At 43.4% G+C, this 122358-nt stretch overlaps 5 protein-coding genes, 1 long non-coding RNA gene and 2 pseudogenes across 10 annotated transcripts; 5 read left to right on the top strand and 3 right to left on the bottom strand.

The window, feature by feature from the left end:
* Nucleotides 1-2048: 2048 nt before the first annotated feature.
* LOC113174558 (rho guanine nucleotide exchange factor 40-like) lies at nt 2049-22800 on the top strand. The gene is made up of 24 exons (XM_026378623.1): nt 2049-2111; nt 2721-2801; nt 3355-3552; nt 4708-6724; nt 7724-7924; nt 8205-8328; nt 8414-8507; nt 8881-8961; nt 9102-9218; nt 9494-9592; nt 10076-10363; nt 11624-11746; nt 11830-12021; nt 17767-18662; nt 19163-19412; nt 19538-19627; nt 19766-19990; nt 20266-20436; nt 20511-20691; nt 20782-20898; nt 21076-21217; nt 21311-21411; nt 22015-22285; nt 22559-22800. Exons 1-24 carry the CDS (start codon nt 2049-2051, stop codon nt 22605-22607), a joined length of 6171 nt encoding a protein of 2056 aa, XP_026234408.1. The 3' UTR covers nt 22608-22800.
* Nucleotides 22801-27399: 4599 nt separating this feature from the next.
* Nucleotides 27400-32927, bottom strand: LOC113174477 (ras-related protein Rab-8B). The gene is made up of 8 exons (XM_026378523.1): nt 32623-32927; nt 30758-30818; nt 30499-30559; nt 30166-30243; nt 29580-29669; nt 28762-28827; nt 28587-28637; nt 27400-28108 (listed from the first exon to the last, which is right to left on the bottom strand). The coding sequence occupies exons 1-8, from the start codon at nt 32744-32746 to the stop codon at nt 28019-28021; spliced, it is 621 nt and encodes a 206-aa protein (XP_026234308.1). The 5' UTR covers nt 32747-32927; the 3' UTR covers nt 27400-28018.
* A 791-nt stretch (nt 32928-33718) lies between these two features.
* On the top strand, nt 33719-35534 carry LOC113174538 (annotated as a pseudogene).
* A 2709-nt stretch (nt 35535-38243) lies between these two features.
* Nucleotides 38244-46274, bottom strand: LOC113174112 (isocitrate dehydrogenase [NAD] subunit alpha, mitochondrial-like). The gene is made up of 11 exons (XM_026377823.1): nt 46162-46274; nt 45136-45195; nt 44632-44715; nt 44434-44548; nt 44170-44357; nt 41475-41608; nt 41032-41134; nt 39616-39680; nt 39450-39534; nt 39039-39191; nt 38244-38922 (listed from the first exon to the last, which is right to left on the bottom strand). Exons 1-11 carry the CDS (start codon nt 46186-46188, stop codon nt 38839-38841), a joined length of 1098 nt encoding a protein of 365 aa, XP_026233608.1. The 5' UTR covers nt 46189-46274; the 3' UTR covers nt 38244-38838.
* Nucleotides 46275-47893: 1619 nt separating this feature from the next.
* On the top strand, nt 47894-59248 carry LOC113174113 (calcium and integrin-binding family member 2-like). 3 transcript variants are annotated; one of them, XM_026377826.1, is made up of 6 exons: nt 47894-48396; nt 52645-52679; nt 54558-54669; nt 54784-54931; nt 55011-55206; nt 57241-59248. In XM_026377826.1, exons 1-6 carry the CDS (start codon nt 48346-48348, stop codon nt 57260-57262), a joined length of 564 nt encoding a protein of 187 aa, XP_026233611.1. In that variant the 5' UTR covers nt 47894-48345; the 3' UTR covers nt 57263-59248. The 3 variants fall into 3 exon arrangements, with proteins under 3 accessions (XP_026233611.1, XP_026233609.1, XP_026233612.1); XM_026377824.1 differs by lacking the exon at nt 57241-59248 and having other exon boundaries at nt 55011-55546; XM_026377827.1 differs by lacking the exons at nt 47894-48396; nt 57241-59248 and having other exon boundaries at nt 52487-54356; nt 55011-55546.
* Nucleotides 59249-60190: 942 nt separating this feature from the next.
* On the bottom strand, nt 60191-63843 carry LOC113174114. 3 transcript variants are annotated; one of them, XR_003299880.1, is made up of 4 exons: nt 63621-63843; nt 62970-63515; nt 62468-62729; nt 60191-60882 (listed from the first exon to the last, which is right to left on the bottom strand). It is a non-coding gene; the product is annotated as an uncharacterized LOC113174114 (long non-coding RNA). The 3 variants fall into 3 exon arrangements; XR_003299879.1 differs by having other exon boundaries at nt 60191-62729; nt 62970-63254; nt 63363-63515; XR_003299878.1 differs by having other exon boundaries at nt 60191-62729.
* A 32089-nt stretch (nt 63844-95932) lies between these two features.
* Nucleotides 95933-97940, top strand: LOC117152842 (the record flags this gene model as incomplete). The annotated part of the gene is made up of 2 exons (XM_033325931.1): nt 95933-95953; nt 96630-97940. Coding segments are annotated over exons 1-2 (1332 nt in total), but the record flags the coding sequence as incomplete, so codon positions are not given.
* Nucleotides 97941-100568: 2628 nt separating this feature from the next.
* Nucleotides 100569-104244, top strand: LOC117152841 (annotated as a pseudogene).
* Nucleotides 104245-122358: the final 18114 nt, after the last annotated feature.

The raw sequence follows: 122358 nt of genomic DNA, 5'->3' as shown, positions 1-122358 counted from the left end.
TCCACTTGAGGGAGGATCTCCCCCCCAACCTGGAGGGTGCAAGCCACCTTTTTCCGGTTGAGAACCATGGCCTCGCACTTGGAGGTGCTGATTCTCATCCCAGCCCCTTCACACTCGGCTGCAAACCGCCCCAGTGCCTGCTGGAGGTCCCAGTCAGATGAGGCCAACAGGACAACATCATCTGCAAAAAGCAGAGATGAAATCCTGTGATCCCCAAACCGGATTCCCTCCGAACCCTGGCTGCGCCTAGAAATCCTGTCCATAAAAATAATGAACAGGATCGGTGTTTTGTGGACTTGGAGAAGGCGTTTGACCGTGTCCCTCGTGGCATCCTGTGGGGGGTACTTCGGGAATACGGGATTCGGGACCCTTTGTTAAGGGCCATTCGGTCCTTGTATGACCGGAGTAGGAGCTTGGTTCGCATTGCCGGTAGTAAGTCAGACTTGTTCCCGGTGCATGTTGGACTCCGACAGGGCTGCCCTTTGTCACCTGTAGACTGGATGGGCGAACTCCCATGAACCCTCGAGCACCCTAGCAACAGTATGGAGCTGGTCCAGTGTTCCACGGCCAGGACGAAAACCGCATTGTTCCTCCTGGATCCGAGGTTCGACCAGCGGCCTAACTCTCCTCTCCTGCACTCTGGAATAGACTTTCCCAGGGAGGCTGAGGAGTGTGATCCCCCTATAGTTGGAACACACCCTCCGGTCCCCCTTTTTAAAAAGAGGAACCACCACCCCGGTCTGCCAGTCCAGAGGTACTGTCCCTGATCTCCACGCGATGCTGCAAAGGCGTGTCAACCAAGACAGCCCTACAACATCCAGAGACTTAAGGTACTCAGGGCGAATTTCATCCACCCCTGGTGCCTTGCCACCGAGGAGCTTACTGACTACCTCGGTGACTTCGACCAGGGAAATGGACGAGTCAACCTCTGAGTCCCCAGCCTCTGCTTCCTCAACAGAAGGCGTGTCGACGGGGTTGAGGAGATCCTCAAAGTATTCCTTCCACCGTCCTACAACGTCCCCAGTCGAAGTCAGCAGCTCCCCATCTCCACTGTAAACAGTGTTGGCAGGAAACTGCTTTCCCCTTCTGAGGCGCCGGACGGTTTGCCGATAGTCCTCCTCCATGGCCTCGCCGAACTTTTCCCAGGTGCGAGTTTTCGCCTCTGCGACCGCGCGGGCTGTGGCACGTTTGGCCTGCCGATACCCATCAGCTGCATCAGGAGTCCCACAGGCCAACGAGGCCTGATAAGACTCCTTCTTCAGCTTGACGGCTTCCCTTACTTCCGGTGTCCACCACAGGGTTCGGGGGTTGATGCCGCGACAGGCACCAGAGACCCTACAGCCACAGCTCCGAACAGCTGCATTGACAATGGAGGTGGAAAACATGGGCCACTCGGACTCAATGTCTCCAGGCTCCCTCGGGACCTGATTGTAGCTCTCCCGGAGGTGGGAGTTGAAGACCTCTCTGACAGAGGGTTCCACCAGACGTTCCCAACAGACCCTCACAATACGTTTGGGTCTGCCAGGTCTATCCAGCTCGCTCCTCTGCCATCGGATCCAACTCACCACCAGGTGGTGATCAGTTGACAGCTCAGCCCCTCTCTTCACCCGAGTGTCCAAGACATATGGTCGGAGATCAGATGACACAACCACAAAGTCGATCATAGACCTCCGACCTAGGGTGTCCTGGTGCCACGTGCACTGATGGACACCCTTATGCTTGAACATGGTGTTCGTTATGGACAAGCTATGACTAGCACCGAAGTCCAATAACAAAACACCACTCGGGTTCAGATCAGGGAGGCCGTTCCTCCCAATCACGCCCCTCCAGGTATCACTGTCATTGCCCACGTGGGCGTTGAAATCCCCCAGTAGGACGACAGAGTCCCCAGTCAGAGCACCTTCCAGTACCCCTTCCAGAGACCCTATGAAAGCTGGGTACTCTACACTGCTATTTGGCCCGTAGGCACAAACAACGGTGAGAGACCTATCCCCTACCCGAAGGTGCAGGGAAACAACTCTCTCGTTCACCGGGGAAAATTCCAACACATGGCCGCTGAGCTGGGGGGCTATAAGCAAGCCCACACCTGCCCGCCTGCCCGCAACTCCAGAGTAGAAGAGAGTCCAACCTCTCTCAAGGAGTTGTGTTCCAGAGCCCAGACTATCTCTAGCCGGTACCAGCTCAACCTGCAACACAAGTTCAGGCTCCTTTCCACCAGTGAGGTGACATTCCATGTCCCAATCGCCAGGTTCCTTGTCCAGGGATTGGGTCGTCGAGGGCACCTCCCCACGGCTGCCACCCAATCCACACTGCATCGGCCCCCTTATGCTCCTTCCTGCGGGTGGTGGGCCTACAGGAACTCGGGTCGCTCCCACGTCGCTCCTTCGGGCTGAGCCCGGCCGGGTCCCGTGGGAGAGATCCCGCCACCAAGCGCTGCGCCTACTCGCCTAGGACCTGTTTGCCTTGGGAGACCCTACCAGGGGCTTAAGCCCCCGGCAACATAGCTCCTAGGGTCATTCGGACACGCAAACCCCTCCACCACAGTAAGTTCGAGGACTCTAGCAACTTATATTCTCGAGAGAGAGAGGGAGGATAAAACAGAAACACACCCCTATCGGTATTTAAATGTATGTCATCAGACGTTTGAAACTGAACTCGGTCTGGAGTCGAGGGTCATGTGCAGGCTGATATTTTACCTGACTAGTCTCTGCTGTCTCCAGCCTAGTGCGTCCAGTTACAGCCCTGCAGCAGACGGGGCCTCCCAGCCATTCCTCCAGGGCCTACAGGGTGCTCCCTCTGCGGTTAGCCTAAAATGTTTTTAACCGTGTGCTCAGAACGAACACATGCTAGGGAGAGACGTGAATGTGGATGCTAACATACACTACATGAATGTAACTGTGGAGACTGTGCTCACTCATACTGGAAACACAGAGCCTATGGATCGAATCTGTCATTTTTGAGCGCTAATTGACTGCTGAGATTTGACCTTTTTCAGAAGAGGTGGTTTGAGATGTGGTGTGACTCAGTGACTGTTCTTTGTGTGGGAGGAATGTGATGCAGAGTTGTGGTGTTCTAACAAGAGCAGCTAGATGTCCTGTAAACACACACATGCTCTCTGTTGTAACCTGTGTTTGTTCGGTCTTGGCTTCGTCACACTTTGTCACATACTCTGAGCTAGTTTAACCTCATTTTCCACACGTGCACTTGGGTAGCTCGGGGTTAGCAGTTTTATGTGTTAGATGGTAAAACCCAGGATTAAGAAAACTTGAAATCCAGCATTAATGAAGAGTTAATTTCAAATGATCTTAAATGATCTTATGGATCACTTTTTCTTTCTTTGTCTTTGCCTCTTAGGACTCTGAATCCTTGGACCGGTGCATCCAGACCACTCTGTCAGCCCTCTACCCTCCCTTCCAGGCCACATCCCCAACTATCCTCTGCCAGGTCCTCAACGTGGTAGAGAGCCTCTACAGAGGAGACGGCCTTCGCTACCTGCTCCACTTCCTGCTGCCTGCAAAGCAGTTCTTACAGAACCTCCAGCAAGACGCTTGCGTGAGTATCCTGTTCTGTTCTGTCGATCTTCCTCTCTGCAGAGATCCAGAATGATGACGCATTTGGTTCGGGGTACATATGTATAGTTCAATTGACATAAGTCAACATACAGATTTAGTGTTCTGTATTTTGTTTGGGTCAGAAATAATGGTGTAAGATGGTGGTGGACACAAGAACAAACATGGTTCAGGAGATTATCCCTGTCTCTGAGTGTCTCTGTGAGTCAGGACTCTCACTAATTAGTCAAACAAACCACCTTCTCTCTGCTCATGTCTGTTCTTGCCCGAACATGACATGAACATGACAGACTGATGTGTCATGTTTGGTTAAGGTGACTCTGTGGGATCGTCAGTCACCAGGCTGCTGCTGGGCGTCGCCCTCGCCCACATATATCAGTCAGTGTCCAGTTTTCAAACTAACTGAGCTTGATCAATAGCTAAACTGGATACAGCTGTGACCACAGTGAGAGTTTACTGTCATATGATATTTCTTAAACTACAGGTTTTCACTTTCTCATTTCATTAACAGGTTCCCAGAAAAAAAAACTGCTATAATAAAAGACACAATTTACCTAATGTGAACCTATTTTAGGATAATTCGTGGAATAAAGAAACCAGTAGTGGTTTTGCTAGTCAGCCCCAAAAGAGCTTTGGTGGAACGATGGTGTTCTGTGGATCCAGAAAGCAGTGGAGAGATGTAATCATGCATTGTGATTTCCTCTTTTACTTTATTAGTGATGTTTTGGACCTGCTGAGGTGGAAACCGTTCAGCATTTTAACTTATTCAAGATTTAAAAAAAAACTAAAGACGTTATTATTCCCAGAGGGAAATTGTTTTGCCTTGTTACAGCTGTTCTCAACACAGACAGAAAGAAAAGGAACCACAACCAGGAAAGATCCACACCAACATAAATACACAATAACATCAATACAGAGAACTCAACATATATACAGAATATGAGAGAGGAATGGAAATGGGTCAATAATTATAGTCCAGCATGGAATTACAGCAATTATATACCTGGTATGTCTAACTAAATCCTTCCTTCCTAAATCCTTACACAGTTAAGTTTGCATGGAAATTTCTTAATTAACAAGTAATTTCTCTCCTCTCCCGTCCTCTCCTGGCTGTCCTCACCTGTCCTCTTCTCCTCAGTTACCGTACTGTGGCTTGCTGTTCCGTCATGAAGGCTGGCCTCTGTGTCTCCATGAGAAGGTAGTTATTCAGCTCTGTCCTCTAGACCAGCACCTCCTCCGTCCAGAAGACTTCTACCTGCTGGTTTCTCCTGCTGCTCTTCCTTCTCCAACACACAGGGCCTCCAGCAGGCCCAGCTTCACCTCTTCTCCACGACTGCTTCTGTGCAGCGTGTCAGCCGGCAGTCATCATGTGGAGCAGCAGGAGGTGTCAGAAATAGCCCTGCGGTCCCTCTTCAGCATGGACTGGCTGGACTCTGTCAACAGAGAGAGGGAGCAGCGCGGAGCTTCCAGGCTGGAGCGCTGCCTCCTTTCATCAAATGGAGATCTCTTCAGGGTCCCCTGGGAGGATGTAGTCTACCCACAGTTCATCAGCCGACCACGGGCCTCCCTGAAGAAGGAGATAGAGCTTTCTGTTAGAGACAGAGATATGTTGATTAACCCATCACATCAGCTGTGCAGCAACACTGACTCTTCAGAACAGGACACAAAGCTCCTTACTTCCTCTTCAAAAACTGACCAATCACCAGCAAGCAGCGAGGGCGAGGACTCGGAGGGGGAGTATGTGGAGCTGACGGAGCTCCCGCTGCCTCGCTTCTCTCCACAGAAAGGCTCCTTAACGCAGTCCATCAGCCTGCAGCATCGCGCCAGGACTAGCACCGCCAACACACACCCTGCCGCTGCAGACACACCTCCACACACCAACACACACCCTGCCGCTGCAGACACACCTCCACACACCAACACACACCCTGCCGCTGCCCACACACCTCCACACACCAACACACACTCTCCTGTAGCTACACACACTCCTAAAACCCCTAATACACACTCCTCTGAACCTTGTGTGGAGGTCAGTTACAATACCAGCCTTTGCTCCAAGCTCATTAAGGAAATCCTCAACCAGGACTCCTTCGGACTCGTCCTCACCCCCACCTCCTCCTTGGCTTACCCCGAAGCTGTGGGAACCTCCAGCAGTTGGTTGGAGCAGATGTCACAAGAGCAAACAGAAGGTACTGATTCATCCAAGAGTCTGAGGCTAAACATTGAACCTAAAAACTGCACAGAACTGACAGGGGGGGAAGTGGTGAAACAGGGGGAGAGGGAGGAAGAACAAACAGGGGGACATATAGAGAAGTATGCCACAGTTGGTGAGGGTGTAGAGAAGGCAAAACTGGAAGAGGAGGTGGAACAGTTGGAGGACACAGAGTGTAGGAGGGATGGGGGTTTACTACAGCACAAAAACACAGGTGAGGAGGATGAAAGTGAAGAGGAAGAAGGGGAAGAGTTGGATGAGGACAGAGAGGATTTAGAAGAGGATGGAGCGGTGGAGGTGGAGGTAGAAGAGGAGGTTCAGGTTATGATAATGCAGCAGAGTCTAGAAAGAAGGGAGGAGGTGAAGGTGATAAAAGAAGAAAAGGGGAAAGATGGACAAGAAGAAGCAGAGAAAGAGAGAAGAGGTGAGGAAATGTATGTAGGTGAAGACACTGACTCACATTTGCAGGACTCTTATTCTGAAAACAACACACTACAAACACAATCTGAGGAGGTTTATTCTGAAAGAAATGTGCTAGAATCACTCTCTGTAGGCTCTTATTCTGAAGACACTGGGCGACAACCAGAGTCTGGAGAGTCCAAGAGCCTAAACGCACAATCTGTGGGCTCTTATTCTGGCAACAACACACAAAACAAACATTGTCAGGACTCTTCTGAAAATGACACATCACAAACACACTCTGGGGACTCTTATCTTGAAAATGGTAACCTACAAACTCATCCTGAGGAGTCTGAAGAGTCCAGCTCACCAACTTTGCCCACACCAGCGATGAATCCAGACTCACTTTGGGCTGAATCAGATGAGTCAGAAAATGGACAGAACAAGCAGGATGAGAGGAAGAAGGAGGATGATGAGGGGGAGGAAGAGGAGTGCAGCTGTAAGGAGGTTGGTGCAGGACAAACTGCAGAGCTTCACACTGAAGGTACAGAAACCAGTTTCTCCTCCTCAGTCCTTTTTCCCTTCTGCCTTTCATCCCACAAACCATTCAACTCTGTCTGTGCTCATGTTTCACCTCCTCCTTCTGTTCCTCCTTATTCACCTCCCTCCTCCTCCTCAGCTACCACCTTTTACTTCAGTAAAACCACTGACGCGGCACCTGGTCTAACACTTTCCTCTTTAAATGCAGATGATCTTGAGCGACCATGCTGAGAGCACCTGTGGTAGTTGACAGAGTAGTTAGTGGACTGGTTTACCTGCACTGACATTACCTGAGCCTCAGAGAAGGTTCTAGTTTCATCGTTTGTCTGTTTCATGTCTTTGTTGTTCTTGACATTACCATCTAGAGCAGCTAAAGGTGATCCCTGATATGTTGTTGTCTTTGCTGTATTGAGACACATCTGTTTGACCAATCTCTCCCTCTCCTGGGAGTTCCTGAAATTGGATTTAGTCCCCATCCTGAGGGACTGGGGTTAAGGGTCCAACATGGTTTCTGTGGAGGGCCATGTTGTGTGACAATAGAGTTTCCGAACTTGAGAAGCACACACAAGGTCTGCGTGGACCTGCATACTGGATGCTGTGATGTATTGTCTCACAGGCTTTTGCTTCACCTTCGGCAGTGAGCCTTAAAAATGTAGATTCAGGAACAGGTGGAGGCCGGTGTAAAGAGCAAGGACCTGGGACAACAGTTACAGTTGTTCCCATAGTGGTAATGTGTGTGGACTGTGAAACCAGGCAATGATCCGGCATAATACCATGAAGTTGACCCTTCATTATGAAGCTTTGCTTATTTAAACTCAACTCTAACAGAGCAGCAGAACATTGCTTCAGGTGGAAGTGGTGTGATGGTGTACAGATGGCTTTCAGCCAACAGAAAATAATTGAGAAGCACTGCCTTAAATATACCTAACATTTCAATACAAGGCACATACAAAACAGGTGTCCCAATCACACAGGCCTGTCTTTGTGTGGTTTCCATCCACAGGCCTCCGCACTGACCCACCTCCTGCCCAGTCAGAGCTCAGTCTGTCTACTGGTCCCACTCATCACGAACCACAAGTACCTTCTCCACAGCTGGACCAGTCCACTGGTCCCACAGTCCCAGTACAGCTTTCCCAGTCTGACCAGTTGTCTGAGTCCAGCTTCTACAGTGTGCTCCTGAGGTCTGGAGCCGTCTGCCTGCCTGGTGAGAAACACACAAACCTCATGATTCAGACTGAGCTGAACAACTGTGGAAGAAGAGTTAGAGAGCAATCGTTCACTTCCTGCACACAGCCAGACAGGTGCCTGGTTATACTGAAGTATTAGTTTGATCCATTAACTCTGCCCACAGTGATGTTATCAGACACATCAGCAGAAGACGGAAGTTGTGAATGTGAATAACACTTCTCCCAGCTCAGCACTGTGATTTCCTGAGTTTGTGGTGACACTAAAAGCAGCAGTGGATGTACCTGTGTCTACTTCAGGAACCAGAGATAGAAGTGGACGAGCTCTGCTGACTATCTGCTCCACCAGCTCTGTGTGGTCTAACCGCGACTGTGACAGTGCTGTGCTGCTCCGCCTCCTGCTCTACTACATCTCCACCCTCAGGTACACACATCCATCTGCTCCACAGCTCTGTGTCAGGTAATTGTACAGGTATTCTCTCTCTGACAACATTTCCTGTGTGTGCCAGAGAGGAAGCGCGAGCAGTCGGGCTGACGGTCCTGGTTGACGCCCGAATGGCTGCTCCTGCTGCCGCCCTATTCTCTGCCCTCAGGTCTCTGCAGGTGAGTTTCAATGCTTCTGCAAAGTCTGAATTTGTGTTGTTGATACGTGTAGAAGGACGAGTGTTTGTCCTCAGTTACCACTGTGCCGAGCAACAAGTGATTCACCTCTAGGTAACGTTCAGAGCAGCAACACCACTGAGTGCTAAAGTAGAAAGAAGATTTTCCCAGAATGAAGGTCACGTTAATGAGGAAACGTGTTGTGACGTCCCACAACCCTTCAGCTTAGCACAGAGTTCATTGTTTAGTTTGATGGTTTATTACTGGAGTTTCTGTTAATGAATGAGTTTATCTGTTGATTCGTCCAAAGAACTTTAAACGTGTGTGTGGGTGTGGGTGTGGGTGTGTGTGTGTGTGTGTGTGTGGGTGTGTATAGGAGAATACGCCAGGCTCCATCCACACTGTGTTACTACAGGTCAACAAGGACTCATCTCTGCGTATGGACAAACCTGCACAGGTAACAGCGGATCGTTGTACCAACATAGTTAGTCTAAATGACCGTGAAGGTTCACAGTCATTCAGATGTGTGATTCAGTGTGTGTGTGTGTGTGTGTGTGTGTGTGTGTGTGTGTGTGTGTGTGTGTGTGTGTGTTTCAGGTGGAGGTGCTGAGTTCTCTGAAGTCTGTGCAGAAACACGTGGAGCTCTGTCAACTTCCTGAAGAGTTCGGAGGATCCTTCAGCTTCAGTCAGAGCCGCTGGCTCAGCTTTAGATCGGTCAGTGCACAGTTACACACTCAGGTAGCTTCACCTGTCATATGTCATTTTACACCTCAGACTGACTACTTTAAGGTGCCTTAATAATAATTTAAAAAGTTCAATTGTTTATGATCAACACAACTAACACAGCTTCTGCCAAGTAAACTGTCAAAATCTGTTAATACAGATTTAATGGAAATGAAAGTGATTGTAGCTGTTTCCTCCAGTGCTACAAGTGAGGTTGGGCTTCACAGGACTGCTCAGGAGTTAACTTTGTGTCTTATATCCATTAGAGAATAGAGCAGCTGACCAGTCGGTGTGAAGACGTCATCAACCTGCTGCAGAAAACCATCAACATCTTGCAGAGCACACCTCTACCTGCTGCTGCTGAGGTAACTGACAAATAAATTCACACAAATGGGGATGTTTTCCCTTTATTCTTTTTTAAAACATTTTCATAATCAGGTCAGATTTTAAATTCACTTCAAATTTAAAATTTGGATGGAATACTGAGGTACGGTTGAAGAGGCACGGGGTGTGTTTAATAATGAAGTGTGTGAGTTGTTCTGTTACATTTTTATTGTAGCTTTTTTTTTTTTATTGTTCACTACCTTTTATAGACTATACATTTTTAAAGAAACTTGAGTGGTAGTATACATTTAGAGTATCTTCACATCTAAATATATAAAAGAAAAAAAATGACAATAATGTCACACACCTCATGTCTCTCTTCCCATTGGCTCACACACCTGAGATTCTCCAGATGTCATGATATCTTTTATTTTTACCATCACCACCAGTATCCAGAACAACTTTCCCATCATGTCTGCTGCTCTGTTTTTACTCAAAAAAACAACCCTCTCTCTGTGTCCCAGGACGCTGAGCAGTTGTTGTCCATGTACAAGGCGGTGATGTGTAGCATCCTCGAGGATAGTCGATTGGTCCAGCTGCAGCAGGAGGGCGGGGCTTCCCTATCACGGCTCCGCAGGGAGGAAAGCTGCATCAGCATGATGGAGGAGTACCAGGCAGAGGTGGAGGCTGTGTCACATCTGTACGATCAGGTGGACGAGCTGCTTCACCGCCTGGTGACTCTGTCCAACTCCAGGACTCAGGAGTTGAACTTCATCCAGGACTTCAGGAGCCTGGAGGACGGCTTCTCTGAGGTCAGTCTGAGCGAGCTCAGTAAACACACGCACCTGTAACCTGAACAGATCTCAACAGATGTTTTCATACCCACAAAAATGTTAGTCTGTTGGCAGCTTCACCGTCCTGCTCCTTAATAGCAAAGATTGTCTATTGTTCAGACCCTGTTTTCACTTCACTGTTTTATCATTTACACAGCTGTAAATTATAGTCCTTTTTCTTAAGTGACATGTAAATGGAAAACCTGGTTACTGTAATCGGCGTAGGGCAATGTGTAGATTATGATGCTGCAAGTTTTTGCGAAGCTAAGCTAGCTCTCAGGATGCCAAGTAATGTTGAACCATATCGGCACAACGGTGTTCACAAATACGCACTTTGCTGATAAACTGAGTTCTCACGGAGCTTTGGTGACTTTGACGAACAAGAAAAGAATTTTACCGTCGATGTGTAAACTGCACCTCTACATATTCAGATGGAGCTGATTGAGCTGCAGTGTAATGACTGAAGGTAAAGTAGGACACTGCAGGACCCGCACAGTTTATTCACTCCATTCCCGCAGAAATGTCTCAGCTCCGTCCACATGAGGCTCGAACCTTGTTTATGTTTGGTAGCACAACTCTTAGTGAGAAGCTGTTCTCAGTGATGAAGACTAACAAAACAGCACACAGGAGTCGTCTCACTGGTGAGAACCTACAGTCCATCCTGAGAATCTCCACAACACAGAACCTCACAACAAATATAAATGAACCTGTTGACAAAAAAAGATGCAGCTCTGATAAAATAACATAAGAGCAAAGACAACTGAATTATTTGATTTGTTATTGCTGAAAAACACAAATTTTATTTATATTTCCAGGTTTTGTGATGCAGCATGTTCATATTTTGAATTTGTATAATTTTGACAGGATATATTTTTATGTAGAGCAAAATCTTTTGGGATATTTAAATTTAAGTTTATTTTTTATATAAAATGACAGAAGATTAAAGACATTTGAATGTTTGTTCTTTTAATGTTTACTTTATTTCTAACTTAATGTATAATATATAATTTAGAGAGGATATATTTCTGTAGAGAGCAAAATATTATAAGTTATTTAAGGTTTATGTTAAAAAAAAGTTCACTGTCTTTGAACTGTCAGTCCAAAGCCTGAGACACTAAGCTGAAACCTTTATATTCCCTCTTCACTGCTGTGTGTGTGTGTGTGTGTGTGTGTGTGTGTGTGTGTGTGTGTGTGTGTGTGTGTGTGTGTGTGGGTGTGGTGTGGTGTGTGTGAGATCAGGTAAGGTCCTGGCTGGACGACGTCGGTGAGATCCGTCTGAAGATTCTGGATGAACCAGCCGATTCCCTGGAGCTTCTCCACAGGAAGCAGCGGGACTTCAGGGAGTTCTTCACAGCAGCATACGTACGACGCTCAGTCACGCAGCAGCTCTGCCTGTCGGGACATGAGCCACCGCACACTGACCCAGCTCATCTGTCTGTCTGCAGGACCAGTGTAAACGAGGCCAGGAACTACTGGGGCGTCTGGAGCGGTGGGACGACGTTTCATCAGCTGACCTCCAAGTCTATGAGGTCAAAGTTCACTCGTTCTGGGCTCGACTTCAGGATTTCTCCCAGCGGGTCAAAACCACTGGGAAGAACATTGAGCGTGCCGTTCAACTGTACCGCTTCTTGGATCAGGTACTTGTTCTTAGACTTTTCCCTCATTAATAAACTTTAGGAATCGGATCAGAACCGATCTGACGTTTGCTGTTTGAGTCACAGTTACTTGTCATTTGTCAGTCTTGATCTCCAGCTCTTAGAAATTTGAGTTGTAAAGTTTGTGTTTGGATTTTTCTACTTCACTTTGTGAATTAAAATTTATCTTCTGATGAAACCTGACACAAAAAAAAAACTGATTGAAAACGTGTAAATCTTCGATTTCTCTGTGAAACACAGTCACAATGAAAATATCCTGAGCTCAAACACTTTATTTATATGTTTGTGTAGATGTGACCCCCCACCCCAAAAAAAAAACAAACAAAAAAATACCATCCTCCTGCAGTGAAGCTGACAATTTCTATTAAGGCCAGGAGGGGGGAGAGCGTGTCAATACTGTTTTGTATACTGAACTCTGACTGTTGTGGGAGGGTGAGGTGGGGGTCTTTGTCCACATTACCGTGCACTGGCGGGCGGGGGGAGATAACGTCATTGATTCAGTCCTCCTTTACAGAACCTGTCATCTTGATTTTGCTATTGTTGTGAGGTCACAGTGTTTCAGAAGAAACTGTTTGATCATCAACAGAAAGACTGAGCAGACCGACTGAAGGACACGTACTGTCTCTCCATTATTTATTTCTGAGGGCGGTGTTTCATGCAGTGAGTACTAGCATATATCAAATGACATATTGCTTGATTTGGTTTGGACGACCGGGTCAGCAGATAAAATCCTCAACAGCACAATCTCATCGGTTCGTGATTTCCTCCAGGCAGAACCGACGGTGGCTACTGTGCAAACATGAAACATACGTGTGAAACGGTCACACATGACAGAGCGTTAACAGAGTGTGTGTGTGTGTTTGGTTCAGGTATCACTGCAGTGCCAAGTTTTCCCTCCTTCTTCCTTTCACTCCTTCTCAAAGTCTTTGTTGCCGTGATGACTCCCCTTCCCTCCTCCTGGGAACGCCCATCTGCCATTCAGCCTGTGAATGAGGTGCAGGGTGGGGGTGGGGGGTCTGTGTGTGTGGTCGGATGCCGCTCTCTGCTCAGTTCAGTCAGGCTGCAGCTCTACAACAGGACACAGTGAGGTACAGTAACTTTTATTCCGCACACGGTGTGTGTGTGTGTGTGTGTGTGTCTTACTCTGACTGGAACTCTATGATCTCTGTTTGTCCTCTTGACGATGTTTTCCAGTGTTAGATGTGGGGAGGGAGGAAAACTTTAAAAACTTTGCTTTGACCTAGTTTATTGATTCTTAGTCGGGTTCAGCTTCAGTTCCATGCAGTGATTTCAATTGTTTTTGGCTTGTTACCCTCTAAAAGTCGGTGTGAACCCATTTTTTGGATTAGATTAGACTTTCCTGTCGCTGTGCACAGAACCTGGGCAGATCCAGTGAAGTGCAGTTTGTGTATCATGTAACCAGGAGCACAAAGAAAGTAAAACCTACAGCAGTGAGTAGGAAGTAATAACATTGTAGACCCACAGTAGGTTATACACAGTGTAGTGGTATAAGGACGATATGTGTGATACAAGATACTGCATGTACAGTATAATAGTGGTGATCTGAACAGTGGGTCAGTCTGTGCAGCTTCGTGGTGATTACAGTGACACACAGGAGGGGAGTGTTATCATTTTGGTGCATCATTAGAGCTACAGAGATCAACGAGCCAGACGACCTCTAACCTACCTGACCAGAAACAGATTAGTGATCATGAGCTGGAGCTTTGTGAAAGACCATATGTATGTGTATGATGACACCTGCAAACCACTGAGTTTATTTTATTTCATTTGAATGGTTATTCCTCGAGAACAAGGCTGGTTGGAATCACTGGGAGTCTACATGTTTAAATCAACTGAAGAGAAAAACCTTCCCATCAGCCTCAGGAGTAATAGTATGTCTGACCTTTGTAGACATGTCCACAAACTGTCTGCAGGTCCTACATCGTTTCCGGTTACAGATACATAAACTTCAGTAATTTCAGCTCGTGAAAAAACTGGCACTTTATTTTGGTTGGTTTGTAGCTTAAATGGCTAATGAACCACTTAAAATGTTCTGTACTTCCCATCAGAGGAAGTCACAAATACAGCTGTCTGTCTGACTTTGAGTTTATGGCATCAGTTATAAACTTTGGATCTCAGATGTTCTGATGAGTGTACATTTCAGTACTCGGTGTCACACTCTACACACTGCTAACTGCTCTCCCTGAGACAGTCAAAAACAGTATAAACAGAACTGATGCTGATGTACCTTCACGTATCTGCACACTGAGATCTCTGCCCTGTTCTTCTGCTTCACATCAGGCTCTGTAGCTGTGTAACATCACATGGTATGTTCGAAGTTAGGTTTGTGCCGAGAACAGTCACATAGAGCCTGTGTGTTTTCTGATAGTCGAGAACAGTTTGTGTTCGATCCTGGTTCCTGTGGTCTGACTCAGCTTCCTGTGTGACAGCGCAGCCTGGACTTCACCACACATTACACTGTTTAGCTAATGTCCTAATCAGCGGGAGCTCTGGTCACATGACAATATTTGGTGGTGGACACAATTGGACAACAGTCGAACGTCAGGACAGGACGCAGTGCAGCGTTGTTTTCTCCACATGGTTCTTGTAGACTTTTAGTAAGAGGAAGCTCTTCTTTATCCCCATCTTTTAGATCTAATCCACCCTGATCCACCAGGTTTAGTCATGACTACTGATGAGAACAAGTTGGGCCGGGTCTCTTCTGTTTCGTGGCTTGTTCTCAGAGATTTATTAAGCGTTTGAAATTTAGGACTGAGACCTTCAGTAACTAGCCTGTAAATACACTACCTGAAGGCAGTTTCTGTAGATTTGCAGCCTGTGTTGTCTAGCCTGATCCTGCAAATTAAACTCCTGTTTGTACTGCGTGTGTCATAGTCTGTTTGTGTGTGTGTGTGTGTGTGTGTGTGTGTGTGTGTGTGTGTGTGTGTGTGTGTGTCATAGTCTGTTGTGTTTGTGTGTTTGTTTGTGTGTTTGTGTGTGTGTGTGTGTGTGTGTGTGTGTGTGTGGTTTCTCAGCTTCTTCTCACATTGCTTATTATATTTATTTTCTGTTATTTACTGTGTTAATTCTAGTGTTGAAACTGCATTTTATTTATCTTTTATGATATTTGTGACTGATGAACCCTGATGTTGGTTCTCTCTGTAGCTCCACGGTCCGTCCAAGATCTTACCAAGCTTCTGTCCTGTCACGTCTCTGCACAGACACAGTCCAATCTGGTCGTCGTCCATGTTGGTTTTGGTATTAGAACATGTGACCATCGGCGATCTCTGTGGATTAGTGTTGTAGTTCTTCACAGAACTTGTCTTGAGATCCGGTCTGTGGACCGTTGTAATCACATTACTCAAAGTGGAATGTGAACAGAACTCGCTGAAGGATGAACATGCACACAGTGTAGGTAAAACGAGAAAGAGCTGAATGTGATTCAACCAGGAGCAGTGGAAACATTCAAGGCTCCTGTGGTGATTGTGATGATCATCCTGGTTTCTACGTCAGTCTGTTTCTGTTCTGAACTGAAGAAGAAAAAACTTTTCTCTGACAACGTCCCAGTAAATATGTCGGCGTGTTTGAAGTAGGACCCCTCCTCCTCCTCTCAGCCCTGCCCTCTCCTTTCATCTGGTTTTCCAGGGTTGCGGCCTCCTCCTTCTTCTCCCCCTCCCCCTCTCCTCCCCTTTCTATCCTTCCCCACTCCTGCCTCCTCTTTGGTTGACTGGCTCCAGACCAGGAGTCCTACAGGGCCACTGCCCCCAGATCCTGTCTCCTTCTGTCCTGGTGAGGGAGGGACCAGGGGATTCAGCTGAGCTTAACTTTCGAAGCCAAACTGACAACAACTAATAAATTTGGTCAAAAGCATCTTGAAGGGATTTTAGCTTATTCCTCCTAGAGAACAACTACAACTCAGTTTCCTGCGCGATGTGTCTACGGGTCCCTCCACAGAGTGCCCGTAGGATTAAGGTCTGAACTTGGAAAATTCAATTCTATTCAATTCAGTTTTATTTATATTTTGCCAAATCACAACAGAAAAACAGATTACAGAGTTAAAGGTTTAAGATCTTACATCTTACATATAACTGTATACAGAATTATATAGAAAACCCAACAACCCCACTGAGCAGCACCATGAGACAGTGGAGAGGAAAAACTCCCTTTAGAGGAAGAAACCTCCAGCAGAACCAGGCTCAGGGTGGGCAGCCATCTGCCTCGACTAGTTGGGGTGACTGGTTGAAAACATTAAATTTCTTCTGCTTTAGCTGGTCTTTGATAGAACCACTTGTGTGTTTAGGTTTGTTGTCTTGCAAATGCAACAACATGCAGAAAACATTGTCTGAATCGGGTGCTACCCACCAATCTAGTCAGTTAGAACACAACAGACACACACAGAATCAGTACAGCAGGAAATAAAGTGGGGGGGCTCTGTGTGCGTGTCTGTCGGCTGAGTGGTCTTCAAACTGATTAGCTTGCTGATGTGTCGTGATTGCTGCAGCCGCTCAGTTCCCACAGCTGACCCAGTGGCCTACTGTAGGACTGAGTGAGTGTGATGGTCCATATGGTTCCATTGTCCGACTGCTGAACACAATACTTGCCAATATAATAATAAGAACAGGACAACACAAACCGAACTTACAAAAGCTTTCTCACTTTCTCCTTAGAGACCTATGATTCCTTGGTTGGAGGTTCAGTGTGTACAGCTGATCGACCTGTAGACCAACCTGCAGCCAGGTTACAGGTGATTCTGTCACATGAACATCCTAATATTTAAAAAATGTCGGCTCCGATTCCTGCTTTAGCAGAGTTTCATTGATGGGTGAGATGTGTTTTTTCTGTTCTGTCTTAAACGAGCTCAGGTCCAGAGATTGTGGCTGCATCTCTGTATCTGTTTATGTCTGCTTGTTACTTGTGGTTTGGAAGCTCACTGACGGTGGTTTTCAGAGCTGTTCCTGAGCCCGTGCAGTGATTTCTACCACAGAATCATGTTTGCAGTAATGCAGTGGCCCCTGAAGGCTCAGAGATCACGACCATTCCCCCATCCAGCCTTCAACAAAAGAATCTGGGCTTCTTTGTGGCGCAGACTCTCTCACACTTCAAAGCTTTTCCTCCACCCTCCATTCTGGGTGATGTCATGTACTGCCCCCTCCTCCACTGTCTCCGGTCTAGTTCCTAAAGGTTTAGTTTTTACTGGCTCCTCTTCATTTCTGGATTTGTTGGTTTTTGTGTCCTGCCTAGTAAAAGGAATCTGTTCCAGATCAGTAAGACCCAAACAGACCTGTTAAAATAAGTAAATCCCTTTTAAGTCTGTATCTATGTGTGTGTGTCTGCTGAAATGTAAAAAACGGGTCTGATGTCAGCTGACGTTGTCTCCTGAACCTGTAGAGACCAGAGACCAGACTCACCTGATAGACCTGGTCTGGAGATACCAAGGCTAACAAACCCAACAGCTGGTCCAGTTTTTAACCACACTCACCTGTGAACCGTTTGTTGATGCAGTCCTAAAACTTTATTACATTATTTTACTAGAAAATAAATGATGATGTAACAACAGCATCTTTCTGTCCATAAGTCACAAAAAGAATGCATCTTCGACACATAACGAAATAATAAACTACCTACAAAAGTAGAATCTGTGACATGGCGGTCACTGTTTCTACTGTGGTACAGTGTTGTGTGTCTGTGCTGACATGTTTTATCTGAGTCCTCCTCCTCTTTCCTTAGGCCTATGGCTGGGCGTTGGAGGGTATGCGTCACCTAGCAGGCATCAGTATGGAGGACTGCACGCTCCCAGACAAATGCCAAACTGTGATTGGCTGCCTGGAAGAATACCAGCGGCAGCACCCACCAATCCCAGATGCCCACTTCCAGGAGATGAAGGCAGAGGCGGGGGAGCTGCGGGGGGAGCGCGGCCTCCGTCAGTGGAGCTTTGCCTGGTCCAAGTGTCAGGAGACCAAGAAGATGTTTGACAGGAAGATGGAGGCAGCGCTCAAAACACGGGACTCCGCCCACAGACACCATTCTGACTCTGCCCTCAGCAGAAGCTCCGCCTCCTCCAGGAGGTCCCTGTTGGGACTTTGGGGGCTCCACGAGACCCCCTCATTGTCCTCATGCCCTCCTCAGGAGGACACTAACACCTCCTCACCTTCTCATAATAACTTCTTACCCATTACCTCCACCCCTGCAGCCTCCTCCTCTTCACCTCTCATCCCCCAGCACACGCCCATACTCCACCGTCTGTTCCACAGCTTCTCCTCAGATGAAACCTCAGACCAGGTGGATATCAACTCCCCCAGTCCAAGCCTACGCCGCCTGGACTCGTCTGCCTGCTCCACCTCCAGCAGGCGACAGCAGCTCCGGAAAACACAAAGCTTTGAATGTCCCCCCACCCCTGAGGTGTTACGGTACGGCCCGTGTCCTCGTGCCCTCAGCGAGCCGGCGCGCAGAGGAAACACCGGCGTGTTCATCCGCGGCCTGGAGGTCAGCAGCACTGAGGCGGCTGACCACACGCTCTGCCCCAGAACAAGTGCGCAGGGATGGGCAGGACACAGGCCACGCAGCCCCGGGACACCTGGCAACTCCAGGACCAGCTCTGCAGCAGACACCAGACCAAGGGGAAGGTGGGTAATCAGAGAGTAGAGACAAGGGAGGACAGGTGTCCTGTAGGGTTACAGCACGGCTGTGCGGTAATAACGGCCTGGGTTTGAACTCTGAATGTCAGCCAGATGTCGTTCAGTGCGTTCTCATGTTCTCTCCAGGTACTCCAGCTTCCCACAGTCCAAACACCTGCAGTTAGGGTTCATTGGTGAATCTTGGTGTGAATATTTCTGAATATGTGAATATGTCTCTGTAATGTGCGTAATGAACTGTGGGACAGACATGAGTGATGACCTAGTTACTGGTTAACACCTTACAGTTGGATACCGAGCCGTGGGCTGAGACACGAGATGCTTGTGAAATATAATCTGATGTTGGTGAAATTCAGCCCAACTCTAAAATTTATCTGGATGTTTCAGTGTTTATATCGGCCTAAATCTGTCCAGGGAAGCAGATTTCAGCCTTCTCTTTAGTGGTCGCTTAGCACAGAGCTGATGACCTGTTAAAAAATGTCTGTGTGCAGTAAGCTGCGTCACATCGTGGAGGAGATGGTGACCACGGAGAGGGAGTACGTTCGCTCTCTACGTTACATCATCCACCACTACTTCCCTGAGATGGACCGAGTCGACGTTCCTCAAGAGCTGAGGGGCAAACGCTCTGTCGTCTTCGGGAACCTGGAGAAACTTCTGGACTTTCACTGTCAGTTCTTCCTGAGAGAGCTGGAGGCCTGCTGGAAACACCCGCTCCGAGTGCCGCACTGCTTTCTCAGACACGTAGGTTTCACAGTGCGAAGAGGTCCAGGCTGGTCGGATTCTGGTTCTGATCAATCTCATATCAACGTGACTTTGTTCTGGGTGAATGTAAAATGTGTTGAGGTCGATGTTTCTGTCTCTAACAGCAGGAGCAGTTCAGCCTCTACGCTCTGTACAGCAAGAACAAACCAAAGTCTGACGCTCTGCTGGCGAACCACGGGAACGCATTCTTCAGGGTGAGAACTCAAACCATGACCTTTGACCTCTGCTGACTCCTTGTGACCTTTGAACCTTGAGTGGGAGCCCTACATTCCACATATTTTACGGAGAATGAAACTTCCTGACACTGACCCGCTCTCCCCTTCCTCCTGTAGAGGAAGCAGGTGGAGCTGGGGGATAAGATGGACCTGTCGTCCTACCTCTTGAAGCCCGTGCAGAGGATGAGTAAATATGCTCTGCTCCTCATGGACCTGATGAAGGAGGTGAGTGAGGCTCAGGAGGCCGAGCTCGCCGCGCTGCAGGCCGCCACCAACATGGTCAAGTTTCAGCTTCGCCACGGTAACGATCTTCTGGCAATGGACGCCATCCAGGACTGTGATGTAAGTTTATCAGAACCAACCAGTGGATCACCTCATTACATTACTGCATCTTCTTCTCTGAGTCAGTGTAATATTAATAAAAAAAAACACTTCACCATGATCATCCACTCAGATCAGACTACAAAAGAGGCTGCAGAATTTCATTCAGAATCTTCTTGTTTTAAGGGTTTCCTCAGATTCACAGTGAAACTGTGACCGTTGTCTGAACATCTGTGGCTTCGCCGCAGACAGGAGCTGACCACTGAGAATTCAGCTGCTTTTAATTCTGTGTCCAGGTGAACCTCAAGGAGCAGGGTCAGCTGATCCGTCAGGACGAGTTCACTGTTTTGACTGGGCGGAGGAAATGCCAGCGTCACATCTTCCTGTTTGAGGAGCTGATTCTCTTCAGTAAACCTAGGAAGATGGAAGGAGGGCTGGACTTCTTCATCTACAAACACTCCTTCAAGGTAAAAACACCATCATCAGCAGTTAGCAGGCACACTCTGAGGTGAACGTCCCATTCTGAAAGTTTGTCTTTCAGACAGCAGACGTGGGACTGACAGAGTCCACAGGAGACAACGGACTGAGGTTTGAGATCTGGTTCAGGAGGAGGACGTCCAAGAACCAGACCTTCATCCTTCAGGCCGCCACAGAAGACGTGAAAAACGCCTGGACCAGCGACATCGCCCGAATCCTGTGGACCCAGGCCACCAGGAACAAAGGTACGGAGAGAAGAGGCTCCGCTTCTGAGATGTAAAGAGCTGTGACTGAGTCACGGAGGCTACCTGTGTCTGTCCTGTGCGTGTCTGCAGAGATGCGTCTGAAGGAGATGGTGTCGATGGGAGTGGGCAACAAACCGTTTCTGGACATCCAGCCGAGCGAAGCAGCGATCAGCGACCGAGCGGTTCACTACATCATGAAGAGCAGAGGTAACGCAGATTACAGCTGGATCCAACCTGTAACAAAGACCATCAACTGAATCAAATATAAAACACACTATTTGTATTTGTTAGTACTCTATTGTACTTGTACTTGGTGTGAGGAGGGAAAAGCAGTATTTCTCTATAAAAACTAGTCAAACTAATACAATGCTGACGTGTGTCCAGGAGCCAGAACGAGAGCGTCCATCGCCGTCTCAGCCTTCGATCACTCGAATCCTTTTAAACGAGGAGCGGTGACCTCTGACCCTGCAGCACTAGGACCGTCCTCATCCAGTGTGCTCGGCCCCCTTAACCTGCATATGTACAGGTAAAGCACTCACTTGTCACCCGTACTGTAATTTTCTTTTTTTTTCTTTTTTTTTTTTTAAAGTTTACAGTACATCGTGTTTGCCCCCCCCAGTCAAACCCTGCACTCCCCTCCTGCTGCTGAAAACTCCTTCATCACCTCCTGTATCGAGGAAGACGAGCAGGAACATGAGACCAGCAGCCAGCCCTCCATGAGTACGTACACACAGTGCAATACATTACTACGTACAGTACTCTACCACGGAGCCTAAGTACTTACTTCAGGTACTTAGGAGTAGTAGAAGTAGTATTAGTATTAGTAGTAAGGTAGTATTTTTCCATTTTCTGCAACTTCAGATAGCACAGCAGCAGAAAATCCTTCACCTGCAGCAGTGTTTCAGTTCAAATCGAGCTGGATCAGTTTGTACATACAGGCAAACTGATTACAACTTACTTTTTATTTTACTTTACCTTTATTCACTTTATTTTTACATCACATTTTTCAGAACGATTTGCATTTTGTGAGAAATGTATTTTTCAATAGATGTTAAACCAGAGTTAGAAAAAAAATCCCACATTGTTACTGAACATTTGAATGCATCATCGTTAATAACTGAAGTCTTAAAAAAAGTGGTACATCGTGTAGTGGTACTGCAGTATTTACCTATGGAAAAGACCTGAATACTACTTTTCTCTCTTTCGCACACAAACACACGTTGAATTAAGCAGATAAAAACACATCATGGGATGCTGCTGGTTCTGTTCACACATTCAGACCCTTTGTGAGTCTCAGACCCGTTTTTGTCTTCTGTCTCTTAGCCACAGAGAGTTCTGGGTCGTCGTCCCGTTGTTTCTCCGGCTCCACTGGTTCCGACAGTGGCTGCGTCTCCTCCCACCTACAGGAGGCGCTGCCCGAGGAGCCGGGCCCCCCCGGCCAGTCCTCCCCTTCCAGCCAGTACATTTCAGCTGTGAGTACAGAGATACGCGTGAAGTGTGAGCAGGGAACAGACGGTAACTCTGTGTTTCTGTCCCCAGAAATCAGCTCCGGTCGTCGGCCCCTCCACCATCGTCTGACCCGATGGACTCCACGGTAAGTCGGGAACCGTGGCTCCAGGTTAACACGGTCTATAGCTGCGCAGTTTTAATCGTGGACGACCTGTCGAGTTCACTCACTGCAGGTTTCACGTCACACACACAAACAATGAGATTTTACATCTTTATCTACAGAAGTTAAAGAAGTTTAAATGTCTCAGCTGGATTTGATCAACCTGCAGTTCCAGTCTCCAGCTCCAGCTGGTTTTAGACCCTGCCGAGTATCTTCCCATGTACATTTTCACATGTTTGTGTCTCTGTGTGTCTGCAGGTTTGTGTCCTTCCTGCTGCAGTTCGAGGTTTGGGACAGTCGGAGTTAAACAGCACTGTTCAACTGACACCACTTAGCTTATTTATGTGCAGCTACAATAGTTTGTTCTGTAAATAGATGTAAGAGAGGTCCGTGTGTGTTCTGGGCTCAGCTGGACTCTGTACATGTGTGTAAATAAACCACAGCTGAGCGTTTGCTGTTACTTTTCGTACTGACAAATAAACATGAATTGGTTTCAAACAGACTTTGTTGTGTGTGTGTGTGTGTGTGTGTGTGTGTGTGTGTGTGTGTGTGTGTGTGTGTGTGTGTGTGTGTACGGCTCTCCACTGGCCGCCGTCAAATCAGTCTGATGTCATCATACTACCAAACTTCAGAGTGTGCGAGCATTGTGCCGTCGGCTGATCAGGTCCTAGTTTTCCAATGTCGACACCCGTCACCTCTTCAGCTTCTCCTGAAACACCCAGAGTCAGATCACCTCAGGTGTTCACTTGCTCTAACATCTGTAAACATCAGTTCTTCTGTCAGCAGCTGAAGTAAAAACTGAACCGACCAGGTCCGACTTGCGTCTCCTCTGTCAGGACTTTTGTTAGAAACTCTGAGTTATCGCACGTCTCAGTTTCATAAGTTACCGTTAATGGACCTGTTCTGATCAGGATCAAAGAACCTTCAGGCTCCTGTTGCATCCTGGGTAAAGCTGGGGTCACACTGAGGATGATGATGGATCTTACTTCTCATAATCAATAGTCCCTCCAAAGTCTTGGATCAACTCAAAACCTTAAATTAAGTTGAATCACAAATTCAGAACATCACTGACGTCTGTTCTTCTGTGTGGAACGTGGGTCGGGTCAGTCAGCAGCAAAGCTAAAGTTCTGACAGAACCTCCACATGGACCATACATATGAAGTTCCGAGACAAACCACATTTGTACAGAACCTCCTCAGCTGCTGCTGCTCCCTATCTTTCTTTTATCGTCTTTGTTCTGTCGGTTCCTCGCTGTCTCTGAGAGAATGGGTGCTGGAGTTCTCTCCAGAAACAGAACCGGTTTCCTGCTGTGTGATGTTTGTCTGGACCCGGCACCGCCTCCACCTGGTGCAGCCTCCAGCAGCTCAGACTGAAGGTCGTAGACTCCACCTGCAGCGGTTTTCAGTTCAGAACAGAAACGGATCCAGAAAAGTCAGAAACTGAAAAAAACTAAAACAACATCATCGTGGAAAAGGCACGAAGAAGAAGGAAACCTGAAAGACTTGGTTTCGGACTAAACACCTGAAACCGTTTACTGTGTTTTACACATTTCGGTTGTTTCATATTTAATATGTCTCGGTACTGAACCTGTTTCAGTGTGAAACCAGATTCACACGTTTACATAGACACATTTAAATCACTTTCATTTTTAGCCCTTTGTGACCAGGGTGAGGCGTTTTGGACGGCAGGGTGTGGTGGTTTTGATGGACAGCTGACCCTGTTTTTTCATTTAACCTTTTATTTCACCTGTAAAAATAAATAAATATTTGATATTTCACCCAGTGAGACTTTGGATTTCACAGTTTATGAACTAATCAGCACAATCAGCTTCTGTTGCTGAAAACACTGATTCACTAATGTTTAAAAACTATTTTTCAGATTTGAACAAACAGCTGCAAAGCTTCTCACTGACCTGCAGGGCCCTGGACCAAGTCTCAGACCAGGTCCCAGACAGGGTGTTCCTGTCCGTCCCTGAGCAGGCTGACAGCAGGAACTTCCTGTGAGAGCTGAGTGACGTCCTCAACAATGCTTCCACCTGCTGGAGAAGGGGAGGAGGTGGAAAGGAGGATTTAGTGGCCCGCAGACAGGAGCGAGGGGGCGGAGCGACGGGGACACCTGTCTGCAGGTGAGTTTGCCAGTACAGATAGGAGGAGAGGAAGGAGGGAGTTGTATTTGTCGTAAGGTGTCGAGCTCCTACCTGTAGACAGTTTATAAAAGGTTTAATTTTGAACTTGTTAATTAAAACTTTAGCAAAACTTTGGTTTGAACATTATTCAAACTTTTTTTACCGTTGTACTTATAAGTGTAATTTTAAAGTATTTCTACTTAGTATTTGCACTCAAGTGATGAGAGAATTGTTGGTACCCCTCTGTTAAATAAAATAAAAAACAATAAAGGTCACTGAAATAACTTGAAACTGACAAAAGTAATACTAAACTCATATAAATCAGACATAGCTTTTAAGTTGTGGTTCAACAAAAGTTTTTTTAAAAACAAACTACTGAAACTGGCCTGAATAAAAATGATGGTTCCCTAGAAAAGATGTTAATAAATAATAATTTGACCTTTGTCCTGTAATTAGCTTCACAGGTCACTTGTAATTAGTCAGTCTGTTTATTTAAAGGGTGAAAAGTGATCAATGTGCTGTTTGGTATCATGGTGTGTACGACACTGAACATGGACCACAGAAAGATGAGAGAGTTGTATCAGGAGGTTAGAAATAAAAAGATAGACAAATATGTTAAAGGTAAAGACCATCTCCAAGCAGCTGGATGTTCCTGTGACTACAGCTGCACATATTACTCAGAAGTTGAAGGTCCACAGGACTGAAACCAACCTCCCTGGACGTGGACACAAGAGGAAAATTGAAGAGACAGAAAATATGAACTAAAGAACCCAGAATAACTTCATCATTAATCATAGAAGGTAAATCCAAGTCACATCAGCTCTGTGTTCACAGGTGCAAAAATGAAACATAAGTCTTAAATCTGTGCAGGGTGCAATGAAATCTCAAAATTTTTAAGGCATTCTGGAGCAAAACGTGCTGCCCAGTGACAGAAAGCTTGGTCTCTGTCACAGGTCATAATCTAACAGGATAATGACCCAAAACACAGCTAAAACGCTCAAGAATGGCTACGAACAAATCATTGGACTGTTCTGAAGTGGCCTACGAGTCCAGATCTTAATCACATTGAACATCTGTGGAAGGTACTGGAAGTCTGGAGAAGGCAGCCTTCAAACCTGAGACAGCTGGAGCAGTTTGCTCACGAGGAGTGGAACAAAATTCCTGTCGACAGGTGCAGAAGTCTCACTGACAGTTACAGTCTCAGAGGGTTGTGCAATAAAATATTAAGTTAAGCCTTAACTTAATATTCTATTGCACAACCTGATTTAACGTGTGGAACAGTTAACCATCATTTTAGTCCAGGCTACGCCTATACTCATAGAAGCTGGGGTTACAATACGTAACCAACGTTTTCATGGGTGTTTTTCTTTTTTTTTTTATTCCATTGAGCCACACCTGAAAAGCTATGTCTGATTTTCACGAGTTACATTTTTGTTTATTACATTCAAGTTATTTCAGTGAACTTAAACGCTGTTGTTATTGATAAATGATCAAAAAATTTTCTTTTACTGCAGCCCAAAGATTGAGGGAAACGAAAATATAAAACTGAAATGTTTGGTAGAAAAAGTATTTTATTATATTTTATTGTACAATCAGTTGACACCCTGAGGTCAAAGGTCAATGCGCCACAGGAATCAGTCTGTCACTTCACATTCAGAACTTCACTTATTTTTCTTCGTGATCAACAACGTGTAAAAAAAATCTTTTGACACCAAGAAAAACTCAATTTTATTTAGTCCCAACAATCGAGTTCATCAGAGCTTCAGTCGGTTGAACAAAGTTTACTGAAATCCACCAGACTTGGTGTGAAAAGGCCTCGACTCTGACGTTAATGGAAAAGAGAAATCACCGCTCTGAACTTCTCTGTCATGGTGATAATAAAAATAATCCTAGTTTTGCATAGCGTCATTTGAGCAAAGTTACAAAGTGCTGCAAAGTCAAAACAACATTTAGAAGAGTTACAAACCAGACTTCAGTCAAAAACAACACGTTTTTACAACAAACGCTGATCAGAGGTCAGTGATTATCAGATTATTCAGAATATATTAACTCCTAAAATCTCTTAAAGTGTTAAATTTTTTACATCACTGTCTCCGTTCTGATTTAAACAAAGACAAACTGATGCTTCAGAGGCACCTTCATGTTCCTGCCAACACAAATCAACAGTTGATTGATCGGTCACAAGGTTGAACTCTAAATGAAATGAAATTATTGCTGAATGATAACAAAGACACTGATTAATTACTGAGGAGTCTCAAACGATAAAAACTGTATTTTTGTTAAAGTAATTAAGAAAACTGCTGTAAACAAAACATCATCAGGTAAATTCATCTGCAGCTGTTTTGACCAAAGGCTGAAAGACTCTGTTTGTTACAATTACTGCGACAGAAATTTTTAAAAAGCAGAAATCTATATAATAACAGACAAAAACTTTTGTCTAAAATAAAAGCTGCAGCTCCAGTGAGTCTGTTGGTCGAATAATTCGTTTTTAACACTGTTATTAATGAGTTGTTGCAGAAGGACGACGCTACGCATGTGTAAACGTCACCGTTAGTTCAAATGGCTGCAAATTAATTTAACCCTTTAAGACATGAAATCCTTCAAACTGATACAAAAATAAAGCAACACGTTAATAAAGTGGCTTTTTAAGATAAAATAGAAAAATAGAAAAGTTCAGTTTGCATCAAAGCACAAAAACTCTGTTATTTACAAAGTGACAACGAAAAAAGAATCAGCAACAGAACGTCTGAAACGTTTCCTTCATCTCGTTAACGACTCGTTTTCTGTGACTTCATTAAAACGTTTAAACGTCTGAAACATTTTAATACTGACTAACAACCTATCGCTGCAATTCTGCTCGTTCCACGTGGAAATAAGGATTTGAAGGAGTGTCAAATAAAACTTCATTATCAAAAGTAACTTATCAAACATTTTAGAGAAATCAGTAAATTCCAATTTACAGGGATTTTTGCTCTTTAATGGTTGAAATGTCAATTCACCTTTTTTTTTTTTTTTTCTTGCAGTCTAATTTTCTTTTTCTTGAAGTCTTTCAAAGTTTAAATTTGCTGCTTTCACAAAGGGAAAAAACTGGAGACCACATTTCAAGAGAAGAAGAAATATTCAGACACTCTGAATCAGTAAAGGTACTTCTACTGTACTATAATAATGTACTAATAGTAAAAGTATCGCAGCAGTGACTGTTTCAGTGTATCACACACGAATCTACTCGTCTTTACTCTGTAACGTAACTAAAGCTTTAAGTAATGGAGTAAACACCATACCTGCTCTGTTGTGATGAAGTACAAAAGAAGATAAATACTCTGGAGTATAAAGTACAAGTACCTGAAGTTTGTACTTTCTGTGGACTTCTAACAGTTGAATGTAGCCGATAATAAATCCGGTTATTTATCAGTGGAACCGACGTATTTAACCCTTTACAGGCAGAAACTAACTTCAGTGCTGCGACAAAAGTAAAACAGTCCTCTGCTCTTCATCATCTTCGTCGTCTCCACTTACGTTTCAGTCTCCTCCCCCTCCCAACCTGACGTCACATGAGAAGGCGGCGAGCAGAGGACAGCAGGTGGGGGCTCCGCCTACAGCAGTGCACACCTCAAGAAGCTCTTTTTAGAGCGAGACTCCGTGATTTTAACAGGACCTCCTGCACCTGGGGGGGCGCTGTCGTTCTGCACGGAACAGGAAGAAGACGACGAGGAGTCAGACACAGGTAGAAACATTACAGTGGACAATTAACACACCTGAACAGTTCCTCACAATACGACGGCAGCTCTGCCGTGAATTCTGCCGGTACAAGGTTCGATTTCTCCGTTCTTGATGTAACTGTGAGAAAGGTGAGCGAGGTCACCGGGGGGGGGGGCATTAGAAACATTTTCGGGGTGGGGGGTCCCTGTGTAGAGCGCTCAGGAGGAACCATGTGATACAAAAAGTGACGATTAGAAACAGAAAGCTGGTTTTTAACCTCTGAACAGGAAACAGGAACACCCCGGACCAGTACCTGCTGTGTTCACACCTGAGCTCGCAGGATAAAGTCCGAGCTGAATAACTCTCACATGCAGATCAGCTGAGAAATCAGGTTTACAGTCGAATTCTGACAGTTTGAACTTAAAAGCGGAGAAAGTGGAACCTCGGGTTCTGTTTTCTCACCATCTTCCTGTTGAGTCTCGTCATGACGTCTCGGGCCAGAGTGAAAAAGGCCTGAGGAGGAAAACACATCACTGATCATCACGGGGGAACCACAGCTTGTTCAAACTAATCTACTGTGTCTCAACCGCAGGTTTTTACGTTATGACAAGAACCTGGATGTTGAACCTGGACCCACCTCCTCCACGTTGATGCTGGACTTCGCGCTGGTTTCCAGAAACTTGATCCCGTAGTCGATGGCGAGCTGAACGAGAAGAGACGAGTTCATCACATGAAACAGTTCAGTTCAGTTCCAATCAGTTCTTGACATTTACTGTCGCAAATAAAGAACCTGTTCTGTAAAGTTCTACGTGGCAGCGGCCACGTTCTACCTGTGGTAATGTTACAAGATGCAATTAATTACTGTTAACTCGATCCAGGACCCGTGTGAAGACCAGGAACAGTTCCAGCAGTAAAACCCGGACCCGTTAGTGACGTCAGACGTAAATTAAACTGTTAAAATCACACGTTAAATGAGTTTAGACTCGTTACTTTAATCTGGTTTGAAGCAGCGAGTAGAACTAGTTTCTAATGTCTGAGGTTAAATCTCTGTGTCTCTAAAACACCTGATGACAGATTAAACTGTTGTTCTGGATCCTTCTCAGCAGCTTTTCCTGGAAAAGCATTCAGTGGATTTGGAAATGAAATAATTTCTATTATTACTAAATTATAATAAAAAGATATTTTAAACCATCAAAGTACAGATGAGTTTTTAACCCTTTACCCTTAGTAGTAGAAGTAAAGTTAAATCACGCAGCATCTTTAGGGTTAAACAGGTGAAGTGATGAAAGAGTCAACAGAGGATGACGAGTTACGTCAGCCTGTGAAGTTCCACCTTCACCGGTTATTATGAAACCCAATAAAATCCACAACTTCCGGGGTCACTGATCATTTTACTGAGTCACAGACTCAGCGTGGTCCTCACAACACAACATAACACGTGTATCAGGAACCGACCTTCTCTCCTCGCTCCTTGGACACTTGTCTCTTGTCGTTCATGTCGCATTTGTTCCCCAGAACCATCCTCTCCACATCCGAGGACGCGTGCTGCAGACACACAAACACACATGCAGCATGTTACAGCAGGTTTTATCACAACAAACAACACGTGCTGCTGCAGTTCACACTAAAACCTCCAACCTGCTCCGTTCTGGTCTCACAAGTCTACTGGGACCTGGATTCTCAGCCTCAGTGAATTTTCTATTTCTCTCTAATTAAAAATAAAGCAGCTAATTCAGTTCAGGCATTTCCTGTCAAACAGGAAGTCGACGTGTTTGTTAGTCCCCAGTTTGACCAGCAGATGGCAGCACACTGTACTGGTTACTGGGCCCAGGTCATGTCTCACTGGTACAGGAAACCAGCACCAGAGGTTTAGAACACGTTAGAACGATAAACTATGAGGATTAATGAATAAATAATCAACAGTAAAAGATGAAAAAATGTTTCTGCTTTTCTCTTCTGGTTCGTTTCATTAAAATGTCCAGAAGCTGCACAAACATCTGTTTAGATCTGTGATGTCATGTGATGATGTCAGAGGGCGAACCTCCTCGATGTTCCGGATCCAGTTCCTGATATTATCGAAGGATTTCTCATTGGTGATGTCGTAGACCAGCATGATGCCCTGAAACACAGGAGACAGGAAGTGATGTAACCTGTGACCTATGGACAGAAACAAGACTTTTCTGTTTGTGCTACTCAAAATGTTTTTTTTATTCTGCTTCCAGTTTTACTTTAGTTGAGATGCTGAGTTTCATACGACTAAAATATTTACATGAAATGTGTTAAAATTATAATGAAGCGCAGTCACCGTGTCATGATGAAACTGTAAAAGTAAAACAATAATCAGTCAACAGCAAAGGGGGTGGGGGTGTCGTACCATGGCTCCTCTGTAATAGGCTGTGGTGATGGTCCTGAACCTCTCCTGACCCGCCGTGTCCCTGCAGAAACGGGAAGCACCAGAACGCAGTTTAAGTTGAGGAAGTAAGGAGCAGAGTGGAGCTCTCACCAAACAAACCAGCTGTGTCAGAGCTACTGAACGTTAACTGTGGCTGGTGTAAAGATCAGATCAGACCCGGTATCTGGTCTGAGGACTGAACCGCGGTCTGACTGCAGCGTCACAGAATCAGTGAACTCACCAGATCTGCAGTTTGATTTTCTTTCCGTCCAGCTCGATGGTTCGGATCTTAAAGTCGATTCCTGAAACAGACACAAACTAACATCAGCTGATCCAGGTCTGGGGTTTCATCCTGGACAGTGTCTCATCTCCCACTGATAAACATCCAGATGTTTAACTCCACCCTGCAGGCTGTGTGACGTGTTGAAAACAAGCGCTGCTACAATGTGAGCTGACGCCATGGTGTTCAACAGGAAGTCAGATATTTTTAACCAGAAGAAGAAGCTGACAGCTCAGTTTCCTGAGTTAGATCCTGCTGTTCTGGTATTTGAAACTAAACAACAGCTGATAAAGCAACGTGAGCAGAGCTGGAAAGTAACTAAGTACATTAAGTACTCAACTACTGTACTAAAGTACAGTTTTGAAGTATTTCCATTTTCTGCCTACTCCACAGTACTACAGTACTACAGAGGGATATATTGTACTTTTACTCTAGCAGTAGTTACTAGTTAGGCTGATGACGGACTAATAGTCATACGCAACAGAACTGGTCCAGGTCTGGTCTGGTCTGGCTCCTGGATACAGAACAAAACTTAATGTTGTCGTTCTCTGTCCCAGATCCACATCCTGTCTCTGCTGAAATCCAAAATGTAGTTTCAACTTCCAGCTGAACAACAAATCAGTTTTCTGAAGTCAGTGTTTGATTTTCTATTAAAACACAAACGCTGGTCTGAAAAGTGCAGAGATGCTCAGAACCTGATCCAGTCTCTGTGTCAGGGTCGTTATGAGTAACTAGTCAGTGATCTAATCAGTTTCCTAATGAGTTAAAAAAACGTTCTGACGATTATTACTCAGATTTTACTGATGTGACGGACTCAGAACGTTAAACCTGAATCCAGACCGTGGTTCTGCACCTCTGAGGACCTTGATGACGGTAAGACGGAGCAGACAGACACTTTCCACTTCCTGTTTCCTGCAGCTCCACCACAGGGCGACTCGCTCTGACGCGCCAGAAACAGACAGACACATCAGAGTCTGGGCTGAGCCCCCAAAGTGAGGACCTCGAAGGTCCTGGTTCAGGTCTGTGCCTGAAACAGGACCGTCTGTGCTGGACTCAAAACTGTGATGGTCTGTCATGGTTCCTCCAGCAGGGAGACCCACTGCATCAAACCAAGTGCTCCCTTTTCCTCCCCCAGCAGCAAATGACAGGACTGAGTTAGACCATGTGACAAAGTGGACACAGGAAGACCCCCTCCGGGCAGAAATCCTCAGACTGCTACGAGAACATGGGTCAGGGAGCCGGGATCCGAGCAGCTGGAACAGGAACAGAGAGTACCCACTGTCTGTGGACCCAGAACCCGAACAAGGACCCTGACACACGGGTTTGGCCTCAGGGACCGAACACAAACCGGTCCAACCTAGAACCCCCACCCCCCCACCGAGTCTTTGATTAATGAGTACTAGTACTTCGTACTCACAGTACAGTACAGTACTAATACTTTGTACTCACAGTACAGTACTAATACTTTGTACTCACAGTACAGTACTAATACTTTGTACTCACAGTACAGTACTAGTAATTCGTACTCACAGTACAGTACAGTACTAATACTTTGTACTCACAGTACACACAGTACTAGTACTTCGTACTTACAGTACTAGTACTTCGTACTCACAGTACAGTACAGTACAGTACTAGTACTTCATCGTTGAAGTATGACAGCAGACGGTACCGTCCCGTCCCCCCGCCCCCGTCCCCCCGAACGGTTTCACTTTCCGTTAGATCCGCCGTTAACCTCTCCCGGCCCCGTCCTCGGCCCCGGTCCCGGCCCCGTCCTCGGCCCCGGTCCCGGCCCCGGTCCCGGCCGCTCCCCGGTGCGGACTCACCGATGGTGGAGATGAAGGTGGTGTTGAACGCGTCCTCGCTGAACCGGAACAGGAGGCAGGTCTTCCCGACGCCGCTGTCTCCGATCAGCAGCAGCTTGAACAGGTAGTCGTACGTCTTCGCCATCTTCCCGCCGCGTGTCCCGCTGCTGTCACGGAACCTCCGGTTCGGAACTGGCTTCACTGGGAGCTCCGGTTCGGAACTGGCTTCACTCTTCCGGACTGGTTTCTCCCGGACGGGACCGAGAGGAGGCAGGAAACAGCCCCGCTTCAAGAAACCCGCAAAACACACACGCACACGAACACAATTCACATCCGGGCACGGCATTTTCCCAATAAAATGCTTTTCGGAGAACTTTTATTTCTTACATTTGAGTCTGTTCATTAATTAAAATTGTTTATTTTAATTACCTTTGATTGCATTAAGGTTTTAAAGATTTGACACAGTGAAATACAAAACCCAAATTCTGCATCAGTGCAGGTTTAGGTCCACCACAACTGAAGATTAATATAAACATAATAACAATATTATAACTCCAGTGGTGTAATACAAGACGTTATCAGCTACAGAATACTTTTACTTTTATATGATACATCTTCTTGATCATCTTTGGTAGGATTTTAAATGGGGGTACTTTCAAGTGTTCTTTTTATTGGAACAACTGCTGTAACTGACTGTAACTGTAATCTTTAATCTTTGAAATTATTAGTTCCTATATTTTTCCCAACATAAATTATTAAATAATTATTATTACATAAACACATTAGATGCTGGAAACGACAAACACACACACAACGAGCTTTTACGTTGAAGGTTAAAACACTGTTTCCGGCCTCTCTCAAGCGGCTTGACGCATTCGGCAGGGAGAGGGCGCGGTTTTGTGACGTCATTGTCGCGAGGGAGGTTTTTTTCATGGGGACTTTTAAAAAGATGAAAATCTGAATTATTATTATTATTATTATTATTATTAAATGGAAGAACAAATTAAACATGTTTAATCTTAATTTACTATATATTTCTCTGTAAAATTAAATCTTAAAACATAAAATAAAGTATTCACTGGTCAACAGCTGCAACTATATTTTAATTTAATCCCCAAAACAGGTTCCTGTTGTGAATTTCATTACAGCAACTGAAACCGCCATCCGAAACAACAACCTACCACTGGCAGAAGCAGAAGAACTTCGACTCAAAGTCTCTGCAGCTCTCTCCAGTGCACAACCACCAGATTCCAACCTCACCAAGGATGAGAGAATTGCGCTGACATCACTCAGCAGGGATGAGACTATTACCATCCTTCCTGCGGACAAAGGAAGATGCACTGTCATTCTGAATACTGCAGACTATCATGCCAAGGTGATTTCGCTTCTGGAGGATAAGCGCACATACGAAAAACTGAAAAGGGACCCCACCAGCAATTACAAGAAAAAGGTAATAGACTGCCTGAAACATCTGGAACTGGAAAATGCCATTGATAGGGGAACCTATTACAGGTTGTATACTGGGGAAGCCACTCCTTGCCTCTATGGCCTTCCCAAGATACACAAGGAAGGAGCCCCCCCTCAGACCTATAGTCAGCAGTATTAACTCGGTAACATACAACATTGCCAAATTCCTGGCCACAGTATTAGCCCCATTAGTTGGACACACGGACCACCACATCCACAACTCAGAGGACTTTATGGCAAAGGTCAGGGACCTGGAACTGGATACAGATGAAACCATGGTATCCTTTGCCGTTACGTCCCTCTTCACCAGCATCCCCACTGCGGATGCATTAATATCTGTGAAGAGAAGACTGGAAGAAGACAGCTCCCTCAGCACCAGAACCAACCTCGGCCCCGACCAGATCTGTTTGCTCCTGGACCTGTGTCTCAACACCACGTACTTCACATACAGAGGGGACTTCTACGAACAGAGACACAGCTGTGCCATGGGTTCCCCAGTGTCACCCATTGTAGCAAACCTATACATGGAAGAGGTGGAGAAGAAAGCTCTCAACTCCTTCCCAGGGACGACACCGACCCACTGGTTCAGATATGTGGATGACAACTGAGTGAAGATCAAGACCCAGGAGTTACAGTCTTTCACAGACCACATAAACTCAGTGGACACCAACATCAGTTTCACTAGAGAGGACACCAAAGATAACCGTTTGGCCTTCCTGGACATCATTGGGGCAGGCAGAAGACTGGAAATAGAGGTTTACAGAAAACCCACCCACACGGACCAGTACCTGTTGTTCAACTCACATCATCCATTACAACACAAAATAGGAGTCATCAGGACTTTGAACCACAGAGCTCAAAACATCCCCACCTCCATAGAAGCCCAAAAGAAAGAAGACAGTCATCTGAAGACAGCGCTCAGGACTTGTGGATATCCCAAGTGGGCCTTTAACAAGGCAGCAACCTGTTCCAGGAAAAGAACAAGGGAACAGTCGGAGTCCCAGGTCCTACGCAAAAACCTGGTCATACCTTACATGGCTGGGGTTTCAGAGAAGCTGAAGAGGATTTTCAGAAAACACAACATACCTCTCTACTTCAAACCCAACAACACACTTAGACAGAAACTTGTACATCCCAAAGACCGGACTCCAAAACACAAGATGAGCAATATAGTGTATGCGGTCCAATGCAGTGAGGAATGCCCTGAACTGTACATTGGAGAAACCAAACAGCCGCTACACAGGAGGATGGCACAGAACAGGAGGAGTAACACCTCAGGTCCCGAATCAGCTGTGTACCTTCATCTTAAGGATAAAGGACACTCATTTGAGGACTGTGACGTTAAAATATTGGACAAAGAGGACAAGTGGTTTGAGAGAGGGGTGAGGGAAGCCTTGCATGTGCAAATCAACAATCCCTCTCTCAACAGAGGTGGAGGACTTAGACACAACCTGTCGTCCATTTATCATGCTGCCCTTTCATCTATCCCCAAAAAGGCCAGAACCAGTTCACACCTGCACCAGGTTGGACACACTTAACGACCCATTTAGGTGTTAAGAGGGGTTGGGCTGAGGTGTGATCATTACATCCTTCACATCCTCCCCATCCTTTGTTTCACCTAACGAGCCTATTCAGGGCAAGGGGTGGAGTGAAACCAGCCTTGGAGCATAAATTTGCGGCCTCTAACCAACTATCTTCAGACTGAAGGAGCTACTTGGCGAAACGTTTCAACTAACTAAAGGAAGTCCAGTTGCCATGACTCAACTTCCAGATAACTTCACCTGGACGACTGAGAATCTTCACCGACATATATTTTAAACTAAAGTTTCATAATTTCAGGTGCTAAATGGATCAAAAGTGAATAAAACGTTTTTGTACTGATGCACAGAATATTTTACTGGACAAACAGATTTGTATTAAATTTAGAGAATTGAATATAAATTTAATGTACAGGACACATTAGATTTATCTTCAAGACCACGCTCGTACTTAGACTGCTTCCTCCCCGTAGATCATTCTGAATTAATTTCAGTAATTAATTCCTCTAAACCATCAACATGTCTCTTAGATCCCATCCCGACTAGACTCCTCAAGGATGTCTTACCTTTGATCAGCACGTCCATATTAGATCAGATCAATCTGTCTTTACAAATAGGCTACGTACCACAGGCTTTTAAGGTTGCTGTAGTCAAGCCCCTACTCAAAAAGCCTACTCTGGACTCAGGGGTCTTAGCGAATTATAGACCAATATCCAATCTGCCCTTTATCTCTAAAATCCTTGAAAAGATAGTTTCTAAAATTGTACGACCACCTGCGTAGGAATAACTTGTATGAAGATTTCCAGTCAGGATTTAGAGTACATCATAGTACAGACACAGCACTGGTAAAGGTCACTAATGATCTTCTATTAGCATCAGACAATGGTCTACTCTCTATACTCATCTTGTTAGATCTTAGTGCTGCATTCGACACTATAGATCACAACATTTTATTACACAGACTGGAACATGTCTTTGGAATCAAAGGAACAGCACTAGAGTGGTTTAAATCGTATCTATCGGATAGATTTCAGTTTGTACACGTTAATGATGAGTCTTCCATGCACAGCAAAGTCAGCTATGGAGTTCCACAGGGATCTGTGCTTGGACCGATTCTTTTCACTTTATATATGTCCCCTTTAGGCAATATTATTAGGAAACACTCTATAAATGTCCATTGTTATGCAGATGATACCCAGCTATACTGATCTATGAAACCAGGAGAAACTAATCAATTAGTCAAACTTCAAGCTGCTTAAAAGACATAAAGACCTGGATGACCTCCAATTTCCTTCTCCTAAATCCAGACAAGACAGAGGTTATACTGTTTGGGCCTAAAAATCTCAGAGACACTATGTCTAATCACATTCTAACCATTGATGACTTAGTTCTGGCCTCAAGTAATACTGTAAGAAACCTCGGAGTTATCTTTGATCAGGATATCTCCTTCACTTCATACATCAAAGAAATCTCTAGAACTGCCTTTTTTCACCTAAGAAACATTGCTAAAATTAGGAGCATCCTGTCCCAAAGTGATGCTGAAAAACTAGTCCATGCATTTGTTACTTCCAGACTGGACTATTGTAATTCATTATTAATAGGATGTTTCAATAACTCATTAAAGAGCCTCCAGTTAATCCAAAATGCTGCAGCCAGAGTTCTGACTGGAATTAGTAAGAGAGATCATATTTCTCCAACGTTAGCTTCTCTCCATTGGCTCCCTGTTAAATCCAGAATTGAATTTAAAATTCTTCTCCTCACTTATAAATCCCTTAATAATCAGGCTCCATCTTATCTTAAAGACCTCATAGTTCCATATCTTCCAAGCAGAACTCTCCGTTCTCAGACTGCAGGTTTACTTGTGGTTCCTAGAGTTTCCAAATGTAGAATGGGAGGCAGAGCCTTTAGCTACCAAGCCCCTCTCCTGTGGAACCAGCTCCCAGTTCAGGTTCTGGAGGCAGACACCCTCTCTACATTTAAGACTAGACTTAAAACTTTCCTTTTTTATAAAGCTTATAGTTAGAGATGGATCAGGTGACTCTGAACCATCTCTTAGTTATGCTGATATAGCTTAATCTGCTGGGGGACCTCTACTGACACACTGAGCTCCTCTCCTCTCTCCTATATCCATTCAAATTCTACCATTGCATGTCATTAACTTTGTGTCTTCTCTCTCCTGTAGTTGTGTTTCCTCCTCTCTGTCTCCCTCTCTCTGTACTTTTCTGCAGGTATCCTCGGCCTGGAGCTGTACATCTCCAGAATCCAGTTCATCTGCCCAATGTTCTTGATGCTTGTTGTTGTCTTTATTGCCTGCTGTTCTTTTCTCTCTTCTCTTTCCACTCACCCCAACTGGTCGAGGCAGATGGCCGCCCACTATGAGCCTGGTTCTGCTGGAGGTTTCTTCCTCTAAAGGGAGTTTTTCCTCTCCACTGTTGCCTAAAGCTTGCTCAAATGGGATTGTTGGGTTTTCTATATAATTTTTTTGTATAAATATTTTCTGTAATTTCCTAAACGTTGAACACTGTAAAGTGCCTTGAGATAACTTCTGTTGTGAATTGGTGCTATACAAATAAAATTGAATTGAATTGAATTATGAATTTATTTCACATTCTGCTGACAAAGTATCTCAAACCCATGTGAAATCTTTTGAAAAAGCCCTTTTTAATGGAGATTGGACATTTTAAAGCACAGAGAAGCAGCATGTTTGTGTAGAAATCACAGACTGTATGTAAAGCAGTTTCATCTTTATCTACAGTCTGTGATATGAACATATTAAACACAAATTCTACTGTCACCGATTCGTTTGTTTGTTTTTTTTACTGAAGGCAGCAGCAGTAGGAACAATAAATAAGGACATTTCAGACACGGTTCCACTAGATCACTGTTGAAAAAATAGAAAACATCCAAAACTGTTCAGACGATAAAGCAGATTAATATTATTGATATAATGATGATATATTAAACACAGGTTTCCATCCAAACTTGGTCATGTGAGCGTTGTTCGTATGTTTGCTGTGAATGTTAGACCATGTGAGCTGCAGAAGCCTCCGCACAGTGCCCCCTCCACCCCAACAGGTGACCACAGGTAAATACAGGTGGGACAAACCAGAAGCTCAGCAGTCTCCCAGCAGACTGTCCGCTTGCAGCTCCAGCCAGCAGGAGGGGGCACTGGGGGAGGCAGGAGAATTGCAGATTGCATGGAGGCTCCCACAGCGACACTGTCACTGCCGCTTCAGTCCAGGTCCTGGACGCGACGGCAGATCTCAGATGTGAACTCTGAACACTTGGAGTTTCCTCCCAGGTCCTTCGTCAGCACCTGACACACAGAGATGACATCATCGTTGTTCAGTCCGATTAGATTCACCCAGTAACGAGATGTCAGTCAGTGTCTCAGAGCAAACCTGTCCTAACATTTTCGACCATGAGTCTCACCTTCTTTTCTCTGATGGTGTCAAAACAGGCTGTCTGGATCCTGTTGGCGTGCTCGTGGAGGCCCATGTGACGGAGCATCATGACGGCGCTAAGCAGCAGGGCAGTGGGGTTGGCCAGGTCCATGCCAGCGATGTCGGGGGCGGTGCCGTGCACCTGCAGGACAAACGCACACAAACACACTCTGGTTGGTTCTGGAAATACAGTACATGTAACGTGCTGTAAGGAAGTAATTATTCTGTAGGAGACCTGGGGTTGTGTTGTGTTGTTATTGAACATGGCCATTGCCAATAAAGTAGATTTGAGTAGTTATAAAAAGTGTCTTTTCTAAAGTAACAAACGTGTCCCGAACCCACCACCAATGTCTCCACATCAAGCTTGTTTGTTTCTAACAGTAACAAGAGAAAAACAAACCGATTCAAATATGGCGACTCCGTTTGCTCCGATGTTCCCGCTGGGAGTGACTCCGAGTCCTCCTATCAGACCGGCACACAGGTCACTGAAACACAGCAGGTTCAGCATTTTACTACATCTGCTGAAAACACTGACGAGATTTTACATAGACGGAAACAAAACTCACCTGAGAATGTCTCCGTACAAGTTGGGCATGACCAGTACGTCGAACTGGGTCGGATCCTGAACCATCTGAAAGAGCAGAACATCAGGAGGTAAAACTTCAGTGTTCAGAGGACAAAGGTCAGATGTCTGTAAACCACGATGTTGGTCTTAGTTCAACAAACACAACACGGATCCTCAGACCAGTTTCTGCAGTCCACTTCCAAAAGGGTCTAGTTGTTGTGGTTCTGGTTTTCAAGTTCTTGTTTTGCTGAATGATTCAGACAAGTGGAGTGTACTGCTGTGCTGCAGTATACCGTAGTGTACTGTAGTGTGCTGCAGTATACCGTAGTGTACTGTAGTGTGCTGCAGTATACCGTAGTGTACTGCTGTGCTGCAGTATACCGTAGTGTACTGTAGTATACCGTAGTGTACTGCACTGTGCTGCAGTATACCGTAGTGTACTGGAGTATACCGTAGTGTACTGCACTGTGCTGCAGTATGCCGTAGTGTACTGCACTGTGCTGTAGTGTACTGTAGTATACCGTAGTGTACTGCACTGCGCTGTAGTGTACTGTAGTATACCGTAGTGTACTGCACTGTGCTGTAGTGTACTGTAGTATACCGTAGTGTACTGCACTGTGCTGCAGTATACCGTAGTGTACTGCACTGTGCTGCAGTATGCCGTAGTGTACTGCACTGTGCTGTAGTGTGCTGCAGTATACCGTAGTGTACTGTAGTGTGCCGTAGTGTAATGTAGTAAACCGTAGTGTACTGCACTGCGCTGTAGTGTACTGTAGTATACCGTAGTGTACTGCACTGTGCTGCAGTATGCCGTAGTGTACTACACTGTGCTGTAGTGTGCTGCAGTATACCGTAGTGTACTACACTGTGCTGTAGTGTGCTGCAGTATACCGTAGTGTACTGCACTGTGCTGCAGTATGCCATAGTGTACTACACTGTGCTGTAGTGTGCTGCAGTATACCGTAGTGTACTGTAGTGTGCTGTAGTGTGCTGTCGTATACCGTAGTGTACTGTCGTATACCGTAGTGTACTGTAGTGTGCCGTAGTGTACTATCGTATACCGTAGTGTAGTGTACTGTAGTGTGCTGTAGTGTACTGCTCTGTACTGTAGTATACCATAGTGTACTGCACTGTGCCGTTGTGTGCCGTAGTGTACTGTAGTATTCCGTAGCGTACTGCTCTGTACTGTAGTGTGCCGTAGTGTACTGCTCTGTACTGTAGTATACCATAGTGTACTGCACTGTGCTGTTGTGTGCCGTAGTGTACTGTAGTATACTGTAGTGTACTGTAGTATTCCGTAGCGTACTGCTCTGTACTGTCGTGTGCCGTAGTGTACTGCACTGTACTGTCGTGTGCCGTAGTGTACTGCACTGTACTGTAGTATACCTTAGTGTACTGCAGTGTTTCATGAACTCACATTGAGGCAAACAGTGTCGAGGTACATCTCAGTGAACTTGACGTCTTTGTAGTTTTCAGCCACTTCCCGACATTTTCTCAGGAACAACCCATCTGACATTCTCCTGCACACAATGACATAGCAGCAACAAACGTATTTTTATTTCTGTGTGAAACTGAACGTCAGTTCATAATATCAATAAAAAAAATAAACAAGCAAAAATGACAGAACTGAGTCTTTGAGAGCAACACACACTCCTGCTGTCTAAAATACGTCCTGCATGTTTCTAACAGCTGAGACAACTTAAATGCTGAATTTCTAAAACATGCTCTGGTGAAATTAACCCTAAACTATTACTATTACTGTTCATTTGCGCTCCATCACACAGATGTGTCATCAGTTTATACAAAAACACCGTTGATATGTTCCAGAAAACCCAGAATCCTTTGCGCTGAGCGACTCACATGATGTTGGCTTTGTGGACGGCTGTCACACTGCTTCTTTGGTTGTTCCTGGCATATTCAAAGGCGTACTCCGCGATGCGTCTGCTGGCGTTCTCTGTGATCAGTTTGATGCTCTGGACAACGCCGTCCACAATCTGCAACAGGAAAAAGACCACTCAAACCACACGTGCCTGCTTTAAAACTAGCTTGTCTCACAGACAGTGTGGACATGTCCTTGGAGACAGAACGGTCTCTCTGCTCCAGCAGTTTTTAATTCCCATACTCTGCTGTTCACCACAGGCTGATCGCATCACAACAGCTTTAAACATTTACTGACTGATGAACATTACTGTTAAATCTGACCTCAGCCCTCTGGATCTTCTACCCAGCTCTTCGTGCAGACACTCGTCTCTCAACCTGACCACTGCAGAGTTCTACTGATCGGACGACCAGCTGCACAATCAGAACCCCACGTGATCCAAACTGCAGCAATACGTCTCATGTTTGATCAGGACACAAATCACCACAGTTCACGTCTCTGCTCCGACTTCCTGTAGCTGCTGCCTCAGGTTCAAGTCTCGGACTCTCACCTACAGAGTGGTCACCTCACAGCACCTTCCTACCTAAACTTCCTGATCCAGGTCAGACCCTCTCTCATGCTGAACCACCAGTGAACAGTCTGGTCACTGGAGCACACAAAGAAAAGTGGTCCCACAATGGTGGAACAAGCTCCTGACTCTGCAGCTTCACTACCAACATTCAAAACACTGATGAAGTCAAAACTCGACAGCAGCTTCCTGTGCATGACTCTTAAATGGGATTGTTGGGTTTTCTATCTAATTCTACCTTTCTACTAAAGGTCTTAAACCTTAAACACTGTAAGGTGCCTTGAGATGACTTCTGCTGTTATTTGGTGCTATACAAAGAAAACTAAATTTAATTGAAATTGAATTAGGAAACAAACATTTCTTCTCGTGTGACTCTGCTTCTAATGTCTCTAAGTTAAATCACTGTGGAAAAAAATGGATGCAAACATGATCTCTGTGATGATGCAGATGTAAATATGTCCACATTTACGACATGATGCAAGCAGCTAATTAATGATTATGGTCACTGATTCAGATTTGTGTGATCAGAAATAATAATGACATGTCATGATGAAGACACTGCTCCCCTTCAGCGTCAGACATGGAGCTGTTATATAGCTGAAAACTAATCACCAGATTTCTACTGTTGAGCTCAAGATCGTGGCGTCAGATGGGACAGTTGCAGCAGTTCAGAACAAGCAGAGCTGTTAAACTGAGCTAACACATAGATAGATAGCTGAGATACAGCTCAGAACCGTCCAGTGTGTTCTACATACCCATATGCGTATGTGTTTGTACTGTATGCAGAACACACTCCTGACTGTTACATATACAAACAGTGAATCAGTGTTAATGTCCTCCTGTGATCAGGTGGTTGATGATGGGGGACACCTGGGCTCCTGGCTCCTCCTGCCCCGACAGGCTCTATTCATGTCAGAGACACGCTGCCGGGCCAGAACAGATATAGAATCTAGAATAGCATGTTCTGGACCAGGTGGACATGTCCAGAGGAGGATCTTAAGAAAAGGCCCAAACCTCTTACAGGGAAGGGGAAGGGGAATGTACACCTGACATTACCCTCTGAAAGGCCTGGATCCAAGAACACAGGGACAAGGAGAGAGGTGACAGGAGACAGAGAAGGATGGAGGGTAAGATGCAAACCACAGGAAGTTCATCATGGATCCATGGAACAGGACTGTTTACAGTGGGAATGTGCAGGAAGAGAAACACAGTGGAGTGTCAACTGGCAGGTCATTATTTAGCCCATTTAAGAAACATGAAAGTAATAATTAATTAGACTGCTTCCACAGAGTGAGGCTACCCGTTACACCCGCTACCCGTTACACTTCCTTTATTTGTGCTAAGCTAGGCTAAACTAGTTCTGGATCTAAACTAGTGTCTGTATTCAGATCAAGACTAGACTGATCCTGATCTGAAACATTAGCCTCTGAAGATAAACCCAGAGTCGGTTTTATACAAGATCTGATCTGAGCTGACAGTGTGGACTTGGGAACACAGTCTGATCCACATCATGACTGTGCACGGTTCAGGGTGAACAGGTGAGGTTAAGAACTGTTTCCTCCTTCTTACCCTGTAGATGAACAGGTGCAGTGTCCTGCAGCAGCTACCTGACCTACAGGAACAAAAGCTGCGATGTAAGATGTCATTAATGACGTTTTGTAACAATCAGACAGAAGAGAAGGAAAGTGAACCTTGCCGTTACCTGTACTGAATAGGTCTCGGCAGAATTGAACCCAGACGTTGTCGAGGAAGAATGTTACACAACCAGCACACCTCTATTTTAATCCATCTAGTCGTCTACACTGTGTCACATGCACAACACACGTGTAAACAGGCTGTGACTGGACTCACGTTAGCTAAAACACACAGGTGACTCATGGGATGCGTCTTTTCTAAACCAGTTTCTAAACTGTCCTACACTCTAGGTCAGGAAACTGTCCTACAGTGTGATCTACCGTTTGAAACTGAGAGTTGAGACGCACTTTGGATTTTCTCTCATCTTTCAAATGTTCCTTCGAGGTTAAACAGTTTTAGTACAGAGCGCTGAATTTCACTTATCACTAACTGACCACTGTTAATTAACGTCGCCTGTAGGCGGGGCCACTCACCACATGTTCGATGCCGCTATACTCGCCCTCCGTGTTCTCTCGGATGGTGACCAGGTCCACGTCGGCGTACGGGGTCTTGTAGCCCTCTATGGAGATGCAGGGTCGCACGTTGGCGTAGAGATCAAAGGTCTTCCTGAGCAGCAGGTTCATGGAGGGGTGGCCTGCAGCGATGGGTGTCTTCAGGGGTCCTGCAGGACAGAACTGGTGAGTTGGGACAGACTTGGAGACAAACACCTGACGGCTGAAGACTCAGCACCAACAGACCTTTCAGGCCGATCTTGCTCTTGTCCATCGACTCTTTAGCATCCGGAGGGATCATCCAGCGGCCCCCAGGTCCTCTTATGGCTGTGACGTTCCTCTCCTCCCATCTGATCGGAGCCTGTGGGGACAAGCAGCTGAATCACCTGCTGGTTTTTAAAGGACAACATTGTCCTACAGTCTGTGGACAGTGACCACACTCACGTTTGCCGCCTCAAAGATCTTCATGACAGCGGTGGAGATCTCTGGTCCGATCCCATCGCCAGGAATCAGTGTGACTGTCTGAATCTGTGGACAGACAGAGGCTTTACTACAGATCACACTGAGGGACCACCCACCTTTAAAATGTGTGACTCGCACATGCAGGTGTAAAGCCAGCAGGACTGATCTCACTCTGTATTTATATCTTTTAACTTCCTGGAAGTAGAGATGTGTTGCGTTGTGCAGACTCACTGCTGCTTCTAAGAACAGGGATTCACTGATGCTAGCTCTGATACTGCTCTCGTGTACTTGTACTCGTACTCATAAAGTAATCTGATAAAAACACACTGACACCACTCTAGACGAACATCCCTCGTCAGGTTTAGCAGTAGAAGAAAGTTCAGCATGTCTGAGATTTAGTTTAGTGTCAGAGGCGCAGTTCATCGAACAGTTGGTAAACAAACACAAACTCAACATGACAGAGTGTGGGGGGTGTCTGATACTCACCCCTCTGGAAAACGTAGACAGAGCAGGTTTCTTCACTGCTCCTCCCACCACCTGTGACAGCTGAGGAAAACACACACACAGTCTCAGCAACTGTTCACTACATACCTGATCGTTCACTGATCAATAAAACACATTACTCAGTCAGAGACATGCGTTTCACACAAACAGTAAACTGTTGTTTAACTTATTGTCTCATTTATCTGCACATGATTTTCAGATAATGATTTTTGGAATTACTCTAACCAGGGTCAGAAGGTCAACGAAGCTCAGTAAACTAACATTTTGAAAATAAGTTTTGTTTAATGACCATACCTGAATGTATTGAGTATGTACTGATTTTTAGAAGTACTGTTAGTTGAAATGTGTTCTCTGGTCTATCTGAATAAGTGTTTTCGTTTTTACAGATTTTCTTTGCAATTGTATTAGTGTGATAAAAGCATTTACCACAGAATCTACTCAGTTTTACCCTATTCACAAACTTGTATGGGGCATTTAATTTATACCGAATTTACCAGAGGCCACTCTGCTTCTTTTTAAACATTTCACTGCTTTTATGTCAGATACTAATTTGGTCCAAAATGTAAGATAACCTTAAATGGGTAGATTTTCAAGTTTGGTTTGGCTCACTATATCTGAGGATCGAGCGGGTCTTAATCTCTCTACCAGAGCTGAGATGCTCCTCCAGGTTGAACTGATCGAACAGTGTAGAAACCTGATTATTGTGGTGGCAAATTGTTTAGCCAAAGTAGAAACGAGTATAAATTCATGTTAATCCTGTTGAAAACGGAGGAAACTCCCCGTTAGCCTTGTTAGCCCTGTTAGCTCCAGTCCCAGTGTTCACGCTGAAGGACACACTAGCAGCTAACAGGCTAACCTGCTAAATAAGCAGTAAAAACACACATTCAGGGGACACTACACATTAAAAAAAGCGACATAAACTCTTCAGCTCACACACGAAACCCAGTCTAACATTGTTCAACACACTGTTCGTGGTTTTAACCCGGTAATAAACCACTTTTTACTCACTATTGACCTCCACACGCTGCCTGCCATCCTGGTTCACTCTGGACGAAGATCCTCTATAACACGGAAGTCTCACTCTGACGCCATAGAAACCCTGATTTACAAGATAATATCGCTCAGCGAGCTTTTTGGCACCTGTCGGGCTCCGTCCGTACTTCTTACTTATGAAGGAGAGCGTTAAACTCGGAGTGCTCAGTGTTTGCTAATTTAAAGCCCTATTTGTATTCTATGCACAGACACTTCACTATTTCTAAACCTATTTTACATGTTTATAGAGTCAAGAAATCCCGCCTGCTGGCACATCCACAGAGAATAGACGATCTTTGACACAGCATTGAAACGACAGGAAATGGTGACGTCAGTGCAGCGTCGGCAGCCAGGGTTGCCAGGTTTGGAGATTTGAAGCAAATCTGTGTTTTATGATCTGTTATGATCTGAATAAAGAATTTTCTCTACACGGTCAGTCTGCTCGTTCCTAGTTGTTCCTTATCTGTGAAATGTTCAATAACAGAATCAGAAACAGGTTTGTTGTAGGTTTCCACAGAAGAGAAACTTGTATTGGTGAGTTGGTGCATACAGAACATAAGACAATGACGTACAGAAAGTCGTATACAGATATTTCCAAAAGCCACAAACAGCTACACTGTTTTTACAGAGTTGAGCTCCACGACAGGTGCATCACATGCTCTGTTCCCCACTCACAGCTGCAAGTGAACATGTGCAGTTTCCTGGTTTTCTTTATCAATTAGTCCTGAAATATGATGTGATCATCACCAAAGTCAAACACAATATTTCTAAGTGTATTTGTGAAAAAGGAAGAGTGGTTCCTCTCGTGCCTAGTTCCTCTGAACAAACTGGACTGGACTAAGAACTCAGCAGCACTGTACAAAATAGCTCAGAGTCGGATGAACTTTCTGTGGAGACTCAGGTCTGAGTCTGTGGTTCCAGTGTCATCTTCTATATTCTACATATACTTAGTGATATCAGAGCCTTTATAAATTCACCAGTCTACAGTTCAACAATCTACAAATGGAGACACTTTGGGACTGTGGGTACTCTACCAAGAAGTGGGGGGCCAGTCAAAATGACCCCGTGTTATTATTTTAGGCACATTATATTTGTTAATACTCTTGAGTTAGATGAAGATCAGATCATATTTTATGACAAATGAAATTCCAAAAGGTTCACATACTTTTCTTGCCACTAAGCTCCTAGTAAAGGTTCCAGGTGAGTTGTTCATGTCTGTTTGCTCTCAGGAGGTAAAAACAAGAAGCTGCAGACGGGCAAACAGATCTGATTAAACAGTGTGTGAGTGTTTCTGTAGTTAGGAAATGTGGAAACTGCTCATCTACAGCTCCTGCTCTGCAGGGTGAGATGAAATGAGTAAAAGTTTCCAGATTTATGAATGAAACAGGACTGAACAAGTGAGTTAATGTGACGAGCGAGGCTGGTGTCTAAGAGGTCCCAGAGATGGTGGTGAGGTGGGAAAAGAACCAGGTTTCTCTGTGATTTCAGGACAAACGTAAAGAATTTCAGTTCTCTGAGTTTCATTGTAAAACAACAGTTTTATCGTCAGCTTAACATTAACATGTATCTAAATGAATATTACCATGAATATTCATATTATGTCTGTTTCTGTTCAGTTTGTGTGATGCTGCTGATGTCAACTCCACATTAACTTAAAGACATTAACTATTATAATAATACTAATCACCCATATGAGGATGGGTTCCCTGTTGAGTCTGGTTCCCCTCAAGGTTTTTTTTTTTTTTTTTGCTGTTGTCTTCTTAGGGAGTTTTTTCTTGCTCATCGGGGACAATCTGATTCATAGACATTCACTGTTCATATAAACTTCGATAATTGTTTTGGTTGTGTAAAGCTGAAATTAAATAAAATTGGAATTGAACTGTGCTTCTTTATTCCATCTCCAGCTGGAGACGCGTGAATGCAACGTCCCTTTTTAGAAGCGTGTTTCACGAGCAGGCCCTGAACGCAGCAGGCGCCTCCTCGACGCTCAAGCGTCAAAATCACGTTTTTCTCCGCATCTCGACCTGGAGCAGAGGAACCAAAGCGGGCGTGGAGCCGCTGTTGGACCGAACCGGACCGGAACACGTCGTCCCGACCGGATTTTAGACGGATGTGAATCAGCGGAGAGCTGCAGTGTGATGGGAGCATCATCCGAGCAGGATGGGCAACAAGCAGACAACCTTCACCGAGGAGCAGCTGGAGGCGTATCAGGTGACGCTGGACATCCCGCAAACAGACTGTTAGGGTGCTGGGCTGAAGGTGGTGTGTTCGGAATAGAAGAGGAGAGAATAGGATAGAAGAGGAAAGAAGAAGAGGAAAGAAGGGAAGAGAATAGGATAGAAGAGGAAAGAAGAAGAGGAAAGAAGGGAAGATAGAGAGCAGAGGAGTAGAGAGGAGAGAAGAAGAGGAGAGAAGAGGAAAGAGGGAAAGAGGATAGAAGAGGAGAGAATAGGATAGAAGAGGAGAGAAGAAAAGGATAGAGAGGAATAGAAGGGAAGGGAAGAGGATAGAAGAGGAGAGAATAGGATAGAAGAGGAGAGAAGAAGAGGATAGAAGAGGAAAGAAGGGAAGAGGATAGAAGAGGAGAGAATAGGATAGAAGAGGAGAGAAGAAGAGGTAGAGCGGAAAGAAGGGAAGAGGATAGAAGAGGAGAGAATAGGATAGAAGAGGAAAGAAAGAGGATAGAAGAGGAAAGAAGGGAGAGGATAGAAGAGGAGAGAATAGGATAGAAGAGGAGAGAAGAAGAGGATAGAAGAGGAAAGAAGGGGAGGGGATAGAAGAGGAGAGAATAGGATAGAAGAGGAGAGAAGAGGAGGAATAGGATAGAAGAGGAGAGAAGAGGATAGAAGAGGAAAGAAGGGAAGAGGATAGAAGGGAAGAGGATAGAAGAAGAGAGAAAAGAAGAGGAAAGAAGGGAAGAGGATAGAAGAGGAGAGAATAGGATAGAAGAGGAGAGAAGAAAAGGATAGAAGAGGATAGAAGAGGAAAGAAGGGAAGAGGAGAGAGCAGAATAGGATAGAAGAGGAGAGAAGAAGAGGAAAGAAGAGGAAAGAAGGGAAGAGGATAGAAGAGGAGAGAATAGGATAGAAGAGGAAGAGCAGAGGAAAGAAGGGAAGAGGATAGAAGAGGAGAGAATAGGATAGAAGAGGAGAGAAGAAAAGGATAGAAGAGGATAGAAGAGGAAAGAAGGGAAGAGGATAGAAGAGGAGAGAATAGGATAGAAGAGGAGAGAAGAAGAGGATAGAAGAGGAAAGAAGGGAAGAGGATAGAAGAGGAGAGGAATAGGATAGAAGAGGAGAGAAGAAGAGGATAGAAGAGGAAAGAAGGGAAGAGGATAGAAGAGGAGAGAATAGGATAGAAGAGGAGAGAAGAGGAGAGAATAGGATAGAAGAGGAGAGAAGAGGATAGAAGAGGAAAGAAGGGAAGAGGATAGAAGAGGAGAGAATAGGATAGAAGAGGAGAGAAGAAGAGAGAAAAGAAGAGGAAAGAAGAGGAAAGAAGAGGAGAGAAGGGAAGAGGATAGAAGAGGAGAGAATAGGATAGAAGAGGAGAGAAGAAGAGAGAAAAGAAGAGGAAAGAAGAGGAAAGAAGAGGAGAGAATAGGATAGAAGAGGAGAGAAGAAGAGGATAGAAGAGGAAAGAAGGGAAGAGGATAGAAGAGGAGAGGATAGAAGAGGAGAGAAGAAGAGGATAGAAGAGGAAAGAAGGGAAGAGGATAGAAGAGGAGAGAATAGGATAGAAGAGGAGAGAAGAAGAGGATAGAAGAGGAAAGAAGGGAAGAGGATAGAAGAGGAGAGAATAGGATAGAAGAGGAGAGAAGAAAGAGGATAGAGGGGAAAGAAGGGAAGAGGATAGAAGAGGAGAGAATAGGATAGAAGAGGAGAGCAGAGGAAAGAAGGGAAGAGGATAGAAGGGAAGAGGATAGAAGAAGAGAGAGAAGAAGAGGATAGAAGAGGAAAGAAGGGAAGAGGATAGAAGAGGAGAGAATAGGATAGAAAGAGGAGAGAAGAAGAGGATAGAAGAGGAAAGAAGGGAAGAGGATAGAAGAGGAGAGAATAGGATAGAAGAGGAGAGCAGAGGAAAGAAGGGAAGAGGATAGAAGGGAAGAGGATAGAAGAAGAGAGAAAAGAAGAGGAAAGAAGAGGAAAGAAGGGAAAGAGGATAGAAGAGGAGAGAAGAAGAGGATAGAAGAGGAAAGAAGGGAAGAGGATAGAAGAGGAGAGAAGAAGAGGAAAGAAGAGGAAAGAAGAGGAAAGAAGAGGAAAGAAGAGGAAAGAAGGGAAGAGGATAGAAGAAGAGGAAAGAAGGGAAGAGGATAGAAGGGAAGAGGATAGAAGAGGAAAGAAGGGAAGAGGATAGAAGGGAAGAGGATAGAAGAGGAGAGAATAGGATAGAAGAGGAGAGAAGGGAAGAGGAGAGAAGAAGAGGAAAGAAGGGAAGAGGATAGAAGGGAAGAGGATAGAAGAGGAGAGAAGAGGATAGAAGAGGAGAGAAGAAAAGGATAGAAGAGGATAGAAGAGGAGAGAAGGGAAGAGGATAGAAGGGAAGAGGATAGAAGAGGAGAGAAGAAGAGGAAAGAAGAGGAGAGAAGGGAAGAGGATAGAAGAGGAGAGAATAGGATAGAAGAGGAGAGAAGAGGAAAGAAGGGAAGAGGATAGAAGAGGAGAGAAGGGAAGAGGATAGAAGAGGAGAGAAGAAGAGGAAAGAAGAGGAAAGAAGGGAAGAGGATAGAAGAGGAGAGAATAGGATAGAAGAGGAGAGAAGAAGAGGAAAGAAGAGGAAAGAAAGGAAGAGGATAGAAGGGAAGAGGAAAGAAGAGGAGAGAGAAGAGGAAAGAAGAGGAGAAGAAGAGAAGAGGATAGAAGAGGAAAGAAAGGAAGAGGATAGAAGGGAAGAGGAAAGAAGAGGAAAGAAGAGGAAAGAAGAGGAAAGAAGAGGAAAGAAGGGAAGAGGAGAGAAGAAGAGGAAAGAAGAGGAAAGAAGGGAAGAGGAGAGAAGAGAAGAGAAGAGGAGGAGAAGAGAAGAGAAGAGGAAAGAAGAGGAGAGAAGAGGAGAGAAGAGGAAAGAAGGGAAGAGGAGAGAAGAGGAGAGAAGAAGAGGAGAGAATAGGAAAGAAGAGGAGAGAATAGGAAGAGGAAAGAAGAGGAAAAGAAAAGAAGGGAAGAGGAGAGAAGAGGAGAGAATAGGAAAGAAAGGAAGAGGATAGAAGAAGAGGAAAGAAGAGGATAGAAGAAGAGGAAAGAAGAGGAAAGAAGAGGAAGAAGGGAAGTAGAAGGGAAGAGGATAGAGAGAGAGGAGAGAAGAGGAAAGAAGAGGAAAGAAGGGAAGAGGAGAGAAGAGAAGAGAAGAGGAGAGAAGAGGAAAGAAGAGGAGAGAAGAAAAGGATAGAAGAGGATAGAAGAGGAAAGAAGGGAAGAGGATAGAAGGGAAGAGGATAGAAGAGGAGAGAAGAAGAGGATAGAAGAGGAGAGAATAGGATAGAAGAGGAGAGAAGGGAAGAGGATAGAAGAAGAGGAAAGAAGGGAAGAGGATAGAAGAGGAAAGAAGGGAAGAGGATAGAAGGGAAGAGGATAGAAGAGGAGAGAATAGGATAGAAGAGGAGAGAAGAAGAGGATAGAAGAGGATAGAAGAGGAAAGAAGAGAAGAGGATAGAAGAGGAAAGAAGGGAAGAGGATAGAAGAGGAGAGAATAGGATAGAAGAGGAGAGAAGAAAAGGATAGAAGAGGATAGAAGAGGAGGAAAGAAGAGGAAAGAAGGGAAGAGGATAGAAGGGAAGAGGATAGAAGAGGAGAGAAGAAGAGGAAAGAAGAGGAAAGAAGGGAAGAGGAAAGAAGGGAAGAGGAAAGAAGGGAAGAGGATAGAAGAAGAGAAAAGAAGAGGAAAGAAGAGGAAAGAAGAGGAAAGAAGGGAAGAGGATAGAAGAGGAGAGAATAGGATAGAAGAGGAGAGAAGAGGAGAGAAGAAGAGGAAAGAAGAGGAAAGAAGAGGATAGAAGAGGAAAGAAGGGAAGAGGATAGAAGAGGAGAGAAGAAGAGGAAAGAAGAGGAAAGAAGGGAAGAGGATAGAAGAGGAGAGAAGAGGAGAGAAGAGGAGAGAAGAGGAAAGAAGGGAAGAGGATAGAAGAGGAGAGAAGAAGAGGATAGAAGAGGAGAGAAGAGGATAGAAGAGGAGAGAAGAAGAGGAAAGAAGGGAAGAGGATAGAAGAGGAGAGAATAGGATAGAAGAGGAGAGAAGAAGAGGATAGAAGAGGAAAGAAGGGAAGAGGATAGAAGAGGAGAGAATAGGATAGAAGAGGAGAGAAGGGAAGAGGATAGAAGAGGAGAGAAGAGAAGAAGAGAGGATAGAAGAGACTCGAGCGGGGCTTCTCTCCTGTTGCTGATTGGCTGATCTCCAGACTCTCTGCATCCTGTCGGACTCTCAGATCCTGCTCTGACTCCTTCTGTCTGTGTGTGTTTACAGGACTGCACCTTCTTCACCCGGAAGGAGATCCTGCGGTGAGTCCAGCAGAGTCCAGCAGAGTCCAGCAGAGTCCAGCAGAGTCCAGCAGAGTCCAGCAGAGTCCAGCAGAGTCCAGCAGAGTCCATAGACCCTCCCTTTTCTATTGCTGCTATATTACTTCAGTTTTAAAGGAAGTAAATCCACAAACACTGTGTCTGTTCAACAGGGGAAGTAACGCAGAGGTAGATGAAGTGTTTCTGTGTGTTTGTAGTAGTAGTACTGCATACGTGTGTGGTACTGTGAGTATCAGACTACACAGTGATTTGTGTGTGCACGTATAGAGAAGTGATGTGGGTCAGCTGTGGGCTGGATGTCAGGCTCTCTGGACACTAACTTTCACTCCTCCCTCTTTGGTACCAGATATGCTGATTCTGATTTTCAGTAGCTCCAACGCAGACCTCCAGTCTGGTCCCAGGGACCGGACTCCAGGTTCTTAGACTTTAAGAACCAGAATTGAGTGTTTGAGTGACACGTGAGAACCAAACCTCTACCTCAGTCGAATGTGAGTGGTGATGCATTCACTAAATTCAGGAAAGGGAACTGCGTGATTTCTGATCACCGTCAGTCCATCCTGTTGGTGTCTTCCAGGTTCTGTCTCCTGGTTTTGGTCCAGGCCCGCTGGGTCCCTCGGCTTTGTTTGCTTTCTCCTTTCTCAATTCTGTGTGGCTGCAGGTTGTCTGTTGGTGGAGCGAACACTGGCTCAGGGTTACGTCTGCTGCTCTGCTGTGACCAGATTTATAGCAGCTATTAACGCTCATGGTTTTATGATGAATGCCCGCTGAGTGTGAGAGCTGCTGCTTCAGGTGATTCTCGCTTCATTTATCAAAACAGTGTTTCAGCAGTTACTGGCGAGTTGATTAGAAAATGAGATCGAAGCTCAGTGTCTGTTTAAATGGACACATCATCCTCAGTGAACAGACAGTAAAGCTCACTTCAGACAGGACGGACCTCACAGAGGGTTAGAGGAAGAGGACCCTGGTGAAGCTACAGGATCTGCTCAGTGACAGACTGAAGGGAGCAGCAGAGGTACTGAGTGAGACGTGAAGAGTGTGAAAACAGCTTTAGTGTGACTTCATCATCATCTCTGATGTCCCTACATAATAAACCTCTAGAAATCCACTAGACATCAGAGAACAGAGAGGCTGCAGAGCCTCATTCTGGATCTTCATGTTTTTAAGTTTCCTACAGAACAGAAGGAACAGAGACTGACGTCTGAATGTCTGCGATCCACAGCAGACGGGAGCTGATCTGTAAGAATTCAGCTGCTTCATTGAGCAATTTTATAAATGAAAATGCAGCCGTTAAGCAGCATCAGCTGATCCTTCCTGTAAACAGCAGCAGATCAGACTGAAAGGAACGTTAACGTTTCTTCTGTTCAACCATCTTTTCACAAACGTCTTTGTGCTGCTGCAACTTCAGCTGTGTTCGTGTTTTCTTGTCTCATTTTCTGTGACGTGTAGATGGATTCAGTTCAGAAACGCCTTTCTTCCATGAGGTTTTAACGTCAGATGACAGAGGCCGAATGTTTCTGAATGTCGGACACTTCTTATTAACAGTTGAGCTGAATAATCGACCAGAATGAACCAGGGATGTTTTGGGTGGTGGAGGAAACTGGTTCTCTGATCAGCTTCAGTTTGTGATTCCACAGGTCGATGAATCAAACTTTGCTTTGTGTACGTTAGTCATCGTTTCATTATTCACATTGTGCGAATATGTTAAATGTTAGTTTCACTGAGCAAATTAAAACTGGTTCAACTTATTAAGAGGAAATGTCAGAGGTATCCCTGGATTTATCCTCTGGGAACCATGAATATTTGTTGAGATATTTGTATCTTGTAGTCTCTGCTGGCTTCACGTCCTCTGCTGTGTTGCAGGTTACACACTCGATACCGTGAGCTGGCTCCACATTTAGTGCCACTGGACTACACCAACAACCCCGACATCAGAGTCCCGCTGACGCTTATCGTCTCCATGCCTGAACTGAAGGTAGAGCTGGGATCTGACTCGTTAAAGGAGCTGTTCTCCACCTTATCTGTTTCTGCTGCTCGTCTTCTTTGTCTGGACTGAACACCATTTAAGAACTGCTGTTTGTTCTAACAGGAGAACCCATTCAGAGACAGAATTGTGGAGACGTTCTCCGAGGACGGACAGGGGAACCTGAGCTTCAATGACTTCATCGATATGTTCTCTGCTCTCTGTGAAACTTCACCCAGAGAGCTCAAGACCATTTACGCCTTCAAGATCTACGGTAACGTGTTGGTCACTGGACTCTTTTCCTCTGTCACGTCACTGCTTGTGTTTTTACTAATGTTCTGGTTCTGGTCCAGACTTTAACAGGGACAACTTCCTCTGTAAAGAGGACCTGGAGAAGACTCTGAACAAGCTGACCAAAGGAGAGCTGACTCCAGAGGAGGTCACTCTGGTGTGCGATAAGGCAATCGAGGAGGCCGACCTCGACGGAGACAACAAGCTCTCCTTTGCCGACTTCGAGAACATGATCTCAAAGGCTCCGGACTTCCTGAGGTACTGTGGACCAAAACCGGGCTTCTCACAATCATCTTTACTTCCTGAGAATTCCATAAACCCATTTCAGGAGAAACATGGAGCAACAGCAGAGCTCAGTGTAGGAGCAGAATCTCGTGACCAGAGACACAGGTCATTTAGATCCTGGTATTTTCCCATTAAGTCGAACCTTCGCTGTTTACACTAAATCAGAGATGGCAGAGCAAAAACAGGTGTTGCTCTGAGAACGCAGGTAAACACAGGTAAACACAGATGAACACGGGTGAACACAGGTAAACACAGATGAACACGGGTGAACACAGCTAACACAGGTGAACACAGCTAACACAGGTGAACACAGGTAAACACAGATGAACACGGGTGAACACAGCTAACACAGGTAAACACAGTTAACACAGGTGAACACAGGTAAACACACATGAACACGGGTAAACACAGGTAAACACAGGTAAACACAGTTAACACAGATGAACACAGTTAACACAGGTGAACACAGGTAAACACAGTTAACACAGGTGAACACAGGTAAACACAGTTAACACAGGTGAACACAGGTAAACACAGTTAACACAGGTAAACACGGGTGAACACAGGTAAACACAGATGAACACGGGTAAACACAGGTAAACACAGTTAACACAGGTGAACACAGTTAACACAGGTGAACACAGGTAAACACAGTTAACACAGGTAAACACAGTTAACACAGGTGAACACAGGTAAACACAGTTAACACAGGTGAACACAGGTAAACACAGTTAACACAGGTAAACACAGTTAACACAGGTGAACACAGTTAACACAGGTAAACACAGTTAACACAGGTGAACACAGTTAACACAGATGAACACAGGTAAACACAGGTGAACACAGTTAACACAGGTGAACACAGGTAAACACAGGTGAACACAGTTAACACAGGTAAACACAGGTGAACACAGGTAAACACAGTTAACACAGGTAAACACAGGTGAACACAACATGTCAAACCTGTAGTGTGGCCAAACATTTGATTTGTGCTCATACAGTAGCTTCCATCCAATGACACAATGACACAATGTGAAGTTGGTCTAATGTAGGAATAATAATTCATAGTCCATAATAATCCATCCATTGATCTTTTACCTGCTTTTCCACCGCAGTCACAGAGACAAACATTCATACTTATGGACAGTTTAATCCAACTGCATGTCTTTGGACAGAATAAAAACATCATATAGGTACAATAAATGCAGAGAACATCTAAGAACGCAATGGAGCAAACTAGTTTTTCTGTATTGATGTTATTCTGTATTTGTGTTGATGTGGATCTTTTCTGGTTGTGGTTCCTTTTCTTTCTGTCTGAGTTGAGAACAACTGTAACAGACGAACCAATTTCCCACTGGGATCAAAAATTGATTCGTATTAATACGAATCAATGAGTCTTCCCATCCCTAAAGGATGAGAAGTAAAAGATGTCTGTAAAGCAGAGAAAGACCATGAACTGTGCTATTGTGCTGATGAATCAGTGCAGCAGGAATAAGCACACAGAGTTTGTGATGGGACGTCTCACAGAGCAGAACAGTTTGGTGTCATGAGTCGTTACCGTCTGTTTGACTCTTTTTGTGGAAATTTCTCACAAGAATAAAAAAACTAAGACGACAGCGTGAGGATTCATTTCAGGTTTACTACATGCAGAATGGAGAGAAGACATCGCCAGTGTTCTCTGACTCTGTCTTCTACAGTTCCACTTTTATAGGCACAAAGAAAACAACCCCCACACAAATACAATACCAAATGTCTTATCACATGTCCTGAAGACCTGGTATCTCATGTCACTGATCATCCCTTACATTCTTTAGGGTCGTAAATACACAGGAGGTGTTTTGAGTATACCTGATCAAAAGGGTGTCCTTTCTGTGGCTTTTCTTTCCCTGGGCTAGTTTGTTTGTTGTCTCTTGACCTAACAAAACATTTTCACTACACTCTGAGACATTTTTAAATTTTTAATTCATGAAAACAGTCACAATGATTTTTATTCTTTTGTGTCTGCAGTAACTTCCACATACGAATATGAAACTTCACAGCTGAGATCCAGCAGAGGAAAGATGTCTCACTCCGACCGTGATTCCTCATCCAGACTCCACCTGATCCTGAACCTCAGTCCCACCTCGACTCAGTGCCTGTCCTTTCTGTCCTGCTGAACCTGAGACGCGACACAGAGTCTCCTCTTTTACAGAACACGACAGCGGGGACGCTTCAGAGAGAAAGTTGTTACTGCATGAATCCTTTCTCTTAAATTGACTCTGACTATTTGGAAGTGGACGAGAAGAAGCGATAAACCAAGACTGGGCTAGTTTTATACCAAGAAAGTTTCTCTGCAGCAGGTTTGACGTCTCCCTTGGACGTTCTCGCTCTACTGAGGCACGTTTGGAGACGTTGGGAGGACAACGCTGCAGATGAAACAGAACAGGGCTTCTCTGACTCTAGTGTTTTGCAGAAAGTCCAGATCTACTGACTGGACTCTGTTTAAAAAGCACTCGATAAAGGGCAAAACAGTGAAGAACTATGCAACTATGTTTCTTCATGAAGTGCATGTTGTAAATTGCTTCTAGCTGTGGTTACTTTGTTCACCTGGTGTAGTGAAAGGCTCTGGTGCATAATGACAATCATAGTAATCTATAGCTCAGTTGATGGAAGGGCTCTCTGTCATCTCACCTGTAAAGTTTGGATATGATAAACTTCCTCCTGCCTCCAACAAACTTGATAAAACAGCTTTCACTCATCCAACACAACTGTTTTCTGCTAGAATTAAATAAAAGATTTTTCTGTTGCTTGATGCTCTGTGATGCTTCCTCAGTCCTGTAACTGTGGATTGGTTCAATTCTGTTTGTTAGTCACTGAGTGCACTTGTTGATGGAAGTACAGGTAATGATCTGACTGGTGAAATTCAATCCTTTCAGGTATTGTTATGGCTATTTTAAAGCTGATCAGATTTTCAGAATAGTTTATAAAGTAACCGTAGGGATTCCTGATTTAATACATCGTTTCTCTGCTGCTTGCTGTAATAGCCTTTCATTTTTGGTAGGTGCCAAGTTTCTCTGAAAATAGGTCTTGAATAGTGCAAGCAGTACGATGAAGCACTTTAACTCTGATTTACTGTTACTGTCAAACTGACGACTGACGTAGGCTGAAATTCACAGCATAGATACTGTCTGGTCAACTGTCTGATCAACTCTCTGATCAACTCTCTGATCAACTCTCTGATCAACTGTCTGATCAACTCTCTGATCAACTCTCTGATCAACTCTCTGATCAACTCTCTGATCAACTCTCTGATCAACTGTCTGATCAACTCTCTGATCAACTCTCTGATCAACTGTCTGATCAACTCTCTGATCAACTGTCTCGTTGGGCTACACTGGTCTACAAAATCAACTTTTTAATGCAACAAGCCTCAGTTCCTCAAATAGGTGTCCAAGGTGCAGCAATGTTGTAATCTCCAACTTGCAGTCAGACGTCTGAGCTCTAGGTTGACGGTTTGATGTGTGATGAGAGACCTGGCCCCTGTAAAGTGCTCCGGTCGCCCTGCCAGTTGTATCATGTTTCGCTCTCTCCAGGAGGATCAATCGTGTTAGTGTCTGCTGGATCGTCACCTCTAGTGAACACGTGGATGAATGCTCAGCTTCAGTTACACGTGAATCTAATATCAGCCACTTTACTCTGACTTCTGTGTTTAAATAAAGACATACAGGAAGTCAGCGTGCTGCCTCTCAGGAATAACTCCTGTTGAACTGTAATTGTCCTTTAGCACATCTGCTGTCAGCTGTCCAATAAGCCAGCAGTACCTGTTCCAATGGTCCAATCACAGGACACATAGGAAATATCTGTCAAATAAATCAGAAACATAGAAATCTCTGACAGAACGTAGTTTCAATAAAACTGCAGACCAAGAGACATTTTTCACTAAGTGAATGATTGCTGCAGATGATACCCAGCTATCTTTATCTATGAAACCAGAAGAAACTAATCAATTATTCAAACTTCAAACTGCTTAAAAGACATAAAGACCTGGATGTCCTCCAATTTCCTTCTCCTAAATCAAGAAGACAGAGGTTATACTGTTCGGGCCTAAAAATCTCAGAGACACTATGTCTAAACACATTCTCACCATTGATGACTTAGTATTGGCCTCAAGTAATACTGTAAGAAACCTTGGAGTTATCTTTGATCAGGATATTTCCTTCACTTCATACATCAAAGAAATCTCTAGAACTGCCTTTTTTCACCTGAGAAACATTAAAGTTAAAATTAGGAGCATCCTGTCCCAAAGTGATGCTGAAAAACTAGTCCATGCATTTGTTACTTCCAGACTGGACTATTGTAATTCATTATTAATAGGATGTCCCAATAACTCTTTAAAAAGCCTCCAGTTAATCCAAAATGCTGCAGCCAGAGTTCTGACTGGAATTAACAAGAGAGATCATATTTCTCCAACGTTAGCTTCTCTCCTTTGGCTCCCTGTTAAATCCAGAATTGAATTTAAAATTCTTCTCCTCACTTATAAATCCCTTAATAATCAGGCTCCATCTTATCTTAAAGACCTCATAGTTCCTTATCTTCCAAGCAGAACTCTCCGTTCTCAGAGTGCAGGTTTACTTGTGGTTCCTAGAGTTTCCAAATGTAGAATGGGAGGCAGAGCCTTTAGCTACCAAGCCCCTCTCCTGTGGAACCAGCTCCCAGTTCAGGTTCTGGAGGCAGACACCCTCGCTACATTTAAGACTAGACTTAAAACTTTCCTTTTTTATAAAGCTTATAGTTAGAGATGGATCAGGTGACTCTGAACCATCTCTTAGTTATGCTGATATAGCTTAGTCTGCTGGGGGACCTCTACTGATACACTGAGCTCCTCTCCTCTCTCCTTTCTCCTCTATACATTCAAATTCTACCATTGCATGTCATTAACTTTGTGTCTTCTCTCTCCTGTAGTTGTTTCCTCCTCTCTTTCTCCCTCTCTCTGTACTTTTCTGCAGGTATCCTCCTCCTTGGAGCTGTAGATCTCCAGAATCCAGTCACAGTTACTTAAACACTGTGAAGTGTCTTGAGATGAATTTAATTGAATAAAGACTTAGAGGATATTAGAGTTCTGCTGACATTCACTGATTTTAAATGGTCCTGTGTCCTCAGGCAAAAACGGACAAAACCCAAGTTCACTCTAAAGTCAGCAGTTCAGCTTTGTTTGAATGCAAATCTGTAGAAAATGGTTCAGTGGCTGATGATGCAGAAGGAGATTAAATCCTTAATGAAATGTTTTGAAGCACGAGTATAAGAAGCCTGAAGAAGTTCTTTGTTGATTTGAAGGAAACTAACACTAAAAGGTTGGCACTGACTAAGAAGGTGATCAAAGAAAGAGAGATACTCGAGGATTCAGTGAAAAACCTGCAGCAGCAGTGTAAACTAGGATAGTGAAACAGGAGATTTGTAGAGAGTAGACAGAGGTCTGTGTTCAAGACAGACAGAGTTTAAATCTGAAATCCCTTTACACTGAGTGTGATTCTGTGTAGACAAATGTTTACACAGAGGTATAGAGCTCTCACTGAAGCCGAACCCCGTCTCCACTCCAGACTACATCCACAGGGAGAAGAGAAGTCTGAAGCCATGTTCGGCTGGAGAGAGCCTGCTCGTTTCCTGACAGTCCTGAAGGAAGAAGCAGAACTTTCTGAAGTTAGAAGAGTCCACCCACCACAGAGAAGATGAACTCTTATGTCAAACAGTTTGCTGTACTGAAATTCTAATGTTTTGGCAACAAGTCTGATGACGTACAATATGATGAATAACCAAAATAAAAAATAAAAAGAATGATGCTGACAGAGAATCAGTAAAACTAACATGGACTCGCTGATACAGGTCACACTGGATAATGCATGTTCCAACTACAACCGATGAACCATGTGAGAAACAGATGAAGACTCTGATGGTCTAAAGTGGATGTTTTCATGTTAGAACAAGAAGTTATATTATCATATATATTTTACATTGGACTTCTTCTTCTCTCCTGTCTATGTGAGTCACATACGTTGATGTACTTTTGGATTCTTTGCTTCTTTTACATTTACATTTCTTTTATCCAAAGTGACTTAGAAGTGAGGTACAATATAAATACAAATTTTTCTTTTTGGTCAAGCTACCACCTTTGATACTTCTGTCCCAGTTCAGTCCTGGACGTCCCTGGACAGGAGGTTCTGACTCAACAGGGTTCACTTTTCAAAAATAAAAATAAAAGAACTGGTGGAGTCTAAACGAAGAGCAGACATATCAAAATAAATTTACTTTTTTTGCCACTTCTTGAAGTATCTGTACTACACTGAGTATTGGTTGTGAAACAAGGGTTTCCCTTTGGCAACTGTGTGATGTTTAACACTTTAACCAACCTAATTATATAAACTGAGAACAGAGCAGAGCAGGTACTACGCATACCTCTGGTACTTAAAAACCATGTTCAATAGAGGATTTTACCTACTCCTAAATAATGAAATGTTGCTGTGTCTGCTTGTTTGACAAAAACCTGTTTTAATCACTGCAGTATATTTTTATTTTTATATCAGAGATGTGTCTCCTCCGTAAACTGAACACATCTGTACATCCTGTGCTACCTGTCTCAGGTAACTGTGGTGTTACACTGACGCCTGGTGGTGAGAGACAGAACTGAAGTTTCTCTGTTTACTCTGTTTTTATTTATCCAAAGGAGAAAGTCCAGTAAATCACATTTTGGCCGAGTGCCTCTGTACTGTTGGTACTGTTGTGTCCTGTGTGACGGAACCGAAGAACCATTCAGCCTTTAGCATACATCAGACTGAAGCTCAGGTAATATCACTGGAAAACCAGAGGGTGTTTGAATGAATGGTCTTTTTATTATAACATCAGATCTTTCAGGTTCCAGTCGGTGAATCGAGTGAACGCGGCCCCTGGGGGCCACATGGTTCGACGGTGTAATGGTTAGACAGCTTTCCGAGTTCAAATCTCAGTGGAACCTGATTATCCTAATTTTCTTTTTAGAACTGATCACAGTAGGGTTAAAGACAAGTACAAATACTCAAGTAAAGTAGCCTAGATATTGTACTTAAGTACAGTACAAAGTAAATTTACTGTACGTTTCAACCCTGTATAATAGTAGTAATAGTAGTACAGTAGTAGTAGTAGTAGTAGTAGTAGTAGTAGTACAATACAAAAAAATAATTGATATTTAGGCAATAAATGAAATAAATAAATAGTGAATTCAGACCCCAGTTCCTCTTTGGTCACAGTGTAAACGAACTTCACAAACAGATACGAGGACAAAACAAAAGGATGTGTGAATCTGACTCTTTGATTCAGTTAAGAGAGACGACACGAAGGGCGATGAGGAGAAGAGAGAAGCTGCTCAGGGTACAATCCAAGCCAACAAAAAGCAAACCTGTCTTGTTCCAGACTGAGAGGACAGCCCAGACCCAAACCGTTAGAGTGACAAATAGCTGAACAGATTAAACGGTGTGAGAGCATCGGGCCTGGTGAAAAGAGAAAAAAGGAAAATTCATCCTCACATATTCTCATATTTTCACTGACACATGATTCAGTGTTTGAGTTGTTCTTTCTTTTAACAAGGTGAAGCTGTTTCTATCTACGATCAAGTTCTTTCAGTAAACTCCACAACAAACAAACCCAGTGTCACTGGGAACAGAAAAACAACAGTACTTCTTCTTAAAAGTACTGTCTGTGCACTGACAGGTGTACAGGTGTGTCCCTACCTATGTGTACAGTCACAGGTGTGTAGTGTGTAATGGTCAAGGTTCATCGAGTGTTGGTCTGGATCCATCTCTGCAGTAAAAGTCCCGTTCTGCTTTTCTTATCATTATTTCCACCAAGGTAAAAAGGACCAGTAGCTCCTATCCAGGTGATGGACCAGGTTTTCTGTGTGATGAATGACCATCAGCACCACAGCTGCTGCACGACTAATTCCACAGAACATGAAGGAGGTTTCTCACTGTGACTCATCCGCATGTTGGACTCCAGATGTTTCAGAGAAAGGGGGACTTCACAGAAACATGCAGACCACAAACTAAAGATCACATTTGCATAATTTGTTTGTGAGCTGCTAAATTCCTGTGAAATTCACAGAATAAAGAGACTCATCTTCTTACCAGCAAATATTCACTGTCTCAATGTTCTCATTAAATTCACAGCTACATGTGCCGACTGCGGAAGCGTTGGATCATCAGCATCGGTCCGCAAAAGGCAGCATGATGTCAGTTTGCTCTCAGAACTTTGATAGATCAACGGACATCGTCTGTCCTCTGTCCCTCAAACCAGAGCAGGATAGACAAGAAACAGATTAACCTCGGACAGTCTAAAAATATAAAATATGATCCGGGGGCATGTTGAGCAACTGAGCAACTCACCAGATACTGACAGACCCGAGTCACACGGCCTCCTCTCTACCACGGACAGGACACTCAGTGGTGGATTAAGCTGCAGCATCACTCTATCTGAGAGGCTGATCCTTGTCCATCGCGAACAGACGACCACGTCGCAGGGACTGTGACACAACATAAAACAACTTGCGGGCTGACTGCATCCATTTGACTCATTTCCTATTCAGGAGATACACACTCGGTGTGAGGAGAACAGACAGTATTTGGAATAAAAAGGGTTAAAAACATGTTCCTGTGGTTCTGATAACATCTGTATCAGAGAGCAGCAGCTGTCCAACAGCGTCACTAACAGATTCTTGGCTGGATCGTCATGTTCTCTTCACACCTTATCATCACGTCCGTGAGCTTAAAGCACGAGGTCGCGCAGCTGGACGTAAACATTTCAGTCTGCTAAGAGACGAGTGGAGGACATGTCAGCTGTAAAGGACAAATACATTCAGTTGGACTTTTAGTCAGTACACTGAGGTGTCACAGTCTGGAGGAGCTGCTTATAACAGCTTAAGGAAAATAAAGTTTTCGACGAGCACACACTGTTTACTTGTTCATCATCATTACCAACCAGGACATGAATGACGTGGACAGAAATATCAAAGGTCTCCAACACTGGAGACCAGAGTCAGAAAACTCTTTCCCTCACCTGCACACACATTTCTCAGTTTGAGGAGTTGATAGAAAAAGCTCCTGTTCACTGATGAAGCAGCGAAGACCAGGTACTGACAGAATCACTGCTGCTTTGTCTGTGTGCAGCAGCTGGTCTGAGAATGAGACCGAACAACATCTGACTTTTCATCAACACCACATTCAGGATTTAGCTGTGATCATGAACATTTTCTCCTTATAACAAGGATTTCCTTTTCAATGAGACTGTAGTCTCACAGTCCAGATGTGTTGTTCAGTGAAAACTGGCCTTCACCTGGACCACTTCAAGTTGTTTCACATCATCCAAAGTCTTCATCTGTTCAAGCTGATTGGCTGGAACGAGCATGTATAAAAGTCTATAGCTGAAAATGAGCATCGGTTTTTACACTGAAATAACAGAAACCCTGCGAGGGACACCGGCTGTATGAAGGAGAACGACACCCCAGCTACGACTAATTCATCCTTTATTTGATAGCTTGACAGTGGAGAGGCAGCATACACGGGTGGAGATAACGGGTGGGGCGTGTAACAAAGTCCTTCAGCCTGATTCAGACCCAAGTGAAACCAGGGTGGCCAATAGACAACATATGCAGCTACACAGCAACCAACGCAACACTAGTTCTTCCCAGCTTTAATGTTTAACTGTGGTATTTAGAGAGGTTACCACCTTTGCTACCCTGAAGATGTTCAGCTAGCAGCTGTAGAATTATAAATCCCAGGACTGGATACTGAGACCTGCTGGTAGCACCATCGTCTCTGCAGCTGACCAACTGAGGATCAATGACGTGAATGCGAGTGGTACAGTCATCGCTGAACAGCACCTCTGGGAACCATGACCTGGACCACAGAGACCCTTTGCAGATGTTTAGTCTCAGGTTCATTAGTGATGATGAGCCAGTTTATTTCTGTCGTCCTGTCACAGTCAGAAATGCTGAGTTTGAGGATACTCTGTTAGTCCTCAAACATGTGGATAATGAATTCAACATGTTTGGCTGTGGACCCACAGCGCGTCTCAGCGAGAGGTCAAAGAATAAAAGACATGAAAGAGAAGTCGACAGGAAACAAGGATCAGAGTTTAGTTTAATTTCTCTCCTTTTGTCTTTTTGTCTCATTCCGTTACGTAACGACGGTTTTGTAACTTCAGAAACATTAAACTTTAATTTCATAATCACCATCAGCTGTTCTCATTCTTCATCTCTCTGGCCAGGCGGTCGTAAATGTTTCTACGACTGAATTAGTTTCCTGGAAAAACAGTAAAAAACTCAGAACCAGAACCTGAGCCAGAACCTCGCTGTGGTCCTAACCAGGCAATAAATCTCATTATTCAGAGGGCAATCCGGTCGTTTGGCTTCGCTTTGGTTTTCACAGGGCAGCTAGCTCTAAACACAAATGGACATATTATCTATGTGTGGCCCCATGGCGACTGTTGGACCCTGCAGTGAACCTTCAGTAATTCTCCGGCTGTGAGATCAACGGGGTTGTTATGTACAACTTGACTTCTCTGAACCTCTGTGCATTTTGTGAAAACAACACAAATTCAGAAGAAAATGAAGAAAGTCAGAAGATAAACAGCAGAAGACAGAACATCACATCCCTTACACATGTTCTCTGAAGCATCGTTCGTCTCTGACTGACGTTTGACAGCAAGCTGGCCGATTTCATTCGGATTGGGTCAGAATCACTCTCTGTGAGTGACGAGGCCACGCCGGTCAGTAAAGTCCTCCTGCACAAATACAGAGTGCAAGAGCAGCCCTGGTCCGAGGTGCTGGATGTACCAACAGCCTGTTTCCACGCGTTCATCATGAAGCATCAGGAAACATTCGTCTTAACACGAGACGAGCCTTTGGCCTCCGTTTGACCTGGGTCAGTCATCTTTCCACTGTCTTCATCCAGCTAAATCCAGATTATACTCCAGTATAGTCCAGAGAGTAACCCTTCAATTAAACTTGTCACCGAAGTTTGTGTAGCAGACACAGAGAAAACCAAGTCCACATAAAGGAAATAAAAGAGCAATGCTCACAGCTCAGTGTTTGCATCTGTTGGTTCTGGCTCGTGGTCGCCTGAAGAGAGAGCCAGAAGGCAGCACATGGACTGTGTGTGAGTGAAGGGACCTTTATCCTTTATTACCTGGATTATTATAATACTGTATATACAGAGCAGCATAATCTGTTACCGCCACATATTTAAACATAAATATTTCTTTCATTTGATATTTGCTGTTACTTTCAACAAAGGACAAATATAAAAAGTATGAATAGTTGATTGTGGCAGTTTAAAAGAAAAGTATTTAATGGGTGTAAGAATGAAAGTGTACATGTGTGTTTTCATTACTGTTACCACAGAAGGAGCAAACTGTCTCCATCAGGCTGTGATGACAGAGAGCTCCTCTCTGGTTTCTTTTCTGTGGGAGTCACAGTGACCCAGGTAAGGAGCTCTCCTGATCTCATCAGCTTTCACAAAGTGTCAGTGAAGCCCTCTGTCCGACAGAAAACACTCTGTCCTTGCTTCACGCAGCGTCTGATGAATTTCTAAGTAAGCCTGTTAGGAAACAACGAGGAGAGTCATATTCAGGAATGCATGCTTTTATTTTCTCACACACAGGAACCATTTGTTTTAACTTGTTATTTAGACTAAGTTCAGCCGCTTGTATTCACTCTCTCTTTCTTTCTTTCGGCCACTATCCAGAGCTCATGACCACAGGTGAACAAGCTCTTCTCCTGGTCAGGTGGTTAGTTCAGGTTCCTGTCAACCAACGAGCCTGGTTTGTTTCCGTCTTGTCCTGCTGCTCTACTAAGTGCACCACTGTCGCACATCGATTTCTGTCTAATGTTATTATCGACCTTTTAACATTTTACACACAAGGACCCTCTCCCCCCAAAAATAGAATTGAGGCATGGACATAAAACAACAATATGCTGCATTTACACATGAGCGTCGACAGGTGGACAGTGTAGACAGCTGGACTGATTAAATTAGAAGAATATCAGAAACACAGCTGATGCTTTTACTGAGCATACAGTGAGACTGATGGTGACAGATTAGAACTGTTTTGTTCTGTTGGTTCCTAAAGGAATTCGAATGCTTGAATGGGTGAGAAAGATCCAGATGTTGGCCACTGACCTTATGACAGACAATTACATACTTTATTCATAATTTATTGTAAAGTAGCCAGGAGGAACTACTAGGGTTTGTAGACGACTGCTCTACCACCTGAGCTACTGCCGCCCCAATGTGTTATTAGTGATGCATCTCTGCATGATAATAAAGTGTTATCTGCTCCTGTGACCATGCTGACTGGGTTACAGCTCTAACATTTGGTCGGCTGTTGTGAAGGCTCTGGGTTTTACTGGACATGTGGTGCCAACGTGTTAAACTCCTGTAAACAAGGCTACATTACAGCAGAGCAGATCCCAGTTTTATGGGCGTGCACATGTTTTATTAGACAGGTCTCTCTCCTGAGACAAGCGTTTAGCGCCGATTGCTCTTTTTAATTCACCCTGCATCAAGTCTGAATCACCTGCAGTCTGCTAACACTGAGCGCTACGTCACCGTGTGTGTCTGGATTAAGAATGAAGCCAATCAAGAGGACGTGGAACATGTGCCAGCGTACTTTCTGGAAAACAACAACACAAATATGAGCACCCCCTCTCCCTCCACTACAACATCCCAACACTCACAGTTGATCCTCTGAGGAATGTAGATGTTGGTTAACAGCATGTGCAGGCGTGTTGAACCGACACGGGCTGTGAAAAAAACATCTGTCCGAAAATAAAAATGATTTCTCTTTCTACAGAAGCAGTTTTTTCTTTTGATTGAGAACAAATGTTAAAGGGAACATGTGCGCAGAACAAAGAAAGGTTCATATTTTAGGCACACTTGTCATCAGATCTTCCAAAAGCTGAAGTCAAACTATTAGAATCAGAGTGAAGACACAGCAGATGATCCCAGTCCTCCGCAGCAGTCAACTCAACAGCACAAAGGTTCTGGTTGTGTCACAGATTCACACAGGGAAACATTTCTGAATTTAGTGTTTAATATAATGTATTTGGTGCGTCAAATGACAGTCTGTCCTCATCTATGATGCCTTTCTATGATAAAACTGTAACTTTCATGCTCTGCTGATGTAAATAGGTCTGTGAGGAGAAGATGAAGAGCTGAAAAATAACAAAACCAAATGAAGCAGGAGACTGCTGTGGCTGTCTCACCTACCACCACTCTGCTGAAAAGACATCAAACCAACCAGGCCATGCAGAGCACTAGGGTCATCACAGTAACTATGCACAGTCGCCCTACAGACCCGAATGGAGCAGCAAAGTCTGTGTGGGACTTAGACGTAAACCTGTCCCTCTTACTCCACAGTAGCACTGGCTGTCACTGGAGGAATATTGCTAACATTTTATTATTGTATTTCTATTGTATTTCATTAGAAATGATAAAAACCTGATGAAAATATTTCTGCCGCTGACCACAGTGGCCCCAAAACTGACCATCATGGATCAGTGTGGTAGCCAGCTAAATGATTAGCTCCTCCCAAACAGCAGCATCACTGACCCACAAGTAGTGTGTTCATCTCAATTCATTTGTAGTCGTCACCAACGTGGAGGACTTGACAACTTAATGACTGAAACACTGCAGGTCACAGGAATTAAACTATTCGTTCATCATCACCTTTCCATTATTTGATCTAGAATTATTGACATGTTGTGCTAAACAGTGACTGTCTGCAGTCGTCTCCTAGTTTACCTCCAACTCCAGCTACTTATGTCGGTATGAAATGGTGAAAAAGTGCCAACACTGTCCCTGAGGTAACAGCGACGGTAAAGGTTCCCTACGTCTAAATGTCTTCATGTGTCTGATTCTGTCTCTACTGATATGGACTACATGTAAAATAAGAAAGTTCTAATGAGTCAGGGACTTTTCCTGCTCTGTGATCTGCAGGATAATCTTTAAAAACCTTAAAGATACAGCAAAGTGTCATCTTTGAACAGCTTGAGTCCTGGATTCAACGTACACAGGTTTAAACACAATTTCACATTTTTATTTTACATGACACTAGATTCCTCTGACTGGCACTATGTTTATTTAAAGGTCCTCAAAACTCACAAAGACACACGGTCGCTGTTACAACGGGGATACATTTAATGTACAATTTTTGCACCTTTTGATGGTTTGATACCGACACAAGCAGCTGTAGTTGGAGATAAACCGGCAGATCCGACTTCAGCAGCCAGTGTGAGGTCCTGCAGAAGATAATCGGTTTCTGAACCGTTACCTTTTTTTCCATTTTGGTTTTGGTTTTAATCTAAATATTTGTTGCCTATAATAGATGAAAATTAAGAAGTCCGTGCTGCAGCTGGAGCATCCAGTGTTTGCTTCCCTCCACAGACAGTAAGTCATGTGACTGACAGCTGTCTTCTATCTATTCTATATCTGTATTCTCAGCTCATTCAGCTTCAGGAAAAGGTTCTGTTCATGGCCAGTATGAACACCAGCAGTGATTACAGCAGTTCTAACACAACCTGTCCATCATGCCCCTTTCTCGCCCCCACATATTTGACAAGAGCAGTGTAGAGTTTTTCAGCTGTGTGTGATTCATCTTCTCTGGCTGCTGACTTTGAACAATCACCATTCATCTTTTGAAACTTGGATGTGGTTGATCAACTCGTACAAACTCATTTTGTTTGTTTGGTTTAACTTCCCGAGCAGCACATTAGCAGCAGCTCAGTTGTGTTTTCTCTTCAGTTCCCTTGGATGTTTCAGTGTTTGTCTCATGGGACATTACTGACTGTAAACCCCTGATAGACATCTTTCACACCAAAAAAGAACACTTTGTGAATTTGTGGGAACACGCTGTAACACTTTTTAAGGAAACCTGAGAAAATCAAAATCAGCCTCTCTGCTGTTTGACCAGGACAAACGTAAACTGTACCACTGCAAAATTTGTTTGATGACATCACAACCTGTGCAGGAAAAACACAAGTCGATTCACCTCTGCTCCTGATCATTGTGCACCACACGCTGTGTGAAGAAGATGTTGTATATGTGCCACAGATATCACCTAAGTTATTAATAGTAATAACAATAAAAGTCCTAAATGTCCCACCTGGGGTTTCCACCTTCACCTTTTCCATAACTAGAACCACAGAACAACAGAACATTTCCACCATTCAGTGTTCGTGTCAGAGGTTAAAGTGAAAACTAGGTCAATTTTCTCACCAGTGTGAGTCAGTCTGGATAAACCCCCTTGTCAATGAGATGATGTTTTTCTTTCACCCTCATTAGGAGTCAGATCTGTCGGTTCTCCTGCTGTGTTTCACTGGTCCTCTGATCTGATCTCATACACTGCCGGGAATTCTGGCGGTTTGACTGCAGAACAGCTGAAAATAGAACCATATCTTCTCATCTCCTCTCAGGTTTTGAATTTCAGGACAAGTCATGGCTTCTCGTGCTTATGAAATAGTTTTTAATAGGAGGCAGTGACAGCTCCTGATGAAAACTGCACAACATTTTTTTAGACACCAACATTTATGTAACACAGTTTTCAGAACAGGGTGCAATGATTGTTTCAACATTGGATTCTGCACTTCTTGCTTCCGGTCAGTGTAGGCACTGAAGCAGAGAAAGTAAACACAGAATTGATAAAATCAGTTTATAGTCATGCACAATATTAGCTCAGTTAACGTGTTTTATATAAATAGAACTGTTTCAGAAATGTAGTGGAGTGAAACGTACATTTCCCTCAGAAATGGAGTAGTAAAAAGAAGAATTAAGGAGATACATCCAACCATACAGCGAACAGTGCAATCCACTACTGCTGGGATCTGTGTAAGAGGTGCTCTCAGATCAGTCTACTGATGATGATTTTTACTAAAACTGCTGACGTCTGTTTGAGCTGAATACAAATGTGCTTTTAGCAGTGATTTCTTTAACCATACAGATGTTTCTGTAAATCTGATTCAGACTGCCAGGCTGTGAACTGACATGAACCTCCTCCAACATGATCCTACCTGTCAGGCTTACAGAAAAACCACAAGAACTGAAGTGAAGCCTGTGATAATACTGATGCCGGTTCAGTCAAAGACTGCTCAAACTGAAAATAGCACTGTGTTCAGGAAAATGCAGTGTGGGTGGGGGGTGGCATGTTGTTTCAGGTCCAGAACATGTAATCTAACCCACAACAGCAGTTTGAGTAACAGATACTCTGCAAGAGCTTACCACTCTGCACATTTATCACAGGGACATGTATTTTATCTCTGGTGTCCACCACCAGCAGGGAAACTGTAGAAACGCACTTGTCATGCCACAAACTACCAGGAATGTGACACTGCAGGAATGTTACTTGCCAATTCGGTTCATTGTTAAATTTCATTGCAGAACTTTTTTTTGCAGATAAACCTTTATCTCAGAGGCTCTAATGTAAACTCAGTTCAGAAAATGAGCAACAGTGAACTTAATGAGCTGCACAAGTGTATCTCTGCTGACCGAATGTCCGATAGTAAAAACCTGCTGATGCACAGAAAAAGAGACGCTGGAAGCAGACATGTAAAAAGTTATTTTTACATCAAATAAAAGAAACGTCAGTCCTGTTGGTTTCCTTTAATAATTTAACCATCACTATTTAAAAGATAATGTTTGTCTGCATGTCATCAAACTGGAAACAGACCAAATCGAACTATATTTATCATGCACTTTACACTATCACAAGGGACCAAAGTGCTGTACAAGAGAGTAAACAACAATACAAATAATAATAGACAGAAATTATAGTAAAACACACAACATGACATACAAAAAAGAAAAGAAAGTATCAAACATCTCACAAAGTACCAAACCTCATGGAAAAGAGAATTAAAAACAATAAAGGAAGATGCTTTTAAGCCACAGCAGCAAAAGCACGGTCACCTCTGAGCTTCCATTTTGTTTTGAGTACTCTCAAAAATAATTGGTCAGCTGACCTTAAGGAACACTACATACAAGGCTAGAAAAGGCTGTTCACTCTCACTTTAACAAACTAAGAAAGGTTTATTACTATAACCAAGTGACAAACCTTACAAGGTAAAGCAAAATATCTCAGGGTAAACCAAGGCCAAAACAACAAACAAAGGTATTTTAACGGTAATATATTGATACCTTACCTTGGGGAAATTCTTGTGGACAGGCTGCTGTGTCCTGGGGGCCAAGGATTCAGGTGACTTGTCCAGGGACACTTCAACAGGAATGTTGCCTGAAATCAACAGAACCGTGAGTTGAACCACCAACCCTGGGGTTTGTAGAGAACCAAAATAGGGCCTGAAACAATCTAAACTAATGTTACTAAATAAAACAAGAGCCAGAGACATAGCAAAAGGCCAATGCACGTTTGCACACTGTTATGTATAATAATAATTTATCAAAACCAAAACACTTAACACAAGTGCAGAAAGACTCTTATTAGGTGGACTGAAGAGGACTAGACAGAAGGTGTGATGTGCACAAGAACCTGTGGTAGAGTTGACTGGTACCGTTGTATCTCTGCATCCCAAAGGTGCTGTTCAGTGGCAGCTGGACTGGATTCATGAACTTAACACATAGCAGCACCTTTGGGAAAACTATGACCTGCATGTCTTAGAATCTTCATAGAGCCATCACATCAGCCTTGGAGCTGTATATGTCCAGAGTCCAGTTACTGGTTCTACCAACCTGTCCAGTGTTTTTGCTGCTTGTTGTTGTTATTTTTTGTTGTCTTGTTCTCTCTCCTCTTTTTACCCCAACTGGTTGAAGTAGATGGCCGCCCACCCTGAGTCTGGTTCTTCTGGAGGTTTCTTCCTCTCCACTGTCTCCTGGTGCTGCTCAGTGGGGTTGTTGGGTTTCTATATCATTCTGTATACAGTTATATTTGTAGGGTCTTAAACCTTAAAAACTGTAAAGTGCCTTGAAATTACTTCTGTTGTGATTCTGTTGAGACGCTGCACAAAGGAGCATGTTCAGCCAGAGACTGATCAACATTAAGTGCTCCACATAACAGCTCCGGAGGTCCTTTCTACCTGTGACCATTAAACTTTACAAGTCCTCCCTCCTCTGTAAGTGGAGGGGGAACTGACAATCATCAGAATTATTATTTATGTAATCTATTCAATTCAATTCAATTCAGTTCAGTTTTATTTGTATAGCGCCAATTCACAACAGACGTTATCTCAAGGCACGTTACAGTGTTTAAGGTTTAAGACCTTACAGAGAATAATTATACAAATAAATGATACAGAAAACCCAACAATCCCATTTGAGAGCTTTAGGCAACAGTGGAGAGGAAAAACTCCCTTTAGAGGAAGAAACCTCCAGCAGAACCAGGCTCATAATGGGCGGCCATCTGCCACGACCGGTTGGGTGAGTGGAAAGAGAAGAGAGAAAAGAACAGCAGGCAATAAAACAACAACAAGCAGCAAGAACATTGGGCAGATGAACTGGATTCTGGATATGTACAGCTCCAGGCCGAGGATACCTGCAGAAAAGTACAGAGAGAGGGAGACAGAGAGGAGGAAACACAACTACAGGAGAGAGAAGACACAAAGTTAATGACATGAAATGGTAGAATTTGAATGGAGAGAGGAGAAAGGAGAGAGGAGAGGAGCTCAGTTTATCAGTAGAGGTCCCCCAGCAGACTAACCTATAGCAGCAGAACTAAGAGATGGTTCAGAGTCACCTGATCCATCTCTAACTATAAGCTTTATAAAAAAGGAAAGTTTTAAGTCTAGTCTTAAATGTAGAGACGGTGTCTGCCTCCCGAACCTGAACTGGGAGCTGGTTCCACAGGAGAGGGGCTTGATAGCTAAAGGCTCTGCCTCCCATTCTACATTTGGAAACAAGTAAACCTGCAGTCTGAGAACGGAGAGTTCTGCTTGGAAGATATGGAACTATGAGGTCTTTAAGATAAGATGGAGCCTGATTATTAAGGGATTTATAAGTTAGGAGAAGAATTTTAAATTCAATTCTGGATTTAACAGGGAGCCAATGGAGAGAAGCTAACGTAGGAGAGATATGGTCTCTCTTACTAATTCCAGTCAGAACTCTGGCTGCAGCATTTTGGATTAACTGGAGGCTTTTTAATGAGTTATTGGGACATCCTATTAATAATGAATTACAATAGTCCAGTCTGGAAGTAACAAATGCATGGACTAGTTTTTTAGCATCACTTTGGGACAGGATGCTCCTAATTTTAACTTTAATGTTTCTCAGGTGAAAAAAGGCAGTTTTAGAGATTTCTTTGATGTATGAAGTGAAGGAGATATCCTGATCAAAGATAACTCTGAGATTTCTTACAGTATTACTTGAGGCCAATACTAAGTCATCAAGGGTGAGAATGAGATTAGACATAGTGTACATTAGGGGGTGGCTGTGGCTCAATAGGTAGAGCAGTTGACTGCCATGGATTGGTCCATAGGATTGGTGGTTCGATTCCCAGCTGCCACGTCACATGCCAAAGTGTCCTTGGGCAAGATACTGAACCCCTAGTTGCCCCCGGTGAGTCAGGTCAGTTGCATAGCAGCTCTGCCATCGGTGTGTGAATGTGTGTGTGCTTGTGCGTGTGAATGGGTGAATGAGATGCAGTGTAAAGCGCTTTGAGTACCAGCTAGGTAGAAAAGCGCTATATAAGTGCAGACCATTTACCATTTGTCTGAATTTAGTAGAAGGAATTGGAGGACATCCAATGATGAATTTAGAGATTTATGTAAATGTGAAGAATATTTCGATCAGTCATCAGAAAGTTTATATTTTGTGATGAGGGTTCTGTCCCACTTTCGTTTTTCCAAACACAGGATTTTCAGCCAACCTGTAGCTTTTCTCAGCTCTTCTCTGAAACTCTGACAGTGTTTCCTTTGCAGCAAACACATCTTGATCTTTATCCCCTGCTGCACTGATAATTTGACAGCTGCCCTGCACTGACACTGTATCTGCATCTGAACAACAGGTGCCAGGTCCTGGTGAGCCTCCCCTTCCTGCTCTGCTCCAGCACAAAGACTGGATTTGTTTGGGTCTGGGCTCAACCCACACAGCACAGGGAGTACATAGAGTGGGGGGTGGGGGTTCAGTTTGCCCAGAACATTGTGTTCTGGAAATCTGTGTCACATTCTCTGCTGCCGTGTAAATAATGGAGAGCTGCCAACAGAGCTGACACCTCAGAGCGGGAACAGAGCTCAGTGCAGACCGAGCAAGTGCCTGGAGAAGAGCAGAGCTGCTCCATTACTGTTACACAGCAAAACACCAGAGTTTCTTTCTGACGTGTGATTTAGCCAATCACACGCTGTAATTAAAGGACTTATGATGCTTGATATTGATGGTTTTCATCTGTGAAACACTCGAGTTAAACTGGAAATGGATTTTTGTCTTTACAGGAAAACCCCACGAGCGCTGTAAATCTTTCAAGTTGGAGTTTAAGGCTGTGGTATTGTAGATATTGGATGTTTCCTTCTTCAGAGCTGTCCACCACCACGATGTGCGTTCGACGATACGCGCTCACCGTAACCACGTTGATCACAGACACGTTGAACTCGACACTAGATTCATGTTTATTAATTTAAAATCACATTAACTTCCTGCTGCGTAACGAGCTGCAGCCGATGGAAATGATTATTGATGATGCGCAAAAAGACGACGAGTCATAGTGTAAACCACAAACTGACATCACACAGCTGAATGTATTCATGAATGAATATTGTTAGTCTCTTCCCTTACTTTCACTTCCCCACTGTCTAAAGACCAGAGACTAAAAACTAAAGTCTAAAGACCAAGGACCAGACACCAGAGGCGAGAGACTAAAGTCTAAAGACCAGAGACTAAAGACTAAAGACTAAAGACTAAAGACCAGAGACTAAAGACTAAAGACTAAAGATCAGAGACTAAAGACCAGAGACCAGAGGCGAGAGACTAAAGTCTAAAGACCAGAGACTAAAGTCTAAAGACCAGAGACTAAAGATCAGAGACTAAAGACCAGAGACTAAAGATCAGAGACTAAAGACCAGAGACTAAAGATCAGAGACTAAAGACTAAAGACTAAAGATCAGAGATAAAGACTAAAGACTAAAGATCAGAGACTAAAGACTAAAGACCAGAGACCAGAGGCGAGAGACTAAAGTCTAAAGACCAGAGACTAAAGACTAAAGATCAGAGACTAAAGACCAGAGACTAAAGACTAAAGATCAGAGACTAAAGACTAAAGATCAGAGACTAAAGACTAAAGACCAGAGACTAAAGACTAAAGATCAGAGATTAAAGACTAAAGATCAGAGACTAAAGACTAAAGATCAGAGACTAAAGACTAAAGACCAGAGATTAAAGACTAAAGACCAGAGACTAAAGACTAAAGACCAGAGACTAAAGACTAAAGACTAAAGATCAGAGACTAAAGACTAAAGATCAGAGACTAAAGACTAAAGACCAGAGACTAAAGACTAAAGATCAGAGACTAAAGACTAAAGATCAGAGACTAAAGACCAGAGACTAAAGACTAAAGATCAGAGATTAAAGACTAAAGATCAGAGACTAAAGACTAAAGATCAGAGACTAAAGATCAGAGATTAAAGACTAAAGATCAGAGACTAAAGACTAAAGATCAGACACTAAAGACCAGAGACCAGACGCGAGAGACTAAAGTCTAAAGACCAGAGACTAAAGACTAAAGACCAGAGACTAAAGACTAAAGATCAGAGACTAAAGACTAAAGATCAGAGACTAAAGACCAGAGACCAGAGACCAGAGGCGAGAAACTAAATATCAAAGACCAGAGACTAAAGACCAAAGACCAAAGACCAAAGACCAGAGACTAAAGACCAAAGACCAGAGACCAAAGACCAGAGGCTGTGGGAGTACTGAATCCCAGCTGAAGTGGCGGGAGAAGCGAGAAGTGCAGTACACCTGGACAGGCCTCCAGTCTATTACAGGGTGACTAACAGAGACAGACAAACACCCAGGTCACCAGTTGACCTGATTACAGGTCTTTGGACTGTGAAAGAAAGTCAGACTACCTGGAGAGAACAACGTCCTGCTGTGCGGTGACAGTGTTAACCCCCAGTCCATCGACTATCTTAGTCCCTCCCAGTGAAGCTTCGTGGAGAGGTGGAGCAGAGAGGAGCAAAGGAAATCAGCTAGTTCAGTCAGTCAAACTTCTGTTTTCTCTGTCAGTGGCATTGATGATTATCTGGTAAATAAATAATCGGTTAGACCAGCGTGTATACGTTTTTCCCTGTTCAGACGCTGACGTTACTGATTCTTTACATCTTTGTTGACTGACTCTGTTTGATGATCATAGAGTTTTTTAGCACTGATTTGTTAAATTCAGTGCTTCAGACAAATGTAAACCAACTGTGCTCATGTATCCTTCTCAACTCCGACACTTTGGGACATTCTTCGACATGAAGGACCAGAACAACTTTGTCTGAAATAAAGTGGTGTGCAGGGTGGAGACCCACTGTGATGCTTCTGGTACAAGTGTAAAGCCGAGAGGCCCCTGATGCAGCATTCTAAAGTTGAGCTTGATGCTGACCTAGCTAGTCTTCTGTCAAGAGAAGTCACAGGAGTTAAAACGAGTTAAGAGAGAGAGCAGGAGCAGGTTTGATGATCTGGATGAGGACAGGTAATGAACTTTCACAAGTATCTTAAAATAAGGTAAGAAAACCTTTATTTGTCCCACAATGTGGAAATTACATTGTTGCAACAGTAGAGTACAAATACAAAGCAAAGTGCCTGAAGTAGCCTGTGTACAATATGTCCCAACAGGTATGTACAGTATATGGAATTTGATGGATAAATAAACAAATACAGTAGTGACTACTGCATATTACACTGGTGGTAAATCACCTAAAATACAGTCCTGCACACGATTACAGCAGATGGAAGCCAAATGTACAGTGTTAGTGTTCGTGGTAGAGTCTGACTGCAGCAGGAAGAAAAGATGTGGGCATGTCTCCCTCACACAGCGAGGGTGGATCAGTCTGTCACTGAGCTGCTCTCCAGGGCAGACAGGGTGAGACTCATGGTCCAGCATAGATGCTAATTTAGCCAGGACCCTTCTGTCCCTCCCAGCCTCACTGAGTCCAGAGGACAGGCCAGGACACAGCTGGACTTCTTGATGACCTTATCCAGCTTCTTCCTGTCCCTTTTTGTGATGCTGCTGCTCCAGCAGACCACCCCATACAGGACGGCTGATGCCGCTGAACACAGATCCACTTAAACAGGTGTAGTGCAGGTAAATACGCAAGCTGCACGACGACTGACACCTGCAGCAGGACACTAAGTTTAGTGTAATTATTAAAATCTATGAACTGGGCTCACATGCTCTTTCATTTAAACCTCACTGAACCGTCCTCAATCTGGGAAATGGGAACAATCTTGTTGCTGACCTCAAACAGCAGCTGACATATGATAGGAACATCTCCCCTGCTGCTGCTGAACTTCACATAACAATTAGATCTTGTTTGTGGTGAACTCTAAATGAGGTTCATGTCAGTGTCTGTTGCATGTTTGTATCAAACCTTTGTTATAAACTCAGGATCATTACCTGTCACTTTGTCCAGTTTTATTACTTATTAAACAACATTTGGGAGAAGAACCAACATATTATTTTAGACCTTTTCTTAAAGATGTGAAAATCTCAATCAGCCGTTTAAAGTCCATGTTATGACAGCTAAGGACACGGTTACTGTCTGGAACATCCAGTTTCTACTTTTCTCTTTGGGCAGTTCTTAACGTGCGACGGTGTGAACCGTGTGTGTGTTAGAAAGTTGAAATCGTTTCATGCTCATGAACCTTGCTCACCATGCTGGGTCCTGTTCCTATCGAGTGGTCACATAAACTGTTTCCTGTACTCAAGTAGCTCTAGCACTGTCATATCTGAAAGAGTTGAAAGCCAGCTGGGAGCTCTAAGCTTAAAAACAGTGTCAGGCGCGCCAGCCAAAATGTTCACGTGCACCAATTGTGTCTTATGAAGATTTGTACCTTTCAAATGAACATGTGAAATCTGTCAAGTGTAGAAACACGACAATACAAAATGGGAACTTGAGAAGTGCTTTGTCTGTTAAGGCAGAAGGACCTTCAGTGTTTTAGCACAGTCCATTACCATTCATCAGGTGTGTATTTGAGTACACAGAGCCACAACTGAAAACTGTGTGACTCGCTGCAGCTTCAACCGTCGGGGGAAAACACACACCACATATGCATTTGATGTGTTTTAGATCAGATGCTTATCACTGTTTTAACAAATTCTGCAGTCGCATTTTGATGAGCGTCAAACAGCTGACCAGTGTATACCATTTACATTTAGTAGACGCTTTTATCCAAAGCGACTTGCAAGTCAGTACAACTTACAAGGGTAGGCAGAGCAGCGTGAGAAGGTCTTGCCTAAGGACCCCTACTGGAGGTAGGCCACAGCTGGGATTTGAACACATGGGAGGTGGTGATGTTACCACTACACCAACCAGCAGACAGACTATACCAACGTCTGTCTGCTACATACACATGTATAGGTCACAAATGTGCAGGAACACATGTCCCCTGCATGATCCCGCAGCAGAATCAAAGCGTGTTCTTCAGGTTTTGTGTCAGCAGCAGCTGACTCATGGTGAACTGATCTCAGGAGTCTTCTGAACAGAATGATAAAAAACTTTTACACATAAAAGACTTTGTGAATCTTTCTCAATCAAAAACTCAGTCTTACATCCAGCTGCTGATGAGACAGGGTCTGGCTCCCAGACCAACCAGAGAATGATGGGGCCCAGTTTAAACTACGAGAACAGATAATTAATGTCAGACCTGATTTTATATGTTGTAGTGTTGCTGACACGTGAGGAGGGGGGGGGGCGCCATCAACTTAAATCTGATCATGCTGATTGGACGGGTCACGAGGACACAATGTTCCTGTTCTGTTTGGAATTTTCCAACATATGGACCTACACAGGCAGATGGGAGCAGGTCTTGTCACTGAAGAACAGGACAACTCCACTGTGACCTGAGTATGTATTGTGTCTTGTCTGTTTAACAATGAAAGAAGAAAAAAGAAAAAACGAGCTAGTTCACAGTTTTCATGTCCATGTGAACTCTTTTACTGTTTTTTAGTCATCTTTCCTTGTTTATTTTCACACCTTTTAGCAATTCATTCCAATGTAAGTGATGAAGAATAAAATCCACAGTTACGCAAAGTGATGTCACAAAAAGGCCTCAAGATCTGAATCAGTCACATGAAGAGCTGCAGCCTCTTCAGCACAAAACTCCCTCCTCCTGTTCCTTTCCTTCAACTGCAGCTCAACAGAGAAAGAAAAACGCTTGTAGTCACTGTGAGGGCTTCAGGACAAGTTCAGAGAAGAGGAGGAATGATTACAGCAGTGTTCAAACAGGAACCTTCTGTTGTAAGATTACACAACTGGTTCTTTCTGGTTCTGGTTCTTTGAGCCCTTAAGATCTCCGAGAGGAAACTTCCAAAAGGAGGAAATGTGCTCACAGCCTTTGTCTCGTGTCCCCTGAGCGAAGCCTCAGTTGTTGTTTTACAGACTGTAAAGCTCCAGGAGGAACATGTGATTTCTGCTACACCAATAATATCTGATTTACACACACACAAATATAGAGTCACTGTCATAATGTATTGCCGTGAACCCTGAACCTAATTCTTTACCTTGCTGTAAAAGTACATGAAAATATCTGATAAAAAATTAGAAATAAAACAAGAGTGAATAAACCAACTGAAACAACGGACACAAGAGAAATAGAAATATATTCAATATTAAAAATAATACATGAATAATTCCTCAAAAAACTAGTTCACCAGGTCTAAAAACCATCAAGATAAAGTTGAGTGTGCAACGCGCTTCTTCCCACACTGACTCTGCTGCAGACTGCAGGTGTCAAGTAGATTACAGAGACACATACATATACACACACTCAAAGTATCTTAGTATCTTACCATGAGGAGTCGTGCTCCCTGGTTCATTACACTGTATTGGACTGAAAACTAGTGTCTGTGCAAAATGTCCTGGCCTGCAGATATTAGTGGAGCAGGTTTCTGTTTTGCTTGCATTGACAGATGCTGCGTAACACAGTGGCCCGTGTTTGCCCCAGTAGGTTTATCCACTCTTAACTTGGACGTATAGGTCAAACTGTCTTTTGGAAAGGTGCTGCCCTATCCCTCTAAAGCTGTCTACTATCTTGGTACGCTCCACCTCCGTTTGTTGAAGCCAGCTTCAAATCCAAATCTACTTATCGGCTCACCTACTACCCCCCCATCAGGAACATTACGTGAGTAATAGTAGCCATGAGAAGTAGTATTTACACCTTCGTCCACACCAACACTTACACATGCCAGAACACTTGCTGGCCTTTATGTAACGGCCATGTTGTCCCTGGCCGTTAATCCAGCTCTCTGTGTGAGAACTCTTATTTTCTCAGCGGATTTTCCAAAAGTGAGTCTTAATTGTGAACATAAACTGTTCTCTCCACAATCGTTTATTTTTTAATTTTGTTTAAATGCAAGAGACATCATTAGAAAAAATGAAGAACTCAAAGGTGGGATAAAGAAATCAGTCATGAAGTTATGAGGTTCCAGATTACAGCTGTTTAGCTCACATTTCAGCTGCTTGATATCACTTTGTTTTGACTTTGTGCGTCCATTTCTCCAGTTCTCCATAAGGGTGACTTGCTATATATGAATGTGTTTATGAATATGTCATCACTGTGCATTAGACCTGTTCATTACCTCATTGTCGTTGTCTGTTCTCCACAGTTGGCTTGCCCTTCTCTAGCTCTCTCTGTGCCCTTACTATATTTTTTATTTATATAGTTGCCTCAGAACATGTTTCACAGAGTTCTTCGTCCAATTACAATCTTGGATCAGGTTTGTTCTATAACGCACAGAGAGCAGATGTTTCAGCAAGACTCGTGTTCCTGCTTCACTGTGAGTAAATCATTCTGTGTGTGATTATATGTATGGCAATGTCTGCTGAAGAGACCAGTGCATTTGAAGACGTAGCAGTCTTCTTCTACAGACCTAAACTCCAGCACTAAACCTGTGTATTCACATTCAAAAGTACTTGACATGCTGTTAAGTGGATCCCAGCTTTGTGAGTTACATGTCACACTTTCCTGATGCCAGACAACAAACATTTTGATTATTTTTTTTCTGAGTTATTCTCCTGTTGACACTCTTTCAATAATGGACCAATGATGGACAACTAAAGATGGAGCAGTCTGCTTTCACAGGAGCTGAAGGGGATCCTCTTGATCCTGATCTGTCAATTTTGTGGTCTCTGATGTTTCCACTGTCACATGGTGCATTTCTTCCTTATGCTCTTTTTGTAAAATGTTGCGGCTGTTACACACCTCCCTGCAGAGGACATAGTCCTACATAAGACAGCCTGACTGTCTGTTCAGAAAAATTAAAACTATTTTCTACTCCTTTTTTTTTTTTTTACAAAACTAGTTTTGTGCACTCACCTGTAAATGGTTAAATGAAGAAGTTAATGAATGAGAGAATTCTGAAAACTGATGACCTAACTGCATTTTAAGGCTTCATTAATTTCACACTTATCATTAATGTTCAACTTAGCACAAAGTTCACAACACACTGAAGCGATTCAAACACGTAAATGCTGCAGGAAATAGATCAACTTTTACATTTGTTAGTTTTTGGTATGGAGCTGTTAGCTGAACATATGTGCATATTTCTATGACTTCAGAATTAATGACTGAAACACTTTCAGACGTTGTTAGATGCTGAAAATTCATTCTCGAATCCTCATGACAACTATCACTAAAGTCACCTGCAGTCAAGGTCAATGGGAACCTACGATCAAGGACAGCGTTCTTAAAATGTATAATTTTTTTAACTTTTCATTTGTCTTGTAAAAGTAACGTTGCCATCTTGTGCAGGTTGCACTGTTGTTAATTTCAGTGGAATGTGCCTGGTTAAGTAAAGGTTTCCTGCAGTTTTTCTGCAGCTCTTCGTGTGCAGTTTGACATTTAGCACTGTGTGCACTAAGATCCTTGTGGCACAGGTAAAATTTTGACAATCCTAATACTGCTTGTGGTTAATGATTGTGTCATGGAAAAATGTTAAACTCTTTGCTGGACCATGACCTTTCAATCTACAACTGATAAACACAGCCAGAAGGAATCACACAAGGCAGCTGAGGCTAAGAGAGTAAATAACAAAGTGGTCCAAGAACAGGATTGTACTTTGGCCCTGGTATTAGTGTCTAAGTCATGGACCCTAATAGTTTCAGGATCATAGGCTTTGAGGCTCAGTTTTTGCCAGAGGGACTGTGACCACAGAGATTAACTATCAAGTAATCTGGCATCAGGATTTGTGTCCAGGTGATCTCAGTAGGATGAGACCCTGAGGTCGAACAGGGAGCCAGTTTTGTTTCTGATGAACCAACTGTGGTATACCGAATCATAGAGCTCAGAGAGACCTATGTCTGATCCCTCAGGACACCACAACAGAAAGATTCTTTCACATGATACTTAATGAGCACTCACTTAACCCTCATTAACTCTAACCTCCTAACGAGATGATCCTGCAGCCACACCACCGAGGCAAGACGGGAGAGGAAGACAGGAACAGGGGTTCCTCGTGAAGATTAATAAAACATGTCTGATTAAAGACAATTAACTGTCCTGGCAAGAAATCAATGACACAAACACAAGAATCCAAGGGTACCATGAAATCAGAAACTAAACTAAAAAACCTGTAACAAACTCGAATGACATTTTGAAATGTTTAAAAAGAGAGAAGCTGTAGGAACACTTTTTAATGAAGTTGAGAAAAGAGGAGAACAGAGCGGTTAACTCAGCAGCTTCAATCCAGGTCTAAACTGCCTCTCGCCCCTAAACCAGACAGAAAAGGATCCCAGACAAAGCTTTTCAGCTCTGTGGTATCACGACGGAGGAACAAGCTCCTAACTTTACTCACCCAGCAGCTTCACTGCTTAGACACTGAAACATATCCTTTGCTTTCAGCATCTTCTGCCTGTCTGAGGCTTTCGCTGCTTTGTACCTACAAGTCGCTTCAAGATTATCAAGCCGGTTTTAGAGACTTTCCTCTGGAAGTCTGTTGGAGCAGTTGATGTTCCATTAGAGAGAAAACAGAAAGAAGCTCAGAGCAACATTTGTTGTGGCAATGTTCATGTATTAGGACGTTTTGCCTTTTGAGATTCATCAATGACCATAATCTCCTTCTTCATGCTGCTTGTGTTTCTCAGCACAGTTTATTTCGGCTGAATTTGTCCCTTCACAGTTGTTAGTGTGTGTAGGCTGATTACTGGATTCTCTATCTGGTGAACAAAGTTGTGTGTCTCTGTGGCTTTCAGTTACTAGTGGAGCTGCTGCAGGCCTGCGTGACCTGGTCCCAGACAGATGGATGTTTAAGCAGTGAGGTGGCAGATTAGACACACGCTCTACACCATGTTAGTTTTAAGAATTCACACGTCAAAACTCCAGCAACACTTCACTTTATTGATCAGCCAACTTGTTTCAGCTTATGGTCCTTTTGACCTTTTCACATTCTTTTCACGTCTCCATGGTTTTTGGCACTTGGTGAAGCTGTGCCAGAAATTCCTGCTTTTTTATTCTCACATGTCCTGCACATGTGTGGGAGAAAAAATAGAAGAGATTTGGTAAAAAAAACAAAACAAAACAAACAACAACATCTGCAGGCTGTGGCTGGAAAAGAATTTAAGTAGGGACAGAAACCTGGATGTGGTTTGAGAATCGTGGAGACGTGTGACTGAACACAAAGCTGCAGCACAGGGAACATCTCTCTGCAGGAATCAGGCAGCAGCTCAGCGACTTACAGGAATCTGTGAGAGCATCTTATTCACGTGACTGCTATTTTTACCGGGTTACTTTTCCCAACATCAGAACTCTGCACATCATTGTACAGAGTAAATCTGGTCACTTGTTAATATGTTGTGGAAATAAGAAAACACATGTTAATCACATGCATACTGGAGTTTTCTGGTGCTCACACAATACCAGACGAGGCTGGTGTTCATGAGGACTGAATCAACTTGTATGATTTCCATACTAGACTTTAGTGCTGAAGCAGAGCACTAAACACAATATTGAAGGCACTGCACACCTGGGGCACTTCCACACAGGTATGTACGTTCATCTCTCCGCTTCTCTTCTTAGCTCTGCAGCGATTGTTTGTGCAGTCATACTATAATACCACCTACACATTTATGCTATTTCTCTCTCAAACAAATTCAATTCAATTCAATTCAATTTTATTTGTATAGCGCCAATTTACAACAGAAGTTATCTCAAGGCACTTTACAGTGTAAGGTTTAAGACCTTACAGAAAATATTTATACAAAAAATTATAGAGAAAACCCAACAATCCCATTTGAGCAAGCTTTAGGCAACAGTGGAGAGGAAAAACTCCCTTTAGAGGAAGAAACCTCTAGCAGAACCAGGCTCATAGTGGGCGGCCATCTGCCTTGACCGGTTGGGGTGAGTGGAAAGAGAAGAGAGAAAAGAACAGCAGGCAATAAAGACAACAACAAGCAGCAGAACATTGGGCAGATGAACTGGATTCTGGAGATGTACAGCTCCAGGCCGAGGATACCTGCAGAAAAGTACAGAGAGAGGGAGACAGAGAGGAGGAAACACGACTACAGGAGAGAGAAGACACAAAGTTAATGACATGAAATGGTAGAATTTGAATGGATATAGGAGAGAGGAGAGGAGCTCAGTGTATCAGTAGAGGTCCCCCAGCAGACTAACCTATAGCAGCAGAACTAAGAGATGGTTCAGAGTCACCTGATCCATCTCCAACTATAAGCTTTATAAAAAAGGAAAGTTTTAAGTCTAGTCTTAAATGTAGAGAGGGTGTCTGCCTCCCGAACCTGAACTGGGAGCTGGTTCCACAGGAGAGGGGCTTGGTAGCTAAAGGCTCTGCCTCCCATTCTACATTTGGAAACTCTAGGAACCACAAGTAAACCTGCAGCCTGAGAACGGAGAGTTCTGCTTGGAAGATATGGAACTATGAGGTCTTTAAGATAAGATGGAGCCTGATTATTAAGGGATTTATAAGTGAGGAGAAGAATTTTAAATTCAATTCTGGATTTAACAGGGAGCCAATGGAGAGAAGCTAACGTTGGAGAAATATGATCCCTCTTGCCAATTCCAGTCAGAACTCTGGCTGCAGCATTTTGGATTAACTGGAGGCTTTTTAATGAGTTATTGGGACAAACTATTAATAATGAATTACAATAGTCCAGTCTGGAAGGAACAAATGCATGGACTAGTTTTTCAGCATCACTTTGGGACAGGATGCTCCTAATTTTTTTAATTTTTTTTCTTCCTAATGTTTTATAGGTGAAAAAAAAAACAGTTCTAGAGATTTCTTTGATGTATGAAGTGAAGGAGATATCCTGATCAAAGATAACTCCGAGATTTCTTGCAGTTTTACTTGAGGCCAATACTAAGTCATCAAGGGTGAGAACGTGATTAGACATAGTGTCTCTGAGATTTTTAGGCCCAAACAGTATAACCTCTGTCTTGTCTGGATTTAGGAGAAGGAAATTGGAGGACATCCAGGTCTTTATGTCTTTTAAGCATTCTTGAAGTTTGACTAATTGATTAGTTTCTCCTGGTTTCATAGATAAGTATAGCTGGGTATCATCTGCATAACAATGGAAATTTATAGAGTGTTTCTAATAATATTGCCTAAAGGGGACATATATAAAGTGAAAAGAATCGGTCCAAGCACAGATCCCTGTGGAACTCCATAGCTGACTTTGCTGTGCATGGAAGACTCATCATTAACGTGTACAAACTGAAATCTATCCGATAGATACGATTTAAACCACTCTAGTGCTGTTCCTTTGATTCCAATACAAATGTGTCTTTTGATTTAAATGGTCGTGTAGGATTAGTTTTTCTTCATTATTCATTGATTCACTAACATTACAACGTTCAGCTCATCCACAACACACGACTTGATTTAATGAGTTTTTTCTGTTTTTTCCTCAACATTAATATTAACTTAAACTTAATTACTAAGCTTAAATTTCCAGTTCAGTTCAGTTTTATTTGATAGATTTGCTGTTAGTACATATCTTAATAACTTTTTTAATTCAATTTACAGTCTTTATGAAGTCAACTACAAAGTTTATCAAAGCAACCCTTTTCTGCATCTACACTAGAAAACACAAAATCTAGATTTCTACCCATGTACTGAAAATTCAACTTTCAGTTGAGGGGTTGAGTCTGACCTTTAACTCTCATATCAAGTAACATCCTCCTCTTCCTACATTGTGATCCAGTTTACCATGAGCTCAGAAGCACTAATTGTTAATTTAGGTGTACACAACATTGTATTGTCATTGTATTGTTGTTGTTGTTGAACTGCGTCCATGCTGGCCATCCTATAATGAAGCTAAACACAGATGGATCCTGAAGCAGCACCTTCACCCCCACAAAGAGAACCTTCTTCTCCCGGAGCAGGACATTCACCGACTGTACACTATCCTGATCCTCCCTCCACTGACATGAGTCCTACAGAAGAAAACAGATCAAACCAGGAGTGTTTACAGGCAAACAGGAGTCCAGCAGAGATCCACTGAGCTCCATCTTCCTCACACAGCTACTCTTCTTCAGGCCAAATGGACTCTGTATGTGGAGCTGTTATTCACAGAGCTCTCATTCATTCACACACTGGCTGCATTTACACCAACTCACTTACAGTGTACTGCACTTCTCAACTGTCCTGTAAACGGTGGCAGTGTGAAAGTGTGAAATGCAGTCAGACAGGTTAAATCCAACCAAACTTTGGTGACTTATTCTGATCATTGTCAAAGTTTAATTCAAACTAATATATTTGTAGCATGTCTTCCTGTGTGCTGTTAACTACCTCTGTGCTGTGGAGCTTCAGTGAAACACAGCTAATAAGCTCCAATAGCTTCCTCTGTCAAGGTGGTTTGAACACAGGTTAATTTTCTGATTCCATTGATTCTATTATGACATCTGTGACAGACAAAAGTGTTTAATGCAGCTTTCTTTTTTTTGTACAGATTAATTTAACCCCTGTTGGCAAATCCCCTGATTTCAGTAAAAAGGTAAAATAAAAGGACTTTGGCCTGAAATGCTGACATGACACATGCAGTGACCATCAGCTATCCAAATCTGAAAATTTGATCTGAAACATCATCGCTGCTTTTGTGAAGGTAGAAACCCACATACCCACACAAGTGTGGTCACGCTGACAGTTTCAGCTCAGGTGGACATGAGAAGATGTTTCTTTATCATAATGATTTCATGTTCAGCTGTTCCTCATCAACCCATAAAGGCTCAACATTTCCTAGCAGAAACCGAGTTGGAGCCCAGTGTTAATCTGGGACCAGTTCAATGATCTTTGAATTCTTTTTATGGACACGCGAGGAATCATTTTATGTATCACAGTGAAAAAGTTTACAGGCAGTTAAATGAGCACATTTACAGTATAACTCGCAGTATAACTTGCTTTAAAAAATATATCAGGTCAACAAAGATTATGGACTTTCTTTAACCCCTCTCGTCATCACTTAACTTATCTAACACTGTATTATTATACTGTGTAAAAGGCTCCCTAACCAAGAAAAGCAATGAAGGAACATTGGCGACTCTTTTTTTTTTTTTTTTTACAGGCTGGGATTAGTGCTCCCAAACTAATCCCAGGCTTTATATGTTTTATTAACACACCTCTCACAACAGGCACCTTTCCCACCTAATTTAAACAAGCCCAGATCACCTCACTCCTTATAAAACAGGCTCTTAACCCATCCTGTTAATTACAGGAATTCCATTCCTGGCCAAGACCTTTGAACGAGTAGTCTTTAATCAACTGAATAACTTCCTTTCTAGGAATGACCTCCTAAATGTCAATCAGTCTGGCTTCAAGAGTGGTCACTCCACAGAACTCCTGCACTCCTGAGGGTCGTGGAATCCCTGCTTGCTGCAAAAGCTGCAGCTGACTCTTCTGTCCTAATTCTGCTTGACCTATCTGCAGCCTTCGACACAGTCAACCACCAGATCCTCCTTTCTACACTTTCGGATTTGGGCATCACTGGGACACCTCTGGCCTGGCTTAAGTCCTACATGTGTGGTTGAACCTTCAAGGTATCTTGGCAGGGCAGGTTTCTAACTCACTGCTTCTGCACTGGCGTGCCACAGGGCTCAGTTCTTGGTCCACTAATCTTATCCATCTATACCACATCACTAGGTTTCTTTATCTAGTCAGATGGCTTTTCCTATCATTGTTATGCTGACGACACACAGCTCTTGTTATTTCCACAGGCTGACTCCACTGTCTCACTACACATCTCTATCTCTACATGCCTCGCCAACATCACTGCCTGGATGAGAGAAAAGCCTCTTCAGCTCAACCTCTCCAAGACAGAAGTTCTTGTCTTCCCAGCCAAACCTTCAGTACAACACGACATCAGCATCAACACAGAGTCTACAGTGATCGTTCTAAATAAATCTGCCAGAAACCTGGGGCTGATCATTGACGATCAACTGAGCTTTACTGACCACATCTCCTCTGTCTCCACATCATGCAGATTTGGCCTTCTTAACATCAGAAAGATCAGAGCCTACCTTTCAGACTGTACAACACAACTGTTTAGTAGTTAATAATTTGGAAAGTTTATATTAAAAGCATATACAGTACAATTGACAAAGGACATATAAATAACACACACTTATGCAGTTTTTAAGTACCAGTTATCTATTTTTTTCTTTTTGAAAAGTAGGAATTTACGTAGTAAACAAGTGAACAACAAGACCACTGATATATATCTTGTATCATAAAAACTACAGCTGGGGGCAGAGCCTTTTCTTACAAAGCCCCAAAGTTATCGAATAGCCTTCCAAATAGCGTTCAGGACTCAGACACAGTCTCAGTGTTTAAGTCTAGGCTGAAAACCTATTTATTTAGTCAAGCATTTTGTAAATAGATTTGGGAAGGACTCATGGACGTAGAGCATTATGGTGAACTGGTATGTTTAGATGCTGTCTTCCCAACTCTCACTGATCACTCAGGTTTGTTGATGGTGAAGTGTTCGGTTGCTCTACATCCCAGTGCGCCCTCATGTCCGTGTTTTCTTCTGAACCCACCCTTTTAGTTAGGCTGTCATAATTAGTCCTGCCGGAGTCCCTGCTGCACAATTCTAAATATACACCTCAAACTTTATCTGACTGTGAATACAACTAACTGCCATCTCTCTCTTTCTCTACCTCTCTATTTCCTCTACTTACCTCTCTGTCGAGCTACACGTCATTCCACCCTCTGCCCTCTGGACCTGTCTGATTCGTCCTGATGCCCTACTTCTGGCTGGAGATCTCGTCGCCTGGATCCACCGTTTGCCCTATGGGATGCGTTTGGAGACTGGAGTTGGTCACACACTACTATGATGTCGGTCCCGGCCTCGGCGGACGTCGGAAGCTGTTTCTCTGAGGTCTCGACTCAACGCTCGATAGTCCAGGAATGGAACAAGTCTGCCTGCAATAACTAACTGGACTCCACATTAACTTAAAAGACATTAACTGTTATACTGGACTGCCTGCTGCCTACACAGCATGTAATCACCCATATGAGTCCCTGTTGAGTCTGGTTCCTCTCAAGGTTTCTTCCTGTTGCCTCGTCAGGGAGTTTTTCCTTGCCACCGTCGCCCTTGGCTTGCTCATCAGGGACAATCTGATTATTATGATTCTTACACATTCACTGTTCATGTACTGTTCTTTGGTTGTGTAAAGCTGCTTTGTGACAATGTCAATTGTAAAAAGCACTCTACAAATAAAATTGAATTGAATTGAAATCCATATGGAATTCGTAAAATTAAGAATATATACATTTTGATCAGGGAGATAATGTTCCACAATGAGTCTGCTAATTTCACATATATTTGCAAGTACTGCAGAATGTCCAAGAAGAATTTTTTTTATTGGAAATAAACAACAAAATATGAGTGAATTATCAGAAATGTTTGAGGAGTATGTTGGGAAGTTCTTCGAAAAATATAGGACCTGTAAAATAAAGCATAACTTAAATATTTTCCATCTGTGGACAGAGACCTGATGTTAATACCTAATAAACTGTATACAGGGATTATAGCAGATCTGTAAATGCCAACATGTTATTAGTCAGTGCAGCAGGATAATGGTTCGTGTCGTGTTTGTATCTGCAGTATTTGACCTGATGCTTCAACAAGCATTAAACACTGAGAGCGGATGTGAACATATTTATCTTATTGCACTGGTTTTTTAAATGAACTTTAGAATTCTTCTGTGATCACTTCTTTGTTCTTTTTATCTTAGGTCATTATGCTTTATATTGTTTTATGTTGTGTGTTTCTGACCTTTGTATTACTGCATTGCCATCTCTGGGGACTCTCCATGTCATCAAACAGTTGTATATTTCATGTGTCCTGGTTAAATAATGGTTTAACATTTCACCACCCACAGTTCTGCACTGTTAGTGCTGCATCAATATGACCAGTGTTGGTAGATTAGACTCAGTGGTCACTGATATTATCCATTATCCCTTACACAACCTGTAAGGGCTCAGTTTTAAAGGACCCAGTTATAATGCCAGACACTAGTGAAGTGAGAAAAAAATAAAAAAATAAATAATTCAATTCAATTCATTTCAATTCAATTCAATTTTATTTGTAGAGCGCTTTTTACAATTGACATTGTCACAAAGCAGCTTTACACAACCAAAGAACAGTACATGAACAGTGAATGTGTAAGAATCATAATAATCAGATTGTCCCTGATGAGCAAGCCGAGGGCGACAGTGGCAAGAAAAACTCCCTGAGAAGGCAACAGGAAGAAACCTTGAGAGGAACCAGACTCAACAGGGAACCCATCCTCATATCGGTGATTACATGCTGTGTAGGCAGCAGTCCAGTATAACAGTTAAAGTCTTTTAAGTTAATATGGAGTCCAGTTAGTTATTGCAGGCAGACTTGTTCCATTCCTTGACTATCGAGCGTTGAGTCGAGACCTCAAAGAAATAGTTTCCGACGTCCGCCGAGGCCGGGACCGACATCATAGTAGCTTGTGACCAATCCAGTCTCCAAACGCATTCCAAAGGGCAAACGGTGGATCCAGGCGACGAGATCTCCAGCCAGAAGTTGGGCATCAGGACGAGTCAGACAGGTCCAGAGGGCAAAGGGTGGAATGACGTGTAGCTCGACAGAGAGACAGGAAGAGGGAAAAGAGAGAGGGAGAGGGAAAGAGAGAGAAGAGGAGAGATTGCAGTTAGTTGTATTCACAGTCAGATAAAGTTTGAGGTGAATGTATATTTAGTGTAGTGCAGCAGGGACTCCTGCAGGACTAATTATGACAGCCTAACTAAAAGGGTGGGTTCAGAAGGAAACACAGACATGAGGGCTCACTGGGATGTAGAGCAACCAAACACTTCACCATCAACAAACCCGAGTGATCAGTGAGAGTTGGGAAGACAGCATCTAAACATACCAGTTCACCATAATGCTCTACGTCCATGAGTCCTTCCCAGATCTATTTACTGAAATGCTTGACTAAATAGGTAGGTTTTCAGCCTAGACTTAAACACTGAGACTGTGTCTGAGTCCCGAACGCTATTTGGAAGGCTATTCCATAACTTTGGGGCTTTGTAAGAAAAAGCTCTGCCCCCAGCTGTAGTTTTTAGGATACGAGGTACTGACAGGCAGCCAGCATCCTTTGAGCGAAGTAGGCGTGGTGGATCATAAGACACTAGCAGTTCACTTAGATACTGCGGCGCAAGACCATTTAATGCTTTAAATGTCAAAAGTAGTATTTTAAAATCAATGCGAAATTTCACGGGGAGCCAATGAAGTGTAGATAAGATAGGCGAGATGTGATCGTATCTTCTGGTTCGAGTGAGGACTCTCGCTGCTGCATTCTGAACTAACTGAAGCTTGTTTATGCACCTGGTTGAACAGCCAGACAGTAAGGCATTACAGTAGTCCAACCTAGAGGTGATGAAAACATGGACTAATTTTTCTGCATCATTTAGTGACAAAATATTCCTTATCTTGGCAATATTTCTGAGGTGGAAGAAAGCTGTCCTGGTGATATTATCTACATGAGCTTCAAATGAAAGACTGGAATCTAAAATCACACCAAGGTCTTTGACTGTTGCACTAGATGTAACGGAAAGGCCATCTAGAGTTACGGTGTGGTCTAACATCTTGCTTCTAGCTGCAGATGATCCTATAACTAGTACTTCTGTCTTATCAGGATTTAGCAGAAGGAAGTTAATTAGCATCCAGTCTCGTATATCCTTTACACATTGCTCAACTTTATTAAGCAGTTTGATCTCATCTGGTTTTGATGAAACATATAACTGTGTGTCGTCAGCATAACAATGAAAGTTAATACCATGTTTACGGATAATGTTGCCCAGAGGAAGCATGTAGAGGGAAAAAAGCAGGGGGCCTAAAACTGAACCCTGTGGAACACCAAACTCCACTGGAGAGCATGTGGAGTAATCGCCATTTAGATCTACATACTGATAACGATCAGTCAAATAGGACCTAAGCCAGGAGAGGGCCGTTCCCCTAATTCCAACAACATTTTCTAGTCTGTGAAGGAGAATACTATGGTCAATGGTGTCGAAAGCTGCACTGAGATCGAGTAGCACAAGCATAGAGACACTACCCTGATCAGCGGCCAATAGGAGGTCATTTACTACTTCAACAAGTGCCGTCTCTGTGCTGTAATGAGGCGTAAATCCTGACTGATAGAGTTTGTGTATGTTATTTCTATGAAGATACGAAGATAGCTGCCCAGCTACTATCTTTTCGAGAATCTTTGAGATAAAGGGGACGTTTGATATCGGCCTGTAATTGGACAGCTGACAAGGGTCGAGATCAGGTTTCTTGATTAGCGGTTTAATAACTGCTAATTTAAAACACTTTGGGACATACCCACAGCTGAGTGAGGAATTTATGATTGTCAGCAGGGGTTCTATTATTTCTGACACTATCTGTTTTAGAAAGTGTGTCGGTATAGGGTCTAATGTACAGGTTGAAGATTTTGCAGAAGAGATGAGTGAAATTAGTTCATTCTCTTCAACAGGAGTAAAGTAATCTAGGTACTGATCTGCTGAGGTTAGCTTGTCACCTGTGTCAACTAAATTGTCTGGTTTTAAAGCTTGGATTTATGCCTTATATTTACAATTTTGTTATTGAAAAAGTTCATGAAGTCCTCACTACTGCACAACGTTGTTGTGAAGATATCTGCAGTAGTTTTCTTTCTAGTTAATTGGGCTACTGTATTAAATAAAAATATAGGGTTATTTTTGTTGTTTTCTATGAGAGTGGAGAGATACGTTGATCTAGCTGCACTAAGAGCTTTTTTATAGTTCAGGATGCTCTCCTTCCATGCCATCGGAAATACTAACAATTTAGTTTGGCGCCATTTACGTTCTAACTTTCGAGCAGTCTGTTTTAAAGCGTGCGTGTCATCGTTATACCAGGGAGCAAGTTTCTTATCTCTAATGACTTTTCTTTTAACTGGAACTACATTATCTAAGGTATAACGTAATGACGACTCTAGATATTCAGTCGCCTGGCCTAGTTCTGTGGTGTCAGACGGTGATCCAATCAAAGTTGATAACTCTGGGAGATTACTAATAAAGCTCTGTGCCGTAGTTGATGTAAATGTACGTTTAATGCGATAGCGCGGCGCTGAGTATACATTATTAATATGACACACTGTAGTTGAAACAAGATAGTGGTCTGAGATAATTTCAGACAGTGGGAGCGTAAGTAAATTTCTTATACTTAAACCAAATGATATTATTAAATCTAAGGTGTGACCCGCTTTATGAGTGGGTCCTACTACACACTGATCTACTCCTAGTGAGTCCAATATGGACATAAATGCTGTTCTCAGAGGGTCTTCTGGATTCTCAAAGTGAATATTAAAATCTCCACCAATTAACGCTTTGTCTACAGAAACAACTAGGTTAGAGAGGAAATCTGCAAATTCACAAAGAAATTCAGAGTAGGGACCTGGGGGTCTGTAAATGATAATTAGCGGGATCGGTTGAGCAGACTTTATATTTGTATCTATACTTGTTATGTTACTATAAAGACATTCAAAAGCTTTAAATTTGTGTACATGTTTTTGTACGATAGTCAGATCATCATTGTAAATAACTACGACACCTCCTCCTCTACCAGTCAGACGAGGCTGGTGAATGTAGCTGTATCCAGGAGGAGCTGCTTCATATAAAGCTACATACTCGTCCTGTTTAATCCAGGTCTCTGTTAAACAGAGTATATCAAAATCCTGATCTGTGATAGTTTCAGTAAGAGCTTTAGATGTAAGAGATCTAATATTTAACAATCCTAACTTCAGGTCAGAGGTGCTGGCTGCACAATCAGTGTGCTCTGAATTTGAGGTCTGTATGTTAATTAGATTATTAAAACACACTTTCTGGGTTTTTCTGATTTTTTTGTTTAGCTTGAGGAACAGACACAGTCTCAATATGTTGAATCCCTAGTGACGACTCTGTGCAGCTAGCAGACACTTGGTTTAGCCTGTTTGTCTGCTCCCTGGCCTGGGCTGTGGGTAGTCAGCGACTAGCTAGACCTGATCTTAGACTAAGAGCTATGCTACACGAAATGAGAGCAGCACCTTCCCGAGTGGGATGGACACCGTCCCGCCCTAACAGGCCAGGTTTGCCCTCAAAGGTACTCCAATTATCTATGAAGCCCACGTTGTTTTTGGAGCACCACCTGGACATCCAGCGGTTCAGCGACCATAACCTGCTGTATCTGGAAGTTTAGTCATGGCAACTGGACTTCCTTTAGTTAGGTGAAACGTTTCGCTACTCATCCAAGTAGCTTCTTCAGTCTGAAGATAGTTGGTTAGAGGCCGCAAATTTATGCTCCAAGGCTGGTTTCACTCCACCCCTTGCCCTGAATAGGCTCGTTAGGTGAAACAAAGGATGGGGGGGATGTGAAGGATGTAATGATCACACCTCAGCCCACCCCCTCGTAACACCTAAATGGGTCGTTAAGTGTGTCCAACCTGGTGCAGGTGTGAACTGTTTCTGGCCTTTTTGGGGATAGATGAAAGGGCAGCATGATAAATAGAAGACAGGTTGTGTCTAAGTCCTCCACCTCTGTTGAGAGAGGGAGTGTTGATTTGCACATGCACGGCTTCCCTCACCCCTCTCTCAAACCACTTGTCCTCTTTGTCCAATATTTTAACGTCACAGTCCTCAAATGAGTGTCCTTTATCCTTAAGATGAAGGTACCCAGCTGATTCAGGACCTGAGGTGTTACTCCTCCTGTGCTGTGCCATCCTCCTGTGTAGCGGCTGTTTGGTTTCTCCAACTCAGAGGACTTTACGGCAAAGGTCAGGGACCTGGAACTGGATACGGATGAAACCATGGTATCCTTTGATGTTACGTCTCTCTTCACCAGCATCCCCACTACGGACGCATTGACATCGGTGAAGAGAAGACTGGAAGAAGACAGCTCCCTCAGCACCAGAACCAACCTCGGCCCCGACCAGATCTGTTTGCTCCTGGACCTGTGTCTCAACACCACGTACTTCACGTACAGAGGGGACTTCTACAAACAGAGACACGGCTGTGCCATGGGTTCCCCAGTGTCACCCATTGTAGCAAACCTATACATGGAAGAGGTGGAGAAGAAAGCTCTCAACTCCTTCCCAGGGACGACACCGACCCACTGGTTCAGATATGTGGATGACACCTGGGTGAAGATCAAAACCCAGGAGTTACAGTCTTTCACAGACCACATAAACTCAGTGGACACCAACATCAGTTTCACTAGAGAGGACACCAAAGATAACCGTTTGGCCTTCCTGGACTGCGCGGTCATCATTGGGGCAGGCAGAAGACTGGAAATAGAGGTTTACAGAAAACCCACCCACACGGACCAGTACCTGTTGTTCGACTCACATCATCCACTACAACACAAAATAGGAGTCATCAGGACTTTTAACCACAGAGCGCAAAACATCCCCACCTCCATAGAAGCCCAAAAGAAAGAAGACAGGCATCTGAAGACAGCGCTCAGGACTTGTGGATATCCCAAGTGGGCCTTTAACAAAGCAGGAACCTGTTCCAGGAAAAGAACAAGGGAACAGTCGGAGTCTCAGGTCCTACGCAAAAACCTGGTCATACCTTACATGGCTGGGGTTTCAGATAAGCTGAAGAGGATTTTCAGAAAACACAACATCCCTGTCTATTTCAAACCCACTAACACACTCAGACAGAAACTTGTACATCCCAAAGATCGGACTCCAAAACACAAGATGAGCAATATAGTGTATGCGGTCCAATGCAGTGAGGAATGCCCTGAACTGTACATTGGAGAAACCAAACAGCCGCTACACAGGAGGATGGCACAGCACAGGAGGAGTAACACCTCAGGTCCTGAATCAGCTGTGTACCTTCATCTTAAGGATAAAGGACACTCATTTGAGGACTGTGACGTTAAAATATTGGACAAAGAGGACAAGTGGTTTGAGAGAGGGGTGAGGGAAGCCGTGCATGTGCAAATCAACACTCCCTCTCTCAACAGAGGTGGAGGACTTAGACACAACCTGTCTTCTATTTATCATGCTGCCCTTTCATCTATCCCCAAAAAGGCCAGAAACAGTTCACACCTGCACCAGGTTGGACACACTTAACGACCCATTTAGGTGTTACGAGGGGGTGGGCTGAGGTGTGATCATTACATCCTTCACATCCCCCCCATCCTTTGTTTCACCTAACGAGCCTATTCAGGGCAAGGGGTGGAGTGAAACCAGCCTTGGAGCATAAATTTGCGGCCTCTAACCAACTATCTTCAGACTGAAGAAGCTACTTGGATGAGTAGCGAAACGTTTCACCTAACTAAAGGAAGTCCAGTTGCCATGACTAAACTTCCAGATAACTTCACCTGGACGACTGAGAATCTTCACCGACATAACCTGCTGTAGGTTATGTCACCTCGTCTCATTGGGAGGGGGCCAGAGAAGATTACCACTTCGGGCATCGCCTTCGCTAATTTAAACACCTCTTTAAAGTTAGATATACGACTGCTCCAGCATGTACCACTATCTTTGAAAAGCTATGCTGTCCTAAGGCCCTAAGATTGCCTTCAATGTCCGGTGCCCTGGCCCCCAGGATACACCTGACCACAGCTGCTAGAGCCCCTAAAGGTCTGGCTAATTTCACGTGTCTCATTATCGAGTCTCCTATAACCAGAGTTCTTCCAGGTTTCTCAGCGGGTGAATCACTGAGAGGGGCAAACCTGTTAGACACGTGAAGCACTGTAGCCAGGCTGACAAAGAGTCATGTAAAGAGCCTAGTATTCTGTCAACTCTCAGCAGCAATGATTTTTTAAATTTCTTTACAAATAAAATCATAACTATTAGAGAAAAAATTGATCAGATCCTCCCTGCATATAGCATGGATTGTACAACAACTCTAGATTCATCTTGAAGACCATGCGTGTACTTAGACTGCTTCCTCCCCGTAGATCATTCTGAATTAATTTCAGTAATTAATTCCTCTAAACCATCAACATGTCTCTTAGATCCCATCCTGACTAGACTCCTCAAGGATGTCTTACTTTTGGTCAGCACGTCCATATTAGATCAGATCAATCTATCTTTACAAATAGGCTACGTACCACAGGCTTTTAAGGTTGCTGTAGTCAAGCCCCTGCTCAAAAAACCTACTGTGGACTCAGGGGTCTTAGCGAATTATAGACCAATATCCAATCTGCCCTTTATCTCTAAAATCCTTGAAAAGATAGTTTCTAAGCAGTTGTACGACCACCTGCGTAGCAATAACTTGTATGAAGATTTCCAGTCAGGATTTAGAGTACATCATAGTACAGAAACAGCACTGGTAAAGGTCACTAATGATCTTCTATTAGCATCAGACAGTGGTCTACTCTCTATACTCGTCTTGTTAGATCTTAGTGCTGCATTCGACACTATAGATCACAACATTTTATTGCACAGACGGTAACATGTCATTGGGATCAAAGGAACAGCACTAGAGTGGTTTAAATTGTATCTATCAGATAGATTTCTGTTTGTACACGTTAATGATGAGTCTTCCATGCACAGCAAAGTCAGCTATGGAATTCCACAGGGATCTGGGCTTGGACTGATTCTTTTCACTTTATATATGTCCCCTTTAGGTAATATCATTAGGAAACACTGTATAAATTTCCATTGTTATGCAGATGATACCCAGCTATACTGATCTATGAAACCAGGAGAAACTAATCAATTAGTCAAACTTTAAGCATGCTTAAAAGACATAAAGGCCTGGATGACCTCCAATTTCCTTCTCCTAAATCCAGACAAGACAGAGGTTATACTGTTCGGGCCTAAAAATCTCAGAGACACTATGTCTAATCTCATTCTCACCCTTGATGACTTAGTATTGGCCTCAAGTAATACTGTAAGAAACCTCGGAGTTATCTTTGATCAGGATATCTCCTTCACTTCATACATCAAAGAAATCTCTAGAACTGCCTTTTTTCACCTGAGAAACATTAAAGTTAAAATTAGGAGCATCCTGTCCCAAAGTGATGCTGAAACTAGTCCATGCATTTGTTACTTCCAGACTGGACTATTGTAATTCATTATTAATAGGATGTCCCAATAACTCATTAAAAAGCCTCCAGTTAATCCAGAATGCTGCAGCCAGAGTTCTGACTGGAATTAGTAAGAGAGATCATATTTCTTCTATGTTAACTTCTCTCCATTGGCTCCCTGTAAAATCCAGAATTGAATTTAAAATTCTTCTCCTCACATATAAATCCCTTAATAATCAGGCTCCATCTTATCTTAAAGAACTCATAGTTACATATTTTCCAAGCAGAACTCTCCGTTCTCAGGCTGCAGGTTTACTTGTGGTTCCTAGAGTTTCCAAATGTAGAATGGGAGGCAGAGCATTTAGCTACTTAGCCCCTCTCCTGTGGAACCAGCTCCCAGTTCAGGTTTAGGAGGCAGACATACTCTGCACATCCACAAGCCTACATCAACTTCTGTGTAGAGAAAACTGTACCAACTTGGAGGGTGCGGTGTTTCTCCAACAGCAAGCCCTGGGTGACCCCTGAGCTGAGAGCCCTACTGAAGGAGAAGAGGAGGGTTTTTATTTCAGGGGACAGAGAGGAGCAGAGGAGAGTTCAGCATGAACTCAAATACAAAATCAGACAGGCCAAGAACAGCTACAGGAGGAAGCTGGAGGGGCGGCTGGAGAACAACAACGCTCGAGATATGTGGAGAGGCCTGAAGACCATCACTGGCCACGGGCAGAGAGCAGGCACGGTGGCATCTGATGAAGATCAGGGCTTGGCCAACAAGTTAAACCTGTTCTTCAACAGGTTTGATTGCACCCCCCCCCCCCCCCACCCCAGCTACACCCACCCCCACGCACTCTCACCACTGCACACCACCCCCATCCACAACCATCCCATCTCTGCCCCCCACCTCCACCCCCCTTTGCCTCACTTCTAATCAGGTGAGGAGAGAACTGAGGCGACTTAAGATCAGGAAAGCTGCAGGTCCAGACGGCATCGGACCCGGACTGCTCAGGGACTGTGCTGACCAGCTCTGTGAGGTGGTCACTTACATCTTCAACCTGAGCCTGAGTCTGGAGATGGTCCCGGTCCCGTGGAAGACCTCCTGTGTGGTTCCGGTTCCTAAGATGGCACACACTAAGGAGCCAAACCACTACAGACCAGTAGCCCTGACCCCCCACTTGATGAAGACCATGGAGATCCTCAGCCACCTTCGCTCAGTGGTCAGCACCGCGATGGACCCGCTGCAGTTTGCCTACAGGCCGAACATCGGGGTGGATGACGCTGTCATCTACCTGCTGCACCGGGCGCTGACTCACCTGGAGGACGCCGGAACCGCTGTGAGGGTCATGTTCTTTGACTTCTCCAGCGCCTTCAACACCATCCGGCCAGCTCTGCTGAGAGAGAAGCTGGAAGGGGCAGGAGTGGACGGACGACTGGCTGCATGGACAACCGACTACCTCACCAACAGGCCACAGTATGTGAGGCTACACAACTGTGTGTCAGAGGTGGTGGTTTCCAGCACCGGGGCTCCTCAGGGGACGGTGCTCTCACCGTACCTTTTCACCCTATACACATCGGACTTTACATACGACACCAGCAGTTGTCACCTCCAGAAGTTCTCTGACGACTCGGCCATTGTTGGCTATGTGTCGGGGGGGAACGAGCTGGAGTACAGGTCAGTCATTATGGACTTTCTGGACTGGGGTGACCGCAACCACTTGTGCTTGAACACCAGTAAGACAAAGGAGATGGTGATTGACTTCCGGAGGAGAACACCACAACACACACCGGTGAGCATCCAGGGCTCAGACATTGAGGTAGTGGACAGTTTTAAGTACCTGGGTGTTCACCTCAACAAGAAACTGGAATGGACTCACAACACAGATGCCCTGTACAAGAAGGGCCAAAGTCGCCTCCACCCTCTGAGGAGACTGAGGTCCTTTGGAGTGTGCAGGCCTCTCTTAAGGACTTTTTATGACTCTGTGGTAGCCTCTGCTATCCACTACGCCGTGGTCTGCTGGGGAGCAGTCAGCACAGACCGGGACAGAAAGAGACTCAACAAGCTGGTCAGGAGGGCCAGTTCTGTCCTGGGCTGTCCACTGGACTCTGTGGAGGAAGTGGGTGAAAGGAGGATGTTGGCCAAGCTAACATCCATCATGGACAACACCTCTCACCCACTACATCGGACAGTGGAGGGGCTGAGCAGCTCCTTCAGTGGCAGACTGTTACACCCTCCATGTAGGAAGGAGCGGTTCCGCAGGTCATTCATTCCAACAGCTGTTAGATTGTACAATGCCACAGTTTAAATATACATGTACAAAACCGGTTATCATGAATCCATAGCCCATCTCACTGTATTGTTTTTTACTTTATTTTATTTTATTATTACATATAACATATTATATATGTTAAGTCGTAATAGTGTATATAGTCGCAGATTCATGTAAAATGTTTATTACTTTTGTATTTTTGCACACCCTCTCATTCTTTTTGTACATTACTGTTGTTCTGTTGTTCTTTTTGCACTGACCTGCTGTAGCAATTGAATTTCCCCAATGTGGGATCAATAAAGAATATCTTATCTTATCTTAAGACTAGACTTAAGATAAAACTTTCCTTTTTTATGAACCATCTCTTAGTTCTGCTGCTATAGGTTAGTCTACTGGGGGACCTCTACTGATACACTGAGCTCCTCTCCTCTCTCCTTTCTCCTATATCAATGCAAATGCCACCATTTCATGTCATTAACTTTGTGTCTTCTCTCTCCTGTAGTTGTGTTTCTTCCTCTCTTTCTCCCTCTCTCTGTACTTTTCTGCAGGTATCCTCGGCTTTGAGCTGTACATCTCCAGAATCCAGTTCACCTACCCAGTGTTCTTGCTGCTTGTTGTTGTCTTATTGCCTGATGTTCTTTTCTCTCTTCTCTTTCCACTCACCCCAACCAGTCGAGGCAGATGGTCGCCCACTATGAGCCTGGTTCTGCTGGAGGTTTCTTCCTCTAAAGGGAATTTTTCCTCTCCACTGTTGCCCAAAGCTTGCTAAAATGGGATTGTTGGGTTTTCTCTATAATTTTTTGTATAAATATTTTCTGTAAGGTCTTAAACCTTACACTGTAAAGTGCCTTGAGATAACTTCTGTTGTAAGTTGTTGCCATACAAATAAAACTGAATTGAATTGAATTGAAAAGAGACCCCACTAGTCCAGGAACTGGAGAATGCCATTGATAGGGCAACTTATTACAGATTGTATCCTAGGGAAGCCACTCCTTGCCTTTATGGCCTTCCCAAGAAGGAGCCCCTCTCAGACCCATAGTCAGCATCAATAACTCGGTCACGTACAACATTGCCAAATACCTGGCCACGGTATTAGCTCCACTAGTTGGACACACATACCATCAAATCCATAACTCAGAGGACTTTACGGCAAAGGTCAGGGACCTGAAATTGGAAACTGATGAGACCATGGTATCCTTTGATATCACGTCTCTCTTCACAAATAAAGGCTTCTTCTTCACTGACCAGATAAGTGGAAGATACCTGGGTGAAGATCAAGATCCAGGAGGTACAGGCTTTCACAGACCACATTAATTCAGTGGATCATCAGTTTCACTAGAGAGGACATGATAAGAGAGGACAGGATAACCTGTGTGGTCATCATTGGGACAGGAAGACTGGAAATAGAGGTTAACAGGAAACCCTCTCACACTGACCAGTACCTATTGTTTGACTCACATCACCCACTACAACACAAAATAGGAGTCATCAGGACTTTGAACCATAGAGCACAAAACATCCCCACCTCCGTAGAAGCCCAAAAGGATGACAGCCATCTGAAGACAGCTCTCAAGACCTGTGGACCCCAAGTGGGCCTTCAACAAGGCAGCACCCTGTTCCAGGAAAAGAACAAGGGAACAGTCGGAGTCCCAGGTCCAACGCAAAAACCTGGTCATACTTTACATGGCTGGGGTTTCAGAGAAGCTGAAGAGGATTTTCAGAAAACACAGTATACCTATACACTTAGACAGAAACTCATCCATCCCAAAGACCGGACTCTAAAACACAAAATGAGCAATATAGTGTACGTGGTCCAGTGCAGTGAAGAATGCACTGAACTGTACATTGGAGAAACCAAACAGCCGCTACACAGCAGGAGTAACACCTCAGGACCTGAATCAGCTGTGTACCTTCATCTTCAGGACAAAGGACTGTGACTTTCAAATATTGGACAAAGAGGACAAGTGGTTTGAGAGAGGGGTGAGGAAAGCCTTTCATATGTAAAACAACACCCCCCCTCTCAACAGAGGTGGAGGACTTGGACACAACCTGTCTCCTATTTATAATGCTGCCCCTTTATCTACCCCCAAAAAGACCTGAACCAGTTCACACATGCACCAGGTTGGACACACTTAATGACCCATTTTAGGTGTTTATTGTTGTTTTAGGAAGTCCGGTTGTCATGACTCAACTTCCAGATCAACCCATAAAGACTCAAAGGTTCCCAGCAGAAACAGAATTGGAGCCCAGTTCAATGATCCTTGAATTATTTTTATGGACATGCGAGGAATCATTTTTAGTTTACAGCTTACAGGCAGTTAAATGCGCACATTTACAGTATAACTCCTAACACAAAGTGTCATTGCTTTAAGAAATATATCGGGCCAACAAAGATTATGGTAAAGTAAAACTTCTGACTTTCTTTAACCCATCTTGTCAGCACTTATCTTATCTAACACTTTAATTATGCTGTGTAAAAGGCAAGGTATTTTCCATCTGTGGACAGAGACCTGATGTTAATACCTAATAAACCGTATACAGTGATTATAGCAGATCTGTAAATGCCAACATGTTATTAGTCAGTGCAGCAGGATAATAGTTCGTGTCGTGTTTGTATCTGCAGTATTAGACCTGATGCTTCAACAAGCATTAAACACTGAGAGCGGATGTGAACATATTTATCTTATTGCACTGGTTTTTTAAATGAACTTTAGAATTCTTCTGTGATCACTTCTTTGTTCTTTTTATCTTAGGTCATTATGCTTTATATTGTTTTATGTTGTGTGTTTCTGACCTTTGTATTACTGCATTGCCATCTCTGGGGACTCTCCCTGTCATCAAACAGTTGTATATTTCATGTGTTCTGGTTAAATAATGGTTTAACATTTCACCACCCACAGTTCTGCACCATTAGGAGCATATGACCAGTGCTGGTAGATTAGATTCAATTCAATTCAGTTCATTTTTTTTTTTTGTATTGATTCAAGATTCAAGATTCAAAAAACTTTATTAATCCCAGAGAGAAATAGTTTTGCCTCATTACAGTTGTTCTCAAAACAGACAGAAAGAAAAGGAACCACAACCAGGAAAGATCCACAGCAACATAAATACACAATAACATCAATACAGAAAAACTCAATATATATGCAGAATATGTAAGATAGATGAATGAAATTGGGTCAAAATCTATAGCCTATGTGGATTGACAGCAAGTATAAGACACAACTATCACTTCCCCCACCCCTTACAGAGGGGGGAGGAATTGTACAGATTGATGGTCTCAGGTAGAAAGGATCTCCTGTGGTTCTCTGTGGCGCATTTAATGTTAATGAGTCTTTGGCTGATCGTTCTCCTCTGTCCAACCAACACACTGTGCAGTGGGTGGGAGGGATTGTCAAGGATTGAGAGGAGTTTGGACAGCATCCTCCTCTCAGCTAAAACATGTAGAGGGTCCAGCTCCACCCCCAGAACAGAGCCAGCCCTCCTGATCAGTTTGTTTAGTCTGTTAGTGTCTGCCACCTTCATGTTGCTGCCCCAGCAGACCACAGCATAGAAGATGACACTGGAACCACAGACTCATAAAACATCCTCAGCATGGTGCTGCAGACGTTGAAGGACCTGAGTCTCCTCAGGAAGCACATCCGGCTCTCAGCTATTTTTTACAGTGCTGATGAGTTTTTAGTCCAGTCCAGTTTGTTGTCCAAGTACACTCCCAGGTATATGTACTCAGATACGACCTTCACCTCATCCCCCTGTATAGAGAGAGGGATGACAGGACTCCCAGATTTCCTGAAGTCCATCACCAGCTCCTTTGTCTTATTTATGTTGAGTTGCAAATGGTTGAGTCCACACCAGTCAACAAAACTGTCCACCACTCCCTGGTACGTCTCCAACCTGAATACATCCGACAACTACAGAGTCATCAGAGAACTTCTGAAGATGACAGGACTCTGAGTTGTATCTGAAGTCTGAGGTGTACAGGGTGAAGAGGAATGGAGACAGAACTGTCCTCTGTGGAGCACCTGTGCTACAGACCACAGTGTCAGACACACAGCTCTGCAGGCGGACGTACTGTGGGCGGTTGGTGAGGTAGTCCATGATCCAGGAAATCAGGGGAGTGTTGACCTGCATGTTTTTAAATTTCTCTCCCAACTAGTTCAATTAAATTAAATTCAATTCAGTTTTATTTGTATAGCGCCAATTTACAACAGAAGTTATCTCAAGGCACTTTACAGTGTTTAAGGTTTAAGACCTTACAGAAAATATTTATACAAAAAATTATATAGAAAACCCAACAATCCCATTTGAGCAAGCTTTAGGCAACAGTGGAGAGGAAAAACTCCCTTTAGAGGAAGAAACCTCCAGCAGAACCAGGCTCATGCCTCGACCGGTTGGGGTGAGTGGAAAGAGAAGAGAGAAAAGAACAGCAGGCAATAAAAACAACAACAACAAGCATCAAGAACTTTGGGCAGATGAACTGGATTCTGGAGATGTACAGCTCCAGGCCGAGGACACCTGCAGAAAAGTACAGAGAGAGGGAGACAGAGAGGAGGAAACACAACTAAAAGAGAGAGAAGACACAAAGTTAATGACATGCAATGGTGGCATTTGCATTGATATAGGAGAAAGGAGAGAGGAGAGGAGCTCAGTTTATCAGTAGAGGTCCCCCAGAAGAATAACCTATATCAGCATAACTAAGAGATGGTTCAGAGTCACCTGATCCATCTCTAACTATAAGCTTTATAAAAAAGGAAAGTTTTAAGTCTAGTCTTAAATGTAGAGAGGGTGTCTGCCTCCAGAACCTGAACTGGGAGATGGTTCCACAGGAGAGGGGCTTGGTAGCTAAAGGCTCTGCCTCCCATTCTACATTTGGAAACTCTAGGAACCACAAGTAACCTGCAGCCTGAGAACATAGAGTTCTGCTTGGAAGATATGGAACTATGAGGTCTTTAAGATAAGATGGAGCCTGATTATTAAGGGATTTATAAGTGAGGAGAAGAATTTTAAATTCAATTCTGGATTTAACAGGGAGCCAATGGAGAGAAGTTGGAGAAATATGATCTCTCTTGCTAGTTCCAGTCAGAACTCTGGCTGCAGCATTTTGGATTAACTGGAAGCTCTTTAATGAGTTATTGGGACAAACTATTAATAATGAATTACAATAGTCCAGTCTGGAAGTAACAAATGCATGGACTAGTTTTTCAGCATCACTTTGGGACAGGATGCTCCTAATTTTAGCAATGTTTCTTAGGTGAAAAAAGGCAGTTCTAGAGATTTCTTTGATATATGAAGTGAAGGAGATATCCTGATCAAAGATAACTCCAAAGTTTCTTACAGTATTACTTGAGGCCAGAACTAAGTCATCAATGGTGAGAATGTGTTTAGACATAGTGTCTCTGAGATTTTTAGGCCCGAACAGTATAACCTGTCTTCTTGATTTAGGAGAAGGAAATTGGAGGACATCCAGGCCTTTATGTCTTTTAAGTATTCTTGAAGTTTGACTAGTTGATTAGTTTCTCCTGGTTTCATAGATAAATATAGCTGGGTATCATCTGCATAACAATGGAAATTTATAGAGTGTTTCCTAATAATATTGCCTAAAGGGGACATATATAACGTGAAAAGAATCGGTCCAAGCACAGATCCCTGTGGAACTCCATAGCTGACTTTGCTGTGCATGGAAGACTCATCATTAACGTGTACAAACAGAAATCTATCCGATAGATATGATTTAAACCACTCTAGTGCTGTTCCTTTGATTCCAAAGACATGTTCCAGTCTGTGTAATAAAATGTTGTGATCTATAGTGTCGAATGCAGCACTAAGATCTAACAAGACGAGTATAGAGAGTAGTCCATTGTCTGATGCTAGTAGAAGATCATTAGTGACCTTTACCAGTGCTGTTTCTGTACTATGATGTACTCTAAATCCTGACTGGAAATCTTCATACAAGTTATTGCTACGCAGGTGGTCGTACAATTGCTTAGAAACTATCTTTTCAAGGATTTTAGAGATAAAGGGCAGATTGGATATTGGTCTATAATTCGCTAAGACCAGAGTCCACAGTAGGCTTTTTGTGCAGGGGCTTGACTACAATTCAATTCAATTCAATTCAATTTTATTTGTATAGCGCCAATTTACAACAGAAGTTATCTCAAGGCACTTTACAGTGTAAGGTTTAAGACCTTACAGAAAATATTTATACAAAAAATTATAGAGAAAACCCAACAATCCCATTTGAGCAAGCTTTAGGCAACAGTGGAGAGGAAAAACTCCCTTTAGAGGAAGAAACCTCCAGCAGAACCAGGCTCATAGTGGGCGGCCATCTGCCTCGACCGGTTGGGGTGAGTGGAAAGAGAAGAGAGAAAAGAACAGCAGGCAATAAAGACAACAACAAGCATCAAGAACATTGGGCAGATGAACTGGATTCTGGAGATGTACAGCTCCAGGCCGAGGATACCTGCAGAAAAGTACAGAGAGAGGGAGACAGAGAGGAGGAAACACAACTAAAAGAGAGAGAAGACACAAAGTTAATGACATGCAATGGTGGCATTTGCATTGATACAGGAGAAAGGAGAGAGGAGAGGAGCTCAGTGTATCAGTAGAGGTCCCCCAGCAGAATAACCTATATCAGCATAACTAAGAGATGGTTCAGAGTCACCTGATCCATCTCTAACTATAAGCTTTATAAAAAAGGAAAGTTTTAAGTCTAGTCTTAAATGTAGAGACGGTGTCTGCCTCCCGAACCTGAACTGGGAGCTGGTTCCACAGGAGAGGGGCTTGGTAGCTAAAGGCTCTGCCTCCCATTCTACATTTGGAAACTCTAGGAACCACAAGTAAACCTGCAGTCTGAGAACGGAGAGTTCTGCTTGGAAGATAAGGAACTATGAGGTCATTAAGATAAGATGGAGCCTGATTATTAAGGGATTTATAAGTTAGGAGAAGAATTTTAAATTCAATTCTGGATTTAACAGGGAGCCAATGGAGAGAAGCTAACGTTGGAGAAATATGATCTCTCTTGCTAATTCCAGTCAGAACTCTGGCTGCAGCATTTTGGATTAACTGGAGGCTCTTTAATGAGTTATTGGGACATCCTATTAATAATGAATTACAATAGTCCAGTCTGGAAGTAACAAATGCATGGACTAGTTTTTCAGCATCACTTTGGGACAGGATGCTCCTAATTTTAGCAATGTTTCTTAGGTGAAAAAAGGCAGTTCTAGAGATTTCTTTTATGTATGAAGTGAAGGAGATATCCTGATCAAAGATAACTCCGAGGTTTCTTACAGTATTACTTGAGGCCAGAACTAAGTCATCAATGGTGAGAATGTGTTTAGACATAGTGTCTCTGAGATTTTTAGGCCCAAACAGTATAACCTCTGTCTTGTCCGGATTTAGGAGAAGGAAATTGGAGGTCATCCAGGCCTTTATGTCTTTTAAGCATTCCTGAAGTTTGACTAATTGATTAGTTTCTCCTGGTTTCATAGATAAATATAGCTGGGTATCATCTGCATAACAATGGAAATTTAGAGAGTGTTTCCTAATAATATTGCCTAAAGGGGACATATATAACGTGAAAAGAATCGGTCCAAGCACAGATCCCTGTGGAAGTCCATAGCTGACTTTGCTGTGCATGGAAGACTCATCATTAACGTGTACAAACTGAAATCTATCCGATAGATACGATTTAAACCACTCTAGTGCTGTTCCTTTGATTCCAATGACATGTTCCAGTCTGTGTAATAAAATGTTGTGATCTATAGTGTCGAATGCAGCACTAAGATCTAACAAGACGAGTATAGAGAGTAGACCATTGTCTGATGCTAATAGAAGATCATTAGTGACCTTTACCAGTGCTGTTTCTGTACTATGATGTACTCTAAATCCTGACTGGAAATCTTCATACAAGTTATTGCTACGTAGGTGGTCGTACAATTGCTTAGAAACTATCTTTTCAAGGATTTTAGAGATAAAGGGCAGATTGGATATTGGTCTATAATTCGCTAAGACCCCTGAGTCCAGAGTAGGCTTATTGAGTAGGGGCTTGACTACAGCAACCTTAAAAGCCTGTGGTACGTAGCCTATTTGTAAAGACAGATTGATCTGATCTAATATGGACGTGCTGATCAAAGGTAAGACATCCTTGAGGAGTCTAGTTGGGATGGGATCTAAGACACATGTTGATGGTTTAGAGGAATTAATTACTGAAATTAATTCAGAATGATCTACAGGGAGGAAGCAGTCTAAGTACGAGCGTGGATCTAGAGTTGTTGTACAATCCATGCTATATGCAGGGATGATCTGATCAATTTTTTCTCTAATAGTTATGATTTTATTTGTAAAGAAATTCATGAAGTCATTGCTGCTGAGAGTTGAGGGAATACTAGGGTCAACCGAGCTATGACTCTTTGTCAGCCTGGCTACAGTGCTGAAAAGAAACCTAGGGTTGTTCTTATTTGCCTCTATTAATGAGGAGTAATATGAAGTTCTAGCTTTACGCAGGGCTTTTTTATATATTATTAAACTATCTTTCCAGGCTAGGCAATATTCATCTAAATTGGTGGAACGCCACCTCCTTTCCAGCTTACGTGATTTCTGCTTTAAGCTACGGATTTGTGAATTGTACCATGGAACTAACTTCCTCTGACTCACTAGTTTCTTTTTCAGAGGAGCAACAGTATCAAGTATTGTTCCAAGTGAAGCACCAGTACTATTAACAAGATAGTCCACTTGTGCTGGAGTAACGTTGAAATAACTGCCTTCCTCTGTGTTGGTACATGGCTCTGAAATAAAAGATGGAATCAGTTCCTTAAATTTGTCAACAGCATTTTCACATAAACATCTACTGTAGTGAATCTTATCTGTAGGTTTAGTAAAGTCTGGTACTGTAAATTCAAATGTAATTAAGAAATGGTCAGATAAAAGAGGGTTTTGGGGAAAAACTATTAACTGATCAACTTCCACACCGTATGTCAGAATAAGATCAAGGGTGTGATTAAAACAGTGAGTGGGTTTATTTACATTTTGGGTAAAACCAATGGAGTCTAATAGTGAATTAAATGCAGTGTTGAGGCAGTTATCATCAACATCTACATGGATATTAAAGTCACCCACTATAATGACTTTATCTGCACTAAGAACTAAATCAGATAGAAACTCTGAGAATTCAGTTAAAAACTCAGAGTAAGGGACAGGAGGACGGTACACAATAACAAACAGGACTGGTTTTTGATTTTTCCAGTTAGGATCAGAGAGGCTAAGAGTGAGGCTCTCAAATGAATTAAAACTATGTTTAGGTCTGGGGACCTACAGCAACCTTAAAAGCCTGTGGTACGTAGCCTATTTGTAAAGATAGATTGATCTGATCTAATATGGACGTGCTGATCAAAGGTAAGACATCCTTGAAGAGTCTAGTCGGGATGGGATCTAAGAGACATGTTGATGGTTTAGAGGAATTAATTACTGAAATTAATTCAGAATGATCTACGGGGAGGAAGCAGTCTAAGTACGAGCGTGGATCTAGAGTTGTTATACAATCCATGCTATATGCAGGGAGGATCTGATAAATTTTTTCTCTAATAGTTATGATTTTATTTGTAAAGAAATTCATGAAGTCATTGCTGCTGAGAGTTGAGGGAATACTAGGGTCAACAGAGCTATGACTCTTTGTCAGCCTGGCTACAGTCATGAAAAGAAATCTGGGGTTGTTCTTATTTGCCTCTATTAATGAGGAGTAATATGAAGTTCTAGCTTTACGCAGGGCTTTTTTTTATATATTATTAAACTATCTTTCCAGGCTAGACAATATTCATCTAAATTGGTGGAACTTTCCAACTTACGCAAGCTGAAGTTGAAAATGTGCTGGAAAATACCACATAGCTAAAGAGCACAGGCTTTCAGCACCCTTGGGCTGACTCCATTAGGACCTGCAGCCTTTGTGACAGGTGACTTTGAACCATCTCTCCTCTCTCTTTCCTCTCCCCTCTGCAGCATGATTCATTACTATGTTTTCATCTTAACTGCCAATGTGCTGTTTACACCTTGTTCCTTACCTGTTTTAATCCCTATCTTTAGTCATCAGCTTGTCACATCTATCAACATGTTTAAGTTCATCTTTCTCTTGACTTTCTCAGAATCAGAATAACTTTATTGTTATTGTACGTTGTACAACGAAATTTGTGCAATCATTTCGGTAGAATAAAATTGTCATAAATAAATAAAAACTAAAAACTGCTAAATAAGAAAAATATAAAACACTAGTAGGTTACACATACATACTCCAACTATTGCACGGTTCCCTTAATAAATTAAACCTTTTCTCTCAAACGTACTGCTGCTTCTTCAGTTGTTCATCTACTGTTTGTCTCATTTTAATCTGTGTTCTTGTGTTATATTGACATTTAAAACCTTTCTGTCTCTCTCTGTCCCTGTGGTTCAGTAATGACTCAACAGTAGTTTCAGACCTAACAAACTCCACAGGTCTGAGTCTTTCCCATAAAATACATTGGTTTCCATAGTGACGAGCTGGTGTGAGCTGGTCTGCAGAGACCTGAGCCCTGCAGGGAAATCTGTGACACACTGACCTGGATCTGCAGCTCATTGTTCGCTGTGAGCTGCTAAGTAGACCAGAGCTGAAGCTCTGCATTCTGAGCATCCAGGTGCTCACATGACCCCTGTTACCCACCCCTTACCATGTGACTTGCTCTCCTCACCGACGAATGAACCGTGTAACTTGTAACTCGTTCCTTATTGTCCACTTGTAAATAAACAGATTGCTACTACACTGATAGTAGTGTTAGCAATGTGGAGATTTGTCAGACCTGTTAAAACCTGATCGATCACATCTGAGTTCTGAGCAGTGAGGAGAACTTTGCTGTGTTTCTCTGACAGGAAAACCCACTAATCTTACCGTTATTATCCTGCACTCAGAAACAAACTTAACAAGCTGCAGCTAGTGGTGTGATGGGAGCTCAGTGGACTTGGAACAACCTGCAGACACTAGTCCACGAGTGAAAAAGGTTTAGTCTGTTTCTGTGAGATGACAGACAAATTAAATAACTGTAACCAAAAGTTCATACAATATTACTGAGGTAAAGAGAAGAAGAAGTAGAAGTGAAACCATAGTCCAGTACAGTATCAGGCCTCTGCCTGGATTGAAGCCGTAGCTCACATGCACATCTGTCCAGGCTCATTCTAAATGTTTAAAGTTCATCCATAAGTCAAAGTGAATGTTTGTGTTGGATGTATTTAATCTGAAAAGAATGGGACAATGATCTTGACCCTTGACCTTTGATCTGCCAAAATGTAACCCAATTGATTGACTTTGAGTTCAAGTAGATGCTTGTATGAAATGAGTTTGCTGGAGACATCATGTTTACAGAAATGGGCACAGGCAAGCTGAAACATAAACCCTGCAGTCTGCAGTGTGATGGCTTTAAGATAAACTTTTAATATCCATCCATTAGCTACACTATTTACCCTGTACAGGGGTAATGGGGGCTGGAGCCAATCCCAGCTGTCACTGGGGGAGAGGCAGGGTACACCTTGTCAGATCACCAGTGCATTACAGGTCTGTCACTATGGAGTACTGAGACTAGACCACCTGGAGGAAAACCTAAGTAGATAGATAGATAGATACTTTATTGATCCCCAAGGGGAAATTTTGGTGTTGCACCAGCCATTACACACAAAAACATTTGAACATTGAGTAACATGATCTACACAACAATACACGAGACACAGTACAAGAATAACACAGAGAATAGACAGTAATAACTAACAACAACTAAACACACTGTAGGACTTGAATGTAAAGTGACTAAGTTACACATTGTTAAACCCTCAGCGTGGACACTGACTCTCTGTCAGGGAGTCATTGTACAGGCTGATGGCTGTTGGCACAAATGACTTCCTGAACCGTTCCTTGTCACAGCGGAGCTGGAGAAGTCTCTGACTAAAACTGCTCCGCTGTTTGATAAGCAGGCTGTGGAGAGGATGTGAGCTGTTCTCCATGATGCTCAGCAGTTTGTGCAGCATCCTCCTCTCCACCACCTGCTCTAAAGGTTTCAGAGAAGCCCCCAGCACAGAGCCAGCTTTCCTGATCAGCTTATTCAGTTTCTTAATGTCGCTGGCTCTGATGCTGCTGCCCCAGCAGACGACAGCAAAGAATATTGCACTGGCTACAACAGACTGGTAGAAGATCTGCAGCATCTTGTTGCACAAATTAAAGGACCTGAGCTTCCTCAGGAAGTAGAGTCTACTCTGTCCCTTCCTGTATACAGCCTCTGTGTTGAACTTCCAGTCCAGTCTGTTGTCCAGGTGAACTCCTAGGTATTAGTACCTCTCCACCACCTCCACCTTCTCATCCAGAATGGACACAGTGTCAAACCCAGTTTTCTTCCTCCTGAAGTCCACAACCATCTCCTTGGTCTTGCTTACATTTAAGGTCAGATGGTTGTTCCCACATCACTGGAAGAACATGCAGACCACACGCAGAAAGGCCCAAGCTGGCTGACAGCTTTGAAACCAGAACCGTGTGCTGTGAAACCGTGTGAAACTTGAAGCTTTGGGCTACACAAAGCTGACGTGTTGTACTTTCTGTGATATGAGAAAAAACTGTTCTTAAATTTAACAGACAATAAAACTAACTGCAATAACTGCAGCAGTAATCAGGTGTAACCCGTGTAAACTTGATTCATATCAAACTCAAATAAGTCCCAGAGGAAAATCGGGAGCAGTTCAGTTTTAGTTAGACTGTCATCAGATAAGTCCGCTGTTTGTGGTACAGTCAGAAAGCATCAGGTGAAACTGATTTACACTTTTATCAGTTTACCTACATTTTTTATCTCTGTCGCAGTGAACAACCAAGGCTGAGACTATTGACTTGAACAGACCAGTGCAGACCAGTACAGACCCAGTTAAGACTGTACAACAGAGCGTAAACACATCCTGTTTTGTTGATCAGTTCGGCTTTAAGTTCCTTAATCCCATTTAAGTGTGTCACGGTGTTCTCCAGCTGGAAACACCAACTGTTCTGTCTTTGTGTGAGAAAGTGCGACGAGGGGGAAAGAGAAACTGGAGACAACAGAGAGAGAGAGAAAACAGACGACACGAAACAGAACAGAACATGTTTCAGTAAAATACTAAAATCTGTGAAATGTCTGCAGACTCAACACTCAGTCGCAGGTGGATTCATCGATTGTTTAATTGATCGACTGATATCTTTAAAGGTGTGGTACCACATGGCACACCAGGTGTTTTGGACAAAGATCAAATAATACAATACAATGATCACGATCCAGTTTACACAGTACAGATAGAACTATGCAAAGTTCATCAGCAAGATTTCTTCCTTTTTAGATCAATCACAGTTTACTGTAAAATACTGCAACTCCTCATACTGTACAGTACACTATGGGCCTTTTTAACACTCTCATAATCTTGGTGTAATCAGAATGCTGGTTTCCTCGTCTCTGGGTCATTTCAGCTGTTGCTGCTGTGGTCACATGATGTCATCTGTGTTTTTGAGATTGCACAAGGAATTTAGTACTTGCTATTCAGGATCACAGTAAATGAGGCTCAATACTCGGTGTAATACCTTGAGCCACATAAGTAAATACAATGAAAAAGTGTTAATAATAGATTGTTGAGGTGTGAAGTGTATATATACTGTTTATAAAATTTATTATAGGGTAAATAGGGTTTAGGACTGATTCACATCTGCTTGAGATTCTCAATCGTCAGTTTTCATCTTTTGTTCTTCTTTTGTTCCACCTGACTAGTTGGGGGTAGCAGGTATTTAAACTCAGTGGATGCTGTCCAGGAATCCAGTTACTGGTCCTACCAACCTGTCCAGTGTCTTTCCTGCTTGTTGGTGTTGTTTTTGTTGCCTGCTGTTCTTTTCTCTCTCCTCTTTCCATTCACTCAACCGGTCGAGGCAGATGGCCGCCCACCCTGAGTCTGGTTCTGCTGGAGGTTTCTTCCTCTAAAGGGAGTTTTACCTCTCCACTGTCTCTTGGTGCTGCTCAGTGGGGTTGTTGAGTTTTCGATATAATTCTGCAATGTTATATTTGTAAGGCCTTAAACCTTCAGCACATTTGACTTCTGTTAGGATTTGGCTCTATACAAATAAAATTGAATTCAATTGTTAGTTTCTAACAATTATGTGACCACCTGCGTAACAATAACTTGTATGAAGATTTCCAGTCAGGATTTAGAGTACATCATAGTACAGAAACAGCACTGGTAAAGGTCACTAATGATCTTCTATTAGCATCAGACCATGGACTACTTTCTATACTCGTCTTGTTAGATCTTAGTGCTGCATTCGACACTATAGATCACAACATTTTATTACACAGACTAGAACATGTGTTTGGGATCAAAGGAACAGCACTAGAGTGGTTTAAATCGTATCTATCAGATAGATTTCAGTTTGTACACGTTAATGATGAGTCTTCCATGCACAGCAAAGTCAGCTATGGAGTTCCACAGGGATGTGTGCTTGGACCGATTCTTTTTACTTTATATATGTCCCCCTTGGGCAATATTATTAGGAAACACTCTATAAATTTCCATTGTTATGCAGATGATACCCAGCTATACTGATCTATGAAACCAGGAGAAACTAATCAATTAATCCAACTTTAAGCTGCTTAAAAGACATAAAGGCCTGGATGTCCTCCAATTTCCTTCTCCTAAATCCAGACAAGACAGAGGTTATTTTCTTTGGACCCAAAAATCTCAGAGACACTATGTCTAATCACGTTCTCACCCTTGATGACTTAGTATTGGCCTCAAGTAATACTGTAAGAAATCTCGGAGTTATCTTTGATCAGGATATCTCCTTCACTTCATACATCAAAGAAATCTCTAGAACTGCCTTTTTTCACCTGAGAAACATTAAAGTTAAAATTAGGAGCATCCTGTCCCAAAGTGATACTGAAAAACTAGTCCATGCATTTGTTACTTCTAGACTGGACTATTGTCATCACGGCTGCTCCAGTCACCACAGCTTCGGCTCCTGTTCCAGTCACAGTCACGGCTCCTGCTACAGCTCGTGCCATCGCTCCTGTTCTTGATCCTGTTGCTGTCACCACGGTCGCTGCTACCCTGGTTGCTGCAATCACCGCTGCTCTGGTCACCACAACAGCTCCGGCCTCCAACACCACCATCACAACAACTCCTGTCCTGTAGTTATGCTGATATAGCTTAGTCTGCTGGGGGAACTCTACTGATACACTGAACTCCTCTCCTCTCTCCTTTCTCCTATATCAATTCAAATTCTATCATTGCATGTCATTAACTTTGTGTCTTCTCTCTCCTGTAGTTGTGTTTCCTCCTCTCTGTCTCCCTCTCTCTGTATTTTTCTGCAGGTATCCTCGGCCTGGAGCTGTACATCTCCAGAATCCAGTTGACCTGCCCAATGTTCTTGCTGATTGTTGTTGTCTTATTGCCTGCTGTTCTTTTCTCTCATCTCTTTCCAATCACCCCAACCAGTCGAGGCAGATGGCCGCCCACTATGAGCCTGGTTCTGCTAGAGGTTTCTTCCTCTAAAAGGAGTTTTTCCTCTCCACTGTTGCCTAAAGCTTGCTCAAATGGGACTGTTGGGTTTTCTGTATCATTTTTTGTTTAATTATTCTCTGTAAGGTCTTAAACCTTAGACACTGTAAAGTTCCTTGAGATAACTTCTGTTGTGAATTGGTGTTATACAAATAAAACTGAATTGAATTAAATTGAAAATTGTTTGGTTTCTCTCCCATTGCTAAATGTACTGGATTTGTTCCTTTTGTGTGAAGTAGAAATACAACAATAACAACACAGAATCACACATGTTATACTGTAGGTGTGCTCCTGTAAAAATGTAATCTTTTAAACTGCAGGTTCTCATCAACACAATCACTGTTCGTTAAATTAAGTGTTTTAGTTAATGTTAGAGAGATATTGTTGAAAAATGTAGTCTTTTGAGTCACTGTAAATTAGTTCTGTGTAAAATTCTGTAAGAACATTGTCGATGAGAGGAACAGGTGTTAACAATTGTTAGCAGATGTTAACAGCTGATTTTTTTCTGAGCTCTCAGACTGCTGCAGCAGCAGCAGCGGTCATGATCGGGTTGTGCACCCCCCCACTTGCCAATGTGCACCAAAACAAACAGCAGATAGTTTCACAGTCTGTTTTTAGGCAGTTCTCTGAAACGGGATTCTTGGAGCGGCCCAGCTGACTGAACATTTCTGCCAACCTGCTCTTGGCTCTGATGCGGCGCCCTGTAATGGGCTGCTTTTACTCAGAGTGGGCTGGAGGCATGTTTGGCACAATGAGCTGCAATCAGACCCAGCTTGACCGGGCGGCGGAGAGCAGGAGGAAAAATGTTTTTCTGGACGTGAAAGGACTTTGTCCTGTGGAGGACAGAGGGACACCGACAGAGACGACCTCAGTTACATAACAGCAGATTTTTTTTTTTAACTTAAATGTAAGAATCCAGCAACTTTATTTTAATTCTAGTAAAAGTAATAAATGCATGTCTAAATGACCGCTTTTTCTTCTCTCTCATGTAAAATCCAAATCCAGAGTCTTCACTTTTCAAACGACACGTCTCCTGCTCCTGTTCCCACCGGCAGCTTCACACTGAACTGTGGCGTCATGAATCCTGCAGGTACGTTCAGAACATCCTCTTTCAGCAGCTGAAGGTGAAAATAAACCCTGCAGCTTGATAAAGTAGTGGTAAGATCGCCGCCCTTTATGTGGCAGACAGGAGTTGGAATCCCTGTGGCACACCAGTAGGGGTCCTTAGGCCTGCCTTGTACCTTGTACCTCACTTGTAAGTCGCTTTGTATAAAGTGTCTGCCAGATGACTAAATGCTGACACTGTGCCTATAAAACAAGGTTTGTTAGGGAGCTGATGTTCACACAAAGGCTTGTGCCAACTGGCGCAACAAAGAAGTTCAATTCGATTTAACTTCACGTCAAGCGGTGGCCTTGTTTCTGCCTCGTGTCTCTCTCCCAGATTTATCTGTGCAGCAGGTGGCGATGTTTTGAGGTGAGTACAGGTGACTATCAGCCTGGACAGAAGGATCAGACAGGTTTGACTCTTGTACATCATGTCCAACAGAGTTCAATTCACATCTCACAGGTTCGATCAAGAGCCAAACATGCTGCACAGTAAATCCGAAGTGGTAATCTTCTCTGGCCCCCTCCCAATGAGACGAGGTGACATAACCTACAGCAGGTTATGGTCGCTGAACCGCTGGATGTCCAGGTGGTGCTCCGAAAACAACGTGGGCTTCATAGATAATTGGAGTACCTTTGAGGGCAAACCTGGCCTGTTAGGGCGGGATGGTGTCCATCCCACTCGGGAAGGTGCTGCTCTCATTTCTTGCAGTATAGCTCATAGTCTAAGATCAGGCCTAGCTAGTCGCTGACTACCCAGAGTCCAGGCCAGGGAGCAGACAAACAGGCTAAACCAACCGTCTGCTAGCTGCACAGAGTCGTCGCTCAGGGTTCAACATATTGAGACTGTGTCTGTTCCTCGAACTAAACAAAAAGCTAGAAAAACCCAGAAAGTATGTTTTAATAATTTAATTAACATACAGACCTCAAATTCAGAGCACACTGATTGAGCAGCCAGCACCTCTGATCTGAAGTTAGGATTGTTAAATATTAGATCTCTTACATCTAAAGCTCTTACTGTTAATGAAACTATCACAGATCAGGAGTTTGATATACTCTGTTTAACAGAAACCTGGATTAAACAGGACGAGTATGTAGCTTTGAATGAAGCAACTCCTCCTGGATACAGCTACATTCACCAGCCTCGTCTGACTGGTAGAGGAGGAGGTGTCGCAGTTATTTATAATGATAAACTGACTATCGTACAAAAGCATGTACACAAATTTAAAGCTTTTGAATGTCTTTATAGTAACATAACAAGTATAGATACAAATATCAAGTCTGCTCAGCCGATCCCGCTAATTATCATTTACAGACCCCCAGGGCCCTACTCTGAATTTCTTTGTGAATTTGCAGATTTCCTTTCTAACCTAGTTGTTTTTGTAGACAAAGCGTTAATTGCTGGAGATTTTAATATTCACTTTGAGAATCCAGAAGACCCTCTGAGAACAGCATTTATGTCCATATTGGACTTGCTAGGAGTAGATCAGTGTGTAGTAGGACCCACTCATAAAGCGGGTCACACCTTAGATTTAATAATATCCTTCGGTTTAAGTATAAGAAATTTATTTACGCTCCCACTGTCTGAAGTTATCTCAGACCACTATCTTGTTTCAACTACAGTGTGTCATATTAACAATGTATACTCAGCGCCGCGCTATCGCATTAAACATACATTTACATCAACTACCGCACAGAGCTTTATTAGTAATCTTCCAGAGTTATCAACTTTGATTGGATCACCGTCTGACACCACAGAACTAGACCAGGCGACTGAATATCTCGAGTCGTCATTACGTTATACCTTAGATAATGTAGCTCCAGTTAAAAGAAAAGTCATCAGAGATAAGAAACTTGCTCCTTGGTATAACGATGACACGCGCGCCTTAAAACAGACTACTCGAAAGTTAGAACGTAAATGGCGCCAAACTAAATTGTCAGTATTCCAGATAGCGTGGAAGGAGAGCATCCTGAACTATAAAAAAGCTCTTAGTGCAGCTAGATCAACGTATCTCTCCACCCTTATAGAAAACAACAAAAATAACCCTAGATTTTTATTTAATACAGTAGCCAAATTAACTAGAAAGAAAACTACTGCAGATATCTCCACAACAACGTTGTGCAGTAGTGAGGACTTCATGAACTTTTTCAATAACAAAATTGTAAATATAAGGCAGAAAATTCAAGCTTTAAAACCAGACAATTTAGTTGACGCAGGTGACGAGCTAACCTCAGCAGATCAGTACCTAGATTACTTTACTCCTGTTGAAGAGAATGAACTAATTTCACTCATCTCTTCTGCAAAATCTTCAACCTGTACATTAGACCCTATACCGACACACTTTCTAAAACAGATCGTGTCAGAAATAATAGAACCCCTGCTGACAATCATAAATTCCTCACTCAGCTGTGGGTATGTCCCAAAGTGTTTTAAATTAGCAGTTATTAAACCGCTAATCAAGAAACCTGATCTCGACCCTTGTCAGCTGTCCAATTACAGGCCGATATCAAACCTCCCCTTTATCTCTAAGATTCTCGAAAAGACAGTAGCTGGGCAGCTATCCTCGTATCTTCATAGAAATAACATACACAAACTCTATCAGTCAGGATTTAGGCCTCATCACAGCACAGAGACGGCACTTGTTAAAGTAGTAAATGACCTCCTATTGGCCGCTGATCAGGGTAGTGTCTCTATGCTTGTGCTACTCGATCTCAGTGCAGCTTTCGACACCATTGACCATAGTATTCTCCTTCACAGACTAGAAAATGTTGTTGGAATTAGGGGAACGGCCCTCTCCTGGCTTAGGTCCTATTTGACTGATCGTTATCAGTATGTAGATCTAAATGACGATTACTCCACATGCTCTCCAGTGGAGTTTGGTGTTCCACAGGGTTCAGTTTTAGGCCCCCTGCTTTTTTCCCTCTACATGCTTCCTCTGGGCAACATTATCCGTAAACATGGTATTAACTTTCATTGTTATGCTGACGACACACAGTTATATGTTTCATCAAAACCAGATGAGATCAAACTGCTTAATAAAGTTGAGCAATGTGTAAAGGATATACGAGACTGGATGCTAATTAACTTCCTTCTGCTAAATCCTGATAAGACAGAAGTACTAGTTATAGGATCATCTGCAGCTAGAAGCAAGATGTTAGACCACACCGTAACTCTAGATGGCCTTTCCGTTACATCTAGTGCAACAGTCAAAGACCTTGGTGTGATTCTAGATTCCAGTCTTTCATTTGAAGCTCATGTAGATAATATCACCAGGACAGCTTTCTTTCACCTCAGAAATATTGCCAAGATAAGGAATATTTTGTCACTAAATGATGCAGAAAAATTAGTCCATGCTTTCATCACCTCTAGGTTGGACTACTGTAATGCCTTACTGTCTGGCTGTTCAACCAGGTGCATAAACAAGCTTCAGTTAGTTCAGAATGCAGCAGCGAGAGTCCTCACTCGAACCAGAAGATACGATCACATCTCGCCTATCTTATCTACACTTCATTGGCTCCCCATGAAATTTCGCATTGATTTTAAAATAC

This window comes from Anabas testudineus, chromosome 3 (assembly GCF_900324465.2).
Source record: "Anabas testudineus chromosome 3, fAnaTes1.2, whole genome shotgun sequence".
Taxonomy (NCBI): Eukaryota; Metazoa; Chordata; class Actinopteri; order Anabantiformes; family Anabantidae; genus Anabas; species Anabas testudineus.
Note: the sequence above shows the minus strand (reverse complement) of the source record. Positions and strands in the feature narration are given on the sequence as shown.

Bases quoted from the DNA above. Each gene is read 5' to 3' on its own strand.
- LOC113174112 (XM_026377823.1), bottom strand. From the start codon at position 46,188: ATGGCAGGCAGCGTGTGGAGGTCAATA. The intron at 44,716-45,135 runs GTGAGTATCAGA...GTCTGTCCACAG, and splicing joins TGTCTACGTTTTCCAGAGGG to ATTCAGACAGTCACACTGAT. The intron at 41,609-44,169 runs GTGAGTGGCCCC...TTCCTGTTGCAG, and splicing joins ATAGCGGCATCGAACATGTG to ATTGTGGACGGCGTTGTCCA.
- LOC113174477 (XM_026378523.1), bottom strand. From the start codon at position 32,746: ATGGCGAAGACGTACGACTACCTGTTCAAGCTGCTGCTGATCGGAGAC. The intron at 29,670-30,165 runs GTTCGCCCTCTG...GTGTGTCTGCAG, and splicing joins GGATCCGGAACATCGAGGAG to CACGCGTCCTCGGATGTGGA. The intron at 28,638-28,761 runs GTGGGTCCAGGT...TTTCCTCCTCAG, and splicing joins CCAGCATCAACGTGGAGGAG to GCCTTTTTCACTCTGGCCCG.
- LOC113174558 (XM_026378623.1), top strand. From the start codon at position 2,049: ATGGCCGCTGAGCTGGGGGGCTATAAGCAAGCCCACACCTGCCCGCCT. The intron at 3,553-4,707 runs GTGAGTATCCTG...TCTTCTCCTCAG, and splicing joins ACCTCCAGCAAGACGCTTGC to TTACCGTACTGTGGCTTGCT. The intron at 18,663-19,162 runs GTGGGTAATCAG...GTCTGTGTGCAG, and splicing joins GACACCAGACCAAGGGGAAG to TAAGCTGCGTCACATCGTGG.
- LOC113174113 (XM_026377824.1), top strand. From the start codon at position 48,346: ATGGGCAACAAGCAGACAACCTTCACCGAGGAGCAGCTGGAGGCGTAT. The intron at 52,680-54,557 runs GTGAGTCCAGCA...GCTGTGTTGCAG, and splicing joins ACCCGGAAGGAGATCCTGCG to GTTACACACTCGATACCGTG. The intron at 54,670-54,783 runs GTAGAGCTGGGA...TTGTTCTAACAG, and splicing joins TCTCCATGCCTGAACTGAAG to GAGAACCCATTCAGAGACAG.